This window comes from Rhipicephalus microplus, chromosome 8 (genome assembly GCF_043290135.1).
Source record: "Rhipicephalus microplus isolate Deutch F79 chromosome 8, USDA_Rmic, whole genome shotgun sequence".
NCBI lineage: Eukaryota > Metazoa > Arthropoda > Arachnida > Ixodida > Ixodidae > Rhipicephalus > Rhipicephalus microplus.
In genome coordinates, this window is record NC_134707.1 from 20,929,941 (window position 1) to 21,031,559 (window position 101,619).

The 101,619-nt window shown below is 44.2% G+C and overlaps 5 protein-coding genes and 2 non-coding genes across 11 annotated transcripts; 5 read left to right on the plus strand and 2 right to left on the minus strand.

Annotated features, from left to right (window-relative positions):
* Positions 1-596: 596 nt before the first annotated feature.
* On the plus strand, positions 597-30,988 carry LOC119165733 (uncharacterized). Its single transcript, XM_075871263.1, has 8 exons — positions 597-780; positions 1,992-2,045; positions 2,649-2,735; positions 3,504-3,572; positions 6,795-6,980; positions 8,238-8,306; positions 24,690-25,903; positions 30,840-30,988. Exons 1-7 carry the CDS (start codon positions 714-716, stop codon positions 25,871-25,873), a joined length of 1,716 nt encoding a protein of 571 aa, XP_075727378.1. The 5' UTR covers positions 597-713; the 3' UTR covers positions 25,874-25,903; positions 30,840-30,988.
* Positions 30,989-37,919: 6,931 nt separating this feature from the next.
* LOC119165736 (uncharacterized) lies at positions 37,920-59,919 on the plus strand. 4 transcript variants are annotated; one of them, XM_075871264.1, is made up of 12 exons: positions 37,920-38,127; positions 42,964-43,086; positions 44,206-44,307; positions 44,848-44,931; positions 47,682-47,756; positions 48,719-48,928; positions 49,741-50,040; positions 52,189-52,272; positions 53,957-54,073; positions 55,395-55,532; positions 57,666-57,987; positions 59,295-59,919. In XM_075871264.1, the coding sequence occupies exons 1-12, from the start codon at positions 38,040-38,042 to the stop codon at positions 59,764-59,766; spliced, it is 2,115 nt and encodes a 704-aa protein (XP_075727379.1). In that variant the 5' UTR covers positions 37,920-38,039; the 3' UTR covers positions 59,767-59,919. The 4 variants fall into 4 exon arrangements, with proteins under 4 accessions (XP_075727379.1, XP_075727380.1, XP_075727382.1 ...); XM_075871265.1 differs by having other exon boundaries at positions 48,737-48,928; XM_075871267.1 differs by lacking the exon at positions 47,682-47,756 and having other exon boundaries at positions 48,722-48,928.
* A 7,473-nt stretch (positions 59,920-67,392) lies between these two features.
* Positions 67,393-67,468, minus strand: TRNAT-UGU (transfer RNA threonine (anticodon UGU)). Its single transcript has one exon. It is a non-coding gene; the product is annotated as a tRNA-Thr (tRNA).
* A 379-nt stretch (positions 67,469-67,847) lies between these two features.
* TRNAT-UGU (transfer RNA threonine (anticodon UGU)) lies at positions 67,848-67,923 on the minus strand. Its single transcript has one exon. It is a non-coding gene; the product is annotated as a tRNA-Thr (tRNA).
* A 2,547-nt stretch (positions 67,924-70,470) lies between these two features.
* LOC142768415 (serine protease inhibitor swm-1-like) lies at positions 70,471-73,021 on the plus strand. Its single transcript, XM_075870387.1, has 3 exons — positions 70,471-70,706; positions 71,535-71,850; positions 72,447-73,021. Exons 1-3 carry the CDS (start codon positions 70,610-70,612, stop codon positions 72,748-72,750), a joined length of 717 nt encoding a protein of 238 aa, XP_075726502.1. The 5' UTR covers positions 70,471-70,609; the 3' UTR covers positions 72,751-73,021.
* A 4,176-nt stretch (positions 73,022-77,197) lies between these two features.
* LOC119164235 (zonadhesin) lies at positions 77,198-84,808 on the plus strand. The gene is made up of 3 exons (XM_037416384.2): positions 77,198-77,547; positions 78,473-78,785; positions 80,830-84,808. The coding sequence occupies exons 1-3, from the start codon at positions 77,445-77,447 to the stop codon at positions 84,797-84,799; spliced, it is 4,386 nt and encodes a 1,461-aa protein (XP_037272281.2). The 5' UTR covers positions 77,198-77,444; the 3' UTR covers positions 84,800-84,808.
* Positions 84,809-90,713: 5,905 nt separating this feature from the next.
* Positions 90,714-93,095, plus strand: LOC119164238 (uncharacterized). Of its 2 annotated transcripts, none has more exons than XR_012885275.1 (3): positions 90,714-90,865; positions 91,665-91,997; positions 92,821-93,095. XR_012885275.1 is itself a non-coding variant. In XM_075870388.1 (3 exons), exons 1-3 carry the CDS (start codon positions 90,748-90,750, stop codon positions 93,059-93,061), a joined length of 675 nt encoding a protein of 224 aa, XP_075726503.1. In that variant the 5' UTR covers positions 90,714-90,747; the 3' UTR covers positions 93,062-93,095. The 2 variants fall into 2 exon arrangements, 1 of the variants encoding a protein (XP_075726503.1); XM_075870388.1 differs by having other exon boundaries at positions 91,682-91,997.
* Positions 93,096-101,619: the final 8,524 nt, after the last annotated feature.

The window sequence follows — 101,619 nt, forward strand, 5'->3', positions numbered from 1 at the left end:
CCCTTTGGAGCAACTCTCAGTTTTATTTACTAGTTACTATAATGACAAACTTCCCACACACATATTTTTACACAAAGTTGGAAAGGAAATAGAAAACACAGCAACGAGCTTCTTTGTTCGTGAAAAATCTGTGACGTTCTCAGACTCAAGCTCGTAACCAACGCTTTCTATGGAGATTTTCACCATTATTCGAGGTAAGCACAAGCTTATACCGTTGACTGGCGAGAGGCAAGTCAGACCAGAACTTACAGCCAAATGACTCACTCTTTCGCATATCAATTTCACAAAATTGTCAGAAAATTATGAACTGCTTGTCAACGGAACCTTTGACACCAGAAACTCAACATGTTTTTTTTTCGTTGCTTCATGCACTATCTGCTGACTGACAATTTTTAAGCCATTCTGTAGGTTTCAGGATTTCATTCACCCTAAGCTAGGTTTGCTTCAGCAGACGTAAGTGCGGATCGCACTGCGCAACGAGCACATTGTCTAGCCTTTCGCCGGTAGCCTTGTACAGCATAATGACAAGAAAGTTTGAAGGAGCGCCTCTACGCATGATGTAAATGCTCCGTCGAGAGCATATCCATACAGGTGGCAGGATAGGTTTTTGACATCTCAGGGACAGGCGGATAAGTTTGCTTTGAAAAACAGACTGTCGAGTTAGCCTGAAACTGCTGCGTCTGAGCTCGTCGAAAGAGAAAGTAGAAAAAGAGATGAAAGGCCTTGTTGCGTTTGACATCATCATCATCATTTTGTGGCAAGATCCTGCTATAAGCAATGGTAAGTGCTACACTGACGTAGCTTATTTATTGTGCATGCTTTAGCTCTGTGCAAGCAACTTATATTTTCCCTAATTACCTTGTTAACTGATAACCATACAAATTCCGTGAACCATAACTTCGGTACATCTTTCGAATTCTTCTTATATTAGCCTTAACATACAAATATTACAATACAAAATCAAAGCATGACCCTTTGCGTATTCGCTCACTCTGAAACCTAGCTGAAGTTGCACATGTATCTTGATAGCAAAAAAACTGGATTATGGCTGTTTCGACTCTTTTTTGTTTATAGGCAACTGGCGCACATACGTTGCTGCCAGGGTTTGAGCCTGATTAATGGGAGTTACGTTAGTCACATTGACATGCACGGACAGTAAAATTGTTGTGGCGGAACTAGTTAAATTTGGTTGGTCGAGCAACAGCTCAGTCGGCTATTTCACAAACACCACTCGATGCCGTTGCCATTCTCGGGGCAAACGCACAATGAAAGTGCATGCAGCCAGAGTTTGCTGATGTCCCGGTCTGAAATAATGACCCTGAACCACTGTTCGCATTCGGAACACGTCGCTCATTGGTCAGAATTGCGACGAGAGAAGAAACACGTGATCAGTGTCACTGCCAGTTTATCAGTGGGAGCCTGGCGCTATCTAGCGGGCGCTGTGCAGATGCATATATGAAACTATCTAGATTAATTTAATTTTTCTGCTTTTACAGCTTAGCTACGGGCACCCTTCCAAGTGTGCAGAAGGAAACTTAACATCCATATTGGGCTAACATTTTTTTTTGTGTGGTGAACTGAGAGTTTCTATTAAAACACTATAATGCATGCGCATTTGGTCACGCAGTGTTATTTATTTCACACGTATTCTCTTGTTTTTCATACAACGTGGACACTCGTTCTATTTGCACTTCGGCATTGTTGCACGCTTATTTGCAGTTAAAACAAACTGCATGCGTGTTTGACTGGGCATTTACGTTAATGTGAAGTAAAAATAAGAGAGCTTAGTGAGACATTTATTCAAGTATACATGGTCGAAATAGATTCTGGCTGCAAATAACAACGTTGTGAACGAAACACCATCCCGACTCACACAAACTATTTCTGTTGGTCACTATGCTTATAAACTCCCGTTGTTTGCCAACTTATTCTACCTCTCTTTTATATCATGTATGCTTACTTGCTGCTTACTGAAGCAAGTGTGATTTCAGGTAACATTTTGATGCAAAGAATAAGAGCCGACTTACAAGGTGGTGGAGGGCCAGGTATTGTTCATCTGATATTTTATAAGTATTCCTTTTGTTGTAACGTCCTTTTGGTATTCAAGCACTCTTAAATACATGACTTCCATTACATACTTGCTGATTGTTTTGTGGATTTATTTTGTAAATGTCATCATTTTGCATAGCGAATGAAGATTACGCAGTCCACGTTGCTTTCTTCTATGCTGTCGGCAAAAGTGTGTAAATTACAATTGTTTAGCATACTTACCATTCTCTGCATCTGGCTTAACATGCTGTGATCTAAGATCAGATCAGAACGTACGAAAAGAAAATGATTAATATAAGCGATATAGCCGAAAAGTGAAAATACTTAACACAACAAGGAAATCATAACCATTTGTGGTTAATCAGTATAGATAAATTCACAAATTGCACTTATGCAAAAGAAAACTAAGCATGTTTGCAAAAAATTTCGGAAACAAAATACACTATGTTATGATGTGTGTTAATGTATAATTCTGCGACAATAGAAGCATCCACTATACACAGGGCTCATGTCCTCCTTTAGCAAGTACTTGAGGAACTCTTGAAGTAACTTGCAAGTGGTGTATGTTTCAACGAATCTTTTTTGATACATATTCATAGGTGAAAGGTTTGTCGATTCCTTTAGACGAAGAATGAATACCGGCGTTGGTCTCTCTGATCCTGGTTTTGTGAGCAGACGACTTCCAGGTTTGTATAAATTATGTATAAGTAGCAGGCAATATTGCTTTCTATTGTCAAACAAAAATATTTGTTGTGCAGGAAACACTTTTTGAAAGGTGCATGCTGCACTAAACAGCTTTTCAGCACTGTTATTATCAGACTACTGTACAAGAAGTCTGTAACTCAGGATATTTGCATGATATTCGTGCAAATATGTTACATATAATAATAATAATAATAATAATAATAATAATAATAATAATAATAATAATAATAATAATAATAATAATAATAATAATAATAATAATAATAATAATAATAATAATAATAATAATAATAATAATAATAATAATAATAATAATAATAATAATAATAATAATAATAATAATAATAATAATAATAATAAATGTTTATTTTCCATCAATACTTTGATGAAGGACAGCTGCAGGTAAAAGCTGCTCTCCAAAAGAGGCATACATATGTACTGTATATTGTAAATTACCAAATAGTTTGCAAAGGGATTCAGCCTAAATTATATTAACAGTGTCAGAGGGGGCTCGAGCCAAATAAGTAAGTTTTTGCCAATGAAATAACAGTTAATACGGATGATCAAAGGACTGCAACATCATATCGCCCACCGTATGATTATGCGCGAGGGAAAGCATGCCTAGCCGTATTTTGTGTATGGTGTAAACTGTTCCATTCGCATTTATTACAACATTCTTGCTCTGAATCTGACTTTTTGTGAGTGATCACTTCAATGATGCCATCAGCCAGATTCCGGTATTTTTGTAGGCTTCTTTCCGTTTGAAGGAAGAGGCTTAGAAGACTCCGTCCTGGGCCCAGGAAATCGACCATTTCGAGGTTAGTAATAATCGTTTGCACACGTCACTATAGCTAATCATGATACAAACATAGGTCGGTGAACTTACCCATGAGTGTACTCACTCAGACTATGATCAAGCCTTGAATCTCTATTTGAGTGAGTCCGGGTGAGTAATAGTTTGGTGAGTGGGAGTGCAACTTAGGCCAGCTGAAGAACGTTTCGGAGGTGTGAGTCCGAGTGAGTTCAGCCCCTGAAAAACTTTTGTGATGCCCCGCCGCGGTGGTCTAGTGGCTAAGGTACTCGGCTACTGACCCACAGGTCGCGGGATTGAATCCCGGCTGCATTTGCGATGGAGGCGGAAATGTTGCAGGCCCGTGTGCTCAGATTTGGGTGCACGTTAAAGAATCCCAGGTGGTCAAAATTTCCGGAGCCCTTCACTGCGGCGTCTCTCATAATCATATAGTGGTTTTGGGACGTTAAACCCTATATATCAATCAATCAATTTTGGTGAGTCTGAGTGCGATTGAGTCCAAAGCACCAAATGAATTTCTTGAGTGAGAGTGGGTGAGTTTCGCTTTCGTTTTCCGAATTACGGTCCTATCTACGCATCTTGAACATTACTACCAGTCTCACCTGGCTTAACAGTTATACTGACGTCTATTCACGCGTACTTCAAAGCCGATGTGTTCAGACATAATTTAAATATTTACAAATCGGACGCGTATATTACATAGGGGGATGCCTTAAGACCCCCACGATCTATTTCTTCTAGGGAAGTTCTTGATAAGCATACCTTATGTAGTCACTTCTGCCAAGCAAAATGATCATAGTGGTTTATGAGCACTCACAACTCGTATTCGAAGGTACTATATCAAAGGTCGCCAAGAAGGGCACCGATTACGTGAGTCTTTAGTGTTGGCAACTAGGTCAATAACGCTTTCTTTAGGCTAACTAACTCTTGAGTCCATTCACTCGAACTCGAATCCAATTGTGAGTGTGATTCTGAGTGAGTCCGGTTGAGTATTTTGGCCAGTTTGTGTCCGAGTGAGTTCGGTTGAAGAAAATTTTTGTGAGTGTGTGCAAGTGAGCTTCGCTCACAAAAAGTATTGTGAGTTGTAGTCCGAGGTAGTTCAAAACGTCAAATGTTATACGGGAGTGAGTCTCAATGAGCTCCACACATAGCACCGACCTACGGATACAAATAAGTGACACGTTCTGCGAAGAGTGGTTGACTGAGGTTGTACTAATTTATTTATTTATTTATTTATTAGAATACCCTCAGGGCCCGCAGGGCATCACAGAGGGGGTGGGTACAACATATATAACACACAAGACAAAATAAAGAAACAAGTATCAGATGCGCAAATCAGGAAGGCAACATAAGTCAACTAAAAATGTATAAGAATTCAAGCACATACAAGACAAAGATAGATAATGGAAACGGCGTATAGTTACAAGCATTGCTGAGAAATTGCAGTCTTGAATAACAAAGGGTCTGTTATTGATAAAACGGAAGAGGGAAGGTGGTTCCAATCGGCGGCTGTTTTCGGTAAGAAGGCTGCTGAAAAGAATTTGGTGCGGCAAAATGGAATGGCAACCTTATGCTGATGATCAATGCGCGATGAGTGGTATGACAGTTGTGAAATGAGGTCTCGCTTCATTGATGGATTGTGAAAAAATATCTTATGAAAAAAATGCAGTCGCGCCAGTTTTCTTCGGACAGTTAAATTGGGTAGGTCAAGGTTAGATTTCATTTCTGATATGCTAGCAGTACGGGAATAATTAGAACAAATGAACCGAACTGAGCGGTTCTGAACAGATTCTAACGCGTTAATTAAATTTTGCTGCACGGGATCCCATATAGCGGACGCGTACTCAAGCTTTGGGCGAATTAGTGATCGGTATAATAGAATTTTGAGGGACAGCGGAGCGCGAGAAAAGTTGCGGCGTAAGTATCCTAGCGTTCGGTTAGCGTTATTACAGATGTAGGTAACATGCGTGTGCCAAGATAGATTGTTGGTAATGTAAACGCCGAGGTACTTATATGAAGAGACATGCTGGAGGGGAACGGCGTTAATTCTGTAGGTACAGGGGGGAGAAATAGATCGCCGGGTTATTGACATGCATTTAGATTTGTTAGAGTTGAGAGTCATAAGCCATTTATTGCACCAGGTTGAGACAGTGTCAAGGTCTGACTGTAGAAATTGGTTATCATATTCATTGTTTATTTCGCGGTAAATTACACAATCATCTGCAAATAACCTTATAGCGGAGTTAATGCTGTCTGGGAGATCATTAATATATATAAGAAAGAGTAAAGGGCCTAATACGGAACCTTGGGGTACGCCGGATGTTACTTTAGAAAGAGGTGAGTTATAGCAATTAGTTGTTACAAACTGAGTGCGATTAGTCAGAAAGCATTCAATTCATTTAAGAATGTTCGGGTCAATGTTTAAGGCACTAATTTTCAGGAGGAGTAATTGGTGAGGTACTTTATCGAAAGCTTTTTGAAAGTCAAGAAAAATGCAATGCACAAGTGAGCCGCGATCTAAAGCCGATCCTATGTCATTAGTAAAATAAAGAAGTTGGGTTTCACATGAGTAACTTTTTCGGAATCCGTGCTGGTAGGGAGTAAAAAAAGAATTTGATTCTAGGAATGAGACAAGGTTGGAGTAAATTATATGTTCTAACATTTTACAAGGAACACTGGTTAGGGAAATTGGTCTGTAATTGAGAGGAGACTGTGTATTACCAGATTTGTGCAAAGGGACCACCTTCCCCACCTTCCAGTCAAGCGGCAAAGTGGAGGTCTGAATAGATTGCGAAAAGATTAAGGACAAGTAAAGTGATGAATACAATGCAGTGTTTTTTAGAAACTTTGAGTTGATTTCATCTACGCCACAAGAAGAGGATAACTCTTCTTGTGGCGTAATGATCAATCTGGCAAGATAAGTAGCAACTGTAAAATTAAAAGATACACAGTGTTTCCTTAGTTTTGGTGCTTTTCAACTGTTAAAAAAACTGGTTAAATTGTTTCATAATCTTGCCATGTATTTAGATATTCTGATGCAAGATTGATTGATTGATTGATTTGTTGGGTTTAACGTCCCAAAACCAGTGATGCAAGATCGAAATGTCAGGTGTTGGGTGCTTCTTGACTTTTTATTTTGTTTATAGAAGCTGATTTACTTACACAAAAGAAGCTACAGAAACACCCATAACAATAAAGCAATAAATTTTCTCTTATGTTTTAACTGCAGGACCTCCTGTTAGAGTTGCCACATCCCGATCCATGATCAATTTTGTTGGTGATGGTGGACAGAGGCTTCCTTACGGGAACTCAGGACGCCATCCTTATATGATACCACCTGCTGGTTCAAGATTTGTGGGAGAGAGTGGTGGAAGAAGTGAGGAAAGTCTATTTGGACTTGCCGCAAAAAGAAAAGGTTTGTACACATTGCACTCAAAACGACTTTGGTGTGTGATAGCTTACGCTTTCTGGTGCAGCTTAAGTTGGTGGGGGTATAAATGTGAACGAACTTCTAAAATGTAAAATACGCAACGTCTATTTTACCATACACCCTAAACACCGCACGTTTGTTCTCTTGAAAAGAAAACGATCGATTTTACCATACACCCTAAACACCGCACGTTCGGTCTCAAGAAAATGTTATTTAGATCATTGTTCGTCGCGATGCGTGAAACCTGCTGTAAAGCAGATGAATACGCATAGATAAGCTGTGGCACATATCTTGGGTTGTTAAGGGTAAAAATAAAGTGCTGATGCATCAGAGCACCGTATTTGGTCTGAGACACATAAACTTCTAGGCATTGCGAAATGAGTTCACTAATTTTTTCTTTATTGCTTGCTCTATACTATTCTCTGTAGGTTTTGCAATGCTGGTATTTTAAGCCACCACGACTGATTAGCGAAATGGTGCTTGTGACCCCACCCTCTTAGTGATACGCATAGAGGCATCGGTGACGGGTTCGTGAAGATACATGGGTTAGTGGTCCCCATAATAATTGACAATCGGACAAATTAAAATTGGCATCTTTTCTGCATTTGCAACTGCCTAAAGGAGATATAGGACAGAAAAATATGGAGTTGTGTTGGGGTTATTCGTTCATTATTGCGTCCTCGCTTTCACATTGCCCATTTCAAATCATTTATGACCCCAGAGCGTGCATGCAAATGGCTAGTTGCTGCAAAGTGTATGTAAGAGAATTGCATGCTTTTACTTGATATAAGCACAAAGTTTTAATGTGGTCCGAAAGCTATAGCTTGCGTCCTGCAAATTATACCAGCATATATTTTCACGAGCATCATTAGAACATCTTTTTGTTAATGAAAAAGACCATAAATGAATTAGTGAGTTTTTCACTAAATCTTAAACGTCTGTGGCTTCGTAGTCAGTTAGGTAGCCTGTCTTTTAAAGTTAGAAACGACTTATGAGTTGTTTGACCATCCTAATCAACTATACTTGGCAACTGTCTTAGCGCAACACTCTGGTGATGAAAAGAAGGTCCCAAGTTGGACTAGTGTTATTAAGTACCTAGTTTTCAGATCGTGTTGTCTTGCGTTGCTCCCAGCCTCTGAAACCATTAAACTAAATATCTTCTTGAAAGACAATTTCTCCTATTGCTTACTCGTCCTATCACCAGGGCCTACTTTCAAACTTTCACGTTACGGAATTTTACAGAACTACGAGAGCATGACTCCACCGAACACCTAAGGAGTTCGACACGAGTTTCTGAAGATGGTAACGCAGGTAAGCAGAATAGAGTACAGAGAAAGAAGTAAACAAAAAGAAGTCGGTTGATGGTCAACCGAGCTCTTAAAATAATGGAAAGCATTTGTGTCCGTAATCACAATTATAAGACTCATTGGTCATCTCAATATCAATGTGATCACTAAGGCAAGAGTTTTTCCACAGAAGCTTCCTTGTTGTCAAAATATGATGAATGCGAATGCCATACACTTGAGGCACTCAGCGTAGGCAGGTTCGCTTGTTCCAGGAGCTGGTGATTAACAACAACAACAACAACAACAACAACAACAACAACAACAACAACAACAACAACAACAACAACAACAACAACAACAACAACAACAACAACAACAACAACAACAACAACAACAACAACAACAACAACAACAACAACAACAACAACAACAACAACAACAACAACAACAACAACAACAACAACGACGACAACAACAACATTATTGTATTATTAATAGTAATGATAAAATGTTATTCAAATATGATATTATCACGGGGGACACCATTGTGGAGGGCTCAAAAATTTTGACCATCTGGGGCTCTCTAAAGCACAGTGATATTGCGCCGTACACGAGTCTATACCATTAGTCCTCCATTTAAATGCGACCGCCGCGGCTGGGATCGAACCCTCAACCTTGGGGTCGGCAGCCGAGCACCGTGACTGATGTACGACCATGGCAAACGATTAACAGTACTGCGGTTTCAAATGCGTCCACAGTGCGAGACGCCTAAGTTGTGTCAGAATTAGTGAGAAAATCTAGTTCATTCGTCAGCGTTATTCATTTGGCGTGGCCGACCGCAGAGTCTCAGAGAAAGACTGTAAGGGAGATTGGTGAGTCAGTTATTAATAGGTTATCGTTGATGAAATTGCTAATATCAGTGAATGCTATAACATTAAAAAGTTCATATAGCAAAAAAGTCGACAGATTTTCATAACACACCTATTCGGCTACTCGAAAGAATTCTTGAACTTCACATTGCCGCAGCAAGGATTAGTTCACAGACTCTGTTGCAAGACGAATCAAACCTAAACTAAATCTGTGCAGGCTAAGTTAAAGTCACACTAATTCGACACTGACGTTGCTGTCCGCAAAAGAGGAGATTCACGTCCACTTTTTGCTTACAAACGCCATGGGCCGACCCGGCGAAAGAAAGAGCCGCTGTTGCAGGGAGGCTACTAGTTTTGCAATTGCAACTAATTTGGGGGCGCTGGTCTTGGCTCCCCACATGACCAGCTTATGTAATTTTGTTCTACAGCTTGCGTTATATTCGCTTTCAGAGTGAAGGCAACGCCCGCTCAGTCAACGCTAAGGATTATTTCATACATTCTCTTGCGTAAATAAACGACACGTCATGATTTTGTTGCCGGCAGGCTGCTCTGTTAGTTAATTCAAGAATCATGGTCAGAAAACGTAATTTCTAAATATTATTGTTATACCTTGTTCACATATTTCTTAATACCAAGTTACGATCAAACAAGCAAAAAACAAGACGCGAAAATAGCTATTTGACGGAAAATGACTCTAGGGCTCTCGCTTCTGAAAACGATAAAACTTCTACCCCAATGTTTAAATCTATGACTTAAAATGTGACGCTAGGTGTTATCATGTTGCATGCGACTCCATCGCCACCCTCCCATAGTGAAAAAAAAACACATTAAAATGTTAGGCAAGTTAAGTGAAGCTATGTGTAAAAACGTTTATTTGAGCATTAGCAATATTTACAAATATATAGCTAAGGTTATTTATATATAGGCAACAATTGTTACCAGCAATAAATAATGTTTACTGAAGTTGCATTCAGCTCTTTATTTTAATGAAAGTGAAGTGCAATAAATACCTTTCACGATTTGAGCGAATTTCCGCAAAATATATGTGGTTTGCTTTTACAAAGTAACCATTCCCATATAGGCGCTTTGGACTTGCGTGCAGAAATGCATGGCGGAAAACGCAGCGAGCTCGGCTTCCACGGCGGACCAATTGTGAGGGCTCACGGTCTAGATCACCGTGAAGGCGATTCCAAAATATTCACCAAAGGACACGGCCACGAGCGTTCTCATAGGCTTGCTTCGAATGATGAGGATGATTACAAGAATGAGGTGAAGCACGACAAGGTTGGTCACAAGACAGAAAGCACGTCGATCTCTACGTTTCAAGCGCTGTCGCTGGCGCGCCAGAGTTTAAACTTGCTTCACGATATGCTCGCGCTTTTGACATCGAATCATAAAGCTTGAATCCATGAAATAAAATTGTAAAGACGAAACAGCCTCTTTCTTCTTCCTTTGAGTACATGCGGATGCTGTCAGTCAAATGACAAATACGCGAGATATATAACGTCTGAGGTCTTACGTGCAAGAATCGGGATGCGATGACTGCTGTTGTGCCACAGACATGTTCCTCGTTCGGGAGCACGTCTCACGAGATCGAGCCCTGTTCCGACGAACTGTCTCCCCCCCTCCCAGCGCCGCCTTCCGTGCAGAAGAACCGTGCAGATCCGGGGATAACGTCGATTCCTCCGCCGAACCACCTTGCAGTTCTGGGTATAGCTGCGTCTCCTCAGCCGAGCCACTGTGCCGTTCCGGGGAACTGGTCTCGCAGAAGAGTCCAAAAACGCTATTTAAGGCCGTGCCGGCCCCATGTTTAGAGGATTTTGCCCCAGCCGACGTTGTCGTGCTGGCCGGCTCTGTACAAACGACAACCTGCTACAGTAAACGCAACTTTTGTTGCTGTTTTCATAACGAATTGCCTCCCTGTTTCGCCTTCGGGCTAAGGCTTCAGCGAAGTCCGCTCGACGGCTCGCCGCTCTTCGCCACCGCTACCATCGCGACAAAGCTAATTCGTAACAGTGGTTGGCAGCTTCGGGATACGATATCCTACGTTTGGCAAGTCTGATCGGATCTCTGAGCACGAGGACGACCGCCGTGATAGCGTTTGGCTACGCTGTGATACGCTACCCTACGTTTGGCACGCCGTGTCGGACCCCTGGAAGCTCGAGCACAACCGACCTGATATTAGCGTTTGAATACGATGGTATACGCTACCCTGTTCTCATCGTTTGGCAAGCTGGGACAAGCAACCCCGGATCTCAACATTGGCAAGTTGGACCGGATTCCTTCAGGCCTGATACTGATCGACGGCAGCCACGAGTTGGACCATCGTCGGCTACTTTGGTTGGGTGAGTGCCCAACGTTTACTGTTCATTTCGCCAGACATCTATAGCACAGGCAGATGTTAGGAGAGTGTTTTGTGTTTTTTGTTAGCTATAGTTAAATATTCCCCTGCTTTAAACCACGAGATTAGTTTTGGAGTACGGTGAATATCAGTAGTAAAGCATCACGGGAAACGAGATCGCGATGGAGCAGTACCTTGTGGGGGACCTCCCTGAAATTTGTCGAGCCATGGGGATTTCCACCGGGTCCGCTAAAACAAGGGAAGCGATTCTCGGGTGATACGGGCAGAGAATGTGACGGCCGAGGAAGCTGACGAGTTTTGGGAGCTCATCTGTGAGGAACAGCGGAAGGCCGAAGAAGCTCAAAGGCACGAACAATGGAAGGCCGAGGAGAGCAGAAAAAGGAGAGAGCATGCTCTCAGAATGAAAGAGCTTGATCATAAAATTGAAGCGATTATGTGGCAGCGAGCACAATACCGACTCAAACTCTTCAGAATGGACGAGAACATTGTGTCTTTTCTCGTTAGTTTTGAAAAGATCTGCGACAATATTGGTGTTGGGCGAGATTTATGGTCGGAAAAGCTTGCCACGTTGCTTCCGTGCAAAGTCGCAAGCGTTTTGGAGCGCTTATCTGTCGAGGAAGAGCATGACTTTGATAGGGTTAAATGCGCTTTGTTCCGCCACTTCGCTGCTCTGAGTGCTGCCGACTGCGAAAGTCGAACATACAAGTACAGCACTGAAGCGCGCAGCAAAGCGCTAGAAATTATGGCCCATCGCAAAGCGCAGGACGCCGATGTGTGTCAGAGAGAGCGGGACGCCGAAGAGAGTCGTGAGGCGCCGGACATTGGGGCTCGTCACAAGGTACAAGACGCCGAAGTGCGTCGGATAGAGCCAGACGCTGAGGTGCATCGCGAGGAGTTTGGGGCCGAGGCCCATCGCACGGCTAAGGACGCCAAGGCGCATCGCGAAGTGCTAGAGACGGAGCTGCTTCGCAGCGCACATGATCCAGATGAATCGCGTACAAAAGAGCTTGACGACGAGTCGCGTCGCAGGGCGCTAGAGGTTGACGCCTGGCGACAAAAGCTTGAGCAGGATGCGCGACATAAAGCGCTACAGAATAAAGCTGGTGAAAGAGAGCATGAGGCCGACTTTGAAGGCCAGAAAACAAGGGCTATCGACGACAGCGATAGACACCCACCGATCGAAAGCTCTGTAAGCGCGCTTGTTAGCTTCAAAGTCATCGGGACTCCCATTCTGTCACAGACAGAGACAGCTAGCAACGGGCCCGAAGAAAGGCTAGCTAACCAGTCTAGAGTTTTGGCAGTGCGTGTCAAAGGCAGCGCACTTGAAATTAGGTGTGTCGAAACAGCCGGCATTCCTAGCCATTCCGTCAAAAGGAGGCATCGGCGAAAGTGTAACACGGTGAAGACGACGGGCGCCAAGTGCGCTAGAGGCGCTGTTAAGCACCGTGACGTCTTCATTCGAGACGCCAGGTTCAAGGCTAGGCGCACGAAAGAGCCCCCCATGAAATGTTTGAAGCGCAGATTGTCACGCAGATCAAGATTTGGCGGACAGCGTGTTCAGAAAAACCGACTTTCGGGAAAATTCGGACGCCGAGATCTTCGCTTGGCCTTATCAATTTTGAAGCCGCGTAGAGGCAACCACGAGAGGAAACATCGCGTACCTCTGAGTTGTAACAAAGGCTGTAGTTCTCCACTGTGGCGAGAGAGTTACTGGTTGAACGGGCGGCGTAAACGATGCAGTGCAGATACCCCTTTCTTCGAGTTCAACGGCTGCGGGTCAAAAGTCGCTGGTACTGAGTTCGGCGAACAGGTTGATTCGTCGTCCTTTTGTCCAGACCGCAACCCTCAGAAGCTGTGGAGTGCGCGACTCCCCAGAGTTCGCTTGAGAGAGGGCCGCCTTGCTAATACGAAGAGTGTATTTTTTGTATTTAATTTTGCGAATAACTTTTTCTAGTTTTGTCGTAAGCCGTTGAGCAAGGAATGCGTCTGAAAGTTTGCAAGCTTTACTTTCCTTTTCATTGAAAAAGCTGACATTGATTTGTTTGTTTGATTATTTTGCTTTCATAATATTTCAAAAGTAACAGTTAGTGCGTTTTATTTTAACAGATAAGGCTGAGTAAAAGCCCCTGTTTAAAATACCTTTTGTGTTTGACATTACACTTATTATGCGCGTCAGTGTAGGTCAAATTTGCCCTTTGTTTTGTTTGACGTGCGCAAGTTTGATTTTCATTGTTATTTTCTTACTTTTCAGGCGTGTTTTATTTTGTTTGGATGCTCATTGGCTGAGCACCTTGAGTTAGGGCTTATCGAATGACTTTGTTTTGTTTAGCGGTCTGAAGCTTGCAAGAGACGCCAATGTGCGTGATTCGGGTGTTCTTGGTATTCTAAATTGTAGATTCGGGGCCAAATCGAGTTAACCTCAGCAGCTTTGATCGTTCCCAATCTGCCCGGGTCACAATCGAGAATCGCTCACGAAAACGAAAATTCTGTTTGGTTTAGCAGTGCCCTGCACTGTAAAGGAGTGTCGGCATTGTGTATTCCTCCCGAGATTCGTTGCTCGTGATGCTATTTTTTTCAGCTCAGCTAAATCTCGAGGAAATATTTTTGTTTCTGCTAGTCTGGCGATTTGATCAGCATTTGGAGGGTGCTTGCTTTGGCCAGAGTGGTTTGGCTTTGTGTTCGACTCCGTCGTTCCAGTGAACCTCTGCAGGCCTATGGAAGTCTCAACAGGTAAAGAGAGCGGAACGGCTACCGACGGTCAACCAGCATCCCTCCTTCCGAGCCGCGCTGACGGCTCAAAACTCCGGATGCATTGTCTGGTGGCGGGGGTGCTGTTGTGCCACAGACATGTTCCTTGTTCGGGAGCACGTCTCACGAGATCGAGCCCTGTTCCGACGAACTGTCTCCCCCCCTCCTAACGCCGCCTTCCGTACAGAAGAACCGTGCAGTTCCGGGGATAACGTCGCTTCCTCCGCCAAACCACCTTGCAGTTCCGGGTATAGCTGCGTCTCCTCAGCCGAGCCACTGTGCCGTCCCGGGGAACTGGTCTCGCAGAAGAGTCCAAAAACGCTATTTAAGGCCGTACCGGCCCCATGTTTAGAGGATTTTGCCCCAGCCGACGTTGTCGTGCTGGCCGGCTCTGTACAAACGACAACCTGCTACAGTAAACGCTACTTTTGTTGCTGTTTTCAAAACGAATAGCCTCCCTGTTTCGCCTTCGGGCTAAGGCTTCAGCGAAGTCCGCTCGACGGTTGGCCGCTCTACGCCACCGCTACCATCGTCACAGAGCAAATTCGTAACACTGCACCATTTCCTTACCGTGGTGTTGTACGTATACGTGTGAAATTCGCGAATTTTAGGTGTGGATCACTTCAGGGGCCCGGGCTGGTGTATGCTGTCGCTGTAGCTTGACGCAAAGTAGGCAAAAACTACGTACAGCATAGCTCTCTGTAGCATATTAAGAGTGTGCCGTTGTCAAGGAGGTCCTCTTCCTTTAGTTCTTCGAGCCTCTTGATTCTATTACGTGGGGAGCACTTGAGGGGCTTGGCGTGTCATATGCTCTCCTCGCTTACAGTTATGTAGGCAAAACGCCGCATGGAAGCAGGAAAACAGAAGCAAGTTAAAAATGAAAAGAGCAAGAAAGAGGCAGAATACGAAGAGTATAAATAACCTGAATAACAAGGAAAAAAAACGAGTAAGCTGGAAAGGTATAAAAAAGAAGAAAAAAAGAGAAAACTGAAAAATGCAAAGAAAAATAAACAGGCAGATAATAAATAAAATAAAAATAACTAAAAAGAAAGCTGAAGGCAAACAAAGAACGTTGACCAGCCCCGTATTTTGTTCAGCCTTTGCAAAGAAGGAAAATAAATTTTCTTGGATATGTCAGCTCTTATAACGCAGCACAACTTGAATGAGTGGCACAAAAAAGATAATGTGTTATATGCAAAAGCACTGTATAGTAATTGAATTGAAGTATGTGGACTCCAAAACGCGCAAACGTCTGCCACTCGGTAATTCTCATGATGTTCCACCTTACTGCGCCTATGAATTGCTCGAAAGCTTTTCCATGTATTCTAAGTGTTAGTGCTTTTCTAGACGAGAACAAATCATTGTTACATAACTGTATTAACATCTAATTCATTCGTATCGGCTGATTCATTACCTTTCTATTAACAAACAGTTAGCCGCCACTTGTGAAAACATCCACAAGTGTGAACCAAACTGAACTCTATGAAATGAAGATACTTCACGGCCCGTGAAAAAAAGTTCACACAAAAATAGAACCGAGAAATGCCATGTTTATTTGTCAGTTATTCATTTTGTCAACGTATCAAATGCTCAGCTACCATGATCACGCTCAATACACAGTAAGTACAGCTTGCTAAACAGTCCAAATAAGCGACGGTTAATAAAATCATCACCCAAATAGAAATAGGTCATCACCAAAATACCGAAATGAAAATACTAAGACTAAGCACGACACATACAACTCAAATGCAAAAATCTCCTTGATTTTGAAGGAAAAATTCAGTTTAGACCTATTGACTAAAAAAAAACATTTACAGATTTAAGTTGGGGCAGTATCGCAAAATGAAACCCCTACGGGTATCGTAAGAAATAGTTGATGAATTGTTTGAGGGATGATAAGCTATGATCAGGCTCTATTGAAGGTGTGCTCAGAGAGCGCGCACACGTGGTTGCTCAGCTGGTGTCACACTTATCTGAGAGGTCGAACACCTGCCTACACAATGAGAAACAATCCACAGCCGCTAATTCGCATTATGATTAAGCTTCCGGTCATGCTTCAAGGACAGCACACGGTCACGAATGCGGTATTTCGGCATTGTTACCAGTGTAAATCGCTGCATTTTGCAAAAAGACAGCAGCTAGCACAGCCGCTCCACACAGGTGTGATTTAGACCATGCCTGGAAGACTAGCATATCCTTGTAAGTGCAAAATGGCAACCAATGTAGTGCCGTATTTTTTCCATAGGCAAACAATCAAAACAACTTTATACTTCATTTGTACGTCGCTTGTGGTGTCATGACACGTCTGTGTGTAGAAATGCCATAACGAGGGACTTTGTAGCAACTAAGCTCTCCCATTATTTCTCCATGTTCGGGTGCAGCCTCCACTGACGTCTAGTCAGCCGATCGAACCTCGACGATGTTACGCAGTACGGCCTCATCCTGCGGCTAAGACACTATTGTGACATTGCAAGATAGCTTTGCCCAAATGTTCGGAGAGTAGGAACGAGTTGTGTTTTTGCGTCATAGTGAAAACTCCCGACAACAATGGAACACCTGCCTAGACATTCTCATCACTGGAGAGTCGAAATAAGGTCCTGAAATGCAAACACAAAAATAAATCCATGCGCTGGCTTGATACGTGTCATTATCGTAAGCAGGCTTTGACAAGCACAGCTGTCTCTGACGACAATACCACCAAGCAACAGAGAAGTTTTCATGCGAGGTACTGCAAGAGAATCCTGTGCTTTTAGGTCGTTATAATTACCTGTTACCTAATTATCCCAAAAATGCCGCCTTATGTTAGCCAATGAGAGATAGTCGCATTTTGGCCAGTGAAGGTGACGCATGTTAAGTTTTGAGGAATGGCAGGCATTCTTTTTAGCCAAGTTTCACTCGACTTCTTGACGACAATAGTGCAGCGGAGTCTGTATGACCCTGGCTCGATTTGATGCAATTGTTGTCGACTGCATCACAGATATGTCTTAGAATTCGCGTGACAGGTTCGACGTAGAACTTGGAGCGAGTAGCGCTTCTCAGTCACTTTTGAGGAAACTCAGCAGGGATATGCTAATCTCGAAGGGAATGAGCTGCGAAAGATGAAGAGAATTGTGGACCTTAAGGCGATCTTGGTGCTAGCGGTTTTCGCTGGTCTCAGTTATGGTAAGCTGAAAATTTAACTTGCCGTCAAAGATTACTCTTACATCGCATTCACTTGCCGCGGTGGTATAGTGGTTATGGTTGTCAATCACTGATCTAAAAGATGCACGAGGTTGACGATACCGCAACTTCATTGGAGGCAACTAGCTGAAGCCCCCTGTACGGGTGATACGAGATTACCTTTAAACAACTAGTTTCATTATCGCATCATTGTTCAGACATGTATAGTTACAAAGATTATTGTTATGAAAGTTGACAACCTGTTGTTTCTCTTCGCCCTCCTTCAAAGATGAATTGGCCTGAACTATCAATTTTACGACTGTTTTGAGCTTCGAAGTCGATCGAATGCGTCGAATTATTCCTAACATGATAAATGCTTGAACCACTAGTTGAAACAACTTGCGGAGTGAATAGGCATTCGATTTTGAAACTTAGACGTAGCATTGCATTTTCTAACTTCGACATTTCCGACAATCACCAAATAGTGTTTTGTTGGAAATCTCGCAATCGTTGGTCAATTTTTTTTGTGTATATGATTGCATAGTTCATTTCTCGAGGACACCGAACAAGCTGGATTACTACCACCGCGAATCCAATGCGTGATGCCGGAGACTACAGGACGTCAAGCTCAATTGGTCTTTTCTAAGACGCTAGGGTGCGCTTGACGCGACATAGGCTTGTTACAAGGGTGCCTTTCAACTCCGCAGTATAAAGTAGACACCATTTTAGAGTCGGATTCCTTCCTCAGATACCGAAAGCGAATGTGGTTGCGCAGTACATATTCCGACTTAGTGTTTTAGTCAGCGGCGATGCCATATTATGTTAACTGCAATGTCACGTTACGTGATTGTCTCCGCGTTCGTGACACTGACATTGGCCGTCCCCACAGTTACCTTCAGACAGTGGTTTATCGAGGAAAATTTATTCGAAAATGACCATTCCGTATTGCTTATCTTGATCTGAATATTAAATTAGGTTACGTGCGTCAATACTTTTAACAGTGTGTTTCACCAGGGAACTGCTCCACAAAATAAAGTCGGAAACAAGCTTCTTGGTACGATGTGTCTGAATTTTATGATAGCGCAAACGAGGAGTCAAAAAATAAACACGACGTGCAGTGTGTGTGTATTTGTGTGCCTGTATTTTGTCCTCATTTCTTTGCGCTATCATATAATTTATCGCGAATGAAGGACCTTTATTGGATTGGATTGAATAACGTGTAATTATGAAAAGCAAGGGTTGGATAAGGATAGGGTTAGGACCCTCAGTCCGGGACTCCACTGGCCTTAGGAGCTCTCTATGCCTGAACGAAGAGCGCTATCCAGGCCTCCTTTTGTTCGCTGGCCAGTCAGGCCCCTGACTCCATTGCTAACGCTGCCAAGTACCCCAACGTGTTTATTTGGAAGCAAGACATCCTTAATGGTATTTGCTATATCCTGTTAGAAAGCTCTATAGCGTATTTTTACATTTCCTGTGAGCATTCTTCAACGCGATAGCGCTAAAGGATGCCTAGGAATAACACAGAACAATGCGCCAACGAGCTCTTCAACACCATACATTGAATAAAAGTTTGGCAGATCCCACATACCTTGAAAAGAATGGATGTTATGTGAACCGTGCGGATAGAAGGTGATGGCTGGTGTTGTAATTTTTGTATTGATTGAAACCTTGCGAAGTGCGGCTAAAGATTTTGCGCAATTGCAAGTACAGAAATACGTTTATCAGCTGCGTATGTGCTATATAACCAGTTGTTTACTCTTTCGTAACGATGCCAACAGCAACATGAATGAATATTATCAACACCAAAAGTGGTAGAAAGATATGGAGAGCTGGCGCTCGCAAGAATGGTAGCCCTAGACACTGCTACATAAATCAACTTTCGCAGATTGCCTCTTACTACGATTGACGTTAAGCCGACGTAAATTACATGACCAGCTCTGCAACCCCAATTGACATTTCGCAAGCATTATACCTTATTTGAAAAAATAGATCATTGACCAGTCATGACTGTGGTAGAATACTTGAGTCCCATGCAGAAGTTTGGAGTTTGATTCTAGCTGGGACCCTGACATTTACTCCTTGCATTGGTCGGGCTAACGCTGCCAACTGTTCAGCTTGTTTTTGTTAATGCTATAGCGTGTTAAAATTACCCACGTTGGTTCTCACCGTTCCCGGGTAGATAAAAACTGTCAATCCCCTGTGGCACGTACCCGCTTACGGTTATATGCCATGCATCTCACAGAAATTGTTGGGTGACGTACGCGATGGGACTGTGACATTATTCATGTCGCGACCAGCGAGTCATATTCGTCACACTATGTTACCTTCCCACACAAATTTTAATTTACTCCAGGTTAAGGGGGTGATCATGAGAGCATCCAGACGTTTGTGGCTAGATGAGTATACACGTAGATGAATGCTGAAAGTGCCTGCAGTAGGCCAATCAATGGATCTTATAAAAGGGGTCGTGAAACGCTCGCTCTAAAGCGACAATGCGAAGCCACCAGCGTCCACACGCACTAAATTGGTGACGTCATCATAAGTAATGCTTTGCCTACCTAGGAACGCGGACCTCTTCAGTACTTGCGAGTGCGTGAAACCGGGACACCCATCAGCGTTTTTGCCATACGCAATCGACACTACCTTGAACTCTGACGTCATATTAAGCAGCGTTCTTGTGGGACGCGGATCGCGTATGGCAGACGCGCGCTCGATGGCAGATATAGTTCCGCGTTTATCGATAGGCAAAGCGCCTATGCAGGTCCACTCGGGCTGATGATATAGTTGGCGCATGTGGCTGTCGATGATGTCACATTGTCGTTGTAAAGCGACCGTTTCACGACCCCTTTATAAAAAAATGACTTCTGTCACGGTGAGAATCGAGCACGGATCCTCAGCGTTTCAAGCAGGTGACCTATCATTGAGGCAAGGCAGCGTTTGAACATCTTCGTCCAAATACGCTATATGAACGTTGTGTAGTGAGATGAACCGTCCTAGCACTCAATAATGAGGGGCAGAATCGCTCATGAAAATATGTAAATTGCGCAAGTGATAGGTCCAAGTCTTTACAAAGTGTTCAGCAACGTAGGTAAACAATGCACCTTATGGAAGCATAGCTGGAACGTCAGAAATTCCTTACACGAAGAGTTACCTCAGTATATCTTTTTTTATTTAGGTACCGTGGCTATAACACATTGCGCACCTCCCAACTATACTTGTAGTAGGCATGCTAAAATAGTTTAAGTCGCCATTGTGACGCGAAAAACTTTTTTTTGTGGTACCATGAAAGGGGAAGCACTCCGGGCCCGCGTTGAATGTAGAAGCCACGCTGCAAGAATACTTAAGGAGAGCGAACGGCGTGCCAATAGATGGCTCGCCGGACTGAGAACCAGATTTTCGGCGTGCCGATAGATGGCTCGCCGGACTGAGGACCAATAAGGTCCCTAGATGAAACAAGGTAGCGTCACTCATTGTTCTCGAGCCGTCCTCCTCACTCTCTTGATTACTCCTTTTTTTTCTCTGCCATCCGCGTCTGTAATTGGTGCATTACTTGCACGTGATCTTGCAAATGGCTGGTGGTGTTATTTATTATTATGCAAAAGGTTCAAAACGAGTACGCATGCGCATATGGCTCCAGCCGGATTCTCGCCATGACCAAAGACAAAGTCGTAGCCAGAACATAAACTGAAGAGGAGGAGCGTTTCGGTGTGTGCTAAGTCGACCAAGATTGTTTCGCCGTGCTCGTTCAATGCAACATCTGCGTTTTTCAGCAATGCTGCGTTGCCGTAAACAACAGAAAATGGTTTCGCTCTCTTCAACTTACCTCGTGCTTTCCGAGATGAAACGCACCATGAAGTGCAACTTTAAACCATTTCACGCGAATGCTTTCGTGCAACTCCGTCAACGTATGTCGACGCGGATCTGCGAAGCGAGTTCACTTGTCGGTTTTTATTGAAACGCCAGGTGCGTGTCTAATGCGTGTCTAGTGCATGCCAGTTGGTAAAATACATGTGGGTATGCACGTATACAGAACAGCTGTAGGTTGTAATCAACGCAACTTCAGAAACATTTCTTTCTTGACCAGTTCCCGCTTGAGCTGAAACACGCTGCTTTGAGACACCTCACCAGTAGAACTCCCACTTTTCAGGAAGTTCCCAGCACCGCATCAGAATCACTTGGCATCACGATTGTCCAAATGGGCACATTTAAAAAAATCGTCATCGCAGTGCTACTGGACGAGTGTTCGTACCAGTCTGGTCGTAGTTTTTTTTGGTAAATACCAAAAAAAGTTTTTTTTTGGTAATTACCAGGTAAACCTGGTAATTGCGCGATATCAACCACGCGACACGCATAGAGCGGTACCGCGAAAGAGGAGATGATAAGGGAAACGGTTGACGGTGCGGCGAGGGTGCTGATTGATTTCATTGATATGTAGGGTTTATTGTCTCGAAACCACCATATGATTATGAGAGACGCCATAGTAGAGGGCTCCGGAAATTTCTACCACCTTGGGTTCCTTAACGTGCACCCAAATATGAGAACACGGGCCTACATTTCCACCTCCATCGGAAATGCAGCTGCCGTAGCCGGGATACAATCCCATGGCCTACGGGTCAGCAGCCGAGTACCTTAGCCACTAGACCACGGTGGTGGGGCGAAAATGTTGTGGGGCGAGGGCGTTGTGGCGACAATAAATGAGCACCGCTACTTTCCTACATTATGAGGCTTTCTTACACCCGCAGGGGGAGGGGAAGCCAGGGCAAAGTTTGTAGCGCCATCTTCCAGGCTCCGAGCGAAGCAGTACATTATCGGGCAGCAGATAGTCCCGGGGTTTATTTATTTATTTATTTATTAGAATACCCTCAGGGCCCGTAGGGCATTACAGAGGGGGTGGGTACAACATTTATAACACACAAGAAAAAAAAAGACAAAATAAAGAAACAAGTGTCAGATGCGCAAATCGGGAAGGCAACATAAGTCAACTAAAAATGTATAAGAATTCAAGCACATACAAGACAAAGATAGATAATGGAAACTGCGTATAGTTACAAGCATTGCTGAGAAATTGCAGTCTTGAATAACAAAGGGTCTGTTATTGTTACAACGGAAGAGGGAAGGTGGTTCCAATCGGCGGCTGTTTTCGGTAAGAAGGCTGCTGAAAAGAATTTTGTGCGGCAAAACGGAATGGCAACCTTATGCTGATGATCAATGCGCGATGAGTGGTATGACGGTTGTGAAATGAGGTCTCGCTTCATTGATGGATTGTGAAAAAATATCTTATGAAAAAAAATTGCCCGCAGCTTCCCTCAGGGGAACACTGAGGAGGATGCGGAGCATATAATTGGTTAACGGGGTGTTAAAGTGCGACTTACTTGGGTCGATGGCTAAATTGGTTAACGTGGTTGTGAAATGGAGTGTTAAATTGCGACTTACTTGGGTCGATGGCTAAATTGGTTAACGTGGTTGTAGGAGGGGGTGTTAAATGAGTGAACACGTACTCACGTATGCGAAAGGGCGGCGCTGGTCGAAGGGACGTCGATCATTGTGTTTGTGGATTCGTTGGAATTCATTTCACCGCGACCTTGGACGTCGACGCGCCGTACAAACCAACCGACGAGCGGCAACTGAGCGAGCGAGCGCCGACCTTGAGTATATATGCAGAGCGACGGCGCATGCACTGTCAGCTGTTGAATGTTCTCGAAGCGCGGCGCCACATGCGCGTCCACTGGAGAATCAGGAGAACTGTAGATGTCGAACGCGGTGTGTAGAGGAGGAAGGGTGCACAGATGGTGGAGGAGTGAAGCGCGCGCGGTGTGTAGAGGAGGAAGGGATGCACAGATGGTGGAAGAGTGGGCGACGGCGCATGCGCGCGCGTCAGCTGTCGAATGTTCGAGAAGCGGTGCGGACGGCGCACTACAAGGCGCGAGTATAAGATGCTTCCGCATCTAAAAAATGCAGTCGCGCCAGTTTCCTCCGGACAGTTAAATTGGGTAGGTCAAGGTTAGATTTCATTTCTGATATGTTAGCAGTACGGGAATAATTAGAACAAATGAACCAAACTGAGCGGTTCTGAACAGATTCTAACGCGTTAATTAAATTTTGCAGCACGGGATCCCATATAGCGGACGCGTACTCAAGCTTTGGGCGAATTAGTGATCGGTATAATAGAATTTTGAGGGACAGCGGAGCGCGAGAAAAGTTGCGGCGTAAGTATCCTAGCGTTCGGTTAGCGTTATTACAGATGTAGGTAACATGCGTGTGCCAAGATAGATTGTTGGTAATGTAAACGCCGAGGTACTTATATGAAGAGACATGCTGGAGGGGAACGGCGTTAATTCTGTAGGTATAGGGGGGAGAAATAGATCGCCGAGTTATTGACATGCATTCAGATTTGTTAGAGTTGAGAGTCATAAGCCATTTATTGCACCAGGTTGAGACAGTGTCAAGGTCTGACTGTAGAAATTGGTTATCATATTCATTGTTTATTTCGCGGTAAATTACACAATCATCTGCAAATAACCTTATAGCGGAGTTAATGCTGTCTGGGACATCATTAATATATATAAGAAAAAGTAAAGGGCCTAATACGGAACCTTGGGTTCGCTCACTTAAAGTGTTCTTTCACTGTGGTTGAAACGAAGCTGAGACGCGCTTCATTGTTGTGATTCTTTTTAGTGTTGCACGGTCGGTGTAAAATACTAAAACATCAAGTTTTTGTATTTCTTGCCCAGAAATCTAAATATTTTTTTTTATTTTCACGCAAGTGTCAAGGGTGAACATATCCGATGTTCGTAATTGGCAGTGCATTCTCTACTTCGTGGCGCCACCTTCAGATATCACTACAATTTGTATCAGGAACGTATACGAAGGAGGTGCTGGAGGTTCAAGTTTAAATATAAACGCACGTTTTGCGGAATGCGGTAGCCATAGAATGCTTTCCGATTACCTAAGCACACCTACGATTGCCATCGAAAAAGCAAATGTTACGTGTGCCTATTGACAAATTTTTTTTCTGGTGGAAGTGTGACTCTTTAAGTGCGCCAAAATAAAGTACATGTAACTGACGTGTTTGAAGCATGTAAGCAACTGTTACATGCGCAGGTTAAGGTGATGCAAAACCAGGCAACTTTCGTGATTTAGTTAGTGATTCGTTGTAGAGGCAGGGTAAGGTTAACTGTCCTAGTATCTGCATTCTGGCCTCCACAAGTGTGACATGTATTTTTTAGTTTTAATGGACGCCGTTGTCTTAATTTCTTACGCTACTGCGCAGGGGTCTGCGGATATAGGAGCAGCGACACGCCAGATGTATCCTCCGGCCTGGCACGCTTTCGCCGATCTGCCTTTCACCGGGAAGCCGACGCACACAACCGGGTCAAACGAGAGGCGAGAAAAATTCGCGGTGCAAAGGGGCCTTATGGATTTCACCAAATTTACGTAGGAGACGAAAGCGGAGAGGAAGACGAGGGTGAAGAGCCAGTGGTCCAGCCACCGCCGAAGAAACGTATAACCACCACTGCGACGACCACCACTACTACTACTGCTCGTCCTCGGCGTCCAAGTCGTAGAAGAGGTAGCAGTGATGAGGAAGAAGAGGATCGACCCAAAAAGCGCAAAAAGAAGCCCCGTCGCCGTCCATCCGACAGTAGTGAAGAGAGTGGCGAAAGACGTAAGGGTAGACGGCGTGGTTCACGTGGTAGCGATGAGTCCGAGGAGGACTCGTCTGAATGGCGCAGACGCCGACACAACAGGAAAAAGAAGAAGCATAAGGGTGAGGCAGGAAGCTCAGAGAAGCGTCCCAGTGGAGGTGCACAAGGTGGAAACGTTTTCAGGCCGGAAACCATTGGTGGAATGAGTGTAACTGGCTTTCATGAACTATTTATAGGGGACGAGGGTGATGAAGAAGAGGAAAACGAGCAAAAGCCCCCCAAAAAGAGCGGCCGCGGAGGCCGCAGAAGAGGCGAAGAGACTTCTGAAGAGAGTGGTGGGCGAAAACGTCGCCGGAAGAAGGAATCCGAGGAAGAGGAGGAAGAAGAGAGGAAGAAAAGAAGGCGCCGTAAAAAAGGCCACATGAGAGATTCCTCAGAGGAAGAGGAAGAGGAGAAAAGGAGACCTAAAAATCAAAGGAAAAAGCCTGTCGCTGGTGGAGGTGGCGGTGGGAAACGTGGTGGATCAGGTGGAGGTGCACGAGGTGGAGGCACTGCCACTGGAGGTGGAGGAGGTGGAAAGAACCCCAGACCTACGCCAGTCCCAACTGCCCCTACCGGAAGAGTTCCCGGTGGAGGTGCTGGAGGAGGTGGGGGAGGTGGAGGTGACGCAGCTCCTGGGCCTCAGGGTGGTGGTGGCGCTAGCACCACAACCACTGCTAAAAAGGGTTATGGCAGAGGTTTCGGCCGTTCAACGGGTTCTGGGGAGGATGACGATAAAGAAGATAATAACGAAGACAATGGGTTCTGAGAAAGCACAGCGCAGCAACCATATGGCAAGGTGATGCCCTCAGGCGCCTAACTTTAGTGCTAATTTTAAGTACTTTTTAAAGTGATTCTTATTAGGCAGCTCTAATGTGGAACAAAGTTCCTGCAGCAAGCTAAGGCAGTACAACAGAGATGTCGATTGCAGAAACGTTGAATGGGCATTTTAAGAGCAGACAGCATAGTCAGGTTGCCAATGATGTTGATGGCGTTGACAGTGATGAATTTCGAATCATTGTAACAATTTGGAAAACGAGACGGCGCATTTCAGAACCACATGGTACAAAATTTACGCTGCACGATTGCCTGAACGAGATTTCATTTTGATATGCCCGGTGTATGCGGCAAAAAGAAGAATATTCGCAAGTAATTATCTGTGGCAAAAATGCGTAAGCTTGAGGCGAGGGTTATCTGCACTAAAGCAACCCCAACGTAGGATGATGGTAGCACCGGCATCTTGAAACCAATTCTCTGCCTAAATGTCTCTGCTTAAAGCTTCAATCGAGCTCATGCCAATTTAGTATAAAAAATAAACATCTTAGAATGTTTCGTGCACCCTATCTTTCCTCTTACCGTGTATAGCGAAGCTTAAGATTGGCCTTAAAGTGGGTAGATTTCGCGTACAGACTTTCTGTGGCTGCTGCAGCACATCCTCAGCTACTTCTAACCAACAAAACCTCATCAAATATGTTGATAAAAAGGGGTGCTTCATAATGATTCATACCTTGTGTTCGCGATCGCAAAGTGGTGCTTTGTGCATTTATCATGGGGAATCTATATGTGCAGAACATGAATTCACGACGAGCAGTGGCCGCTAACCTGAAGCTTGATTCTCTGTAGAAACTAGTCTATATAAAAGTAATTGAAGGCTTAGAACAAGGCATGATGTTATTTATTTATTTACTCATTTATAAATTGATTTATCAAAAGATAGGAACAATTACGAGAGTAACAATTGCAGTATTGGCAAAGATATATGACACTAAAGAAGAAAACGGAGCGTGAAATCATAGAGACCAACAAATCAAAGCAGCAGAACAAGCTGCAGAACAAGCTGCAATCAAGCAGCAAAACAAAACAAAGCAGCAGTTGAATACTCAAAAGCACAAGAAAAAAGATTTCTTCAAAAGTGTTACGAAATATGTTGCGAGAAACTCGACAACATTCAGTAGGTAAATATTGAGATTAAAAAAAAGTTGTTATATATGTACCTAGTAGAGCTGATGATATGGTAGTAATGTCGTCTAGTGCTACGCAGCACTTTCAGGCTTATCCGCCTTCTGCAATTTTCTGTAACTTTATTGGACTTTTTCCTAGCGATGATAAATTACAAGAATTACAAGCAGTATTACAAAGGCCCTTCTTAAACTCAGAGCACTGTATGGACTTATCGTTCGTCGAGGGGCACATAACGAGCAAGACAGTAATTACGGCGGGGAATGCTAGTGAGCTGCAAAGCCTGTAATGTGAGCAATAAGATAGTGAATCAGATTGATTGATTTGTGGGGTTTAACGTCCCAAAACCACCATTTGATTATGAGAGACGCCGTAGTGGAGGGCTCCGGAAATTTTGACCACCTGGGGTTCTTTAACGTGCACCCAAATCTGAGTACACGGGCCTACAACATTTCCGCCTCCATCGGAAATGCAGCCGCCGCAGCCGGGAATCGAACCCGCGACCTGCGGGTCAGCAGCCGAGTACCTTAGCCACTAGACCACCGCGGCGGGGCGATAGTGAATCAGGCCATTTGCTTCATGATCATGCTGAAAAATGTTTCTGCAGAGCACCGAAACTTGCACAAGATGAAATTTTCAACATGTGATCCTTGATGAGAACAAGATTTTCTGCGCAGTCAGAGGTGGCATGAAACCTATTGAAAACACAAACTTGATCCTTTTCAGCAAATTGATAAGCTCGTATATACGAAGCAATGGCTTGAGGGCCAATTAGCTAGCTGAAGCATGGCTGTCCAGAGAACAAGGTGATCGCTCAGAACGCTCTATATTTGAGTTCTAAATGCAGTAAATTTAACAAGATTTATAAGTGAATATCGCGAATACTGACTACTATAGAAGCCAATAGGTGATAACACAAAAGATACACAGAATTTTATCTCAGTAGAAACAAGCTTGGAATTGTAAGGCGAGCAGTATATATGGTCATAATACAGACTAGTTCACAGCTAAGTGTTACTAGTAACAAGTTTCAGAAATATGAAAGTTTTCTGAATTTTCGACCCATCTCTAGGTTGTTACCTGTGTCGTAATTTTTTTCGCTTCTAACGCTCTTAGAGTTTGTTTCTATATTACCCTTCCCACCCCCTGACAGCTGCATGTCCGTATTTATCAGGTACAGTCAAAACACAGGTACAGGTACAGTCAAAACAAAAAAGACCACGGGAGCACTTTGTGACATGAAGTTCGGCACCTTCTGATGGCTGCTTGAAAAGCTCGATTCAGTGCACTGTGCACGCGCGTCTCTTTTGCCTTCCAATATGCTAGTTTACTCGCCTCCATTTCGCGTGCACAGGAACGCAATAGATAGCGCAAGGGGCTGCCTATGTAGTCGCTGCGCAGCCACTGAGTGATCTGCCTGATTGAAAAGGTTTCTTATTGACAAAACTTAATCGTGATGCGGAGTGGGCGCAAATTTTTCGTCAGCACTTTTTTACTACATGTGTATTTTCTTGTAGGTTTGTACTATAAACAGCCGTGTGCAAGTTTCTTACTTCCTTGTACTTATGGATGAGCACACGATATTTGGCAAGATCACTGCGAGAAATAGCAGCCCGCATTGTCGAGCTCCGCGATCGAATCTGCTGAATGATCTCATCGCAAACGTTGACATGGCAAAGCCTAAGGCAAAGCATGATTAGCGTGCCACGGAATGTCTCTGAACATGGTGTATAGAGCGTGGCGTGCAGCGAGTATTGTCAGCACAAGTGCCCTATTTCATTGCGATAACACTGTGCGATGTTCCCGAGGCTACTTCAGAAGTAGCACCTTGTGCTTATTGTGACGTTCCGGTGGGCGCGCACATGAAGGGAGCGAACAAGCACGTGGTCAGATGAAAAGTGGCAGCATATCCGCGGACTAAATGATGATTAGTGGTGCTAAGAGTCCGTCCGTCTGTCAGTCGGTCCGTCTGCTGGTCTGTCGGTCTGTATGTCGGTATGTTTGTCGGTCTGTCTGTCTACTGGTCTATCAGTCTGTCGGTCTGTCCGCCTGTCGGTATGTCCGTCTGTCGGTCTGTCAGTACGTCAGTCTGTCAGTATGTGAGTCTGTCAGTATGTCGGTCTGTCAGTCTGTCCGTCGGTCGGTCTTTCTGTGGGTGGGTATGCTGTGCTGGCTACGACGAGGGCGTCAACTGCCCTAGGTTATACGGAGCTGCGCCGCTAAAATTACACCATCTCCCATTAAAAGGAACCATGTTTGGATGCGAAATGTGGGGTAATGGTTCACATGAGCAGGATATGGCGTAATTTGATTAGAGAACGAAGGAGAAGGTATCGAGAATGCATAAGAGAAGAGTAAAAGAGTGGCTACTTGGGCTGGTTGGTACTGCATTATTCGAAGAAATATATTTCCTTAGTGCGCAGGGAACGTTTCAGAAGGAATATAGAGCAGAGAGATAGGACAGAGCGCTCAGAAGACAGAGAGAGATGCTTTGTACGTGTGGTACCGCGCCTGTACGAAGCCTCTCAGACAAGTCTTCGTTTCATATGCATGACGATGACAGCCTCGTCGGGGACATTTCTAGAGAAGCATCGAACAAGTGCCTGCACTTCGATGGACACGTTCGCTACTTGGCCCTTGATCGCGTATTGCCCGTTGCTGTGCGTGAGGCCTCGAAAGCTTCTCATTAGAATACGTGGCACGACGAGCCGCTTAGATGGAATTCAGCTCGGGCAAATGCTCCGATTCTGTCAGATAGCTGTAGCTGTTGGTCACATTCATCGCGGGCACCTTGCCTCACGTTAACGCCTCCTTGAAAGTTGAGCGCCCCATGAATTCACCATGGTTGCCGTCGTTGTTACTCGCTGGCCCTGATTCTCGTCCCGGCATGTTGATGACCGTGTTCTGGCGTTATTCCTTCTAGATGCTGCCATAGCTTTGGTAAGGCTGTTATCGAACCAAAGCCGGTCGCACATACTGCAGCTGTGGCCGAAGCTCCGATCGAGGAAATCTCTGTTGAACCGCACATTTACGCCATCAGTCCCAGATTGCCATAGTTGCTTCAAGCGTTTCCTTGCATTCGCTGCAGACTCGCGTTCCCTCATAGCTTCGAGATGCGCTGCCCGTCGTTTGCAATTGGGATTGGCTTCCTGTTGCCGCAACGCCTCGGTATCCTAGAGGAGAGAGCAGGAGAGGGGAGGTGCACGCGCAGTGGGGGTGTGGATGCCACTTGGTGATGGACGAAACCCCCGTATTAGGCTGCTTCACATCAAAAAGGATGCATGTGCGCAATCTTGGGCTTTGCAAGCTGCTGCCAGAAGGCGCTGCAGGGTTGCTTGCTTGTGCTCCCGTGGTCTTTATCATTTTGATTGTCACTGTACACAGTTAATCAACTTTGCGCCCTCAGTGTAGTCTTAGGTGCAAGGTGCAGGGGTAAGGCTAGACGTAGTGTCAAGAGTCAGCTACACAGCTGCGTAACAAAAATAACTTTGCAACATTTCTTTCACCTGCCACGTAGATCTAATGGCTAAGGCACTTGGCCGCTGACCCGCAGGTCGCGGGATGGAATCACGGCCACAGCAGTTGCGTTTTCGATGCAGGCATAAACGCTTTAGACCCGTTTGATAAATTTAGGTGCATAATAAAGAACGACAGGGGGTTGAAATTTCTAGAACCCGCCACTACGGTGTCTCTCATAATCGTTTGGTGGTTTTGGGATCTCTAACCTCAGCAAGTGTTAGTATTACTGATATATATTTTTTTGTCTTTCATTGCAGTGGAGCGTAATTTTTACCTCAAGATTCGTGCCTCCATTTGGCAAACGTATTGCATTACAAGACGGAAAGACCGATTGATACCATCAAGGGTTCCCGGCACTGTAACTTTTACAAAAGAATTGAGTGTAATATAAAACATACAAAAACTATGTCTCTGATTTTCAAACCTGTGTTTTGGTTGGAGCTTAAAAAACAAAAATTCGTCATTGAGCAGGTTGCAATACATATATCCAACATGCCATAAGGCATGTTGGATATATTTATTGCACAATACTATGCAATAAACATATTCAACATGCTTTATGGCATGTTGCATATATTTACTGCACAGTATTGTGTGTCAAATAGTGCAAGTATAAATTATCGTCACGCAGACGTACAGTGCTCGAATAAGGATTGATCTTAGCAGTTCGTAATATGAACCAAATATGAGGCATGTTTTTTGTTATTTCAAAAAGTTGTTAATGATTTAGAGTACGAAGTACTCTACTGTGGGAGAGCATAAAGCCATCCCGTGGGCCTAACGCTTCATGAGGCAGTGCTGAAAAAAATTATATGCGATGTCAAAAGAAAATCATCTGAGCGGTGAGTGTATCTCGTACCGAACGCCTGTTGCAGGGGCAGATAAACTCGCTGTTCGTAACGGAATAAGTTGGACTAAATGCGGAAGCATGATGAACTACAGCGCAACGAACGCACAAGAACGACTCAAGGCACCGTTCATCCTCGTCTCAGCGGTTACCCTCGTTTAACACATTGTAGATTTTATTTTTATTGGCAAATTTTATAAGGTACAGTTGCTTTGTTTGTTTGTTTTTTAATTAACAGTGGATGGTCTTTCAGCATTTCTTAGTTTCATCAAATTCTTGTCAGCCCGTGCTTGCAATTATTTCGTACTTTGGCGAGGACTTTTCTTATCCAAGCTCGTCAACCAGCCAAAGGTGATTTTGTTTGGTTGGTGACGCAAAAATCATTTTGACATTCACGTGAGGCCCCTTGCCGCATGGTAACTAGCTACTGCTGTCACAACAGGTTTAAATCCCTATAAAAATACAGTACCCACGAATCAAACAGCAGAAAAGCGTAGCCGCTGGTAGAAGGATTGCCCCCAAACATAGTCTGGGAAAGCAAGCTGCGTCATTGCTGTATATTCTGGTACGCTTTCATGGACTGAAAGTCAGGTGGCTTGACTGTGCGCGCACTGACTTGCTGCACAGAAACTTTGCCACAGAAAATCACAGAACAGCGCATTGATGACTGGTAGCAGTAACCATTGGTCAAGAACACGTTCGCCATGACCTATACGTTCTCTAGGCATCCACGAGCCGCGACACTCTTTATATGAGCTGCAACGCATGTACACTGGCAAATAAATCACTGAGTACTGAACTGTTACGGTGGATAAACACGTAGCAATCGTTATTCTTGTCTGGAAAAATATTCAACCCATTTTATAGGGGTCGGATGGTGGGCCGCTCTCACGTAGGGATAAGAAGGCGAAGCCTCACTGGCGCATCAAAGGCCTTCTGGACAGCCACAAGTTGATAACCCACTCGAGGCTCTGTCAAAGTGTTGAACAAAAAGAGAAAACCCACGCACACGCTTACACACTCTCACACAGACGAACTTGCCACTGTCGTCGCTCTTTTGTGGAAAGAATGAAATGCTTCCTCTACCAATACATGGTCTCTGTGTTGCTGCGAAGAAAGGCGCACGCAGGGCATATTCTTGAGACCGTTAAATACATCGAAGTATGGCCACAGTGGAGAATTCTGCTCTCCCTGAGCCGGTCACCAAAGGAACCACCAAAGAATGCTCCATTCCACTCGCTACCGCTGTGCTCACCACGGAAACGGCCACCAGCTGTTACGCATTCGGTTTCAGAACGACCACATCTGATCAAAAACAGATGACCAGCGCAAAATACTTCAAGCGTTACATGCTTTTTTGAAAGAATAACATTGGCGCCATCATAAAAAATAAGCGCTGTCAGCATGGCAATCTTATCTGAAGATGGAAGGGTGAATAAATGGGACGAGTGGCAACCACAATAGCATACGTTGTTCCATAGATGCTAATATCGCCTGGCTGCCCTTCGTGAAACAGTGTTTCGTAAAGCGTTATTTCAAAGCACCAATCATCCCGTTGTGCTATTTCGATAAGCACTAAGGCTTCCCTCTCGAAGCGTCGGCGGCAGTGGCTTGGTAATTGAAACGCATGCGCATGAACCACCATGTCACGCTGACAGTGATTCATATCCTTGATCCGCAAATACTTATTTATTTTCAGCGGAATGTCACTCAACTTCGCAGTCTCGCTCTAAAACAGCTGAAAAAAAACGGCACTTTCTTTTGAGTATTAGTTTTCTCCCTTTACGTCTCTACTGTGTTTTTCAAACGCGAGAAGATTTTGTGGATAAAAAACTGAACACGCCTTTTCGGTCTTGAATGCGACGTTGATATAAACACATGACAACTAAGGCCAAAATTCATAAAAGAAAACATGGTTGATCCCTCATTCATAGGCGTTGGTGTAAAACCAAAATTCAACGTGTCCTTCCAGAAACGGTTAAGCGTTTACTGCACAATGATATAAAAGAGATTGCAAATACACCTGCTTTGATGCTTCGAGGAACGTCTTTATCTGGACCACTAACCTCCGTGTTTTATGATTAGGCAAATTTCTTTAGTAGCTGTTGTAGCAAATAGTGAGGGCGTAGGATTGAAAGTGGCGTCACGGCAAAAAAAGCGTCGCTAACTGGATGCACAACGTCGGCTTGGGTCACCATTTCGTGACATGTGAGAGTTTAACACTTCGGCTGATGCGAAATATATATGGCTTGTTTGTAGAGCCGCCAGAATGTGTGAGGAGGAGGAGGATAAACAACAAGGGGAAGGCAGGGAGGTTAACCAGGCACATGCCCGGTTTGCTACCCTACGCTGGGGGAATAGGAAGGGGGCATAAAGATGAGAGAGAGAGAGAAAAGAGAAGAGAAAGAGAGAGAGAGAGAGAAAAAAAAAGGAGGATTGTCAGTCAATCGGCTGGCGCGTATGCAGCGGTGGCACTGCACAAAAGTTAAAGGTGGTCACATAGGCCTGTAGTCCTCAAAAAGCACAAGACAGCTTTGGCTGCTTTTTGAGCCGACGAAAGGCGATGACGGTGTTCCAGTAGCATCTGCACAGAGAGTGGCCGATCGTCCAATTGTCGCAATGCCTTCGAAAGCTTCTGTCTTTCAGAGGCAAATCGAGGGCAATAGCATATCAGATGGTCGATGTCTTCTTTGGGGCAGCAGATGTCGCGTTCCGCATTGTCGGTCAATCCGATGAGGGCTCTATATGCTTTTGTGAAGGCAACCCCCAACCAAAGGCAACAAAGAAATGAAGCTTCACCTCGACGAAGTCCGGATGGAGGTCGAAGTTCCAGTCGAGGGTTTATTTGGTATAGTCTCGTATGTCTTATGCTTGTGGTGTTTCACTCCTGCAGACTCAGACTACGTGCCAGGTGACGAAGTTGCTTTGCAGCGTCAGTCCTTGACAAAGGAATCGGAAGGGCGTGTTCTTCTTGGTGCGATGTGCGAGCCGCGTTGTCTGCGGAATCATTGCCACTGATCCCACAATGGCCAGGAAGTCACTGAAACTTGACCTCGTGGCCTGTTTCTGTGACGTGGTGAACAAGCTTGACAACTTCGTAAGTTAATTGTTCATGGCAACCTCGTCGAAGGACTGACTGCATGCTCTGTAGGGCTGGTTTTGAGTCGGAAAAAACATCCCATTTACTCGGTCTTTGGGATTTGATGTACTCTAGGGCGCCACGCAAGGCCGCAAGTTCTGCCGCTGTGGACGTAGTGACATGTGACAGTTTGATTCGCAGAGTGATTCTTCTAGCTGGATTCACCACCGCACCACCAGAACCAGACGCTGTGGTTGAACCATCGGTGTATATGTGCCCGTGGTTGTTGTACATTTCTTGCAGATGGCTCAAGCTCGATTGTTTTAAGGCTGATGAAGGCAAATTTAATTTTTTCTGTATTCCTGGAATTGAAACACGTACTTGTGAAAGTGTCAGGCACCACGGAGGATACACCAGTTTCTCAGCAGGCGTAAAACTTGACCTAAACAACGCACGATGAGCACAGACAATCGCACTAAATTTCGTGCGGGGCCTCTCAGTAGCGAGGGTTGCCAAGTGGTGGGAACGATTCCTAGCATGTCGCCTGAGGTACGTACACATCGTTAGAATGTGTGAGCGTGGCGCAGTGAATAGCGTGCCCGGCAACTGTCTCAGTAGACCTATAAGCTGCGTGCTCGATTATCGCTGATCACGTAACTCTGGTCGCGTACGTCAGCATCGCTTTTAATCACGATGGTGTTTCACAGCGGTGTGCAATAAGACTGGAATGATTTTTATCCGTCATGGTAATGACGTTGATAAAAAAAGCTCACAATCTTATGGCAAGGACCCCTTTGCCATATGATTGTATCAGTATACCTCTAGTTCAGGCGAACTATACCATTCAGGTCTAGAACAGATGCCCACGTGGGTAACCTTGCCACATGCATAGTGCAAGCGGTTCGCCGAATGCGTACTTGTATAAGGGAATAAAAATAGGCATTGGAAGCCATCGGTAAACAATGAATAGTACGAGGTGACAGAGAATCCATCACTCTACCTTGGGGAAGCAGCAGAGGAAGAGAACGCAATAGATGGCCTGTGTGCATTTTCAGGATTAAGAGTTTGGCATATGGAGCCTTTAAGATGTCGAACGAAGTGTTTCAAAATGAATTACACACAAGGTAGTGGTTCTTGATCCGGACATGACCGTAATGAAATGAGCTTATCAAACGTTACCATTTTTTTCTCTTAAATTGTGGCCTCTCGGCCAAAGGACCTACACTCCGCATTTTATGCTAGAAACAAACTTTGAATTCTTTTACATAAAATAGCACAACAGACAACGCCTCACAACCTTCCTGTAGTTCACAATATTGCTACTCCAGGACGTATATTGCGTATATGTCCTGGTCCTCCTTGGGCGTAACAATATGAACTATTTCGAATATTTTCTAACATTTGCTGTATTTTCATTGCAAAACAATCAGGGGAAATTTGCTAAGCCTCTAAACACTGGCGCTCATTGTCTAGATTGTTGCCGCTTTGTGTCAGAAACAAAGGAGAACGACGAGAAGAACTTATGAAGTCGCATTTATCTTGCGTACGTAATGGGATATTAGCGAAATGATGAGATACCGAGTTTAAGTTGTGTAAAGGCACAGTTTTACAACCTCGCAATGCAGAGGGATCCATATACACTCGCGGGAGAGAAGATACAACTATGAAAAAAAAAAAAGCAGCTACGTAAATATTTTCGTTGAAGAATAGCGAATAAACACGAAGCAAAATGAAATGTTCGTTATTATATGAGAAGTGAATTGGGTGATACAAAGCTTCCTCGAGGTTACCCGATGGCATTGTAATACTATTAAGTAAATAATCAAATGGCAGTGAATCAGCAGTGGGTAAATAGGGTGATCATGATGATGATGTAATGATGATTTCTCTTCGTTAGTAATGGGATTTCTATGATCATAATCAGCTCAGTTGTAAAGGACACACTGATGAGCAATGCCCTTTTTTCGTACTAGTGAACGACTATTTCGCGACACCAAGAACCCCACCCTCGTGGCGTAAAGGTGCTTAGTATGATAGAAAACACGCAGAAGAAGAAACTCGGGTGGTCAAGTCGCTTACAGGTTATCAGACCTTTTGCCATCGCGTCAAATAGTTCGGCGGCGCCTAATATGGACTATATAGTTCTCAATCAGTAAAAATGAAGTACATTGTCCTCTGAGGGGGCCAGAAAATTAACATACCGAATTTGAAGAAGTTTGTAAGAGCTAATGATTCGAAGTTCGATAAGCAGACTGAAATTTGTCGCCTGACTGAAGTGGTGTCTTGCTGATTCAGCACAAAATTGAAAAACCAAGTTTTGACATTTCTTTGATAATAAGCATTTGATGGTCAAATCAACTCAGTGGAGTTAATAGAGCATATTTTATGAATTGAAATTCATTCGTCACTTTTCTGAGTGTTCATTCAATACTCATTCAAGGAACAGGGCATAAGATTGAAACTTTCAATCGATTAATGTAGTTATGCGGCGGTGTTGCTCATGTGAATTATTTGAATATTTTTGTGTGTGTTATTTGCACCTACACTTGGCTACCTGGAGCATATTGTATTTTTATTAACGTACCTTTTCTTGTGCAGAGTTTATAAATATATGCTTTTTTCCTTATCACTGCTGTTTTGTGTAGTTTTTTCCATTTAAGTTTTATATATTGATGCGTCTGAACATTTATTGTATTGTACACATGTTGAAAATCTTCCTATTCCCTCTCTATTTAATGGCCTCCCGGTTCCTTAGGGTAACTAAACACACAGTGCGATTTTACCCCCCTTCCTTGGGTTTCACGTATGCAACTGCCACATCAGCCCATAATCATTTGCATATCTTGCTATCTTTTAATCTTGTAATTGATGTACTGCCTTGAATAATTGAGAACTGAGATACTTGGCGGCCATTTATGTCAAAAGTGTGGGCGTGCGAATGCGGACACAAAGAGAAGTGAGAACGCCACAAATATCTTTTGTGGACGTTGAATTCTTTCTTGTCTGCCAGGTTTTGCATGCCAAGTCTTTTAACATCCATCACCTGGTTGATTGCTTCATGTTCGCTAAGTGTTGGTGCAAATCAGCGAAAAAGACAGGAGGCGACACCAGAGAGGATGCAGAGTACTGTCGCCTCTTCTATTTCATTCTATACGTTGCGCTGGTTTGCACTCGTAATTATGCCGTTGCAACACGCCCATAGCGACAGTATTCTAATCTTAAGACTAGCCAATGTCGACCCCATTTAGAGAACAGGAAGTTTTTTCTGGCACTGTGGAAGCACGACACAACGCTTTGGTTCTGAAGAAACAGATTCTGTCATGGTATGATGAAAATGATGCAGCCTCTCCCGCGCACTTTCAATCAGAGAGAGAGTCCATTTTTGCCCAATGCTCAGTATGAAAAGAACAATAGGGAGCTAGGACACGGCTGGCCTTGGTCGGCATCAAATCCGTGGTTGTGCCGTGAACACAAAGGAGCTCACCCTAGATATCTTCGAGAGAGAATCAGCTGGGTGCCTGGCCCTTATAGATGAAAGAAAGTGGAGACGTTATGACAAAATCATTAATTATACGCTCCTTTGTGCTCCTAACGATATCATTGACAAGGTATTCTCATGGTAAGCACTCCACCTTCTCCATGTACAATCTTCCATCTCGCCCTACAACCAATAATTGGACTGTGGCCAGAAAAGTGCATGCTGCAAAAGGCCATCGTCCTCCTAAATTGCTTGTTAGTCAGTACTTAACTACACAAGCACTTATGGTGAACAGCTATATGATTGTACGTACTAAATGATATGCTAGTCTGTATAATATCGGTAGGCCTTGGGTGTAAATGTTTGCCCGTGAACATCCACACCACAACAATAACTACTGTACATTTCCTTGTTATCTGGGTCACTTGTTGCAGTTGACAATTTTTTTATCTTTGCTTGTTAATTTTTGTGCTTTGTAATTACTCCTCTTTTCTTTTCTGCTGCATGCCCCACCACGGTGGTCTAGTGGCTAAGGTACTCGGCTGCTGACTCGCAGGTTGCGGGATCAAATCCCGGCTGTGGCGGCTGCATTTCCGATGGAGGCGGACATGTTGTAGGCCCGTGTGCTCAGATTTGGGTGCACGTTAAAGAACCCCAGGTGGTCGAAATTTCCGGAGCCCTTCACTACGGCGTCTCTCATAATCATATGGTGGTTTTGGGACGTTAAACCCCATAAATCAATCAATCAATCAATCAATCAATCAATCAATCAATCAATCAATCAATCAATCAATCAATCAATCAATCAATCAATCAATCTTTTCTGCTGCACAACTCAAAGCAATGAATAAACTTCCAGCTCGCCATGTCAGGTTAATACAATACGGAACATACCTTTCGTCTACGCCAATACCAGCTCTTGTGGCATTTCGTGCTAAGCATCCCACGTTCTAGAGGCCGCAGCAAAGAGAACTCTTAGACGCCACTTGATCTTAGAAGCATTTGCTTTTGTTTTGCTTCAGACGCACGACAATGATCATTCTAGGTATTACTAAACGCGTGAACAAGCAAAGTTTTTTGGAGCCCTGCTTTAACATTAGATTTGAACAAATAACGAAGGGTCAATGCTTTTACTTATTTTAGCGCAGGATCTTGACATATAAAAAAAAGTGCTTCAACCTGCATCAAAAAGACGTGACAATTTTCACGTGACACTCATGTAGATTTTTTAGGGATGAAGCTCCTTGTGGCCAAGGCTTGTCTGTGCGCCTGTCCTCGTCTGCTTCTTCTTGTGGGTGGTGTTTAGTTGTGCTCTCATGATGGCTTTTATGTCTACTACGTTGGTCTTGGGATTGACGTTGTGCGCCGTAGCCGCAGTTGACGATGACGATGATGCTAATAACGATGAAGAACAAGCGTGTTTCAGACCACCACGGTACACCACTTGCAAGCCACTCACTATACGTCATGACGATGACAATGACGTTCATGTCGATGAAGAACAAGCGCGTTCCAGACCACACATTTTATTCATGCAATCACGGCACCGTACATGCACTATACGTCATGTCATCATCATCATCAGCCTGACTACGTCCACTGCAGGACAAAGGCCTCTCCAATGTTCCGCCAGTTAAGCCGGTCCTGTGCTAGCTGCTGCCAATTTATACCCGCAAACTTCTTAATCTCGTCTGCCCACCTAACCTTCTGTCTCCCCCTAACCCGCTTCCCTTCTCTGGGAATCCAGTTAGTTACCCTTAATGACCAGCGCTTATCCTGTCTACGCGCTACATGCCCGGCCCATGTCCATTTTCTCTTCTTTATTTCAACTATGATATCCTTAACCCCCGTTTGTCCCCTAATCCACTCTGCTCTATTCTTGTCTCTTAAGATTACACCTACCATTTTTCTTTACATTGCTCGCTGCGTCGTCCTCAATTTAAGCTGAACCCTTTTTGTAAGTCTCCAGGTTTCTGCCCCGCAGCTAAGTACCGGCAAGATACAGCTGTTATATACCTTCCTCTTGAGGGATAGTGGCAATCTACCTGTCATAATTTGAGAGTGCTTGCCGAATGTGCTCCGCCCCATTCTTATTCTTCTAGTTGCTTCAATCTCGTGGTTAGGCTCTGCGGTTATTACCTGCCCTAAGTAGACATAGTCTTTTACAACTTCAATTGCACTATTATCTATCTCGAAGTGCTGCTCCTTCCCGAGGTTGTTGTACATTACTTTCGTTTTCTGCAGATTAATTTTAAGACCCACCTTTCTGCTCTCCTTGTCTAACTCCGTAATCATGAGTTGCAATTCGTACCCTGAGTTACTCAGCAATGCAATGTCATCGGCGAAGCGCAGGTTACTAAGGTACTCTCCATTAACTCTTATCCCTAACTTCTCCCATTCTACGCTTATGAAAACCTCCTGTAAGCACGAGGTAAATAGCATTGGGGAGATTGTGCTCCCTGCCTTACACCCTTCTTGATTGGTATTCTGTTGCTTTCTTTATGAAGCACTACGGTAGCAGTTGATCCCCTGTAGATTTCTTCCAGAATGTTTATATATACTTCATCTACGCCCTGATTCCGCAGTGTCTGCATGACGGCTGATATTTCTTCTGAATCAAACGCCTTCTCGTAATCTATGAAGGCTATGTATAGTAGTTGGTTGTACTCTGAGCATTTCTCTATTACCTGATTGATAGTATGAATGTGGTCAATTGTTGAGTAGCCTGTTCGAAATCCTGCTTGTTCCTTTGGTTGATTGAATTCTAATGTTTTCTTTACTCTGTTAGCAATTACCTTTGTAAATAGCTTGTCTACTGCAGAAAGCAAGCTGATCGCCCTGTAATTCTTCAAGTCCTTGTCATCTCCTTTCTTATGTATTAAGATGATGTTAGCGTTCTTCCAAGACTCTGGTACCCTTCCCGTCAGGAGACACCTCGTAAACAGGTTGGCTAGTTTTTCTAACACAATCTGTCCTCCATCTTTCAGCAGATCTGATGTTACCTGATCCTCACCAGCAGCTTTGCCTCTTTGCATGCTCTCCAAAGCTTTTCGGACTTCTTCTGTCATTACTGGTGGGGTGTCATCTGTGTTACTGCTAGTTCTTATAGTATTAAGGTCGTGGTTGTCTCGGCTACTGTACAGATCTCTGTAAAACTCCTCCGCTATTTTAACTATCCTATCCATATTGGTATTATTTTGCCTTCTTTGTCCCTTAGTGCATACATCCGACTTTTGCCTATCCCAAGTTTCCTCTTCACTGCTTTGACGCTTCCTCCGTTTTCCAGAGCGTGTTCAATTCTCTCCATGTTATATCTTCTTACATCGCATACTTTACGTCTATTAATCAACTTCGAAAGCTCTGCCAGTTCTATTTTGTCTGTTGTACTTGACACTTTTATGCTTTGACGCTTCTTAATTAGGTTCTTCGTTTCCTGGGAAAGCTTGCCAGTGTCCTGTCTAACTACCCTGCCTCCAACTTCCACTGCACACTCCGTAATGATACTCGTCAGATTATCAATCATTGTATCTACGCTAAGGTTGGTTTCCTCACTAAGAGCCGAGTACCTGTTCTGCAGCGACACTCTGAATTCCTGTACTTTCCCTCTCAGTGCTAACTCATTGATTGGCTTCTTGCGTATCAGTTTCTGTCGTTCCTTCTTCAAGTCTAGGCGAATTCGAGACCGTACCATTCTATGGTCACTGCATCGTACCTTGCCAACCACTTCCACATCCTGCACGATTCCGGGGTGTGCAGTCATTATAAAGTCTATTTCGTTCTTTTTTTCGCCATTAGGGCTCCTCCACGTCCACTTGCGGTTTTCTCGTTTTCGGTAGAAGGTATTCAAAATCCGCAAATTATTGCGTTCTGCGAATTCTAATAGTAGTTCTCCTCTGGCGTTTCTAGTACCGATGCCATAATCTCCTACTGCCTGGTCTCCAGCCTGCTTCTTCCCTACCTTTGCATTAAAGTCGCCCATCACTATAGTATACTGTGTTTTTACCTTACTTATTGCCGATTCCACGTCTTCATAGAAGCTTTCAACTGAAGCGTAGTCGTGGCTGGATGTAGGCGCGTAAGCCTGTACTACTTTCATCTTGTGTCTTTTATCCAGTTTAATTACATTACCTACCACCCTTTTATTAATGCTATAGTATTCCTCTATGTTGGCAGTTATGTTTCTGTAAATTAGGAACCCCACTCTCAGTTCTCTTCTGTCGGCCAAGCCCCGATAGCAAAGGACGTGCCCATTCTGTAGCACAGTATAGGCCTCATCTGTCCTCCTAACCTCACTGAGCCCTATTATATACCATTTAACACCCTATAGCTCCTCGAACGTCATGTACGGTGCTCTTACTATACGCCATGATGACAACGGTGATGCTGATGACGATGAAGTTGATGACAATGATGGCCATGAACAACGACGGGCTTGTGGAGCATAGACGACGATTGATATGCTCTACGATGCGTTTAGTACCAGTATGGAAACCCCCAGGGAAACGTGCGCAGACCTCGTCTTTGCAACTTCAGGCTCAATTCGATAGCACAAAGTATAATACAGAAGGCAAAACGAAATACAGAACTTCACACAACATACCAGTTATGACCAATGAACATTGCACATAACCACACAACACTTGCCGCTCATTTACTTCCGTGAGTGGTCAATATCATGGGTGATTTACGGTGACAGTGAACGACCTGGCTGCTTCACTCTCTTATCGTCATTCATTTAGTGGATAGGCGACGTTCTTTCCTCAATTTTCACGCTGATATCAAAAGAAAAATTGGCGGGCTCTAAATATAGGTTTCAAGCTAAAAATATCATCCACTCATTGTAGCTTCTTTCTAAAATTAGGTTAATAAGGTTCTCTCCTCGCATATATTCCCTTCCAACGTGAGTGTCTCCACAACACAGTATTTCATTATGCTCACGAACACTTTTTTATTGTTGTACTTTTCATGTGTTACCAGTTGCAGGTGACGAAATTGAGATTATTGCCTACGGCGTTAGGCCCGTAACGACGAGGGCATCACACACTCGAGGCAATGGGAGAATTTCCGGAGCAGGTGGTGGCAGTTCATCTGAGAGTTCAGGTAAGGAACGTTTAAAAGAAGAATGTGGAGTTTGGTGCTGAAATATAACTGATTAGATGACAAAATGTGGGATATATTGATAAGAATAAACGCTTTAGTAAGGAATTTTTGATACTGCAGAGCAACAACAGTGAAAAGAAAGCCATTTAAAAGTGGGATGAAACATTTCTGCAATTCTTCGGGACTTTATGGCATGCTTACAAAAGAAAGCATTACTCTTCCTACTCTGCTTGCTAATGTGATGTTAGCACTTTGCCCTAAAAATAATTATTGACGAATTCAGCTGCATAGCTATTGCCCGTTTAATGGCGTATAAAGCTGGAGCTTCTCATGGAGACCCTTTGAGGCTAGCCGAGTTGAAAGGTGCATTAAGTCCTCTCCACCTTGGAACATACACGAAATCAGATGGAGCCACACTGTATTGAATAAAGCATTCCCCGAGACAGAGCGACTTCTACACGAAAAAAAAAAGCTTCCCTTGACGTAGACTCTAAGAGGACATCTTCAATAAGAAGCTATCCTAAGCAGAACGCATGCCAGTGAATAAAGTATCTGCGTTGCAATTTCTTGTATTGACTATCCAGCGTGTTTTGCAGTGCGAAAGAAAGCGTTACACAGAGTTCGGTGAAGAAAAAAACATTCATCTGGTGCTTCTGTAGCTGTTAGTTTTTATCACAACAGATTGCTTCTGCCAGGGCATCACAGGTGAGAGCTGTCAGAATTCCTACAGTAGAGAGCAATCAACCATAATGCACCTGCTGAGTAGTTCTTTCTTTTAAATGAGTACATTTCTTTCAAAAATACGAAATAGCGCTTCTCGATCACATATTTAAGAAGAGTGCCAGAATCGCTAAGCAGAAATGTGTGTAGTCACTACAGTATTTCAAAAACCCGTTCGAGGGGGGGTTCACATCATGGATAGGATGAACTTACCCTGGTGTGGGTTTTCACTACGCTTTTTTTTAGTTTGTCGGCTATAAGCCACATCGATGTTGCCTTATGGGTGTGGCTCTAGTGCTTCGCTTTATTATGTACTTCGTAATAAATGTTTCTCGCCCCGAACACTCAGAGACCGCTATACTAGCCATTTGAACTGAAAGATTTCTTCCTGGTTTTCAGAACTAGGAATTGCCAATGGGCCACGTAGAGGCCCCGTAATGCCTGGGCTACCAAATGGCGGCAGTACTCCTCCAGAAGGCTCATGGCATGGCGGCATGGAAGGTAAGCAAATATCATAGGGTTACCTCGAGTTTTTGAAGCTCTGCTTGATGTCCATTTCATTGCATATTTATTCTGCGCATTCAAATTTGCAGCTGACCAGCACCATGCAAAGTGCGAAAAATGCAGACAAACTGGGAATGTTACTTCACGGTAAAAGGGAGCAAAAGCTGAAGACAAAGAGATATTCAAGTGTTAGTAGTTAATTAGTATCCATGATTTCCCTTAAGTTAGATTAACAAGACTTAACGTGAAAGGCATTAGGCCCTCATCAATGTGTACTTGTGTGCGTTGTTCTTAGACTCTAGCTAACATCCTCAATTGTTATGATGCTAGCCATGTATTTGGCATAGGGAGATTTCAAATAAGCAAGTATGCTCTCGACAAGCAGATTTTTAAACATCATATGGTTCGAAAGAGAGCATTGTGACGGCTGGCAATTGACTGAATGAATTGTAAAGCTCGGGAAACCCTTCAGACAAATGTATGCAGGTAGGGCGGGTGGTATTCACGTGAAATTTTCACTTATATTTCCTGGTGCAGGGGGCAGTGGCGAAAATGGACTACCTAATAATATCGGAGGCTTAGGCGGCGTGGAATCTGGCATAGGTGGTCGCGGCATCGAAGGTATGTAGCGTCTTGACCTAAACTATTGTATTCATTATGGAATAAAAAATGTTATCGCGCACAAAAAGGCGAATATGCATAGACAAATACTTAGAGCAATATGTTGGAAAGACGTTACACAACTCTGAAGTTATTGTTGACGTTTGTACGTTGTTACGTGGCTATTTGAGACGGTGCCCAACGGTGTCAGAGGTAGTATCGACAAATGTGATTAGCCTTCGCCAGGCCTTTAGTTTACCTGTACTTTTCTTGAGATGTTTAGCAGCCTTCAAAGGTGGGTATCTGGCAGGGGTTAGAAACGAGGGGGGCACGCCCCCCACTAACAGCTCCTGCAATATCATTTTTCCTCGCCCCCTCCTTTTGTCGCCTCAGCAAAAACAGAGGTATGTATTAACGCCCCTATATATATATATATATATATATATATATATATATATATATATATATATATATATATATATATATATATATATATATATATATATATATATATATATATATATATATATATATATATATATATATATATATATATATATATATATATAACCCTGCGGACGAACGTCGCCCACACTTCAGATACACTTCCGGAGCCCCTGGTATCTGGCATTTATTCCAATGATGTAGGTCACCACTGGAGCGTATACTAGGTCATGATATTAGTATCATTCGTACTAGTTAAAACTATGTACAGAAGAGTATGTCTTTATGTGAATTTGAGAGAGAGAAACTTCCAGACACTTGAGACGGTCACCAAATGTATGGAAAAAGCAATGGCAAGTCACTCAAAGCTCAGCACATTCAACACCAAGTGACCGGCAATAAAATTCGAAGCAGTTGGCAAGGAGCGGTACGCACCACATTCGTCGACTTCGACGATGCCATTAGATACTGATACTGCTGTTAAAAACGTAGGTACAGGGTAGTCATAAGGTAAAGTGCGCTGCCACATGTGGTCCTATGGCAGTAATGCTTGTGAGCTTCTGACGACCCCTGTACCTCAACGTCAAACAATATGAACAGTAGCGCAGCCAGGGAAGGCCACACTGGGCCGACGTCCCAAATTTTTTTTTTCGACTTGGCATACGCAGTGTAAATTGACTATTTCAAGGATGTGCTACTTTCCTGCCCCCGAAAACATTTCTGCTCACGCCTTTGAGTGCGGAGACACGTAGGTTTAAAATTGGCCCCAGTGTCACTACTTCAAGCTTTGACAATCTCAGTTTAGAACACGTCTAACGGTCATGGTTATGAGGCTATGAAATTGCCGGCCACCCCTTAATTATTTTCTTGGCATCATAAAGCAATTTGTTGCTGCATTTTGGTGCGTCAGACAAAAAAATGGCTGCACAACCTGAAGAGGGTGCGAAATGTGGATCACTTCGGTTTATCAAAGATTGAGTATGCTGCACCTAAAATTGAATACACGATAGTTTCAGCTTTTCGAGTTCATCAAAATGCCACCTCTGGTAACACAAAAGAAGCCTGTGACCTCGTTTATTGCAGTTCAATGTCACCATCACGGAACCACTTAAGCTCTTCAGTGAGTGAGAGTACGAACACCAAGTGGTTCTAAGAGAGAAAGGAAGAAAAAAGTGAGCCCCGTAACTGTCTGCTTCAGGGAGCGACACCTCAACAGTAGCTCACAAGGGATAGGGGTGAGGAGGGATTAAAAGAATAAGATTAAAGGTATTGAGAGAGAGAAAGATGCGCTAGGCAAGCGAGCGGGGACTTATCGAGGGGATAGGAGAGATAGGAAAGATGGAAACACGGTCACAGGATTCCGAGGATGGGGCACCACTTGCGAGAGCTCTTGTCGACGCCAGGAAATGGCGTAGGGCAAGTCCGGTAGGTCAGAGCTGGGCTGTCGTCGAAGGTGGCGTCAGGAGATGACGTAGGGCGAGCCCAGTCGGCCAGAGCTACGCTGACGTCGGAGATCACGAGGGCACAACCGGTCGGCACGGAATTTCGCGAGGGAGTCCCCCGAGAGTGCGAACACACCCAAGCAAAAATATAGAAAAAATGGTTTCACTTACGTACCTAGTGTAGTTAGTTCAACGTAATACATAAAAAGAGAGAAAGCTGCTTCAATAGAAAGCTCGAGATGTTTGGCTGGTTTGTCACCTGGCATGCTACTCCAAGTGCTGGGTGATGACTATAATATACAGCGATAAACACATAACACGTACAGTCACGTACACGCATAATAATGCAATGATGCGACACGGACTTGAGATGGATTAGTATGAACCAATTGTTATTAGTGATAAGTGTATTTAAGACAATCAAAATGATTGTACTTTGTTTTGCACGCGTGAAATGAACACATGCCCGAATTCACTGAATTAAAAAACTCTTCTATTATAAGATACAATCTACTTACCATTTCAACATAATTCGTACAGCACGTAATTATCGCACTTGGTTGCTTTTTAAGCCGTAAGGTGAATTAGGTACTAGTCTGTGAGCATTAAGCACGTTTGAAGTGATGATCCAGTTGGCAAGTTAAAAAGCGCGTCTAATGACAATGAGAGCGAACGTTGGCAATAACAACTAACGATATTTCTACTTACTCAGGAAGTACTCTGGATGTGATCACTTATTTTTTTCAGCATTATTGTACACGCGTGACAAAAATCATTGCATATTAAGGACAATGGCTTCACATCGTTTTTCAAGAGATATATTGGCACATCATTGCTTTGGTACCGAAGTTTTTGTTAAATAAATGTTCCCCGTTACACACACAGGTGGAGGAATCGGAGGTATTCCTTCTGGCATCGGCTCTGGTGGCTTATACGGTTCAGCTAGTGGTGAAATTGGAGGTTAGTATATAAAATAATTACGAAAGAAGATGTTGCTGTACACTTTACTAGAATTAAAAAAAAACTATTGAAATCGCAAAGAAACCGAAACTGCCGAAATAATAAAAGTAGAACATTGAAGCCATGCCACTTAGGGAGCTCAAATAAGATGACTATTTGTGTAGTTCAGGATATGGAAGAAACATTTTGCTGGTGAAACTGTTGACGTCAGCCTCTTAGCAGAGGCCTATAACAGCCTCTAGCGGAGGCCTATTTTATTGCATCAAATATATTTTTACAAAGGTATTTATTGTAAGTTTTACCTTACAGCAAAGTGACAATGACGTAAAATCATAAACCACCACGTGCATGCACTTTACACGACAATGCCTCGCGCAAAGCAATTGAATTTCATCGATTAGCATACGATGGATGGGAGCCATGAGTGAGAAACTGAGCTGACATGACTTCACGGCGACAAACTGCTTTGCGCAAGCTTTAATTAACTGCGGTAGTGCTTCCGTCAGTGAGGCTAACGTGGCACTTTGTGAGAATTCGATCGACCGACAGCGTTACAGTGCGACTTTATCAGGTGACGCCACCATAGAACGTCAAAATAATTTACCACTTCGTGACATCGCATGATCACTTCACCACGTGAGGCGATTGATGACATCATCGATTATCATAATTGTCATAGTCTACCGGTCAACAGTCGACCCATGTCAGGGGCATCGCCACAGCGTCTTACATGCACAAATATGCAAATAAAATATAGCAGCGCAGAGAGGCATGTCGTTTTCAGATTTTTCACAGAACGTAAAGTCGAGCTTCGGCTTGCTCTCGAACCGGTGAGAAGGCGCCACGTGACCGGACCAAAATGGGGCACACCGTCATGACTTGTGTATTTTTTCTCCGCACACTTATTCTTCATGCAGCAATCGCCTTAATTTTTCCTGTGTCACCTGAAATTTATTCCCCAGAAGCTGGAAGATCAGCAGGTCTCACAGGTGGTTTACGGGGTGGCATCAATGGACGAGCTGGACAGCCTTCGCAACCAATGTTTCCTGGACTTAGAGGCATGGGCAATGACTTCGGCGGTGGCAGTTTCAGTGGAGCTGGTATGAGAAGTGGCAGTTTTGGCGATGCCGGCTTTGGTGGACTCGGAGGTGAAGGAAATTCAGTAGAAGAAGGTGAGCTAATATTTGACAGATATTAAACGAACGTGCAAACTTTAGGTAGTATATTTCAACTATTGACAATATACATGATGAGCTTATGCATATTTTACGACAGGAAGGCCTTTATTTAGTACTAGTGGAAGAGCGATACACTTTTTGTTCAAAAAGAGGCAGGAGAAAAAAAAAGGCGGTCGTTGCTGCTATATATGAGAATCAAAGCACACGTGCAAGAGATACTTTCAAAGACTTGCTGATATATTGCCAACAGCAAGCAATTTGTTTTCCTAGAAAATGCAACTGATTCTCCATCGATACCATCCTATGACAACGATACCATCCTATGACTATGTTTTCCTACCAGCATAAAGTTTCAATATGCTTCTTATGGTTGAAAAAAATGCGGCAGTGTCAAGACACAGGAATCAATATTTGTTGAAGAAAATGTTGTAGCGTGAACTGCATAACTTCATTACGGTTTTTCAGATCACAATATAGGCTATACGATCGGTATTTAAAAAAAATTCTTGAAGACGCAAAGCAGAAGAGTGAAAGGAGGACTCCACGGACATGCTTTCAGTTATTTCTTATACTATATCTTCTTTAGGCTCTGAAACACACGCACTACTACTGCAAGCAACAAGACAGAGTGCTCGGTCTTGATGAAGTCTCCTGTAAGACCACTGTTTTTGCTACTAAAGGAACTACAAAGTGAAGCGGTACCACGTTGATTAAGACGAAGTTGTATGAGGCTGCTCAATGTCGTTTCTCTGTACGCCAGCCCCAAAACGGGTCCTTTTTTGTTCAAATAAATTCCACAAGAACAGGCAGATCGCCATCAGTGCCACGAGTTGGTCCCAGCGGTGGCTTCAGCGGAGAAGCTGGGCAACCTCCGAGAACAAGCTTTGGTGGACATGGTGGTAGCGGCTTTGGCGGTGGTCATCTCGGTGGAGCAGGTTTTGACGGAGGTCATTTCAGCGGTGGTAATTTTGGTGGTGGCTACAGCCGAACCACTTCAAGTGGTGGTTATGGTTGGACCAACATGCCTTCGCGGGGACCGCCACCACTAGGGATGCCGGGAGGAGGGACAGGACGCCTCAGCAGTGGAGAAACTCGGGAAGAGGAAGGTGAGTATTTCGAATATAGAAAAAAAGATAAATTAAGATACTTCAGCAATCGGGGATGTATTTAATTGAACGATGTAGCTGGTGGTATGAAGGACCGTAAGTTCTAACTGCTAATACAACATGAATAAATTTTGGCTGCCAAGCCTGGTGAAAGAGGAGAAATGTTTTTATGTGCAATTAGTAATTCCTTATTTGGTATTAATATAAATTCTTCACAAGAAGCTCATATTTTGGCAACATAGAAGTGAAGAATAAACCTTATTTGTCTCTGTATACTAAATAATTGAAATATTTGCAATATTTACATCGAAGTAAAGAAGGATTGCCATATAGTATGATGATGCGTTTTTTTACGACGACATGAATTTGACTGCAATAGTTTCTTTTGGGTCAGGGTCCTTTGGCGAACGCATGTTATGAGGGTACAAGGGGTCGTCGACGGCTGACCTGAAACTCGCAGAATCTAATCCCGGCCCCATGGGCCTCATTCTCGAATGAGATAAAAACGATTGAACGCCATGTTCTTGGACATAAGTGCACGTTATAGTCAAAACTTTCTAAGCCCCTCAGGTACGGCATCAGTCACAAGTAAATATAAATTCCTGGACGTTGAAACTCGCAATTTTCCTATTAATGCATATCTCTTGACGAAATGCAATTTGAAGAAAATATTCTAGTTTGATGTGTTAGCACATGCGTTCGCAGTTCATATGTTGCAAGAGTGTTTTCTCATTTGTCCGCATTGTGCTCGGTGATATATGAAATGCATATATATCGCGTGTTCTACCACGTAAAATGTTTCTGTGTTCCACAATACCAGATTGTTGAAATGAGGGAGCCTCACATAATAAACTCACTACTGTTTTGCAAGGACATGCTTTTCAAATTATTGCTGAGGTAGCCTCTATATATTGGTTTGTGGGGCATGTCAGAATTGATATCTCAGCACTATAAAACTTGCTCTCATCACGTGTTTTGCGGAAGCACGGTTTGTTGATCGATGGGTAACGCTGGGCTTGTTCAAATGGGAAAACGTAAAGTGGAGGCGTAGAGCACCGAACTTACAGCCAGAGAATGTGTGTCTGCGGGTGCGTTTGTTGGCACATGAGCTTATATGTGTTTCTCTTGTTCTTTGCTAGGTGCGCTGTGCCTGAACCTCTAGCATAAAATTTTTTATTGTGCCATGTTTGGTTTTTTTAGCATTGATGTCACGAACTCTGCAACTGCAACTAAGCCAGACGAGGCTTAGTTCCTCAGGAACTCGTTGATATTTCAAACAGTGCCGAACACACTCAAAATAAACGGAACAGAAACGCGTGATGTCATTTCTTTCACTATAAAGACTGCTCTGCTCAGTTTCATCGGAGAGGTTTGACACAAAAATCATCTTAACTGTTGCCCCCAATCACTGAGGTGGTTTTTCGATTATTAAAAGAGCAATCCTTTTCTATAGGCTTCAGCCAGACAACAACAAAAAAATTGGTGTCTAATAATAAATATTGCAATTGTTTGGGTATGAAGCATAGCAATGGCATCGAACTTCTAGAACCATCTACTTCAGTGAAAATCTTGCACTCAATTGTTCAGCTTCCACGCTTGTGGCTACATTCTACTGAAGAACGAAAAGTAAGGACAGGAAAAGAGACTACAACTCTTGCTTCTTCCTCGAGCTCATCCTCGAGGATCTGAAAGACCAGCGATAATTCGTCGCCAGGGCCAAGAGGGCAGTCGACACCAAAGGGTCCCTGGACTAGGGGACCCTTCCACCTTAGGGTGATATCGGGCATCGCTCAAAACACTGAACACTGTTTCAAGATAAACGTTAATCTCTCTCTCTCTCTCTAGCTCCTTGCCAACCTCTTTAGTGGCGTGTTGCTTCAATCTTCATAGTGCACCTCGAAATGCACATAATCAGTGACTTCACTTCCGTGACACGATGACACGATGACACGTGACCAGTGGCATTCCGTGTCGCGACCTTTCTTATAGAGTTCTGCAATTATTCACTGTATCACTCTGATGCTTTTTACATGTGTAGTACCACACTCTTGAAAGGTTGACGCTACTCACAACTGCATTCGTAATCTGTCTAGGTCATCTTTTGTTACAATACTCGTACTTCCTTTTTTTCCCACCTATTTGTGACAGCTGAAGGCGAAGGCAATGAAGGAAGAGGAGCTGGAGGAGGCGCCTTGTCTTCAAGGAGGAGACCGTTCGAGAGCTTGTTTAACCGTAAGCTAAGTTTTGTATTACGAGCGTTGATTACAGTAGTATTTGACAACATTTATCATTCAGAAAAACATTGGGATAAGGATAAAGAAAGTGGTCACTTTCACTCGCAGGCACTGCCAATTAGATTTATCTGAACTTGCCTGGGCTTGAAGGACAGTTCAGCATTCTTTTATTGGGCTATTTGACAACAAAAAGGTGGCGTTGATGTCGAATGTAAGCAGCGACATACAATATTAACGCATTTCATAATAACCTTGTGAATCCATCAGTCCTTTAATAAAAACATCACGTGGCGAATCGAAGACGTCTAGCTTGACTGCTATACATAGGAATATTTAGGTGCGTCTTGCTACCAGCGATTTTCCGGGTTACTCGAGCAAGAAGCCTTTGAGTTTTCCTCAACCCCACTCTGGTTTCGCGGCTTAAGTACATAGTGTGGTACGAACAAGTGTTTTTAGCACCGTTGCTGTGGAACGTTGGTCACCTTGGTATGCCCTCGTTGTTGCGTGGCTTGAGCTACCCTTCTTCGTGTTAAGATCTATATGTGGGTAAGGAGCTACTCGCCAGAGCGTTCACTGTAAGTGTTCACAGAAAATTACAAGAAACTGGAATGCTACAGCAGCTGAAAGTTGCTCAAGGTAGAGTGTCAAGCCCGGCACTTGTCAGTCTAACCTTTATTCGATTATTCGACAAGTTACAAGGGAAATACAATTTTATATTTGCACTGATAACTGCATAGCCACATCAGGTGTGGCTTGCCTTCCTCTCCGCACCCGGTTTGAGAAAACTGCCAGAATCATGCCACATTCTTGACTTTTTAGTCAAGATCTTGTCAAGCCACTTTCGTAAATAAGGGTTCGAGATCGCACGTGAAAAGTGTGCAGTGGTGGTATTCACCCAGACAGCCATGACTAGCTGCTGAGGGTATACCTATTAACAGAAACCTGTGCTATTCAACAGAAGTTGCAGTTGCGTGATAGTTGTATCTTTAATAGCAGTATCATGCAAGTCCTAATATTGTGCGTGCCCTGAAAGTCGTAACATTGTGCACTCTGACCATGTACCACTTAAAAAAGCAGTTGACTGCCACCGGGTAGTTGTTGAGATTTCTTGCAGGAAATAACAGGGGTGTGTTCATAATCTTCGTGTTACGACCATACCGGGCAAATGAAAGGCGGGAATTTCGGGAGCTTGCTTCGTTGCTTGACACAACATAAATGATAACCCGCAGATTGTAAAGCCAAGAAAAGTAAATGACTCATGAGTTTTACTCTATTACGTGTAGCATAGTAAATGGATAATAGGCGGCAATGAAGTCAAGTCGTCACGAACCTTGGGGAAGATAAGGCATTTTTCAGCAGTTTGAGTATGATGAACATGTGCAAACCTCTGTGTGCAGTGGTCCTACACACGTCAGAAACTTCACCTGTTATTTTCTTCTCTCCATCTCTTTACATACTTTCTTTCGTGTCTTTCTATTCGCGTTTTTCAATCTGTCAGCTCAGTGGGGTAAACCAGGTGCTCTTTTGGTTAACGTAACAGCGTTAATCCTTTCTGCTTTGTTCCTTCCAAGCTGTTATCTTGGCAGGATACTACTGGCACTGTTAGCCTTCATTTGTTTAGAGCCTATACATGTGCACGTGTGTTTGTTGTGTCTTTCACAGTGATTTGAATGTCCTTGCAGCCTTGCGCAATTTAGCTCGAGGCGCCATTGGCTCTGTGACCAACGATCTCGCTGGAACCGGACTCCGTTTGTTACAAGGCACCAGGGCAGGCAGGAGGTTGGAACGCAGAGGCAGACGTAAGCTTGAAGTTCTTGTCACATCGCTGAAATAAGTAATCCAAATCTGCCAAAAGACTGATAACCGCAACCTAACAAGTGACAAAACTACTTTAGTGGGAAAGTCTGATTAAAAAACGGTTGCAATAAGAAGCAGAATTATGCGTGAGCTATTAACATGCTTTTCTACTGAGGGACCGACTCAGGTTTCAGTATTCTGCACTGAAGCCTTGATGGAAGCAGTCAATTAGCGTAGTTAACCGCTTGATCGCATAATAGCTATCAATCTTAAAACTAATCTACTCGCGATTCGGTATTAGTGTACTGGGGGAACCTTCGTTCAGCATAATTACTGGCCATTCGGTTTCGGAACCTCTGTAGCTCTAGTAGCACGCAATGGTGAAATAAACACTCGCAAAATTCTGGCAATATTATCACAAAGGCTGGTAGTACCATTACTGAGGCTTGAGAAAGAGTGCCACACTTGCCCTCGTAAACTGCTTGCATCTGTTCAATTCTCGTTCCCGCCTTTCACCCTATATTTGATAGCCAGCATTCTGAAGTTCTGAGATGTCGTAAATGCACCAAGGCGAAAGAATAGGGGTTATAACGACTAATATACAATTGAAATATAATAATGTGAAATGAAGAGTCATGAAATGAAAGAGAAAAAAAAAGACTTCATTTCACAAACGGCGACATGATACTTTTCTTGGTAACTAACGCAAATCGACGAGTTCAAGGTACAAGAACGAAAAAGATGGTGTGAGAAGTGTTCTTCAATGTTTTGCGCAGTGCGAGTGCTCACTACATAAACTTGCATAAGAGCTGTGCACCCATTTTGAAATCTCATTGTAGGAGAGAAGTTGCAACATAGACAAAAATAGATAACATGAGGCAGTTTGAAATGCATATTTCAAGTCGTGATATTACCAGTCTAACTGAAAGTCATCATTGCAGAATTCGGGAAAGTAGAGAATGCCAGCTCCGCAAATGACGCTCATTATAACTGCAATTGTAAATGGCAGTAAAACCGAGCTAGGGCTACAACCAAAACTGTAAATGGGACAATCTGCCCATGGCACTATATGCAAGAATAATTTAATGCAGTTATTATGAACGAAAAAAAAGTGTTATGCTTGGCGGTAGAGTTAACCCACTTATAATAATTGCTGGTTGCGTACTTGCAGCTGGAAAGTGCGGCCAAAGTACGTGATTTTATATAATAGCTGCGCAATTTCCAAACGACTTGTCTTACATGTGATAAAATGTTTCTACCACCACCACCTTACACCATTGTGCATGATGGCATTTCTTAATTTTCTATCGGTTTTGTTCACAGGCTTCATGACGCGTTTGTCACGAAGAGCAGACTCCCTGAGAAGAACGCTAGGACAACGACGAAGAAAGCGTTCGATTCCATTAAACGTAAAGTTGCCGTCAGCTGCGATATCGTCGAGCATCGTAGATGGCGTTCCTGGTAACTATATATGATAAATAATATTCAGCGCTGCTTTTTTGTACAATACGACAACAGCTCCTCAAAGCGTAACTGATCTTGAGTGTAGTTTTTGTCAGAAACTTCACATTTGCGTAGCCATTTCGATACTCCCAGGTACAGGCGTCTACTATTTTGTGGCTGCTGACACTAGCATGCCCTTGCGGTCTGTAGCCTCACTTTCATGTTTTTGCTAACTGTAACCACAACTGTGGAAAGTTGGCTTTAAGAAATCTTGAGTGATACGAGAGACGATCATATTTTGGTATACAAAAATATTTCTTATGAATGCCATCTTCAGAGAAATACTAATAAATTCATACCCTTAGGCGTACTCACAGCCTACTACTACAGAATTTGAAAACATAAATCTTAAAACTGTGTCTTGCTGGGCAAGTTGGTCACATATTGCAAAAAGCAAAAAGCAGCGCGAAATAGACGAGACGAATGAAAAGCTACACAAGATTGTGTGTTTGTTCGCTTTTCTTGTCTTTTAAATGCGAAGCATATCTTAGCAAACTTGAGTGACTTTGAGCGTATCTATCTAGCCGCTTACGTTTGGGTGCTCTCGTGATCAGCCTCTTGGCGTGAACCAACATTATTATGGGAAGGTAAGATGATTCGACGAAAGTTACGCGGTTGTCAAAACATAAATAATCTCGCATTCCCGTTGCATACGCCATCAAACACTTTCCGCCAGACAGTGGCACATACCCACGGGCTAGAATATATGTGCCACTAATATGCATGTACGTACCACAGGTGATTCACACTTAGTATCTACCAAGGAAGGACGAGAACACACATGGGCAATTTCAACGCGTGAGCGTTAACAAATACCCGACATCGGTAGCGTCAACGTGGTGAAAGGAAAAAAATAAATGATATCGTCACAGCTGGAATCGACCCGAAACATTCTGCATAGCAATGAAGCATTCCACCACAGAGCTACGCCAGGTATCAAAACTACTTTTCAAACAGACGCTAATCTTGGTGAAACGTCAATAGTGTTTGCAATGCTGCCTATCCAATTTTATAAACATTACATATGTACTCCTTTGATACAGCCATCACGTCGGGCTAACGTCAATTGTGGTTAGTTGCCGTACGCTGAAGTTGATTTGTGTAGCAGTGTCCAGGAGGGCCAGCATGTTCGCGATCTACAGCGCTTCAAATAAGCTTCTGGTGTTACTAGTACGCATGTACGGGTCGCATGCGCAAGCAACTGGTAATATAAACATCTACAACTCTTCAACGTATGTCTGTGCACGCAACATTTGTACTATATTTAGTGTAATTTAATGACGTGTAGCTCAATAAAAAATTGCGACACACTCACCATTTTTCCGCATGAGTCGCATAACGTCGATTCCCAAGATACGTGAGATCTGCCGATTTTTTTTTTGCAATATTACGTTTTTAGAGATGTTGGGCATGTTCGTTGTTTCTCATGATTCTGGTATTGTAAAATGTCATGTAGAGTACCGACAACTCTACTAAGATTTTTTTCATTGTGTATAATGAATGTAGTCCCTGAAGGATATAAATGGTGTGCCTAGGGGAACGCTTAGCATGATTCAACTCAATAACACCGAATCTTAACATGTCCTATGAGCTAGAAGTGCTATGAGAAGCACGTGATGATAACAAAATCAAATCTTTATGTATCGTACATGAAAGCTTACATACCTTATCATACTAAATATTCGGGAATGGACACAGAAGCGTAGCATGACTAACAGTTCATAAAATTATTTGCACAGCTTCAAAAGCACGTACGGCTCCAGCGTTCGCATTCTTGTGTTGAAAAAAACAAAGTTGTTTCGCACTAAAATGCGTGATAATTCCAAGCATCTACTTTCACGCTACCGAAAAAATGCTATGGCCGAGACATACGATGGTTCATTTCTGGTAGGGGTACTGAGGTTTTCATTAAGCTTGCCAGCTGGCCTCGACAGCGGTTTCGACAGGGCTGCGGTGATGCGCATGCTTATTAGTGAGTTTTCGGAGTCAGCCCACTGAACCTTGTCAAGCTCAAGCAGCTTTGTTGTTAAAACGAATCGAAACGTCAGGTTCAATATTGTTCCCGCTGCATTTACTACTTTTCTGAAACAGATCACGTGAAGATGGTGCACTGTGGCCGTCATGAGGTACCTAACCGGGGCCACCACAGGGACCGCTTCTGTCACCCCGAGACAACGTGGAAGAACGTGCGGCGCCTGCGCCCAGACTGCGTCTGCGCTCCAGGGTACCTACGCAACTCGTGGGGCGACTGCATAAGCTACGCCGAGTGCCACCACTGCATGAACAAGCATCACATGAATATGGACTACAACTTGTGCGAATCGCAGTGCCCTCTCGTGTGCAACCAGCCTATAGACACGAACTGCCCCGATACGTGCTATGAAGAGTGCGCCTGCCGGCCAGGTTATATTCGGTACGTCTCCAGTTGATCGCCTCAATTTCACTGTTCACAGCCTGTCCTGCGCTTGAAGGAAATCGAATATGACTAGGAATATACGCCAAAGCACCAATATGTCCTAGAGATATAGGCGTCATAATTGTTCAGATATCATCCACAATAGAGAGGCAAAAAGGAAAGGCACCTTTATGAAATGCCTCAGCCTTCACAGAACTATACAGCAGCATACACTAGCAAAAAGGCGCAATGCAGAAAAGCCAGTGGAGAAAAGCGTACTTAAGTAGTCTTTGCTTTCGGTTTCTTCTTAAGCTTTGCGACCTTTCGATCATGTTTGTAGTATCTCTTCTTGCTGCTCTCTTGTGTCTTCTCTTACTTTGTCATTTTTTTATGTTGATTTCCATTCATTTCTCTTGCTCTTTGTATCTTTCTTTCTCTTTCATTCCTTTCTTTTGCTCAGCCCCCTTTCACTGACCTTCATTCTTTCTCTTTCTGCATATATTTCTACCTGTGGTATATTTTTGTTCGTGTTATACGGTACTTTGTCCTTTGCCGTCTTTTCTCCTCCTCAACATAACACCTCTCCTTCTCGCACTCACTTACCTTTCCCGCCCCTTGTTTCACTATAAAACACAAGGTTACGCTGTGCTCCACTAGTGTGGCTGGAACTCTACTGGCGTACCTTTCAGTGGGTCTTGTTTATATAACCTTATGTATTGTCAAATGGGAAATAACTTTCCACCTTGAAGTGTCAGAAAAAAAAAGCCACCCCACATATTCCCCCGAGGGGCACTTGAGTAAATGCGTCGCAGAGTGGTGGGTGTATCATGTGAGTGTTTCGTAATTGGGTCAGGTTTGGGAATGCTTAATTGTTATTTCGTCTTTATTATTCTTATTTATTCAATGAAGGTGGAGCATTGCCTTCAACGAGTGGTGGAACGCTGATATTGAGTTGCGCCCCTCTAATAGCTGACGGTACTGTTGCTTCCATCTCATCTACTTGAGTCGAGTAAAGCGTCAAGTCAAACGAAAGCCAAGTAAAGGCGCCCTTGACTGATTTGCGAACGCTCGATCCAGTGACGTTATACACGGGGTGTCCAGTGAAGAGCAGTATTTTTTTTACAAGCAGACGCTGCTTGCGTCCGTCTTGTTAGGCGAGAAAGGGGGGCGGGAGCCACACTTTGCACGAGACGCCAGCATGCGGCACGACACGCGAGCATGCTCAGTGGGAGTGTAGATGGCACCGCCAACGCCGAATCCATGACATGGTGCGATTAAGAAAAGATCCGCGTTAAAAGTAACTCACTAACATTTTTTTATTTCAGATCACGTCCCAATGGCCCCTGCATAAGCATCCACCAATGCCTGCCGGGTTGCCCGAGTCCCAAGCAGTACTTCACCCTCTGCCGCTCGTCCTGCCCAGCAACGTGCGCGAACCCATACCCTTCAAATTGCCCCAAATATTGTGCCGGTGAGGGATGCGTCTGTAAGCCAGGCTACCTCGCCCTTACTCTCGAACCCCTCAGATGCGTTCGACCTGAACAATGCCCAGGATTTCACAGAAGGTGTCACGGCGCAAACCAGGTGTACACCACATGCAAATCACGTTGTCCGCCGACTTGCTGGGGTGACAAGGAGCCTCGGATGTGCACTGCCCAATGCGCTGGCAGCGGCTGCGTTTGCAAGCCGGGATTTATGATCGGTAGCTGGAGTCCACTGACTTGTGTTCACCCCGCTCAATGCGCTATGTTTAACCAAACTTCGCATTTGATGCACATCGAATTGCTCAAAGCCTAACCCTAACCATCATGTGATGCAGTTTTCACACTGACCTAAAGCCTTTTTATCAGTGGGAATGTGAGACTAAATTAAGTTTATGGAAGCCAATGCACGATTATTAGACTCATCGAACTGTGAAACAATAAAATAAACGCTATCACTTTCTTCAGATGTATTGTGTCGATAAGTAAAATTTTTCACATGCATAAAATTATGAAAAGATATGCATTTTCGGTCACAATGGAGACCTAAGGTATAGCCATGAACACTGTTCTGATAACCCATTAGGTGAAAGTTTTATTTGGTCATCTGCAACAGCCTCGTGGAAGCATGGAACTGTTGGAAATGGCTGGCAGCCTATACTTCAGCGGAGTTGCTGCAGACGCTCACCTATCGCTGTGTAAATTGTACCTACAGAAACAGTACACTCACCATTAAAAGGCGCACGTTAATCGTGTCGGCAGTGGCATGAACATTCGCTATGCCGACGGACTATAGGTGCACGACGCACAGTGTGATTCAAGATGGCTGAGGAAGGTTGATCAGCCCGTGAATTTGCATAAAAGAAGATAGGACGTGCGGACTTACGCCTCGTGCCGCTTTCACCGGATGCACTCTTGATCGTCAAATAAATGAATATAAGACCAAAGTACTTTCCCAAACGATGAAAACTGCTAAATGTTCACTACCACATTTCTTGCCACAGTGTTAATGGTGATAGTGTCAGCTGAACGACCATGCATCAATGGCGCCTAGCTTAATCATGCACGTGCTACAGAAATCTGCGCGAACTCGAATTTACGCATGAACTGAATGACAGACCGAGATAATCTGAGCCGAGCCAGTCTGACGAATTTGCCGCAGTAAGGCGCCACTACCCTGTAGCGCACTGTCACTGCTGCACGAGATCAAATGTTTGACGTAGCGATGGTTTGCAAACATATTTTGTCATCTTTATTACTTGAACCGTAAGCACCATTGAGTTGATTCTTCAACGTAACACAAGCTTCCAATTAAGTAGCGCTTATGTCACAGCCATGATTAGACTCCTGCAGTGCTCATTCTCATCACTCGGATGTTGCAGGTTCCATCAGCGCGATCGCAACAAAGACATCAAAACAATCGCGTATACGCTTGTCGCAACGTCGAAATTGTGAACATTTGTCGAACAACATTGTTCGGACGGTACTGGTGAAGTGCAGGAGTAGTTAGCAGCGTGAACTGCAGTCGTAACTGCACGTTTCATCACTCTAACCATTTCGCTTAACTGGTTAGGCTCGAGCGTGTTGCCGACCTGAGGCGCTCCTATAATTCACAGTAATTGGGCTACATGCAAGTTACAGGGAAAACTATGTTTTATTTTGAGTTCGCTAAAGAATATTACACAATAAATACAATAAAAGTGATTTGCGATTGTGAACAATGATTAACACACGAGCAGACGTAAAGTGAAACTCGCTGCTCGCGAGTTAGCAGCTGATTGTTCATCGTCACGCTCACTCTCGGTGCATTCCACGTCCAGTGAAAAATCCTCGGCGTAAAGACAGTTTTTTGTGAACAGCACTGCTGAAAGTAATCTGAGGAATTATCTTCACCTAATGACTTCAAAAACAGGAAGAACGAGTTAATCACCACGCACAATACAACATGGAATCACTCACCACGTTTATCTTGGTGCGGAGAATAATTCACACTGACAAGAGGAGCAAATCGCTTGCGGTGTGCGACCATGTATAACGAACGTAAAAATGAAGCTGCGCAGCATTGGCCAAGGGTCGGAAGAAAAAATCGCGAGCCTGCGCTACTTTTCGAGCACAATGAGTGTTGTGGCAATCATGCACTTCGAAAGCACTGATGAATGCTATACGCACGTAAAACAAGACGAGTTTCAACTGCATTGGTCAGACGACAACATTTAACTATACAATGTGACTGCAGAAAATCTTCCAAAGCTGATATATGCACTCGGCGGGATACAATTGAATGCTCACGTTGCCACGTATTCTCACGAAAACATCACGTCTCGCAAGAAAAAATCAGATTTACCGCGTAACGGATGGTCCGGCATATTCACTGATACTCGAAACATACCAACTGGTTTGTGTTCGTTTGTTGCTAACGTGTTAACACTGGGGCTAGCACCGCTGAAACAATGAGCATCTGCCTACTGATCATCCTATAGAGGGCGCTCCTAATTACCTCTAGGCAGCGCTAGAGTCTATGAACATTGCAATGTCTTTTACTCTCTATATATGTGGGGTTTAACGTCCCAAAGTCACCATACAATCATGAAAGACGCCGTTGTGGAGGGATCCGGAAATTTTTACCACCTGGGGTTGTTTGACATGCACCTGAATCTGAGCCCACTGGCCTAAATGATTTTCGCCTCCATCGAAAGTGCAGCTGCCACAGCCGGGATTCAATCCCTCAACCTGTGGGTCAGCAGTTGAATACCTTAGGCACTAGACCACTGCGGCGGGGAGCAAAATATTTATTCGAAGCTCAATTCGAGTACAGAGCCTGCTGTCACCGCCACCAACGATGCGCATGTTTGCTCGTACCAAGACAGGGGACCAGTGCAAGTGGTGCGACGAATTCAAGAGCCTCGAAAAGACAAAGAGACAGAGAAGGTGGAGGCACAGGCAGCGACACGCGAGACCCCGTCGACGAGGTGAGCGGCGAACCCACCACAATTATTCCGAATGACAAACGTGCGATACGCAGGCGCCTACGGCAGCAACTTCGGCACGGAAGGCAGTCAAAACACCCTTCGCGAGAGTTCTATGGCTCGCTTGCAATGGCAACTCCCTTTTTCGGCGCCTATCTTCCAAGAGAACTCAAGTGAATACCAGAAAATAAGCAGCGTGTCATAGCCCCCCCCCCCCCCCCTTTTTTTTACTGCCCTTTTTTTTAGAGTGTTCTGCCCATAGTGTATTGCTTTCAATCTCACTTTTGCTTTCTGGGAACTGGTTCACCGGAGAAAGATCTTCATCCTAAATATCCCGGCAGCCTGTACGTTTAGTGCTTGGCTACATGACGTCGAGTGGTTCCAAGAATGTCGGCGCACGTGCATAAAAAGCCTGGCGAGGTGGAGTCATTTCTTTAGCAGCAGGTGCGCAAAAGCATTATTTACGGAACCTGGCTACACCCGGGGTGCACTTCGGGAGCACAGTCTTATTTCTGACACCAGAGATGCAATATATATATATATATATATATATATATATATATATATATATATATATATATATATATATATATATATATATATATATATATTGCAACGAGCAAGGTTGCGTAAAAACACAGGTTATTATTCCAGAAACGTTAGCCGCAACAGGCTGGTACAGGCAGGAACCCGGCAAGCACGAGCCACACACGGACGTCAACGTCTTCTTTCACGCTGGCACAGAGCTGGCGCCACTATGCTTCGGTACAATTACTCCCCGCGCAGAAAGGAGCCAACCTGGCGACCTAGGGAAAGGACACGACAAGGGGGTCATCGTGAAAGGCAGCGCAGATGTCCGAACGCAAATGACGAGGGATGACAAGGAGCCACCTACGGCCATCCGTCACCTAATTGCGGCGATACAACAAGCCTTCACGGACAGCGAAGTGTCTTGCTTGACGATAGAGGGAGCGTGAAGTCGTTTCTGACGAACTGTGAGAGAGGACGTTGAGCAAAGAATTGATCCAGGGATCCTTGCGCTGTTCGGATCGCATGTCAGTGATGCTCAACGATGACGAATCGCAAATGGCAGTTGATAAGCAGGCAAGGTCAGGAGGCAGTGGAGAACGGGATAGTGCATCGGCGTCTGAATGTCTGCGTCCTGAGCGATAAACAACACGGATATCGTATTCCTTAAGGCGTAAAGCCCAACGAGCGAGGCGGCCACTAGGATCTTTCATGGACGCTAACCAGCATAAGGCATGGTGATCTGTGACAACATCAAACTGGCGTCCGTAAAGGTAGGTGCGAAATTTTCCTATAGCCCAAATGATAGCCAAGCACTCTTTTTCCGTGACGGAATAGTTGGACTCTGCCTTCGTTAGTGTACGGCTGGCATAGGCGACAACGTACTCGTCGCAGCCATCCTTGCGTTGAGCGAGAATGGCACCGAGGCCGACACCGCTTGCATCCGTGTGAATTTCAGTGGGTGCATTGGAATCGAAGTGGCGGAGAACTGGCGGAGAGATGAGTAGCCGGCGTAGCGCCGTGAATGCCTCATCGCAGTGGGAATTCCAGCCTGAGAGGTCCGCGCTACGGGAGAGAAGCTGAGTCAGAGGGGAAATTATAGAGGCAAAGTTGCGAATGAAACACCGAAAATAGGAACACAAGCCTATGAAACTACGAAGCTCCTTTAGGGTAGTAGGCTTGGGGTACTCGGCAACGGCACGCAGTTTGGCAGGATCTGGCGATATTCCTTCTTTTGAAACGACGTGACCGAGAATTGTGAGTTTGCGGGCGCCAAAACGACATTTCTTGAAGTTAAGTTGCAACCCGGCTGCCGTAAGGCACTGGAGAACTTGTTCCAGACGGGAAAGATGACTTTCGAAATTCGCCGAGAATACAACTATGTCGTCTAAATAGCAAAGACAGATGTGCCATTTAAGTCCCCTGAGGACACTGTCCATCATTCTTTCAAAAGTCGCAGGTGCATTGCAAAGACCGAAGGGCATTACATTAAATTCATATAAGCCGTCAGGGGTCACAAACGCCGTTTTTGGACGGTCTGGTTCAGCCATTGGTACTTGCCAATATCCAGAGCGCAGATCCAGTGAAGAGAAAAACTCCGCGCCTTGAAGGCAATCCAAGGCGTCATCAATGCGTGGCAGGGGATAAACATCCTTGCGTGTGATGTTGTTTAGTCGACGATAATCCACGCAAAACCTGATGGAGCCATCCTTTTTTCGCACGAGGACCACTGGCGAAGCCCAAGGACTGTGTGAGTGCTGAATAACACCACGTTGCAGCATCTCGTCGACGTGTTGAGTGATGACGTCACGCTCGGCCTGCGAGACGTGGTAGGAGCGCTGACGAAGTGGAGTATGATGACCGGTGTCGATTTGGTGAGCGACAACTGACGTGCGTCCCAAGGGAGGTTGTCCGTGGTCGAAGGAGGCGCGGAAACGGTCAAGTAGTTGAATGAGCTGATTGCGCTGGTTTTGCGTAAGGCCGGTGTCTACGCTGCGCAACAGAACGTCTTCGTCAGGTAGTGAGGGCGCGGTGCCAGCTGTGACAGCATCCACGGACATCGGTGTCGTATCAGAACGGGCATCGAAAGGAAAGATGTCATCATAAGTGTCAAGACTCCCAATGCATTCGCCATGCAATAAGGTAGTGGGACAAGGGAACGGATTGCACACGTACACGGCACTGGAGCCATCGGCAAGTGTTATGACGGCAAACGGGACGACAAGGTTCCGGCGACGAGCGCATTCTTGTGACGGCATAAATAGGGCAGTTGAATCGGAAACGGAGTTGCACAAAAGAGATACCGCGGTGACCGAAAAAGCAGAAATGACGACGTCAGCGGCGACGATCACCTTTTTGGGTGAGCGAGAGAGATCTATGAATGTCGTGCTGAATGGAAACAAAACGAGTTGAGCACGAGTGCAGTCGACAACCGCATGATTAGCAGAAAGAAAGTTCCATCCCAGAATGATTTCATGAGACGCATGCGGAGGGACGACAAATTCAACGATGTGAAGCACTCCTTGAATCACAACACGAGCAGTGCATGTGGCAGAAGGTTGGACGTGTTGCGAACTCGCCGTGCGTAAAGAAATTTCAACCAGTGGAGTCGTCACTTTGTTCAGTTTGCGGCATAACACTTCACTGATTATACAAATAGCGGCACCTGTGTCGACAAGAGCAGTTGTGGCGAAACCGTCCACAAACACGGCAATCTCGTTAGGGGGCGATAGATGAGGCCTTGAAAATTTCGTCGGTGGCGCAGCTCTTGCCTCAGGAACTGCGACTGTTAGTTTTCCTCCTGAGCGTGGTTGGAACGGCGAAGCATGGGGGAAGGAGACCGAAGACGGGGTGAAGGAGATCGACGTCGGCTGAAGTCTGGTCGACGTGAGCGGGGGTCATGTGAATCAGGTGTCACATGCGATTCTGATGGCCGAGGTATGTTGCCGGAATGCTGCACATCATTAAAATAGAATCCACGGCGACGACAGTAGCGCGCGACATGTCCTGGAATACCACAGTTGTAGCAGACGGGCCGGTTATCCGGAGTACGCCAAGAGATTACAGGTGCTCGAGGTGGTGGAATGGGCCGATTTACCGGATAAACTGAAACTGGTGACCTGTAGTAGTTGGTGGCTGGACTGTATGAAGGGAGCGGCGGTTGGGCAGGAGGTCGGCGGACGGCTTCTGCATAAGTCAGCGGTGCAGCCACTGATATTGGGGATGTGGGCGAAGGGAGAGCCTCGGCAACTTGCGTCTGAATAGCACGGCGAAGTGAGTGGTCCAGTGTTGTGGGGGTCTCGTTGATGGTGGCGACAAGAGAGAGCTGTCGAGCAACTTCCTCCCGGATGTACTGTTGAATTTGAGGCATTATTAACACGCTGTAGTCGGAGCCACTGCTTTTGCACTCCAAGGCCGAAATATCAGCTGTCTGCGTATTAGCGCGACGTGTAGAAACTCGTTGCTTGCGCAGCTCATCGAAACTTTGACATAACTGAATCACGGCCGTGACGGTCTGTGGGTTTTTGGCCACAAGCATATGAAAAGCGTCGTCATCAATGCCTTTCATTATGTTCTTTATTCTGTCAGCCTCCGTCATCCTGGCATCAACTCGCCTACAGAGGCTGATCACATCCTCAATGTAGCTCGTGAAGCTCTCACCATTTCGCTGAAATCGTCCCCGCAGTCCTAGCTCAGCGCGAAGCTTACGCATGGCTGGACGACCGAAAAACGAGGTGACGGCCTCTTTGAAAACCGACCAGGTGGGGATGTCGGCTTGGTGGTTGGTGAACCATAGGTTGGCCAAATCCGTCAAGTAGAAGAGGACGTGAATCAGCTTCGCAGGGTCATCCCACTTGTTAATCGCGCTGGCATGCTCGTACTCTGCCAGCCAGTCCTCGACATCTTGGTCTTCAGTGCCGTTGTATACTGGTGGGTCACGCAGACGAAGTACACCAGAACACATGACAGGTGGCAGCGTGGAAGAACCTTGTGGGGGATCGACGCGCTCGGTCATCGCGGACTGAGATGGTAGCTTACGGCTGCGGAGCTCCAGGACGTTACCCAGCACGTTTTCACCAAATGCAACGAGCAAGGTTGCGTAAAAACACAGGTTATTATTCCAGAAACGTTAGCCGCAACAAGCTGGTACAGGCAGGAACCCGGCAAGCACGAGCCACACACGGACGTCAACGTCTTCTTTCACGCTGGATATATATATATATATATATATATATATATATATATATATATATATATATATATATATATATATATATATATATATATATATATGGGAAAGAAGTGTATACCTTAGGGCTCGTTTTTACGTGTTTTAACACAATAATAATGAGATCTAACAGACAGTAATGCCAAGGAATGTACAGGGGAAGTTATTAGAACCAATGGAATGTAAATAAGAAGAAAGAAAAGTGGATGAAAAAATAACCAGCCGTGAGCAGGAATCGAACCTACGACCTTCGAATAACACGTTCGATGCTCTAACCACTGAGCTATCACAGTGGCCTTCCCTCCATCCGCTTTTTTGGGTTTATATGTGAATTTAGAAGTAGGAGTGACAGTCAGCGCCATCTATAAGCCAAACGACGAGTGTGAAAACACTCTTATGCGCATGTTTGGCGTCACGTAGCACGTGAACTTATTATGAGCGGGCAGCTGATTAATTGTCTCTCTTTTACAACCTAATCACACCAAGTCTGCCAGTACGAGACCCTCGTTCAATGAAATAAGGGAAAGAAGTGTATACCTAAGGGCTCGTTTTTACGTGTTTTAACACAATAATAATGAGATCTAACAGACAGTAATGCCAAGGAATGTACAGGGGAAGTTATTAGAACCAATGGAATGTAAATAAGAAGAAAGAAAAGTGGATGAAAAAATAACCAGCCGTGAGCAGGAATCGAACCTACGACCTTCGAATAACACGTTCGATGCTCTAACCACTGAGCTATCACAGTGGCCTTCCCTCCATCCGCTTTTTTGGGTTTATATGTGAATTTAGAAGTAGGAGTGACAGTCAGCGCCATCTATAAGCCAAACGACGAGTGTGAAAACACTGTTATGCGCATGTTTGGCGTCACGTAGCACGTGAACTTATTATGAGCGGGCAGCTGATTAATTGTCCCTCTTTTACAACCTAATCACACCATATATATATATATATATATATATATATATATATATATATATATATATATATATATATATATATATATATATATATATATATATCTTGTTGCAGTCTTGTACTTTGGGACCCTCTTCTGTATATTTTACTCCCTGTAACATCCTTTTATGACATGATAATAAACTGATTGATTGATTGGTTGATTGATTGAAGGAAGAATGCTTCTAAAAAGCGTTTATTCGTACACGTTTAGACGGTCTTGCTGCAAACATCCACAAATAAAAGTTTTCTTCAATGCGTGCATTTCTGGGGATCCGCTTGACACTAAAACACTGCTCTCCAGTGCCGTAAAGCTGCATGCGATCAGGCCGTCAGTGCGGGAATGCGAGTGCCCCATGTGCGCTCATGCGGTTTGGCTGGCACCGTTCGATGATCCTCCGTTCACGCCACCGATGCTCCAACAAATAAATGTCCTCACCCAGGGGCAGTGCAGAAGCAAACTGACGACTGATTTTTGGTTTAAGGCTAGGGAAGGGACTGTTCACGAAAGCAGTCACGATGAGGGGCGTAGGACAACTTTTTTTCGGAGGGCGCCCGGGAGCACCATTTATCACATTGATCTGAAGTCGGGCTCGGCCAGGCATGTGTGGGTAAGTGTGATTTCGCTCTCATTATGCTATGACAAAAAAATTTGGTGAAAGGGCTGGGCCACGGGCTTGTTATGGGACGCCTTCGCTATGCCATTGGGACGAAAATGTGAATACGCTACAGCAAAATAACACTGAAACGCGACTGCAGGAGAGAAGCGCATTCCGGAAAATAGGGACCTTTTGAACTGCCCGCAACGTTGTCGAGTTCGCGTGGTTTAGCCGCCAAGCTTTGTTCTTCCTGATGAACCACTGAAAAAAAAAAGAAGCCGCATTTTATTGCGACTGATTATTACTTTTTAAATGTTGGGCAGATCTCACGTACCTTGGGTATCGACGTTATGCGAGAAATGTGGAGGGAAAGTGAGCATGTTGCAATATTTTTATTGAGGAATACGTCAGCAAATGACGTTAAATAGATGTGAAAATGTTGCACGTACAAATATATGTTGAAGAGTAACAGATGTTTATATAAGCAATTATTTGCACTTGCGCAACGATGGCAACAGGAACATGAGTATTAGCAACACCAGAAACGGTAAGCTGATATTATGCGCTCGTGCTAGAGAGGGTGGTACCCTTGACACATAAAATAAATAAATTTCAGCCCACGACACCTAATTACAAATGACCTTAGCACAACGTGACGGTGGCACTGAAACAGTTTATATGTTATGTTTACAAAATTCAATACCGCAACCTACTAGTTCAATACTGCAACCTACCCAGTACTGCAACCTAACCTAATTGTTCACCAATAATAAGGTGTATTTGAAAAGTAGTTTCAAGACCTGGCGTGGCTCTGTGTTATAGAATGCTTGATTGCTGCGTAGAATGCGCGGATTTGATTCCTGCTTAGACACTGAGATCTATCATTTCCTATCGATGAGTCAGCGCTGCTGATGTCAAGCGTTTCTTTACGCTCACGTGTTAATCTACTCATCTGTGTTCTCGTCGTTCCAGGGTAGACATCAAGTGCAGGGTATGTGTCACTGTTTAACGGGGATCTTTGGACGAAGTATCCGACGGGATTTGGACATGATTCATGTCTTCACCAGCGCATCATAAGCAATGGTAACAAAACACTTCAGTGTTTTGTGTGTTCGTACTGATATAAAACACACTTAACAACTCAAGAAAAAAGTCTGTGACGCTAGCACACACTCGCATGTGCAATTTTATCGATAAAATTATGCACTCAATGCTCTTCATGAAATATGTGGTATGTTTCTTCTCTTCCAAGACACAATACACGAACTGACTTTTCTTAGCAGAAGTATTACTCAGTCCGTGCACATTTATAACGCCACATACCGACCATGAAGATAAACACACAGTGACATGCATCCTTCAGTACCAACTCGCTGAAGTAAACGCGCATGTACATTTGGTCACATTACATGAACCTGACCTCATGTCACGTAAAGACTGTGGCAACGAGAGGGGGAAGTAGACCACGACAGAAGAGAAAACAGGATTAACTATATATTCGTGAAACTATTTCAGATTCATGTCAGGCTGCATCATCTGCCATGTACAGCTGCATGAACGCAGTTAGCAGAAAAATCCGAATTTCGCTTGAGTGTGCATCAAGAGGAAACCAATGCTTGCCCACAGGTGCATCCTGACGATTTCTATTGTTCCTCTGTCTCTCACAGGGTCATGCGAATCTATACCCATGAATGCTTAGTTTCTTTCATAGCATTCTTTTTGGAGTAAGTGCCTGAAAAGCATTGTTCAATTATTCAGCGTCAAATGAAAAAAGATGGCCCTGTGTTTAAATCTCAAGGTAAACAAGCCATGATCGATAGCCGGCTTACAGTTGCTAGCTTGTTTTTTAAATGTAAATGATTGGGTCCGGTCACCCTGTGAATGAAGATGGCGCTGCTGCTGATCTCACACACACTGTCGATTGAAGGGACAATAATGCTAATTATTGGAGTTCTCACTGCGAGATCACGATACACAGGTGGGTAATAATTGATGTTATTGTTTCCAATTGGTTCGGGCGAATGAAATTTCAGGTTGAAAAAAGGCCCTGGTGGTGAAGTAAGAAGAGGGGCACTTGCACGAGTTGTTGATTTCTTCTAAACTGAGCTACCCAAAACAATAACAGGAGCGGCAAAAGTGACGCCACGAATGCCCCTACTTGCAGCTTCATTACTGCTTCGCAGTACTTGCAGCGTTCCATTCGTAATTGTGTAATTGAGGCCTAAGTTAACTCCGGCCGATTGAAAATTTTTCGGTGTTTTTTATTACTCGAGGCTGTGCCTATATTCATATTCCATTACACACAAAATACTTTCATAAGCTCCTCATTTGTTTGACACTTTGCAATTTTATGACTGCCCATGTCTTTCGAGTAAAAAACATTCTAAGGCTCCTCGACAATTCAGAGCATTGGAAGTGCTGCGGGCTCCAAATACTGCCCAAAGTGTAAGATATAACGCTGATTTACAGTGAACTATTCCACATATCGCACTTCATTTTATTCAAATTAGACCATAGCTACAACATAGGAAGGCCCGCTTGCAGTAAAAGCTTGTTAAGCGATTATTTCAATCGCAGGCAAAATGCCTGCGGGAATCACTATTGTGCTTTCATAGCATTCGTCCTGAACGCTAAGTTTCATTCGAATCCTGACCGTATGTGTTGTTATATACTGGAAACGTATTTATATTCTTTACAACACCCAAAGTTATTACAGAATGGTCTAACTTTAGGCTTGGAAATTGTGCGAGTGAAATACGAAGTAGAACTACACCAACAGTTTGTGAATATAAACTTTATTTTCTAGGTCTCAACCACAAGTGTAGCTCCCTGGAGGTCCCGATCCTTGATGGTATACCTCGCACGGATCTATTCTGCAAGCCAGACCTTGCAATCTTTGCGGAGATATACAAACAGCGCTACTGCCTCTGTAAGGCAGGATACATTCGCAATGCTTGGGGCCAGTGCGTCACGTTGGAAGAGTGCTACGGCTGCCACTTCACTGACAACGCAGATTTCAGCCCTTGTTCATCAGGCTGTCCTCGTATCTGTGGCCTGCCGACGCCTGTGAATTGTACCAAGCAGTGCGTGAGTGGCTGCGCATGCGCTCCTGGTTTCGTTAGGTAACTAGTTTGATTATTAACGTACTGTTTACGATCTCGCTGTATTTGTACGTATACTATGGTTATCGTAACTGCCGTTTTGTCAACATTGCACTTTATTGCTGCTTACACATTCCGAATAAGGATTTCCTCTCAGCTTGTGGCCGTAAGTTTAATGAGTCTGAATTTTGTGTTTGTGCAGAAATAGGAAGAATGCATAGGATCCCACTGGGTACGAAATACAAAAGACAAAAAAAGTAGTTAGCATGTTTGCTTTCGCACGTTTAGCTGAAGCCTCCAATGGTGAAGAAATGCGGCACAAAAACAGAAAGTTCTGAATTCCGGGAATCTAATGCAGATTGGGCAAGACACAACAAATACAATATTGCAGTGCATAAATGTTCAAAATTTCCACTTCGTGAAGGGCGCACGTTTTGCATAACCAGCCTGTTTCGTACAATGGTTGGGGATGGCACTCATGTTGGACGGAGGTCGACGGATAGTTGCGCGTTACACTCAAGGAAGCTTTTTCTTTTCTTATCCGAGAAATTATGGTTTTTCATTTATTCTCGGGTACTGAACAAAGTGAACTGTATGTTCTTTCTCATTTTTTGCAGGACTTCTCCAAAAGGGCCATGTATAAGCCTCGCTCTTTGCGTTCAGGGCTGCCTTGGCCCTCACCAGATGCACACGGCGTGCTCACCTCTATGTCCGCTGACCTGCGAGAAACCTGAACCAAGGTGGTGTCCACCTTCGTGTGGCGGCGACCGCTGCGTATGCCAGCCTGGCTATGTCGCGTTGACTGACGTCCCTCTGATCTGCATTTCGCCAGACCAGTGCCCCGACCACAACGTAACCTGCCCGGGGCTCCACCGAAGATACACGACTTCCAAGCCACACGCTTCTCCATCAATTGTTTAAGTGATCACCGACGTCCCTGTACGACCATGTGCGGCGGACATGGCTGCGTCTGCGGATGAGGCTACGTGCAGCAACAGGAGCATCCACTCGTCTGTGTACGACGCACCCCTAACCAGGCCCAACCAAGCCAAAATGTCCCAGTTGTGGCCAAGCTTACACAACCTGCCTATCTCACAGCCCAGAAACTTGCTAGGACTCTAAACCTCGAACATGCGTCGCTGTCAGTGCGAGCGAGGGATGTCAGTGTGATAAAGGCTTCGCCCAGTTACAAGCATATTCGCTTATTTGTGTCCGCAAGAAGGAGTGCCCGTCACATGCGAGGCAGTGTCGCGGTAGTTTATATTAATATAAAATAATAATAACATTTGGGGTTTAACGTCTTAAAACGAAGATTTTATTATGAGAAACACCATAATCGAGGGCTTTGAAAATCTCGACCACGTGGGGTTATTTAGCGTGAACCCATGTGTGTCCTACCTGTGCCTCCGTGTGCCATTTTTCGTGTGCAAGTCAGTGCGTCGCGAATTTGAACCTAATACAACCAACTAGCCTCTCCTTTGGCATTTCTACCTTAATCTAAGTATACGAGTCGCAAACATTTGCGCCTCCATCAAAAATGCAGCAGCTGCAGCTGTGATTGGATCCAACGACCTTCGGGTGTGCAGAAAATAACCATAACTTGACCTCCATGGCGAGGCAGAACTCATTTGCAGTAGGCACTGTTGCGAGAGTTCAAAATGGTAGATGTTACACGTTCCTGTCGGTACGACATGAATGAGGTGTCTGCCTAGAAGTGGAATGTGGCTAGCGCTAGCGAATTAGAAGAGGATGCTAACAGGGTGCCGATTACGTTAGAACGTTGCACTTATGACAGAAGAGGTCGAATCGTATTCTGATTTCTGAATATTTCCACAACATGTCCATACTCTTCAGCCGAATTTCGCCTTCTTGTACTTTTCTTTCAGTAATACTGCAGTAATTGTAATACAAAGCTTAGCATAGTAATGAATCAGCCTTGATCGATTACCTGTCTAATAAACAAAAACATACAGCTAAAGAATGACTGCGAACAATACGACGCCCTTGGTAACCCTTATATGCCTCAATTTTCAAAGTTATGTATATGCCCTGTCGCTTAGCTGCACGTAGTAAACTAAAGATACTTGCTGTTGAGTGGTCGTGATACGATGTAAGCTTTAAACGTATAGTTGCTCGTTACTATGGAAGTTACGCGCCTGAAAACAATGAAAAGCCCATCTCGCTAAATAATGAGCTTTGAGTTATTTAGAAAAGTATATCAAACAAACGTACCTTTACGCTGCACCTGTTCACCGTGCAAAATCAGTGATTATATTGTGTTTCAGAGATAAGTACGGCTACTGGTAAGAAAATATACTTATTGAGTCACTCCTCAAATTGTCACACGAAGTGTAATAACGAAGAGCAGTTCACTACATTTACAGCCCTGTCACAAAAGCCTCTTACACCCAAGTCAGTTCGTGGAGCCACCTTTGTTCAGCCTAAATTTGAAGACACTAAAATCACAACAAACCACGCGGCAGTCATAGGATGTATTTTTAAAACTTCGCTGAATTTTCACAAAGGGTACAAAAATATTTAATAGTCTAAGTAGCATTGAAGAAATTATTTGATGCTTCTGACAGCCTTTCTCTTTTCTTCTATCTTCCTTTTCACACCCTTTATTCCTTATACCTAGTACACGGTAGCAGATTAGGCGTGATTCTACCTAACCTTGCTGGCTTTCCTTGCTCCTCTCTTTTTCTATCTCTTTTCGATCTTTCAAGACAAGCGCTAAAAATCTCGTATTCAAGATTTTTTACGGGTATTTTAAAGCAACCTACCTTGGCAACCCTGCTGGGTGAATTTTCGAGAATATCATGACATGCGGAAAGTGGACAAGAACAATACTGGAGGAATTCGACATGCGTGACGCCTACGTCTCTATATTCAGTACTTGGTGCAAGTTGACTGAAACACCCTGTTTATACGCCAGACTCTGCCCAAGTGGCTCTGCAAAAAACGCCGCCACCAACACGGTCACCACAATGCTGGCCATAACTGGGTAGTGCAAAGAGAATCATCCGCAAGCGAACGTGCATAGGTCGTTTTATTTCATTGCTGTTCAGGCCCTGTTTTGTGGAAATTCAGGACACGTCAAGATTTGTCCTCTAATCCAGACTCACTTCCGATTAGTGAGAAGTTAATGAAAGTGAACGGCGGGTGTGATTTAAAAGACCTTGCAGTTATTTTTGCGTGCTGCAACTCGCAATTTAAGTGCAAGTGAGCCATCGCATGACATCAAGTTCTAGGCAAGCACTTTGACCAGCGTTCTGTAACGCCTAAATACGTAAATTTGGGCATACACATGTTACCAAAGCGGTAAAGGGGATACACAAACAATTGCATCTGACGATCAGTGGTTTGAAGCTCGCTTTATCCAGCACAAATGGCCTGAGCGATTTTCGCCTTTGAAGTTGAATTCTACTTCCAAATTCCGCCTCCAGTGCGTTGAACTGTTTTATTACGCATCCTAGGATGTTTTCTTGACGGTTTAACTGTTTTTGTATTTACTACAAACGGGAATAAATGCTTGTACATTTTCTCGGTATACAACGAATTGCAAAAACAAGACCACCGAGATAGGTCCGGCAATCGCGGAGACCAAGGGCAAGGAGAAATTCATTGGGATCACGACCAACGTTTCGCAATTCATTTGCACAACGGAAGGTGGCATTTTGAACCTTCAAAGTCAACGTGCATGATGCTATGCGGTAGCAACCACTTCATAGCATGTAGAATGTTTATCCCGCGTGTCATCAGTGATCTGTTGCAGAGTGAACACTGTGGTCACAGGCATTTTATAATCAAAGCTTCATAATCAAAGTTATCACGGTTCTTTATCAAGCTTGCTCAAACGATAACAGGAAACCTACATTACCGCATTTAATCGTGCGGCCAGCTGCGGGGAAAGCGAGTAATCCGCTTACCTAACACGTTCGCAACAGTCCGTATTCAGTGCTCTCGCCGTTATGCTTCGCGAGAGCTACGGAAATCGGTAAAACTGAACTGTTTATGTCCGTGGCAGTTCAGAACTCAGTAGTAGCGTCGACTGAAGTCTTTTTTCATAGCGTATGCTCATGCGTCTGATCTTGTGTTTGCCGTCATTCCGGTGAGTGAACCAGCAAGCACGACTTGGCAGTTCACTGACGCGCCTGCATAGGGGAGACAAATTCATAGATCTTTTTCTGGGTGTTTCATTGGCAAACACAACTATTATTTAGCTCAATCATAGATCGGGTTTCGCCCGAGATAGTTGCCTCTTATTGCGCAGCAAATTGTGCAGAAGAGTCATGCTCTGCACTATACCTAGAAATGCGCTGACAGGTGACGCTACTTGTCTGAGAAACTCGACAGTCTGACGTCTATACCTGTTAACTGTTCTGGCTACAACCTTTGCGCAATGATGGCCGCAGAATCACTTCACGTTTGCCGTACTCAACGTCCTCTCAAGTGTGTCAAACCTGGGTCTAAGCTGTATCACGTGCGAAGCACTTTATGGGGGCCAGGCTGTCGTATGCGATAGTTATAGCGCGAGAACAAAACGATGACACAGAGACAAGAAGAACACGAAGGACACGAGCGCTATGTGCTCGTGTCCTTCGTGTCCTTCTTGTCTCTGTGTCGTCGTTTTCTTCAAGCGCTATAACTTTCGTCATGCCACACCAACTAGCCCAAGCTGCCACACTTCTATGTCGTATGCGGTCGAACACTGTTTACACCACTCAACGCAATGCAGGAAAAATGACGTTTAGCGTTGCCAGCTATAGCATTTCGAGCACATGCTCGCGACACAGAAAAGCCTTCTTCCTCTCGGTCTTCAAGTGCATTCATGAGGACATTAAGTTCGGTCCTTACTACTACAATTAAAAAACACAAACACATGACCGACGCATAAATATTGAGGAAGAAAGGAAGCAAAATAGACAGAGAGAGAAAGAAAAAAAAGTAGGGACAAATATAGACATAAAGCGAAAACAAAAAAGAACGAACAAAAATCAGAGGAAGAATTAAGAGACACTTCAACAGAAACGAACACAGCTGCCAAACTGTGCACCTTATTCAGGGTTGGCACTACTAAGGCAAAACTGCCCAATTTTTCCAAGCCTCTCATTCGTATCTTGGGAGATAAGATACCTTTCTTTTCTGGGAGTTTCATGCTCTCTGTATTGCTCGAAATATGTGGGTAATTGAACTAATGCAAGCACTGGACGCAAGTAAGTCACACGATTGCGCCGGTAATAATGCTACGGGGGCGTACTTATTGAATTTTTTTTTCACAAGTGCAAAGGAGACAATACACGAAGTAAAGTTGGATTCGCGCAGCTGTACACCGCTGGAGCCCATTGTTTGCCTGCTGCTAACCTTCTGCATTCAGTGTTATAAGGTTTTGGCCAGGGTTAATTGGATCTTGTGGAGTCTGCCTACCTTAGTTTGGCACGTGCTCACCGAAAATACTTTAACAGGGTTTTTCGAGACCAGTCTACAGACAGAGGACGACCTTTCTATTGGCGAGTGGTGATATGTCAATCGCAAGCCACTGCTAGTACATTAGGACAAGGATAACGGGCATTTGTATTACATAGACCCGTATCCCAGTTTTCGAGACGACAGAGATGCGTCTGACTGCAGTCACTGCCACACACCTGGTGGCACTGATTCTATGCGTTGAAAAGGTGACCAGCAAGTGCACCAAGACTTGCGCTTCATGCGTGCCATGTGAGTACAACACTTATGGTGGTTCATTAAAATTTTGGTGTATGCTTGAGACTGGGTTGATAGTTCTACAAGGGGTCCCAGCTACTTGTACACAAAGATTTAAAATACTGAAATGCACTTTATGACCACGTGACGTAGTGAATATTGCTGACTTGTGCTTAGTGTAAGTCCCTACGTATTCTTCACTTCTTTTCTTACGCTAATTTGTGATCTTAAATGTTACTCCATGTCAACATGTCTATCTAAAACTTATTTTGCTCGCAACCGCTCGGCAAGGACATTTCGCTTCAGCATTTCAGGAAAACTAGCGTGAGGTACGTTTACGCAGAACAAATTGAAAAGCGTGATTAGTGTTTTATCCAGTACTTTGTTGCCGCAGAACTTGCGATTACGTTTATGCCATGACCACTTGGCGCTTTTTCAGTCAGAGCGGCACCACGCATATTGTTAAAGCCTTCAACTGTTCCGGTCATAATTTAATAATTTTGGCAACCTATAAATCTGAGTGCGCAGATGATCTCGAAAACACTGAGCCCCTTTGCGAACCCTTTATAGGGCAGTTTCAATAACAACTGTAGTTTGCTGGGCAACGAGATAAGCCCTAGATTTACTTTATGATCAAATGTCTATGTTTATCAGCCACAATATTGTATTACGCTAAATAAACACACTTAGTGCTCTAATGATTCCTTCACATCATCAGTTTTTACAGCCAGTTTGTCGAATGCACTTCGGGTAGGTCACTAAATAACGGTATCAATATTATGAAAATATGATGCAGTAGGTCACCTATGATCACGAAGGCTGATTAGTTGATCGACGATAATTTCAATGAAATCACTAAAACCGTGTTAGTGTTGCAACACGGTACTGTGACATTTACGACATGATTGTTTCATTTAAGTGCTTTTTTTTGTACCCTTAGGCAGAAGGTCATGCGGGCCTGACGAAGTGGCCAGCCCAGTAGGGGTACGGCAACAGGACAACTTTTGCAAGCCGAAGCTGACGAACCCGAGCGAGCTGAACAAGCTGAGGGAGTGCTTGTGCAAGCCAGGTTACCTACGGAACGCGTGGGGGAAATGCGTGCGCAAGGAGGACTGCTACAGTTGCCTCCACAAAGCGAACATGGATTTCAACTACTGCTCCTCATCCTGTCCACAGACCTGCGGGGTGCTCGAGCACCGGAACTGCAGCATTCTATGCGTTAGAGGCTGCGCCTGCGCACCAGGATACAGCAGGTGAGAGTCGCCCCGTTCTACCTGCATCGAGGGACGTGCGCAGCGTTTTGCACTTGAGGTGTCCCAATGTCACCGCAGTGCCCTTCTCCTCCCACTTCAACCAACTCCTCTCTTCCGTTAGTCGTGTGTGAGAGGAAACAAGCTTCATGACGCATTTCCAAATGAAAATCAACCGAACACGTGATTCTCGCAAATGCTTCGGGTTGGTCCTCACCTATGCGGGTTTAAGGCTGGAGGTAGAGAGTTCTTTTGATGTGCCATCAACATTCCTCGTTCGTCGTTATAGTGAGAAAAAGTGCGTGGTCATAACTCTGTACACAAAAAAGTTGGAGGGGAAGGTCTGGTAAAATGAAGGTATGGGGCAGATTTAGCGTGCTCCTTCATATGACCATGGTCAAACGCCCCCTCCCCTCCTATGCACACTTTACTGTGTTTTGTGGCACTTCATTTTACGTCACTGTCGTCCAACGACTTCGGCATTTCGTTGCTCACATAGTTGGTTGTACTGCGCAAAACAGAAAAAAAAGTTACTGATCCTGCTATGTAGGAATCGGTCCGACATGAAAGCGAAACGTTTTTTTACAGGTATAGCTGAGAGCGTATTGTGCATTGTTTCAGCAATAGCGAACAATTGCAAAGTCAGGTTAGGAACGGCAAGCAGCCGGAAACTTGCAGCGCACACCTTAAGCAGAAAGCACGCATGAAATCGGCATACACTATGCGAGCGTGAACTAACAGCTGTCACAGTTCGACACCTAAAGCACGCTGTTAGAAAGCGAGACGGATGAAACGAGCTCACAAGATACGCAAGATAAACGCGAACAACTCTCATAATAATTTCTGCATTGTTTGTCAGCAGCGCGCTCCTTTCGGAAACACGGCCGTGGCAGCATGCTGAGTGACTTTTGTTCTCTCTAGAATTACGAATCTGATAGGTACGTGCGCAGAAAACGCCGCGCTACATGGAGGCAGCACTTCGCAGAGACGAAAACCTTTAGAACACGCCGAACGCAATCCTGTCACGCAGTATTGCCACTGCTAACAAAAACAGGCTAAAGTTTTGAAGCTCTGAGGACTCCAAAACAACTTATGGTGTATATAAAAGACTTGCCGTTAGCATACCAGACAACGTACATTTTGTGGCGTATTGGTTATTGCCACACGCTGAGATTTTGAGAGGTTGCCGTTTTAATTATGAACAAGAGATGCTTGTCATCTGGGTTTTTCTTGACAATCTATATGTATATATTTTTCAACGTTACCTCAGCGACGGAAGTACGTCAGCACAGCCGTGGTGGACCCCGGCTTAAAACAGCTTCTTGTTAAATTCTTGGAAAACAATGCACAGTTGTTTACCTAAAATTAACCTTACCTTCGTCTAAAAGGCTAGCAGCTTGCCGTAATATCACCATGTATACTTGTACATACTTATATACACGGGCAACTGACAAGGACCCTGACATTAGGTAGCGACCATATTTTTTGGATTCTAAAAGTACCGAAAAAAGGACTTTATTGACAAGTCAACGTGTGTATTGTTGCTCATAGACTAATTATCCTAGGGATGAATAAGTTGTACACACTTACGTTAGCTTTACTTACTTTAAATGCTTCACGCAAAAATGTACATAAAAGTTGGAAGAGAGGTAATCGCCGCTTCTCAAAATTTAAACACTACTGTTGCATTCGCCTAACAACTGCCGGTTGAGTGCAAAATGGTGATGCCTATTGCCTTGCAAAAAAAAAAAATACGGCATGGTGATGAAAGTGAGGAACGCCTAATATCTGGTAAATATACATAAGAGACAACAGTAGCACTATGAAAGAAATGCGATAATCCATAACGTCAATTTTGCTTGTTAAAACTTTACGTAGCGTTTAGTTAATCTTAAAATGGTGAAGCCTCTATGCGGGACATAGGGCGTATGAAAAAGAGAATAGGCATCGCTCCATGCAATTGCCAAGCATCGTGTTCCCCAGCCGTAAAATGCGTCTGTCATTAGTAGAGGTAGAAACAACTAACGTTGGTTTATGAACATTTCAGGCTCTCTCCAGGAGGACCATGCGTACGCCCCGACCAGTGCCCCATCGGTTCTCCGGCGCCCGCTCCAACATGTCCCGGTCCTCATCAAATCTACACGGCTTGTCCGTCTCCGTGTCCTATTACGTGCGCTAACCTGAAAAATCCACCCACAGCGTGTCCCGCTATCTGCGGTGACCGTCACTGTGTTTGCGTACCTGGATATCTCGCTGCACAGGAAAATCCCCTAAAGTGCGTGCCCATCGACGAGTGCCCTGGCCATGAACCGTCGAGATGCCGGGGCCGTCACCAGACGTACACGACTTGTAAACCGCGCTGTCCGGCTACCTGCGCTTCTAATGCTACCAGAATCTGCCTTGCCGTATGCGCGGGCGAAGGCTGCGTCTGCAGACGAGGTTACGTCATCCTCAGAGAAAATCCCTTGACGTGCGTACGTCGCCACGACTGTCCAGCCAAGCCCATGATGTGCACCGGTCACGGTCAAGTGTTCACGACGTGCAAATCACGCTGCCCGCCCTCATGCTGGGACAGTGGACCTCAAGTATGCACGGCCGACTGCGCCGGTCAGGGTTGCGAGTGCAGGCAAGGCTTTGTGCAGTTGCAAGCCAAACCTTTAGTCTGCGTCCGACGCGACAAGTGTCCCGCTCCACCATTGCAGTGTTCAGGCAAAAATCAGGTTTATACGCGTTGCAGGTCACCCTGCCCTGCGACTTGCGCGGACTTTGGTGTTCCTCGTGTCTGCGGTAATAAGTGTGCGGGTGAAGGGTGCGTCTGTAAGGAAGGATTTGTTATGCTGAAGGAAACACCTCTCAAATGCGTTCGTCCCGACCAGTGCATGCCGGCTGCGGAAAAATGTGCAGCAACAAACCAGGTGTACTCGCGATGTAAATCTCGGTGTCCCGAGACATGCGACGAACCCGGACCTCGCAGATGCACCAAGGAATGTGCTGGTGTTGGATGTGTTTGCAAACCAGGCTTTGTACAGCTGTACGAGCAACCGCTTTTGTGCGTCCCTCGCGGCCAGTGTCCAGTGAAGCCAGAACAGTGCTTAGGGGCGAATCAAGTGTACACCTCTTGCAAATCGAGCTGCCCCGACACTTGTGAAGATCGCAATCTAGGTCCACGTGTGTGCACCGCCAATTGCGCTGGCCAAGGATGTGTCTGTAAAGAAGGTTACGTTGTGTTAAGCGCTAACCCATTGGTCTGCGTCCTGCGACAGCAATGCCCACCCAAGCCAACACCGTGTACCGGTGCTAACCAAGTGTACACGAACTGCAAGTCGCGCTGCGTGGAAACATGCGCAGACAGTGGACCAAAGACATGCACGCTGGACTGTGCAGGTGATGGATGTGTCTGCAAAAAAGACTACGTTCAATTACAGGATAACCCACTTATATGTGTCCGCCGTGATCAGTGCCCATCGAGACCACAGCAGTGCCCTGGGGCTAATCAGGTCTTCACGACGTGCAAGTCTCGTTGTCCTGCCACTTGCATGGAAAATGGTCATCGTGCGTGCACTGCTGACTGCGCGGGGCAAGGATGCGTTTGTCAAGAAGGGTATTTCCAACTTCAGGCGAACCCGCTTATCTGCGTCAGCCTGGAAATATGTGAATCTATGGCAGATCAGTGGTGCCCCGGTGAGAATCAAACTTACACTTCCTGCAAATCTAGCTGCCCCACCACATGCTCGAACCTCGGAACTAGCAAATGCACTAAGAAATGTGCGGGTAGAGGATGTGTCTGCAAAAATGGGTTTGTACAACTGCGAGCAGATCCACTTGTCTGTGTACGGAGGGAGGATTGCCAATCGAGCCCGGGACATTGTCCTGGAGCGAACCAAGAGTACTCGTCTTGTAAGTCAAGCTGTCCCTTAACCTGTTCAGATAATGGTCCACGCCCATGTACCTTCCAATGCGCAGGTCAAGGGTGCGTTTGCAAACAGGGATTCGTTGAGTTGCAAAATAATCCACTGATTTGCGTGCGCCGTGATCAGTGCCCTGCAAGGCCACAACAGTGTCCCGGTCCAAACCAAATGTTTACTACGTGCAAGACTCGGTGTCCCGAAAGATGCTCAGATAAGAGTCCACGCGCTTGCACTGCTGACTGTGCTGGTCAAGGATGCGTTTGCATGGAAGGCTACGTGCAGCTGAAGGACGAACCGCTTGTCTGTGTTCGTCGCGGCGAGTGCCCTGAGTCTCCCAAAGAGTGCAAGCGGGCCAATCAAGAGTACACGCAATGCAAGCATAGTTGCCCAGCGACTTGCTCACGTCGTAAAGGTCCCACCATCTGTAGCACTGAGTGCAATGGTGAAGGGTGCACCTGCAAGAAGGGTTCCCTGCAGCTACAGAAGAGGCCCCTCGTATGTGTAACGGAAGAAATGTGTGACTTTATTTTGCAACTGCAGTGCCCAGGTGAACACCAGGTGTACACACCCTGCAAATCGCTTTGCCCTAGGACATGCGCAGACGACAAAACGCCCCGGTGCACGGATGATTGCGGAGGCCATGGATGTGTGTGCGAAGAAGGCTACGTCCAATTACAGGCGGACCCACTCATCTGCGTGCGCAAGAAAGATTGTCCAGCCCGACCGAGACAATGCAAGCAACCTAATCAGGTGTATACACCTTGCAAATCACGGTGCCCCCTCACGTGTTCCAATAAATTACCACAAGTGTGCCCTACTAACTGCACAGGTGACGGATGCGTTTGTAAGGCAGGCTATTTCCAACTCCAAAGAAAGCCGCTTGTTTGCGTTAGTGAAGCAACTTGTGAAAGTGCGTACCAATGGTGCAAGGGTGAAAATCAGATGTATTCGTTTTGCAAGTCGCGTTGCCCCGAAACTTGTTCAGACGATGGTCCTCGTTATTGCAGCAATAAATGTGGTGGCCATGGTTGTGTGTGCCGGGACGGATACGTTCAACTAAGTGCCGATCCACTAAAATGCGTTCGTCGTGAGCAGTGTCCTTCGGCACCAAAAAGCTGTCCATTTTCCAACCAGGTGTACACTACTTGCAAGTCAAGTTGCCCGGCCACTTGTACAAACAAGAAACCCCGAATCTGCACACTCGACTGTGCAGGAGAAGGATGTGTATGCAAAAGTGGTTATGTGCAGCTATCAGAAAATCCACTCATCTGCGTCCGTGCCACGGAATGTCCGACCACACCAGAGCGCTGCTCGGGAGTCAACCAAGTTTACACCGACTGCAAATCTCCGTGCCCTATAAGTTGCTGGGATGCCAAAAAAATTCATGCCTGTCCGCCAACCTGCGCCGGTAAAGGATGTGAATGCAGGAGAGGAACCGTCATGCTACGGCAGACACCTCTAATATGTGTGGAACCTACACAATGTTTTGGTATTGTTGACTCGGTTGATCCGGATTTGGGATCAAAAATCAAATCTGCGGTATCGGATGGCCTACATCTTCCAGGTGCCCCATCGATCCCTGTAATGACCGCAGAGCCGAGCTTGCCAACAACGAACGCAAGTGTAGGACCGGGTACTGCTGTGACTTCTCCAGAGCAGCCGAAGGAAACACCTCCGCCTAACTTGCCACCACTGCCTCCTTTACCGACCCCAAAACCGAGTTCACCGCCAAGTATTCCACAAGTTCCGTCAGGAACGTTACCGTCGGTTCCACCAAGCTTACCTAAAAAACCTGAAGGCCCAGCGGTGGTTCCTGATTCCCCTCCAGGGGTTTCGAGTGCACCTGGACAGCCGTCCCAACCAACCTTACCCGCGCCAAGCGCCCCCAGTCCACCGGCGTACCCATCAACCCCAGTTATACAGGCTCAGCCACACTTCCCTTCGGGTTACCCAGTTACAAATATCTTGCCAGGTGCTTCAGTACTTCCAGGAGTTGTAATGTATCCAGGTGTCTCAGTGGGCTCACCGGTTGGAGTTCAAATGACACCAGGTAGCCCGGTTGTGGAAGAAGTCCCGGTGAAGACCTTGTTCAATAAAGTTCGCTATTAGACATGTGCAGCTATTCCGCTGGTCCCCGTTTGTCGGAAGATTTCTTGCTTACGACAACACATAACTTAGCCATTTGGCAAGAAAAAGAATAGTAGAGATTAGGGTACAAGCCGTAGTTAAGGATATCATAGTTGAAATCAAGAATAGGAAATAGACATAGGCCGGGCATGTAGCGCGTAGACAGGATAACCGCTGGTGATTAAGGGTAACTAACTGGATTTCTTGAGAAGGCAAGAAGGTTAGGGGAAGACAGAACCTTAGGTGGGTAGATGAGATTAAGAAGTTAGCGGGTATAAATTGGCAGCAGCAAGCACAGGAGCGAGTAGACGGGTGGATCATAGGAGAGGCCTTTGCCCTGCAGTGCGCGTAGTCAGGCTGGTGATGATGATTTTCCAGTCTTGGATAACCGCGGTTTGCTACCCTAGACGTGTGAACGGGAGGTTGAAAAGAAGAGAAAAGAGAGGATAGAGACAGAAAGGTAGCGCATCACACCGCACGTACACAAGCACCTAGTCAGTAAGGACCCATCAACTTGGCGTGGAAACGCGACATCACTATCACAACCACTTGTTCAGTTCTGTTGCTCTCAAAAACCTACACACTTTCCTGGTAACAACTTTTTGGCAAGGTTTTGTTCTAAACGGTTGGGCACGCAAAAACGGACTTACGAAAGAATTCAAGGCACAGCAAACACCAGCGTTTGTTGCATTTTGACACGCTATCATGTTCGTGTTTCCACACACAGTCCATACGAAAGGCTATGTTGGTTATCCTAAATGTTGAAGATAGTAAGTAAACGATTATGGCGTCATTTCATTTTTTCTCGGATACAATATAATTGAGAACTAGCATGCAATGATGTTAAGAAAAGTAGTGGGGAGCTGTATTTTCAGTGCATATAGGAGAAAATGAAATTGGACAAAAAGATAAGTTGTCGTCAGCAAGGACCAAGCTTGCGACCTCAAATAACACGTCCGATGCCCTGCCTACTCATTGACGGCGCTGGTCAACCTTTCACTTGATTTACAAGGTACGTATGTGTATTTAGGCGAGTGAGATTGTCAGCGCTGCCCGTAGCTGTTACGGTGTGAGTGAAACACTTTTTTTGTCTGTTGGCGTCCCGCAGCACGTAACGTATCACAAGTATGGCAAGTCTACTAGTGAGCATTGTTTTTAGTATCTAGCAAAAAAAAAGAAACTTTTATTTTTCATTCCAGTCCCACTGTCCATACTTCAGTGATGTTCATTGTAATAGTTTTACTACTCAATTTATTATTCTTCAATATTTTTTTTTATCTGGGCAAGAAGCCACTTCAGATTTACTAGAGTGATTTAACTTGCCCCTAAATAATACTCAAGGTATTTAGGACGAGCCTGGAAACTCATGGCGTATTTTACAGTGAACGTACGCTAAGAAATACCGTAAATGAACTGAACGAACAATAATATTACATGAAGTCGCTCGAAGCTCGGCACAGTGAAGCTATTCGATCCTTATCTCGGTGGGCTGCAGCATGAGAATAACACTGCTAGCACATATTGAATCTAGCGTTCTGGAACAAAAAAGTGGCAGCCAAAGGACGGTGATGGAAGGCGGCCACTCTAAATGAGTTCAAACCGTTGTCACAGTCCACCATCTCTGCTTTAGTCTACGATCTCGAAGCTGTGCGTACCGGCTGTCTTGCTAGGCCAGCTGCAGGATTACCGCTCACTAGGCAACGCCGAGTGCAGCAAAATATGGCTGATGATGATAGTTTTTGGGGCCATTTGTTTTTATTTATTTATTTATATATTTATTTATTTACTTATATACCTTAAGGGCCTCTAGGGCATTACATTTGGGGGGTTTCATACAGTAATCAGTAACAGCAATTTTTTAACAAAAAAGAAAGACAAGAAAACGTGCGCAGCATGCACAGTCTGTCAACCTGGATAAGCACGAAATAATACAGCAAGGTTTTCACAAGCAAGCACATTGAAAAAGCTGCACGACACGTTATACAGCAATGCCTACGATTGCCAAACACATTCAAGAAATGCAAATAAGGCAGACTGGAAAGATGATTGCTGTGTATGCGTTACAAAGCTGGCAGGCAGAGCGTTCCACTCGGCTATCGCTAAGACAAGGGGTGAGTATTGGTGTTTTTTTGTGTGTGAGAAAGTATAGATTCAATTTTATGATCATGGTCAATGCCTGCGGAAATGTACAAAGCAGGGCGAAAGAACGTATGGCGGAACGGCGAATCACTGTGGTGTAATTTTCGGAAGAAAGATAAGCGGAAATATTTTCTTCGCATGGCAAGAGGGGGGAGTTTTAATTTTTCCTAATGAATGATACACTTTCATAGCGGGAATAACATGACAAAAAAATCGCAAGGCTTTGTTTTAGACAGTTTCCAGCGTATCAGTAAGGGCTGCTGTGTGGGGGTGCCATACTATGGAAGCATATTCTAGGTTTGGCCGGATAACAGTATTGTACGCGTGAAGTTTGGTGTCTTTGTTTGCAAGTTTCAGGCAGCGCTTAAGAAGATCAAATTTCCGTAGTGCTTTCGCGGTAATGAATTTTACGTGGCTAGTCCAGGTTATATCAAAGTGGAATAAAATAGCTGGATATTTAATAGATGGAACTGTCTGAATTACGAAGTTCTTTATGACATACTCATTGGGCGAAAGATGTGCAACAGATGAAAAGCGTTCGTGTTTGGTTTTGTTTACATTTATTTCCATTTGGCATAAACGACACCATTCTGAGAATTTTGTTAAGTCGGACTGCAAGATGTTTACGTCGTTTGGTTCGGTGATTTCCTTATAAATTACGCAATCGTCTGCGAAGAGGCGCAGTGCTAAGTTCTTTGTGATAAGTTACTTTGGCTTCGACAATAGTATCAACAACAATTACAATAAAGGAAATATCTTCCCCTCACTCATTATTAATCTTAAACGAAAAAAAAAACATTACTTTGCCTTACGACTTATAAGACGGGACGGGTTTAGTGTAATTTAAACTGCCTGTACAGCAATAACAACTAAGGGCGGTGCTAATTACTTGGTATTCATTAGTCAAAAATTACACCAACCAAATGTAGATGCAAAACAGCGGGCGCTAACACTCACACTGGCGGTGGCGTTGACACTGAATATCAGCGCGATGTTGCGCAGGAGAGAAACTTGGGGAGGCGCAAAAGACGCAGTGATGGACCGGTGTTTCCCACCGAAACTTAGCAATTGCTGCGAACAGACAATGGTAGACAGAATATTCCAATTGGACACAGATACCTGCACTCCACTTTTAGTTAACGCCACGCTGTGAATTTTCATTGTTAAACAACGCACAGGAGAAATGACCCAGCGGCACTACCTTTGGGGTCAAGATCTTTTGCCTATATACACGGAGTGGCCAGTGAACAATTTTGCAGCGCGAGCAGTTGGTTGCTTAGATCAAGAAACTCGGTAGTAGATGCTGCCAGGGTCGGCGTTGCGAGGCAAAAGAGGGTTCAGCGTACAAAAAGGAGAAAGAGCGGCAGGGAACATACATGCGCAATGGGGTATAAACGCTGCTGTAAGGGATGCCTAGACGAGAAAGAAAGGTAATGGAAGAGAAAAATTAAAGAACAAACTAGCAAGTTTGGACAGACGGCCCCCACAATAGAGAAACCACTTGGACCAAGGCCTGAGATGCATCTCCAGAAAAAGGCAATAACCTTCCTGACAGACTTTTTAGTGGAGACCGGACTGGACAAGCGCCTATGACAGACAGCAGCGATGGGGATATATATAATGTGGTCTTGTATATACTGACAGTAGAATAGTAAGGTGTGCGTCTAAATAGTTTATGACTGTGTGAACGGCGCGAAGAAAACTGTGTATTGGCATGATATTCAAACTGGTTTCAGTGTGCTATTACGTTTTTTTTTCTTTTCCGTATTGTTAATTTTCGGGTACCGTTCTGTATTATTATTTTATTTTTCGCTGCAGAACTTTGTGATGTGGAGTAGCCGAGGCAATAGGCACCTCAACCTCTCCACAGCAAAACAGTTAAAACAGAACAGAACAGAAAGATGAGCTATAGTAGGCTAGCAGACGTTGCTTGCTTCGGTGTTGCAAGGCAAGCCAGGGGGAGCGTAGGAGAGGAGAGAGAGTGTAGGGGACACGCATGCTCAATAGAAATGTTAACGCCACTTGGAGAGATGCCTAGAGGAGAGAGAGAGGGGGAGCGAGCGTACGATGGAAAAGAGGGGTAGAGGCACACATGTGCGTTAAGAGGGGTCACGCGGCTCATTGTATTGTGCTCCACCCTAAGAAGTTTCGCATCTAAAATTTGGAAGAGCTCGCGTGCCTTCGGAATCGATGTTATGCTGGGTATACGAAATGAAAGTGACCGTGTTGTAATTTTTTTATTCAGCGAAAGGTTACGAGGTAGACTACAGTTACGCACAAATGGCGCACAGACACACTTGAAACAGCCACACATGTTTTATATATCCAATATACAGTTGCGTAATAGATGCGAACAGCAATATGAAAAATTCGACAGATCCCACGTACTTAGAAAATCGATGTTATGTGAAGCATGCGGGTGGAACATTTTTTTATCGAGCCCTATGGTATGAAGTGGCGCTAAGCGTATGTAAAAATCCACGCACAAACTTACGTGGAACAGCCGCGTATGTTTTATATTAGCAGCTGGTTAGAGTTGGCGCGCAATTATGCCAACAGCAACATAAATATTAGCGACACCAGAAGCGGTAAGCTGATATCAAAGGCTGGTGTTTGCTCTGGTGCGCGTGAGGATCGTAGGTGTGCCCTCAACACCGCTACACAAAGGAACTTCATCGGATGGCGCCTAACTGCAATTTACGTCAACGTGACATGACGGCTGTATTGTAGAATTACATGTGCAATATTTGTAAAATTGGGTATTGATTGATTGATTTGGGGGGCTTAACGTCCCAAAATCACCATATGATTATGAGAGATGCCGTAGTGGAGGGCTGCGGAAATTTTGACCACCTGGGGTTCTTTAACGTGCACCCAAATCTGAGCACACGGGCCTCGACATTTCCGCCTCCATCGGAAATGCAGCCGCCGCAGCCGGGATATGAACCCGCGACCTGCGGGTCAGCAGCCGAGTACCTTAGCCACTAGACCACCGCGGCGGGGCGTAAAATTGGGTAGCCAGTACTCGAACCACAATTGACGTTACACGAACATTGGGGTGGGCCTATTTCGAAAGTATATATGAACTCTTGCGTGGCTCTAGCGTGGAATACTTCATGGCTCCAGAGAATGCGAGAGTTCAATTCCTCGTAAGACAATCATAATAATTATTTGCATTCGTCAGGTCAGCGCTTAAGATGTCAGCTTTTTTTTTTTAACGCTCACGCGGTAAATAAACTGATAGATGTTCATGGTGGCTTCTGGTGTTGCTCATGTCAATCTTGTTGTTGAAATAGTTACGCAACTGTGGACAACTGATTATATAAAACATATGCGACTGTTTAACTTATGTCTGGGTGAGCATTTGTACACATCTTTCGCGTCAATTTTAAGACGGTTGATCCAATAGAAAAAAAATTAACACAGTCACTTTTCATACGCATGCTTCACATAAAGCCGATTCTCAAGGTACCTGGAATATTCCAGATTTTTAATTACTACCTTTATCAAGAAAAAACAATACAGTCATTTAAGATAAAATTTATTACTTCTTTCCCTTATGCTTCCATAGCAGGTGGAAGTATAGGGGAAACTCACGCTTCTTCTCAGGAGGGGTGCAGACAATTGTTGTTTTAAACTGCAGGTGTCCACAGGCTGCCCCAAGTGTCCATATTAAGCAAAAAGAAAACCTAGACGACTCTTTCTCGCTGATTGTGGACAATTGCTTTAGAGGGCGTACATGTATCACTATGTTCGTATTGCTTGTATTTTGTGTAGGCAGGGACGGAAATATGGAAGCTTGCGATGAAAAATTCCAAGTCCGTTTGTGGAATCATCGGCTCGACACCACCCCTGTTTACGGACTTTTCATTGTATTTTGTGTCGCGTTTGAAGCTGCATCTGTTACCGGTAAGTACAACTCATCGTAAGGACGTCTTTTTTTCCTACCAACAAGACGCACATTACACCTGACATCAAGACAGGTATTGCCTTTCGAAGCCATATTTGAGAAATGAAGGCGCATACTCCGCCACTGTGCTCAAATTTACAGTTATTGTGATTTGAAATAGAATCAATGATGCTAGTGCCGAAGATGTTTTAACTCTACGCTGTTTTTAACGGAGACTAGAACAACACTGGTACATAATTAGGTTAAAACAGGCCATTTAAAGGAATAGGTATTGCCCCTTGCACAAATGTTCCTCTACATGTAAATTACTTCAAACAGTTTTAGATACTTTTCTGAAAAATGCGGTGATTTATTATAATATTATGAAATTGCGTAATTGTAGCCATTCAAAGTATACCCCTTCAGTAGTGATTCCTGACTCAAAAAGGAAAACAAGGAAGCCTCGCACGCTGGGCACAAGTCATAAAAACGGGAGTAGTAGAGCCGTGTAGCACGTGACCTTCACGTGGCGAAACACCAAGAGCTCCAGCGAGACATTCTCGGACTCTCGTTTTGAAAGGCAAGCATTAGAACGAGGTTTAGTCAGTGCATGCGAGCAGCTTTCACATCCTAGAAACGTCTTAAAGCTTTCGAGTGATCGACTGGCGGGACCAAATTGGCCCCATCTCTACAGCAGACCTTATTTGTAGCGCAGATTTAGTGTAATAATTTCTTAATACAACAAAAAACGAATCACTCGTATTGTTTTAGAAGAGTTAGAAAAGCAGAGTGATCATTTTTTACGAAACTTTCATGCAGGAGTGCTTTTCCAACAGGTCGCGGTGTATGCAGCTCTGAAGAAGTGCCCGTGCCAAGTAACGCGCCGCAAGTGGATCGTTTCTGCAAGCCGTGGCTGGTGCTTCCCACCGAGCGATACAAGCACCGCTGGTGCCATTGCAAAACAGGTTTCGTTCGAAATGCCTGGGGACAGTGCATAAGCTCTCGAGAATGCTACACTTGCATGAACGAGTGGTATGCGGACTTCACCAGGTGCTCGCCTGCATGTCCTATGGTATGTGGCCGACCAGCAGACCGTGACTGCAAGACATTCGAGTGCAACACTGGGTGCGCCTGCGCACCAGGCTACGTGCTGTAAGTATGCGCAACCTCCGCAGCGTTAAACTTCCATTGAAATATTGCAAATATCAATTCCGAGGCGTAAAGAACCTGCGATGTTTTCAGGAGCGGGAACGCTTTTGCGTAAGCAATTTGTCTTTACCAGTTGGCGCTTGTCACGGTTATAAAAATCAAACGTCATTCAAAAGACAGCAGACAATTCGAGATATAGGAGGTGTACAGGTGTTGAAGGGGAGTCGAAAGTTGCCAGGCCACTATCTCATGTATATCTAAATAAGGATGTCTCGGAAAGTCTGACCAGGACTATATAATGTCCTGGTCAGACTGGTCAGACCTAATATGTCCTGGTCAGACCTAATAATGTATATACAAGTTTCATTAGGTGCGAGTATTTTAGGTGTGTCGTCTTAACAGATTAAGTAGGCCTCATGGCTTTTCAAGTGAAGTGTTCTCAAAGCCATCTTTAATTATTGTAAAAAAGACCATGTTACCAAGATAATCACAATGAGTATGAGACGATGGGTTGGAAAATATCGCCACATCTGTGAGTATATGTATGCGTCGCAAGTAGTAGATTTTGAGTTTCGAAATGTGAAAGATGTACTGTTTTAGCACTTACTGCTTCAAGCAGGATACACTAGTTTCAAGTAACAAAAAGGCCTTGAAGGCAAAACAAATACAAAGTTTCAGGTAAGGCGGTTCTTTAAACTATCCTCGAGGAGATCGGAGATGAAGAGAACTAAAAATTTGTGTTCTGAAACAGTATCTTTTATTGAGAACACTTAAGATCTGCACTGTGTGTAACTTACTAAGTATGACGTCGTGGTCTTCGTCGCAGTGACCCCTGGCGACAAAATACCTGCGTACCGGTATCCTGGTGCTCACCGAAGTGCCCAGTCTTCTCCACTTTCCAGCTATGTTCAACCAACTGCGCGCCGAAGTGTGGACTCTCTCGCCCTAAGAGCTGTCGCATGCGCTGCAACGATGGTGAATGCGTCTGTTGGCCAGGATTCGTCAAAGAGTTGAAAGCGGGAGAAGAGACATGTATACCGCTTAGTCAGTGTACTGATAAGAAATAAGCGAATAATAAAAACTCTCAAGCCAACAATTGTATTGCTTGCCGTATATATTCGCGTTATTCCATCGGACTGACTTGTGTATGTGTTGTTAACCTCATGAATACATCTAAAGAAAAAAAAACTTAGGTTAGATTCTCTGCTGATTATGAAGTAATGGCGCTATTTTCTATCTACACGCTAACAGACATGCATATTTTGAAATTAAAACCAAATATTCTGATTCTGAACGTGATTTCATAGCCATTGGTTATTGTTTTCTGTCCAGAAAAAATGCCGTCGGGAAACGTAGGTAAAAGAAGCTTGTTGAGCAACAACAGCGCCTATTATTGCAGAAAAAACTGGCAAAGGTGCTCTACCATAAGTACCTCAGTGCTTACTTCACTGCAGAATATCCTGGCGTCACCATCCAATACGTCACGTGTAAATTTCAAGTCTTCCAGGATTTCTCAGAAGAAATGCAAGAGCTTTGCCTCTTGCCGCAAGGAGTTCTTCTAATAAACCAATGTTAGACCAATGATTGAACACGGCTGCTGCGTTTGGAATGCTTGGCAGGATGTGGACATTGAAATTACCGAAAAAATCCAAAGTTTAGTGGCGAGATTTGTTTATGGCAATTACACGGCGCCACTTTAGCATGTACAATGCAAAGAAGAACCTTAGATGGGAGCCACTGCAGCTGCATTAGCAATAGCTAAGGTAAATTTTTTTCATTGTATATTTCACATCAGCACTGGTAATAACCGGGATAATTAGACGTGCAATCCTGATTACGTCTCCCCCCGTCTTGATCATTCTTACAAGACAAACGAGATAAGATGTAGGACGAACTGATTCAGGATGATGTTTTCCCCATTGCAGTTTCGAAGTATAACAAACAGCCTCATGATATTGCCACTGTTATCTCACCTAGATTATGTGCTTCCTCTTTGCAGAATTCGTATTGTAAATAGTCATCGTGATTACCTTAAAGGTATTTGCTTGAGTGTTTTTCGAGCTACCCTTGTTTCGCTGTTTTGCTTTTGTTTTGCGTTTAACTACTTGCACCTGTATGTTTGATAAATTACCTGCTTGTGGGTGTCAGTTGTTGTGTCCCAGTTCCCAAGCTCACCTTTGTTTTCGAGTGAGCCCCCGAATGTGTAAGCGTTTCACCGTATTTGCAGGCTGTGGACGGCTCACCTCTTCCCCCCCCCCCCTCGTTATAAGCGAGTCACCACACATTTCCCACGGCAGTTTGGCTGCCACGTCCGAGTAGGAATAAAGACATTTTGACCCGTTCCAGATTGTCTGTGCTATTTAGACTACCACGCCCCGCGCGCACGTCTATAGTTCGATAGACGTGCGCGTCTTGGCATAACAGCTATGTTAATATTGTGCTTCCCCCTTCTGTAACGCCAAAAGGCTCGAAGGGTATTGTAATACAGAAAATGTATAAATGAATACTACAAAAAGCATGCCGTGGCGGGATACCGCGCGTAGGTGCCACCATGTGGCAGTCTAAGTTTATCTCCACATTCCTGGCGCGCGAGTCGCGTCCCTAAAGCTGGGGTCTCGAGCCGTGCGCGCACCGTACCCGTCATGTCTTTCGCCGAACGATGGAAATATATGTGTCAGAAAGAGCAAGCCTCCACTGCTCATGTCCGTAGCTATGACAACGAATAAACTAGATAGAAGATGAAAGTGACCTTGAATGAACTTGAATGTCAAATGCATGCACATAGTTGCTTTTTAGATTTGTACCGGGAATAGTGGAGCTATTGCTGTAACAGCTTAATACAACACAGGCACTAGGCACTTGAAAAAAAGAAAAGCCAGGTCGCTATAACACTGGGAGCCACATTATATTTGCGGGTCAACACTATCGAGCTCAAAGTGGTAGTATAAGAGGTCTTGGTTATGAAAACAAAGAATCGTCACTATTTGCGATTCGAAATTAACAGTGACACTGCAATGGCAGCATACAAATTATTATACTCATCATTTCTCGAAAGTAAAAAGAAGGGAAGAAATATAAAATAGCACAGGAGGTCTTGGTTCAGAAAAAAAAAATTGTATCAATATTATCTGTGATTTGAAATCGACGGTGATATTTTAATGGCAGCATACAAATCATTACGATCATAGGTTCTCAAAGTTATGCTTTAGGTAAAGCATTCTTCTTCCGAAACTATTAGGCAGAAATGTCACAAATTTGCCTTTTGAAATGATGGGGACACTTTTAAACTATTCAGAATGTAAGAAAAAAAGTTACGTTGCCATTTTTTGGGACCACACGTACATGACGTTCCATTTCAAAGACAATGTAGGTACTCCGAAAGTAACCTTGTGGCGTGTCTGACTCATTTTCTTGTGGGGCCCTCTGCCGATTGAACAAGGCTTTTATTGAGGGCCCTGACAAAAGATATTGTCAGAACGAAAGCCTCCAGACTCAATGGACACTCCGGGGCCATTCCGCTTGGGAATGGGCGCATGCACTGTGGCAGCATAAAAAACTCTATTAGTAGCAAAGACGTTGTAGCTGGCAGTACTTCCTGAGGTACTGTAAAAAATCATAAAAAATCTACACAGAAAGGCACTTGCCACAAGAACTGAACAAGTGCCACCAACAACTAGTGCCTGTGCCAGTGTTAAAAAAAAACTATGATCGGCGAAGTGGAATGAATCAAACACGTGCAAGGAATAGGCAGAGAGATATGGAGAGAACGAAAAAAAATGGAAAAATGAGAGAGGCAGAAAAGGAGAAATTCAGGTAATAAAGACACAAAAATACAGAAGAAAAACAGAAGACTCGCAAGAAAGATAAGATGAAAAGGCGAGAAGAAAAGAGGAAAGAAAGAAAAATTCAGAAAACCATAGAAAAAGAGAGAAAGATATAAAAAGAGTCAGAAAGGACATTAAAAAAATGGAAAGCAGCACACAGACAACTAAAGACAACAAAAAGAAGAGATTATAAAGAAAGGCCACGCAGTTGCACTGCTCCTTCAAACCTGACCTGCCACAAGAACTGATATGGTAGTGGCACCTGCCACAAGAACTGGACAAGTGCCACTACCGACTACTGCACGTGCCAGTGTTGAAGTAAAGCCTTGATCACCGAAGTGAAACGCGTGAAACACGTGCAAGGAACAGGCATAAAAGTATGGAGAGAACGAGAAAAAGTGGAGAGAGGCAGAATGGGAGAAATTATGCCAGCTTCGCACTGACTTCACTAGCGTGAAGCTGGCATAATTTCTTTGTCTATGTTCTCGAAAGAATTAATGCAAAATTTTCTTCTTTTTTGCATTCTCTTCTTTATTCATTCTCTTGGCGTGATCGCTGGTTCGTTACCGAATAGGAGAGATTCACCAAGTAGTAAGTGGGTCTTCCCAAGTGGTTGCGCAGGGTAGCGGTACTAAAGTACGTAAGGCAAGCAATATACATCAACTTGATTTACAACTTTCAGCCTTAGTAAAAAATTGCGCAGAATTAGGCAAAGCGTTTTTCTACACTTCTAAATAGCTGTTACAATTGAGAAGAAAATACTCTTTCCGCTCTATACACCAGAGCACACCCTGCCGTTCTTTTCTTCCTATTTTCCTTCCAAACAAAAAGTTATATTTTAGAATTATGCTTGGCCCCGTTCTCGGAGAGACGATACTAGTGTTCTTACCCTGATGATTATGAAACAAATACAAAACGGCAACAGTGACGAGTGGTTTCTTTTTTGAATAATTGATGATTGATATGTGGAGTTTAACGTCCCAAAACCACCATGTGATTATGAGAGACGCCGTAGTGGGGGGCTCCGAAAATTTCGACCACCTGCGGTTCTTTAACGTGCACCCAAGTCTGAGCACACGGGCCTGCAACACTTCCGCCTCCATGGGAAATGCAGCCGCTGCAGCCGAGATACGAACCCGCGACCTACGGGTCAGCAGCCGAGTACCTTAGCCATTAGACCACCACGGCGGGGCGAGTGGTTTCTTCTTCGTCGCACAAAGAGTGAACAGTACGGGCGCCTCAACCTGCCCCATGCAAGTAAAAATTCATGAAGGGAATTCGGATACGTGCGTGATTGCTCTGGCGAGAGTGCAATTATTCACGTCTGTGTCCTCTCCGAGTGTGTGTATTTTTAGCGCTTGTTTCATCATGAACCTTTACCAACACGCCCAACTGGCAGTCATCATGAATAAAATCGATCGCACTCGACTTCTCTCTAATTAAATATTTTTAAGCAGTTAATCAGTTTTTCACTAGTTTGGACAGTTAGTTCCCGTCCCTAGGCAAACTTGAATTGAAATCACTGACAAAAGTTTCGCCAGCTGTCAAGCAAACAACCTAATAAACATAACATATTTATATTGCGAGCGTTTTATTGTTTTTGGGCTCAAGCAAATTGTAATGTCCAAGATCTAGCGTAAATGTATGTACAGTCAAACACAAAGGTTTACGGACCACGCGAGCATATCGCCGGAAGCCTCTTCGCGACAGTTCCGCTACGGCAGCGGCGGTCGACAACACCACAGAGCCCAGAAAGCATTCCTCCTTTAATGAGTGGCCTGTCTCTTTTCTGACTGAATAGAAATAATTTTCACCTTTCGCTTTCTAGTGCGATGCGCTTTTGGCTTCTGCTCTACGAGCTTGTTCCTGGACAGCAGTCTATGAGCATAACTGTTATCAGTCGAAATCTTTATTACAAAGTGACACCTAGCCAAAAGAACGCTGTTGTAGGCATGCCATAATAGTTTTGATACTCCTTTAAAAAGAGCAATGTCATATTGCAAATAAGCGCTTCGCTTATCTGCAGTAGAAAACTGTAGAAAACTGAAAGACCAGTGAAAAGAGGACGACCCGTTTCCGGCCCAGAACTGTGGTCTACGGTTGATGGCGCACCACTAGGTGGCGCGAACAGGCAGCTTGGCACGCGCTCACGTGGTCCACAAACTTTTGTGGCCGAGTGTACATTACACTCCCTTCAAGCCAAAAGATGGCGCCAGAGCGAAGTAGGTGTTAGAGAACCACACTTGTTCTTGGTGCGTGTGTTTAGTGACTTTGTGAGCTGACAATAATATAAGCGGTTTTACATCCGAGAAGCCCAATATGAGTGTGAGAGACACCGTAGTCGAGAAATCAGGCAATTTCACAAGCTAGCATTAGTTGAGGTGCACTTAAGTCTACGCACACAAACTTCCAGCATTTCGTCTCCATCGGTATGCGAGTGTCATGGCCGGTATTGCACGTCGCTACCTATATGGGTCAGTTTTAAGCACCGTAATCAACTCAGTAGGCCCGCTTCGTGACAGCTGGTCACCTTGTGAGTATGGCCATACAATCTCACCAGGTGTCACACCATACTGATTGCTCGTAGACTTAACCTGTAGTCACGTTTTTATATATCCACTTCTCGCTTGTCTTTTTCACCTGAATCGAAAATGTGACTATGGTGGCCGGGGCGATTCGTCATCCTAATGCTGACCTTCCAAAGAAAGATTACACGAATCTGTGAATGTTTTCCACACAGCAGGTTATATTTTGATAAGTATTCCGTCACAATCACAACACCCTGCATGGTTGGCCGCTGATAATTTTTTCTTAATAAACTCGATTGATTGATTGATTTAGTGATATGTAAGGTCTAACGTTCCAAAACTGCCATATGATTATGAGGGACGCCGTAGTGAATTGCTCGGGAAACTTCGACCTCTGGGGTTCTTTAACGTGCACCCACATTCCTAATAAACTAGATGTCGTACAACCGTACAATAGATTGTCCTGTGTTTTCTATGCATATATTGTCGGCCGCATACATTGCGGACGTCAGTGTTGCTATGGTACCAGCTCCAAAAACAGCTTCGAAAACACGTTGAAACTCACACTTATACACAAAACAAGAGCAAATATAAAAAAATGATAGACTGTTTTTGAAGTTCAAACTATTGTTATTGCATATGCTTCACAAACAGGCTACTGGGTATGAATGCCTTTGTGCACTGGAAAAAGATTGTTTCGCGGAGTAATAAATAACTGCTCCCAGACATTGACCGCATGAAACAGTGGAAGAAATTGAAAAGCTGGAACCTGCTGTTGATGCTACTTGTTCTAAAAAAAGTGTCGAATATATTTGTTATTGATAACTGTAGAAACAACAGAGCAGCGCAAGAATGGAGGACAAGCTTTCTATTGATATTGAAGTAAAGAACACGTAATTCACCTATGTGAAATGTATATGTATATATGCTATTTTGATTTTTGATTACTTATTTGTAACAATGAAGTGGGAACGAGTAGCTGTCGCCAAGTAACGGAAGCAACAACTCAGTTTATTTTTCATTTCAATAAAAAGGAACATAGTTAAAACCATAAAAAAAACGGGAGCGGCTCAATTTGTAAAATGAGTTTTGTGGGATCTGTAAAATGTATCAATTTGTAAAATGGGCGTGGGATCTGCGACGGCTACATTTTCAATGTAGGCAAAAATGCTGCAGGCCCGTGTGCTCACATTTGGCTGCACGTTAAATGACCCCAGTTGAACAAACTTTTCGGAGCTCTCCACTAAGGCGTTTCTCATAAGCACATGGTGGTTTAGAGACGTTAAACCTTACATATAAATACATCAAAGCATGGGACCTGCTGGATTTTTCTGTGGTAAAAATATGCTTATTTACTTCTAAATTCTCTCTATATCTTTGTTATTCGTCGTATAGCAACAATGCAGAGCTCAGATTTAGTACATCAGTCATACGTGTGGCAGTGTGCAGCTTTTTATAAAGCTTTGTAGGCAGCAGTTGCAACTAGGTGCTCACGTCATGGTCTCATGATGCATCACTGCAGCTATTCGACCTACTTTATTACGAATGAGGCGTACTTCAAGGATGTATTGTATTTTCTCCACAATTCAAGTACGCATCCTAGAACATCTAACACGGCAATGCCCAATTTTATAATAGAACTTGAACTACTTCCTTTCGCTTCCTACTGCGTCCGAACGCAGACGTTTGCGTAAGTGTTATAAAAAGGTCCTAAGGTCATGTACCGCCCTAAAGCCGGTTTGCGAAATGTGTGCTGCAACAATCAATGTTTTGGCTCTTTGTAAAAACAATTTGAGTTCACTGCGCCTTAGTTTCTGCTTTGTTGTGTTTTGCTGTACATGGATCCATCCTGAAAGCTGAATTCGCCCGAAATAGCTGACCTGTTTTTGTGCAGTGTCGCTCAGGCTTTTGATTCGTTCGTGGTTATAGCCTGCGTGAGTATAAAAGGAATCGCTGCGTGACATTGTTCCGCCAAGGCAGTGCAGCATATCAAAGTGTAGGGGCCGAACTGCTTCCGATATGAGTAACACTGGAGTAGTAGTCCTCTTTCTTTGCGGACTGTGTCTTTGCTTCGATTATACAAGTAAGTGAAACACACAACATATATGGTAAATATGGCAGGACTGTCGTCTTCCCTATTGCAAGTGTATAAGGGAACTGACTTTAAAAGACGTACCAAATTCTACTCCTTCTATAACATATTCAGAACAGCCATACAAATTCCCTCTGAAGTCTTCGCACAATCAGAGTGATTGCTTAGCGAAAACGCCCCCTTCGAGTCAATCCTATATGTAATATTCGCTTCATTGAATTGGGAGTAATGACACTGTTCATAAATATTCACAAGTAGAAGCGTTTCGAATTTATGAGCCTCCATCCCAGTATCATAAAACGAATACACAAGATGGCCATAGTCGACGGCTAACCAAGATAAAGTAGGCCACCCGTTTGGGCATACACTGCCTTGCAAAAAGTATAAACTTAATTTATCTTTTTGTGACAAATATCGTCCAATGGCGGAAACTTTCAACCACTGATATAACTTTTCTTCATATGCTCCCACACCAGAAGGTTTCATATGATGTTAATGCTTGGTAATGTCGAGAAAAGGGGTTGTATGCCAGAAGTGACGAAAAAATAAGAAAAACTCAGTTCAATTAATTAGTGAATACGTTGTAATTGTATAAACAACAGTCGTACGTAAATATTCACACTGCAGTATGGTTTTTAGTAAATTTTTGTTCTAATTACTATTACAAATACCTGGTACAAGAAGAACGGCACTCTGGAAAAGTGATTAGCCAATAGTATTTCCGTTTGAACAAAAAAAAACCAACATTCATAATAAAACTCTGCTGGTGTAGTTATTCAAAGACTTGAAAAATATAGACCTTGAACAATGATTCGGAAAAAAAACAGTGCAAACTATTAGACAAGAAATTGTCAATTTTTCATTTCAGTCCCTCCCGCATGGCCTTGATTAAATTTGCGATAACATAGAAGAAAATATGAGGGATTTATAAGGTTCACCTTTAAGAGTTGAAAGCGATAGCCATATTCTCTCTAGTGTGTACCTCACTTGGTGCATGAAATTTTTTAGAACTTGACATGCGCCCAGTAGTTGGTCTTAAGGAAAAGAAACTTGTCTGCCTCATTAAAATTTATTTAACTCTTATTTCTGCTTACTCTTTCATTCGATATGGCGTAAAGCAGGCCAACAACCCCACCAGGGACAAGCGTCATGATTCAATCTAACCCAGACATGGGCAAGAA

What these genes read in the sequence shown, in the direction of transcription:
- LOC119165736 (XM_075871264.1), top strand. Translation starts at nt 38,040, where the DNA reads ATGAAAGAAAGTGGAGACGTTATGACAAAATCATTAATTATACGCTCC. An exon ending in CAGTTCATCTGAGAGTTCAG is followed by an intron (nt 43,087 to 44,205) that starts GTAAGGAACGTT and finishes CCTGGTTTTCAG; the next exon opens with AACTAGGAATTGCCAATGGG. An exon ending in AGGTGGTCGCGGCATCGAAG is followed by an intron (nt 44,932 to 47,681) that starts GTATGTAGCGTC and finishes TTACACACACAG; the next exon opens with GTGGAGGAATCGGAGGTATT.
- LOC119164235 (XM_037416384.2), top strand. Translation starts at nt 77,445, where the DNA reads ATGCGTCTGACTGCAGTCACTGCCACACACCTGGTGGCACTGATTCTA. An exon ending in TTGCGCTTCATGCGTGCCAT is followed by an intron (nt 77,548 to 78,472) that starts GTGAGTACAACA and finishes TTGTACCCTTAG; the next exon opens with GCAGAAGGTCATGCGGGCCT. An exon ending in TGCGCACCAGGATACAGCAG is followed by an intron (nt 78,786 to 80,829) that starts GTGAGAGTCGCC and finishes TGAACATTTCAG; the next exon opens with GCTCTCTCCAGGAGGACCAT.
- LOC119165733 (XM_075871263.1), top strand. Translation starts at nt 714, where the DNA reads ATGAAAGGCCTTGTTGCGTTTGACATCATCATCATCATTTTGTGGCAA. An exon ending in ACAAGGTGGTGGAGGGCCAG is followed by an intron (nt 2,046 to 2,648) that starts GTATTGTTCATC and finishes ACATATTCATAG; the next exon opens with GTGAAAGGTTTGTCGATTCC. An exon ending in ACTTGCCGCAAAAAGAAAAG is followed by an intron (nt 6,981 to 8,237) that starts GTTTGTACACAT and finishes GGAATTTTACAG; the next exon opens with AACTACGAGAGCATGACTCC.
- LOC142768415 (XM_075870387.1), top strand. Translation starts at nt 70,610, where the DNA reads ATGAAGATGGCGCTGCTGCTGATCTCACACACACTGTCGATTGAAGGG. An exon ending in TGCGAGATCACGATACACAG is followed by an intron (nt 70,707 to 71,534) that starts GTGGGTAATAAT and finishes TTTATTTTCTAG; the next exon opens with GTCTCAACCACAAGTGTAGC. An exon ending in TGCGCTCCTGGTTTCGTTAG is followed by an intron (nt 71,851 to 72,446) that starts GTAACTAGTTTG and finishes CATTTTTTGCAG; the next exon opens with GACTTCTCCAAAAGGGCCAT.
- LOC119164238 (XM_075870388.1), top strand. Translation starts at nt 90,748, where the DNA reads ATGGAAGCTTGCGATGAAAAATTCCAAGTCCGTTTGTGGAATCATCGG. An exon ending in TGAAGCTGCATCTGTTACCG is followed by an intron (nt 90,866 to 91,681) that starts GTAAGTACAACT and finishes CTTTTCCAACAG; the next exon opens with GTCGCGGTGTATGCAGCTCT. An exon ending in TGCGCACCAGGCTACGTGCT is followed by an intron (nt 91,998 to 92,820) that starts GTAAGTATGCGC and finishes TCTTCGTCGCAG; the next exon opens with TGACCCCTGGCGACAAAATA.